Below are 140,080 nucleotides of genomic sequence, written 5' to 3'. Positions count from 1 at the left end.
TCCTCTCTCTTTGCTCTTATAAACAGGAAACTATGCACTGACCTAGATAAACCAGAGACCCATTAATTATCGATATTGATTTTCTCCCGTCACGTCTACTGAGAGTGACCCTCTGACCACTCACCGGCGGCCATGTTTGCAGCACTTATTGCTTACCTTAAGCTTCTCTCATCACGCATGGCGATGGCATTTAATGAGAGATAATGAGTGGCACCCAGCGACCAGAGAGATCCCCAACTCACTCCAATAATTTAGGGCTAATCTTTCTTTGTAGGGCCTTAAAGATACGACCTTTTTATTCGATTTCCTGTTTCTTATTCATAATTTACACTCTCCATTAGGGGAACGTTTTGCAGGGGGGAAAAACAGAAAAAACAGGGACTTTCAGCTTAATTAATTATGAAATGTGGACTAATTCTCCCACTCGCAATCTCAAGACTGCTAGGTGTGTAGATTTTGAGACCATATGCTCTGCCACTGGGACCATGATTTTCTATAGAGTCTCTCCAGCTCTTTTCTGTTAGGACTTTGACCGTTTGAGTGGTAGCTGGGGCGTGTTTGCTGCCAAACCACCGTTCCATGAAATCTTGAGATCTCTTCTTTGTTTTAAATTGGTTTTTTTTTTTCATGTTATTTCAATATATTAATATCAAGAACAAATTTTCAAAATAAAAAATATATATTATTATAACATGTCAAAAAACATTTTAAACCATAACTACAGTAATATTTTCAAAATATAAAACTGATGTCACTTGGAACTATAAGATAATTACTTGTAGAGTAAATAAAAAATGCTCTCCTTCATGCTTTACTTGGAAGTTTAAGAAAGAAAATTTTTGTTTGGGCTTATTTTTTAGATGTTACTAGTTTGAATTTTATAAATTTTAATATTACTAAAAATTTACATGATTATTAATTTTAAGGTCTATAAAATTAATCAAAATACATGAAAACTAACCTAAAATATAAACACTAATGTTTTTATTCACACATTGGCGGTGCAGAGTACATTACAGTGGTAACGATTCTTCATGGGTTTACAATCAATCATGGTCAAATTGATCAAATCATTTAGTTACCTAAGCAGGTGAAGCCACTTTTGAAGCGTAATAAGCATTAAATAGTTGGGATTTAGTTGTTATTTTTTTAATTTTTAATTTTTAATTTTAAATTGATAATTTTTAGTTTTTTTATTATTTTAATATATTTTTAAATAAAAATAATAATTTAAAAAACAATATTTACATATTTTAAATAACAATTATCTTACCTGTTATGAAAGTGAGAAGGCATATGCTATAAACAGGAGTAGGAGTTAAATCCAAGGTTGTCAATTCCGTTCCGTTTTACCTGGAATGACCGAAATATTTCATACCAATTCAAAAAACAGAATAAATTTCATCTCATTTTAAATCTTGGTCTGTTCCGGATTTTTCAGCTAATTTCCGTCCGGAACGTTCCGATTTCATTCTACATGTTACGTTTTGCTTTTGAAAAGTCATTAAATCAAATTAAATCTTATTCAATTTAATTAATTAAACCAAACAATTATAAAAAGTTTTTTTTCATTACTATTTTCAATAACAATGATATTAATAATAATATTGAAAATTATTATTACTATTTTCATTAACAATGATATTAAATTTTTAAAATTAGATTTATCACTAATATATATGGTTTATATTCATGTTGTTTTTTTCATGTTTATACCTTGTAGGAATTTTAGCAAAACAATGGATACTTTAGATTCCATTAGCCTTGATAACATTGACCTAACTTTATATTTAAAATATTATTGTTAAAACATTTTACTTTTATAATATTTTAATATTTTATTTAAGTTAAATTACTTTAACTTAAAGATTTATTTAATCTTGACTATTTATAAATATTTAAAATTTTAAAATTATATTTGTTTGGCATTGTATTTGTATTGCATAATTTATAATTAATTTATCTTGAATTTAAATTATATTTGTTATATATACAGGAACAATACTGTCTTGAAATGGTAAGTTGAAACATTTTAAAGTTAAAATATTTTATTTTAATAAAAAAAAAACAAAATATTTATTGAAATAGAATTGACAACCTTAATTAAATCACACAACGGATCAGATGTGTTGCCTGTTGGTAGCGTGTCCCATTCGCTTTGCAAGGGACCTCCCACGTGCCATACTTATGGAATATATGCTCCAAAACGGTGGGTGGCCCCTTACATGTGCCGAACATGTCTTAAGTCATGATCGTTTGGCTCTTTGTCGGGAAAAGTAAAAATAAGTTATAATGTCTTCTTCAATTTGAAAACTTTTTTATTTGTGTTCTTTATTAGGAAAAATATACTCCACAACAGATTTTATAATGTGACTTTCTTAAGTCATAGTTACTTGTGGATTGTCTCCTAGAATAGCTTTTTAGATTCTTTTAAAATTAAAGATTTATTACAAACGAGAGATATTGAACATTTAAAAAAATATCATGGAAAAGGTTTAAAACTAAAAAGAAAAAAAAATTAATTAACTAATTGATAATTTTTTAAGTATATGAAAAGAGCAATATTATTAAGAATGTGATTATTTTTCTTGTGGTTTCAGGTTCGAACCATGTTGTTGTTAATATAATAATCACTAAAAATTTATATAATTAGTAATTTTAAGATCCGTAAAATTAGTAATATAAGCTAATATATATATATTATTGAAGTGGATATTCAGGTTAGCTTATATTAACTTTCGACTAATTTTATATATATGTGTATATATATATATATATATATATTTAAAGTGGATATTCAGGTTAGCTTATATTAACTTTCGATTAATTTTATATATATATATATATATATATATATATATATATATATATATATATATATATATATATATAAAATGTTGCTAACACAGCACATGTGAAACACAATAGATGATAAGTACATGTCACAAAAAAAAAAAAAAATGGTACTAGAACATGTGAATTGCTTTTGCCTCAATCAATATATTCCAAATCGGATGAGGAGTTGTCAAAGCCACCAGGCACTCCTTTCGCCAGCCGGACTGCTGCCGGACCCCAGTCCTCGTTAAATCTATAATTGAATCCATGAAAATTCATCTAGATTGTTTACCTATGATTCATCTAAATTCATTTAATCGATTCTGATGACAACTTTCAATCATGATTGTTTACCTGTACAAATGTTGATAATCATATTATTAGGTATCCATCTAATCACATTCCGTGCGATATAATCTTTCATGCGACTTTATTTATTTTTATATTTTTTTAAAAAATTATTTTTTTTTAAATTTTTTTATTTTAAATTAAATTTTTATATATTTTCAAATTATTTTGATACATTAATATCGCACGAAATTTAAAAAGAAGCAGTGGTCCACCGATCCACACCAATCTATTCTATTCTGGTTGTACTCTCAAATATTTAAAAATTGAGATTGAACAATAATAAAGTTTAAAACAATGTTAAATGTTCCCACGGCTGTGAGCATCATGGCATTATAGGCACCACTTCTGCTCAATATAATATTTGATTCTCTGCTGCAATATCTAATATTTGATATGTAAATAGAAGAAAAACAAGGTTCCTCGGGAATGAATCAATACTTCAAGAAGTTTTCGATAATCAAATCAAATGCAGTGGTGGATCTCAAAGCTCCTGGCAGACAGGAGATGACGGATACCTAGGCCAATCATGTGCTGTAAGGGAGCCCACTATACTGTTGTTTTAATAATGCCATCACCACCGGCAACTAAAAGGTTGTCGCCGTGTCGGCCCTCCCTCTCTACCGCCCCTTCACAGATAATCATGAATTAACATGCCGAGCAGGAGCCCTCAGCTTTCTTAAGAATGGTAAGGGGATTCATTTACATCGAAACGTTAGGATCCACTTAAGTTTCAACCGGTCGTCGGAGCAGGGGCGGGGAAGGAAAGTCCAACTCTTACTGCGAGGGTCTATCCTCCAGCCTCATCACAGGTCTTGGAGCTCAGCTTGTCCATATCATAAGACCTTTCATTAGTTGACATGTGCTCGGGTTACAGAAAAGCTCTATTACAGAAACCAATAACTTTACGATAATAGAAAAATGTTAACAAAAATAGTGACACAGATGGGTGGGAGGAAGGGAGGGATGGAGGGGGTGAGGGAAGGAGATGTTATTAGAAAAAAACATGATCATATCTGCTATCAAACTGATTTAGTAAACGATAGAGCTTCTAGGGAACACGTTGATGACGTTCAGCTCTTCCAATTGTGCACTCCCCTCAATCCAGTAATGCAGACACTCAAAGGCAGGGGCGGAGAAAGAAAGAAAAATTTAAGAGGTTAAAATTAAAAGAACTATTTAAAAGGATTAAAATTTCAGTTATTTTACCACTAAAATTATAAATATTGACAAGAAAAGAGCTGGAAAAAACGTTTTTTTACTGGGTTGCTACGCCGATAGTCAAAGGTAATAGCAAAATCAATGCTTAAAGGGTGTTTGTTCATGTGGTAATTTTAGCTTTTAAAGTAAAGCACATAAACATCATATTTGGTAATATGAAAAAAGTAATTTTCTATTTGGTGGGATCCATAATTTTTTTTTTTTAAATTGTCATTTCACACACAACAGCTGAAAGCTGCTTCTCGTAAAATTCACCTTGGTACTATTTACTTTTTGAAGTGAACATTAACCTGGCGCCACGTGAATTTCACTTTACACTGTTCACGTTAATAATGTTCACTGTTCATTGGACTGCATCCGACGGGTAAAAAAAATTTAATTTTTTTAAAATTAGTTTTACTCGAAAAACTAGTGTTCAATATTATTTAAAAAAACTACATAAATTAAAAGAACATCACATGATGACGTAGTATTTGTAAAATTTGATTGCAAATCCAATTTTGTTTCTGATGATATTTTACCTGATTTTATTACACGCTCAAAAAATCATGAAAACTAAAATCCTTATCAGATAAATTTCATACTTGATGAAATTGAAGATAAGTTAGTGAAATAATAAAAAATATTTGATATAAAATATTATTTATTTAATAATATAATAATAGTAGTTAAATCTATAATATTTAAATTAAAAATCATATATATACATATATATATTTTAGTTATTTTATAACCTCAATTTAAAAAGCATTTTAACCAAACACATTAAATAATTTTTTATTCAACCTCAATTTCAACCACAGTTTTAACCAAACATATATAAATACCAAACCAACCTCAATCAAAAATATTTTTTATAAAACAACTTTTTTCAAACCACAATCACAAAAGTTATCATAATACCAAACCAATTAGTTGATTAGCACATTAGCATAATGACTTGAATGAACTGCTACTAAGTTTATTACCCTTATTAACTTCAAAAAAGAAGAAGAAAGATTATAAGTTCATGAAATTAATTAACAATTATCCTGAAGTCATTTTTTCCCGTTCTAAACCACTTGAATAATTTCCCAAAACTAAGTTTATGCAACAGTTTATCTAAAGAAGGGAAAAAACACACCAAGTTATTCAGTGACTAATAACTAAAGTTTAGATGATTTTTGGCTCTGGTCTAGCTACCTTAATCATATACATCAGGACTACCAGCATTACACATCAACCATGAATGATTCCAACTTTGTGGAAGTCTATCCTAATCCTAGGATTCAACATTTGTTGCTGGCGTGCACTCAGATGGCGTGCCCAATACCATTCTTTTTTTCCATGGAATAGAGTTTTACAGAGAATAACACACACAGGGGAATCCCCCTATTGTTCCCAAAAGTATCATTACCAAGCTTGAGAGAAATAGGATGAAGCAACATGTATGAACACTACAGATCAGAGTTACCAGGATCATGCTAGCCCTGGAACTATGATCCACATCATGCATCCGGATTCATGGTACATTTGCATTCCAGATCACCAAATTGGCAACCTGACTTTCCATCATTCTTTGTTTAAGGGCAAGGGGGGAATAGTGATGGCAGATTCCTCTGAATTCTTTTTCTTGCCTTTTGAACCACCACAGCACTTGGTTTATTGCCTTGGGTGTTGAAAAGAAATCATAAATATGCCCAATGATTCTTAGAAACAACCCAGATAGGTGGCTCAAAGCATATCATGATCCATACAAACCTACCAACTACGCCTATCCCAACATACCACAAGTTAATGTAAATGCATACCACATACCTGAACTCGTACCATAACCCCAAACATAAGGTGTTCCTGGTAACACTGGTACAGACAGAATAGCATTCCCTAAATTCATTAGAGGCAACAACGTTTTAGAAGAAACCTTGGCACCAGGCAACCACCTCCGCCACTTCCTCTATTTCCAAGTAGCAGGGTTTGTTTGCTAATCAGATCATCTTAGAAGTGGATGAATGATTATCATGGGAAAAACTGGTACTGACAAATTTCAAGCGGAATGCATAACTTGGATTAGCTAGCACAAAATTGGCTAGAAACTTAACATTTATTTTCCTATCAGAGAAAACCAGGTGCAGGATCATCAGGAAGACAAGAGCCATCCAGGGATATGACTTAAGAGACATCTAGCTGCTATTGATCACCTTGAGAAACACTTTATCAGCTTTTAGATTTACAAATTTTATCTGATTGCAGGTTGATTAAGAAAACGAGGAGAAATTGGTGCTGAACAACGCAATTCAAGAGAACAATTGTACGGTAGGATGGGGGTGGCTTAAGCAAGTTGCATCTAAACCTTCATTTTTCTGCCTTTAAGATGGCCTTACATAGTCTCAGAGATAAAAAAGACAGCCCTGAACTAATAATATGGAATTCCCAACCCCGTAACAGTTTTTGCTTCTCCTTCCTCACTTGACAAAACGCCCTATGCACACCATAGGACCGGCAATGATTATTACTAAAACTCAAGCAAATGTAGCACCAATGCCAGTTTAGATTCAGAATTATCAATAACTTACAAATGACCCGCCTGATGCACCAATCAATACCTCATGACAAGGGCCAAAGCATTGTCATGGGAATTTTGGGGCAAAAGCATAAAATTTGACGCATTTAATAATTTTTGTAGCTCTTAATTAGTCAAAGTTCAAAAAACCTTTTATTTGCTAGATATGAGAAATTGAGTCAACACAAAAACAACAAAATGGAGTTTTAAGATTCAAATCACAATCAATTGCAACTTAGAAATCGTAGTTCTTTCAAGTATAACATACTTTCCCATTCTATTTCTTCCTTTTGTGTATTTCTCTGCGGAAAGAGAGAGCGCCATTCCCATAGAAATGCAAAAACCATAAAGAAAGAGACAAATAGAACAAGCAATTGTGTCCTGCAAAACCGTTGGTATCTAAAAATACTCAGAAAGTTTTACCTTGAAGCTCTATCCGTTGGACAATCAAGTTCACAGCTGCATTAGCTGAAGAAAATGCCCCATGAAAGCTTTCTTTATAGGAGATAGATTCCAAATTTCTAGCCATGTTCAACAAGATGACACCCAGGTCTGTTTGTTTCTCTAGCAAAGACTCGTAGTATGATTGAGCAGCAACCTTACTGATCTCAAAATTGGTTTCCTCGGGGCAAAACTCATCATCCAACCATTTATGAAGGGTAACCTTGAGCCACTGCGATTCCTGCACAACATCAGATGTACATGATTCAAAACCCATTTACTATTCTTATTCTATCCCCGAAATTAAAAGAAAGAAAGAAAGAAAGAAAGAAAGTGGGTAACTACTTCCATGGCCTTGGAAGGGAGCAACCAATGAGTAGGGACCCTAAGGTCTTGAACAAGGGATTCTTCTTCTTCCTCATCGCCATCTTCTTGACTGTTTTGTGGGGTTGAAAAAGAAGACTGGCATCTTGTTATAACAACATCAGTGGGCGGTCGAGAAATTGGGGTTGAATTAGACAAGATTGGATAGTGAGAAGAAGCAGCTAGTGTGCGAATTGGGAGGAGGGGGTTGCCATTGTTGATAACCGAGAAAGGAATATTATTGTTATTATTATTGATAGTTATATTCTGACATTTTGGTGGAGTGGGTAAGGATGGCATTAAGGAGAGCCTCATTGGTTTTACCTTTCTTCTTCTTCTTCTTGTTTTTATCAGAAGAGGAAGAAGGCGGGGCAACAAGGAAGGAAGGAGTGAAGTTTCAGGGATGGCGGGTAAAGGGAACCGTGGATTCTGTCTGGATAAGGGATTGATTACTTTAACGCCTTCTGAACACATTTTTTTTTTTTTTTTTTTGGGGGGTGCGGTGGGGGAAGTCGTCAAGATTATTTTCTTTTCAACTTTTTATCCCTCTTGCTTTCTTGATATTTCACTGGCTGTATCAACTATCAATTGCCATTAGAAAAACCAGCACACTATTTCTTCCAACTGGTGGATAAATATCAGAGAGGCATCTTAATTACAAACGTCTTGGAGAAAGAAAAAAAAATGAATGATTATGATTTTCCTCGATTTTTTTCGTAGAAGATCAATTATCTATGCTTGCATTTTCCTAAACTGAAATAGGCAGGCATGTGGCTACTGTGTGAACTTCCTGGCAAGTTAGGGGTAAGATTTTTGTCAACTAACGCTGGCAAAATCTCAGGAAGCTAGTAGGAAAGGACTCGATCAACCATTAACAAGTAATTCTAATGTGCACGGATTTGGTCTTGGAGAAGTAGAAAAAGTACTTCAAGATCCATTACGTGTCCAAGACCTTTTGTTCTTCCTGGCATCTGTTAAACTGACGTGCCTTCCGACGAGGAGGAATGAAAATGAAACAGCTCAATATGTTCGAGAGGGATCCTTACCATATGTAGTGTTAGAATTCCCTCAAACAAGGCACTATCATCATACACTGGATATAAACCCTGTGCACTCACACGCAGTTAATCGGTGCATAACATTCTCACAGTAAGCATAGAGAGCTGTATCAACATCATTTCCAAGCATTACAGCAGCAGCAGCAGCAGAAACAAAGCCTTATCCCAAACTAGTCGGGCGTGGCCATACGGATCCTTTTCCAAGTATTCATTAAAAGAGAAAAAGAAAGAAAAAACTAGTTTAGAGCGTAAGTACTGCGTTCAGATTTATTTGCATCAACATGATGCCACACACGTGTAATTCTTAAAATATAGTTCATTCTTATCTCTTCACACACACAAATCTATGAATGGGAGCCCATGAACACAAGGCACAAATTGACCTGGTAAACAGTTAACCTGAAGGCGATGGGTTTGGTGATGGTGGATTCAGTTTGCCAATGTCTTCCTTAGGACTGATGAAAATCCTTCGGACTGTCAATTGGAATTCCCTGCATTTTAAATAGCAGTAATACCAAATTAATTCACAGCTAACCATTACAAATTCTATAAAAAGCAATGCAAATGAAATGCTAGTACATTTCTTGTTGTTGTTCTTCTTCTTCTTCTTCTTGTTTTTTTTTTTTTTTCTTTTTTTTGAAGACTACACAAGCTGTTTAAAGCATTTGATACTTACTGCCACGGGCAATCTTTGATCTGCATCATGTCCCCTTCATTGTCGGAGTACACTACATACCACCCACTGGTCTCATCAATCAAACTTCCTTGGAAATCAAACATCAGGTCAAGCTCACAAATGAGTTCATTGTACCCATCGAATTGTGTGAGATCAACAGATCTTCCAGGTACAGTTCCATATTTGAGCACCTAAAAGAGAGACTACTATCTCAAATTTTAAATAAGAAAACAATCAACAGGGCACATATAGGGCGTGCCAAAGCAATTTCAAGAAAGGATGATGTAAAGGCGACTTGATAGGCCTTCCCCTACAAAAAAATGTTTTGCTAGTAGATGCTTTAATATGTGAAGCTCCTCTGAAAGTGCAACTTAAAAGTCTACTTCCTAATAGCAGTTTACCTTTGTGCAACTCCGAATAGCAGCAGAGCAACAGTTCTTGCATTGTTTTTCTGAATTAACACCTGATGTACTCTTTGATGGCTCTGAAACACTTGACTGAGATGTTACGGGAACATAATTGTGACTTTCATTCACAACAGAAGTGGCAACTTGTGATGAAGGGAGCTCCGGTGAATTACTTACTAAATTGACACCAAAAAGCATATACCTGTGCGGTGCAGCAAGTGGAACTTCATTTGCATGCTTCAGTTCAGAACCTCTCAATTTCTGAGACCCAGAATTGTGATATACATTTGGAACTGACAAGCTTCTGCTTCCAACAGCATTATCATGGACTCCATAAGAGTTAAATGTGGAGTGCCGGCCATTAGGAATACCCAACCTTGCTATGTTTCCACCACGAAATGATACTGTATTGCTGGGACACGGATAAATTGGGCCACGCATCCAAAATTGCAATTGATTGTCTCGTCCAATTGGTGAGCGGTTCCAATCAGGATTTGGAGGAGAAGTCAAATGTGGTACTGGAGGCGGTTTAAAGGCACCGAATTGATTAGCACCTGTGTCCCTATCTTCTTGACCTTGCAAGACCTCCAGGAGGCTTTCATTTGCATGCTCATCTGAACCATGCAATAATCCTGATAGTAAAAAGAAATTTTGATCGGTCAGAGCATAAAATGAAGCAAACGCAAAATTTACTTCTAATTTTCTATATTTAGGAGTAGTCATGAAGAGTTAAAGAAAGTGGAAAATTCCAAGGATAAATAAATACTGACCTTCCTTGACTGAGATAAGAAACCTAGGAAGTGATTTGTCTGCTATGCATTCCATCTTATGTAGGTGTAAAAGAGAAGCATGCTTCTTTCTTATAGGTTCTATGGGCTCGATGTTCCAGGGAGAGACACGTTCTTGATGCACGAACGGCTCTGAAGCAGCATCCCATTCTACCTGTAAGGGTTCGATGTTATTAAAATAGTAAAACAAATGGAATCCATTCAAGAGGCTAAAAGGAGGGTTTAAATCATAGAGAAAAGCTTTTACCTTGAGAATTCTCCATTCTGAATTGGGCCACCGAATGTGATCGATATCTTCAGTACCAACAACAGTGCCCTCAAATCTTTCAATCCTAAATGTACAGTGACTGCATGTGGTTAACAGATGATAAAGGGAAGAACGTGGCTATATTATATGCCATAACTGTGTATTATTGTCATTTATTTGGTGTTATAGCATGTTAACCACAGCAATCGTGGAAAGTTAAGCTGTTCTTCCAAATAGTGACCACAGATTACAGACATAAATGCCTTCAACAGTTGGCTAACACAGGAATTCAAAATTTTTCAAATGTGTTAAGAGTGTAATATGTTCCAAAGGTTTGGCACCTCTGTTCTGCGCATTCTTCTCCTTCAAACAGCATTCTGAATCTTGTCCCGGCAGAGTAATCAATTTCAGCTGACTTCATGTATTGATCATATGGAATGATAAATTCCGCAGTACTTGTCCTGAAAAGGGCATAAAAAGTTCCTTGCTCAAAACTTGAAAACATAGAGAGCCCATTACAATTGCTAGAGTCAATGACCTTTTTCCAAAGAACTTCAGAAGTCACCACATGACTATTACTCACCAAGGATGGAAGTAGATTGTAAACATGCTTCCAGTAGTAATGGCATGGGAAGCGCTGGAAAGAATGCCAAGTTGCATACTATGGGAAGATAAGACATTTGCTGATAAATTGTTCTCTAGTTTCATTGCTCGGTGGACCCCAACTCGAAGTTCTCCAGATTCACCTCTGAAAACAAATATTGTTATTCATCTGAAAAATCAAGAGGTATCAATAAAACTTGAACATGTAACAGATTACAATTATTCTAAAATTAATATTTGATACATAACAGGACGGACTTATAGGCTAGAGCCAGGAAAAAAAAAATCATGGTTAGCCACTAAAGACAATGTTTAGCAGATTCATGAAAACACAAGTTATACAATGATAATTTAACAAACTTCATGCAGTAAATGTCAAATCCTTTAATACACACAACACCAGAGAGAGAGGGAGGGAGAGATGACCGAAGGAAGATAAATGAATCCCCAGCAACGAGCCTTTTTGAAGACACAAATGTGCTCCAACCACTCGTAATTAAATGCCTCTTTGGTTGACCTACAATGATTCAGTAAAAAATAAAGAAGATTAAAAATAATTATTTTCCACAAAACATCAGAGATACATTTGATGGAACTTTTAATTCATTGCGGACTACAAAGGAATTGGTGTGAGCATGTTGTCATTTCATTTTGACAATGAAATACATTTTTCTTTTCTTTTCCTTCAGCATTATTAGATTCAGAACTACATTTTCCAAGTAGAAATAAAAACGCTTCATCTTTATCATTTATGAACATGATAACGTGGACATACGATAAAAAAAGGCTATGCTTCATTTTTCACACACAATAAACGCACATGAATTATGAACATGCATATCCTTTAACGCTATATTAAAGAATGGAAGTAGAGCTGAATTATTTCGGGCCTAGATATTTCGAGATCTCTAGTTAAGTGGGAGTTACCCCTATAGATATGTTTAAAGCACCATTCAAACCCGTGCAAGTCTTTGGCAAGAAGTTCCTGCACCGGGGGTTGCTGAGACTTGTCCTGCACCACCAACTATAACGTATGAATACAAAATCACCTTGTCCAAATAGTTCAACATGGGTTGACAAGGTACAGTTATTCAATAAGGGAATTGAATCGTCATCTGCCTAATTCAAAGAAATTATCTAATTAAAATCATTGGGATGAAAAATGAGTCAGAATGACAGCTCAAAGGGCTCACAATGTTGTTATTGATTACCACAATTGGAGAAACCAATCCAACAAGGTGTCAACTCTCACAGTACAAAGTACAGTTGCTAAGTAAACCACAAGGATACTAACCAGAGGAGGAAGGCACTGGTCAGCATGTCGCTTTGGAACAGAGAATCCACCATGTGTCTTTGTGTCCGATGGAGTAAGTTTCTTGGTAAAGGATCGTGCACAAGTTTTTCTAAGCAAGGGAAGGGACTTTCCATCTTTGTTTGAGCTTAGCTCATCTTCCTGAAGGGAAACAACGCAATAAACATGGGTTGATATATAGATGAGGTAAATAAAAAAAACATTAATAAATAAAATTTTAGAGAATGATTCGGGTCATCTCCGTGGAATTTTAAGGGACAATTTTGTCTTCTGATGACTAGAGTCCTGTATATTAATTGATAAGTAAGATCTAGATATATATAGATATACCCTCATCGAAAACATGAAATGAGTTCATTAATTTATAAGCATAAAATATTGCAGATTAAATAACAATATCAGCAGCTAGCTAACCTCTGCTACTGGAAGCAAATTTATGTGGGCAAACACCTCATCAGTTCCAGCTTCAGCCTGCAAGATCACGACAAAACACTAAGAACACGAGAAAACTTTTTAACTTCACACAATACAACACAACAAATTTTTAACCTATCTATGAGTCTTGACCATATAACCATATAAATCGTTCCAAATGGATAAAACAAACAAGCAATGCCATGAAAATGGAATACCTTAAGCTCAACATGGACAACCTTGCAGAGGATCTTGTAAGGTAAATCGTAGATGGGCATTTCCATCTTACCTTCTTCATTCATGCACGCTGCAACCTGTAGCAGATTTCAGAACACAAAAATATAAACTCAAATGCTATGAGCAAACAAATTTAACAATTAGTTTTCTAAACATTGTTTCTGGGTATTCACAGACGAATTCAGCACCTTCTTGTAATGCATCATATAAACATTTTGGGAATCCGGTAAAAACAATCCTGTCTTGTTTCTTATAAATTCACACTCGATGACGAAACAATTCAAGGCAATAATTCTCGTATGAAACAAAATGGAATACAATCTTGTTTCTTCAACCATTGTAATGTGCAAAAGATTAGGTGATGGTTAAATTCAAGAAAGAAATTAAAGCAATGTTATTAAACGGTGGAAAGTAGAACCTGTTCCATGTGACCCTGAGGGAAGTAGAAAACCTTGTCACCAGCTCGCGGTACATAAACAAGAGGACCAGCACACGCATGCCACAGTTCAGTGTATAGATCATCTTTCTTTTCTGAGACATCATGAATGTACAAAGATTAAAATAAATCAACAACGAAATTGAATTCGCGTATCCCAAAATATATAGAAAAAAAGACAGAAAAACATAAAACGTTCATGAACACAAAAGAAAAATCATGCTCTCTCTGTCTACAGAAAAAAAGACCATCTAAATATGTCATCCTGTAATTAAAAAGAAGCGTAGAAAAGGAAATAATTACAAAAAAAAAAAAAAAAAGACCTTGGTGGTTGCGAGGAGGCAAGCCATTGTTGAGATATTTAGTGGTCTCAAGTACTCCAACCTCATGACTTCTTGACGTCTTCGCTTCGCCAGCGACACTCCTCTTCTTACCCATCTCTCTCTTTCTCCTTTTTCTCCAAAAACAAGATTGGTGCAAGTAAAAATGAGAAAGAGAAAAAAAGCGCTGTCCTCGCCCCTACTTTTGACTGACTGACTGACAACACAGTCTAGTAGTAGAAGACAAAAAACAAAGTTTGCAGTCAGGTGTCCCGTGTCCACCTATGCAATGAATATTGCGATGCTCTTCTTAAAATTTTTGATCCGTTTCTTCCACCGCCCCGCCACGCCCTCGGTACGTAACAAGCTTTGGCCTGTTCAAAATGTAATGTAACGTTTTTGAAATTGAAGTGCTATGGCGGAGGGAGGGAGGGAGGGAGGGAGGAATATCAGATGGGGATATTGCTGGTTGGTTGCACTACTGTTTCTACAATAAACCAGCTAAAACTGCTCTCTCTTCTTTCTTCTCTCTTTCTTTGTGAATGCGTGTGAGCATGTTTCTCTGAACAACGGAGAAGAGAGTGGTGGTATAGTGCTATTTCTATTTCATCATGCTCTTGAATATTGAAGCTAAAGCCATATGGGGTCAGTGTTTTTCTCATTTGTTTTCTGTGTTGGCGATTTCTGCTACTTTGCTGGCCGATTTCTTCGATGTGTGATTTGATTGCCCACGTGCACCTTTCCCTTGCTTTTTTCCTTCTCTGCCATGGCAATCTCCGTCCTCTCTCTTTCATATTTCCCTCCTTTTCTAGTCTTTGTCAGCTGCCACCGTGTGTCGCCCCATGTCTTTTATGGTATTTGTGCTGGACTTCAATTCTTTCTTTCTTTTTTGGACATCGAAATTCGATGTTGTTTGAATTTGTTTTATAGACCATGTTTCATGAAAATTTTAATTAAAGTATTTTAACAAAAAAATATTAATATAGTTAAAATAAATTGTTGGTTAATGAAAAATTGATATCAAATAACCTTAAATTTATATGTTTTATGAAATTTAAAATCTTATCTCATATTAAATGAGATTTTTTTATAATTTATATGGTGAAAAGTTAAATTATCATAAATGAACTTAAATAAAATAGCATGGATTTAACTTTTAGGATCAACATAGACTTGAGGGCAAGGGCATGAGTTTGCTTTTTGCTAAACTATTTTAGATTTAAATTTGAATTTATTATAAAATAATTTTTAACATATAACTAATTATTTTTTTGTCAGCACATGGATATAAGGTTTAAACAGTAAGTTATTTTCATCTTCCAAAATAATTTTTTTAAATGAAAAAGGAAATGGATTTAAAGCTAAAAATTAAACTGATAAGTTTTTATTCCTTTTTATTATAGGCAATTAAGGTTAAATGTCTATAGTTAATTCTAGTAGTTATCATAATCAATTCTTCATATTTTTGTTTCAAAAATTAGTATAAATAGGGGTGAAGTGGGAGATGTTTTGAACACTATTGATGCACATCTCTAGCCTTCCTCTTTTATGTTTCGCTTTTATATATATATATATATATATATATATATATATATATATATAAAGCTTAGGTTCATATCCTGTAGAGAGTTTTTTAGTATACATTCACTTGTTTCTGATTTTTAAAATAAATCCATATTTTAAAAACTTAGTTGTTAGAATTCAAAAGGATCTATCATTGACAACAACAATAACTTGTTATCTTTTGTGCTTCCAAGTTTCATTAACAATTAAGTACCACAAAGTTTTTTTGTTTTAGTATATATGTATATGATAATATGAGATAATTTATTGTTTTTTTTAGAAGCCAAATTTTTATTTATAAATTTTTGATTATTTTTTATAAAAAAATCAAAATGTCTTCAACTCAAGAAATGATTGTTCCGACCAATATTACTTTGACAACTACTACTTTGATAGGGAGGATTCTACCATCATCTACTTTGATGCATGGTAAAAAACCCTGAAAAGTTTATTGATTTGAACTTTTAAAAGTAGCAACAAAACATATTGTTTTATTTAACCACCTATAACTCTACAAAGTTCTTGAATAACTTTGTAGAGCTTGGGATAGGTTGAATTTTTAAAGTAAATAAATATTTTAAATATATAATTTTTAAAATCATGAGTCTTGTTGACGCCATTTAATTGCATAATAAAAAGAGAAAAAAAATAAAATTTTGAATACAAATAATCTATCATTTACAGTAACTTATTAGTTTTTATGCTTTCAAGTTTCATCAACAAGCACCACAACTTTTGTGGTTTTAGTTCATATATATGCACGATAGTATGCATGCGTCCTCAAGGGGCGTAGCGTGATGACAAAAGATTTAAAATTTACATAGCAGATCTCGAGTTCGAGTCGGGGCATGCATCTTTTGTAAGAGTTTGGAACAACCGGGGTTTTACTCACTCATCTAGGCCCACAAAGCGCGCTTTTCAGGAGTTGGGGTTTCCTCGAATCCAAAAAAAAAAAAGATAGAATGCATGCTATGTTTCTAATTTAAATAGAATATCTATTTACATGACTAGAATGCATGATAAGTTTTTTGTATATAAGTTTGCAAGTTTCACTTATTTCGATACCTTTGCATAATATATAGCATGTTTAGAAACGCGGATAAACTTGTATTTTTAAAAAATTTAATTTTTTTAAAATAATTTTTTATATGTTTTGGATTATTTTGATGTGCTAATTTTAAATAATTTTTTATATGTTTTGGATTATTTTAATGTGTTAATTTTAAAAATAATTTTTTAAAATAAAAAATATTATTTTGATTCATGTCGGTATGATTTTTTTTTTTAAAGTAATTGCAATTATATTTCCAAAGAGTCCCATAATCTAAACAGTTGTGATCCTTTGTTTAAATTTATAGCTCACAAACAACAATTTCAACTTTAACAATCTATAGCATTTCTTATGTACATCAAGAAAAATCCAGAGCAAGAAAGTTACATAGGACACCTCCTCTGTCTCATGTTTCGTGTGGACTCACTTCCATGTTCATGTAGTAGTTTCAAGAGAAAAATTGAATACCATGTGTAAAATAAAGAGATATTTGAGTCGTGCCTACGAGCATCTCCAAGGCAAAGATTCTATTTTGAAATGTCAAAATGTTAATATAGCATTTAAAAAAAAAAAAAACCATCTGAAGAGTCATTTGTACTGGAGAGGGAGAAGAAAGTGCTTTACTTTTCTTCGAAGAGTTCGAATTCTTTATATATATATATATATATATATGGCTGTATTTAATTCACTTATTTTTTTTAATGGCCTTGTTGGTTTTGGCTTTCTCGAGAAACAAGGAGGAGATATTTTAACCATTCTCTTACCATTCTAGTTGGAGCTACTTATCGAGACCGGATCTCGGGTTGAATTGTCAAGTTTATTCATTTTAATAATTATAATTTAAATTACTTGTAAAATATTATAAATTAAAATGTTAATTAATTTTTTTATAAAAAAATATTTAAATTATTTTTAAAGCATCATACATAAAAATCTTAATTAATATTTTTTATTTTTTATTAAAAAATATTTTAACTACCCTTAAAATATTTTAAACATAAATGCCAATTATTTAAACGATCTTTAAAGTATTCTAGACAGAAATTTTAATTATTATTTTTTATTTTTTTCTATAAAAAACATTAAAACTGCCTTAAAGTATTCTAAATAATTTTTTTTATAAGTTGTTTTTTATTTTTTTAAAAAAATATTTAGAGTATTCTTGAAGTATCTTTAAAAAAAAAGGCTAATTAATTTTTTTTTATATAATTTTTATAAAAAAAATGTATACTACCCTTGAAATATCCTAAATAATATTTTTTATAAAGTTTTTTCTATTTTTTTATATAAAAAATTAAAATATCCTTAAAGTATCCCAAACATAAATCCTAATTCTTATTTTTTTATAAATTGTTTTTTTTATATATAAAAAAATTAAATTATTTAACCTAAACATAAATCTTAATTAGTTTTTAGAAGCTCTTAAGTCTAGCGGTCATGCCAAACCCAACAACCTTAGATCTAGCAACCATGCAAAACTTGGGCCTAACAAACCTGGGTCTGGTAGCCATGCCAAACCCAAGAGCATTGGGTCTAATGGTCATATCAAACCCAAGAGACTTAGATCTAGGGGTTATGCTAGACTTAATAGCTTTTCGAATAAAAAATAGAAAAGACAACACCTCCATGATCCTTTGAATATCCATAATGTAGTCCACAACGCGACTACTCTATATACATAGTGCAAAAAGATAGTACCCCCTGTGGTTCTTTGAACATTTACAATGTAATTTACAGTGCAAATACTTTATGTATACAATACAAACATAGTGATTATCCCATGCGTTTTAAAGTATAGCATAACATATTTCTAGGTACTATGAATTAATTTTTAATTGATTAGGGAAATATTGTTTATACCTAGTAAAAAAACTAAAAAATATATGTTATAATAAATAATAAAAAAGTTGTTAATATTGTTCAAATACTAAAACAAAAGGCTAATATTTATAATAAAAGTAAAAGATAAAATAAAATCAATGCAGATATTTTATAGAGACTGTCCCTTTTGTTTTATATGTTTTTATTTATTTTATCCTAGAGATTAGTTATAGTTACTGGTAATGATGATTTTCATTTTTATAAATGTATCATGGAAACACAATTTATTTATATAAAATATAAGAGGAAAACAATTATTCACAGACTATAATAATCTCTTTGAAGCATTATAAAATTAAAATGAAATAGTTTTAAAAAAATAATTACTATTTTAAAAAGAAGTTAAACTAAATAGTTTAAAAAATAAAGAGAGAATGTATTAATCAATATTCAAATAAAAAAAATAAATGAAAAGAAAAAAAGGACAAGCCACCACTAACAGTTCAGGCTCAGTGTCTGGCCGCCCATCAAAAAGCCCAAGTGCATATTGTTGGGTTTTTTTTTTTGGTGGAAGGAGTCCAATTTTTTCTAAACATGCCCCGGATTTCTTACCGTAAAATTTTTCAACCACCAAAAATTGAGGTATGAGAATTTGGTTTTCAAAAATTTATTTTCAATTTATTTTTATTTAAAACCATATAAAACATCATAAAAATATTAATAAATTCATTTTTAATTACAATACATCCTCTAGTTACTTCAAAAAATTCAATAAATAAAAAAAAATCTCCGATTAAAAACCATACCTCCATTAAACTCCTCTAAATGATTTAAACTATATTATGATCGACTTTTTAATGACTGGCCATTTAAGTACTTTTTATGTTGTGATTTTTTCTTTTTTTAAAAAAAATTTAAGGGATTTAAACATTAAAAAAATAAAATTTAAAATAGAAACATGAATGGCTAAAACAACAAGGATAAAAAATAAATAGATAAACTTAAGTTTTAGGGATCAAATTGAAGTTTTTTGTATCAAATTCTAAATAGTTTTTTTTACAACTTGTATAGAAAAAAATAATAATAACCGAAATAAAAAAAAGTACATAGTTCACATGAATAGCAACGAGCAACGGAGCTTTGGTGCACAGTGAAATTAACTGTTACTTTCCCCCATTCTTTTAGCTCATAGGATAATTAATTTCTTTGTTTGTGATCTGTTACGAATTCTCCATACATCCTCGATGAGATCTGCCCTCCCCCTTCTTTATTTATTTATTATTTCTTTTTTAATGAGATCTGTCCTCCTTCTATTTTTTTTTTAAATTAATATGAATATTCAGGCGAATAAAAACGAGCACTGCACTTTTAGAAAAATTTCAAATTTATTTTCATATCTCTTGAAACTTTTTAAAATTTTTAATGTACGAGTTTTTTTTTTTTTTTTTTCATTTCTTAAAAATTTATAAAATTTTCAATGGTCGAGCAAAAAGGGAAAAAAATTCAATTGTTTTTAGTTTCTTAGAATTTACTTGAATTTTAATGGGTGAAATTATGAAATATTTTCAAAAATTTAATTAAAAGCCATGCTATTTGCCACTGAAAATCGATGCTATGCGGCCATTAAGTACCAGCACCAGGAGATTTAACAAAGCAATTTGAAGTTTGTTTACAACTCAGTTGAAATATGATGGATTTAGGACAAATTGTATGGAATTTTTTTTTTTTTTTTTTTATCAGAACTCGTTTTTCCAATTGATAGATTTAGGACAAATTGCATGAAAAGTTTGTTTAAAATGGAGTTTTTTTTTCTAAGTGCGATAAAAATTGTTTTTTAAAATATTAGTTTATCTTTAAAATTTTTAACCTGACAAGCTCGTATCGCGAACTAGCCTCACAAAACGACAGCGCTTAACCCATGAAGACGTAGATAGTTCACTTCGACTAAAAAAAGATCAACCCGATTGGTTAAAAATGAAGGCGCCAAAACCAGTGACCTAATCCAATCCAGGTTTCCTTAGCGAAGCAGACATAAAATACTGAGATAAGAAAACTTACTCACTGAGTGTGGACTGAGCTGAGAGAGACTCACTCACTCAGCTGCTACATCATTTAAGCATGGCCATGGCAGTCGCCAACTGCTGCTTCTCTGTTGTTACCTCCACCGTTAAATTCCGTTGCTGTGTTCCTTCCCAACCATATCTCGCCACGTCGCAGCATTCAATTGCTTCCGTCACTTGTAAAGCCGTCGTCAATCGCAGGAGACGCCCTGGAGAACATGTAAACCCTAATCTCCCTCTCTCCCTCTCTCTCCTCTCTTTTCTTATTTTTCGTTAGACAAATAAATGCACATTCAGTGCTGGATTAGAGTTATAATCGACTGTCATTTTGGTAAAAAAAAACTCTAGGGATTCTAATTAGCTGAACAAATTCAGCTTTCTAGGTCATAATTAAGAGCTAATCTCTGCTTTAACGCAGTGGAATTGCAATTTTGAAAAAACAAAGTTCAAAACTATCTGTTTAACTAATTACTTGGTGGAAATCTTGGTTCGGTTGTGTTTAGAAAGAAGGTGTTTCGCAGAAGAAGTCTCCGGGGAAATCGAAGGACAAGAGGTCCTCTTTACATGATGAGGATGATGATGGAATCAGTGGTAAAAGGAATGCAGGGAAATCCCAATCAATGGCTTTTAAGTCATCTGGGACTCAGAGAAAAAATAAGAAAGAGTTTAAGTTTGATATGAAGGAACAACAGGTGTGATCCCGGACACTCATTTTTCTTATGTGTTGCTTTTGTTGTTTTAGTAATTTAGACAAGTTTTATAATTTGCCTCTTAATTCAGTTTGAGCCACAGAATCTTAAAGATGCAGCATTTTTAGATGCAGTTGTCAAGGTAATAATTCTTTCACATTTTCTCTTCTGCCTTGCAATTTTAGGTTCTGTCAATCTGATTGATGATGATGGAATGGTAGGAACTGTTCTTTCCTGTCATTTCAGCATTCATTTTATGGTTTAGGTCCCGTGATTGCTAATATAGTCTTTGAACATGTTACGTTCTTCTAGACATGGTTGTATTATAGACACTTACAGGTCATCTAATTGTTAAGCTCTATGTTAATCATTATTAGCGACCCTCAGGATCTTACCTTATATACATTACTAGGTGACTAAGTAGACACGGGACAATCCAATTAACACAACTATCTTTCAGTCCATGGATGTCCTACATATATAGAGTCTATCCGAATCTTGTTCAAAGAGCTAGTTGATGCTCCAAGGATGTAAGAGATATTTCTCTCACCTACTCTGAGAACTACTTGAAGGAGAAATTCCTTCTACCTTTATAGATGTTGATGTATTCATAAACAAGAAACCATGCATCAAGGGTGCATGTGATTTTCTTTCATCTTTCTATGCTTTGGGAGCCAGTGGTCTGGGAGCAGCAATTATAGCTGTCCAAACTGATATGTGAAGCTAAGTTTTATGTCACCATTAAACAATATTCTCAGCTCTTGTCACTCAATAATATGCCTGTCTGTTTTTATTCCCTGAGATGAATCCTAACTTTAAAGGATTTTCAGAATTGACCCATTTTCTTGTGCAAGTGTTTGCACTTTGCTAGTAAAATGTCTTTTTTTGTTTTATTTGTCTAGGTTTACTGCACCCATACAGAGCCTGATTATTCCCTTCCTTGGCAAAAACAAAGGCAATACACAAGCACAGGAAGGTGAGTTCTCTGAAGTATTTACCTTCTAGGTCTTCCATAAATTTGTTTCAGGGTAGTAAGAAATCCTTGGCTGGAACTGGCTCTGTTAAGATATATATCTGATTGTTATTTCATTTCTGGTTTACTGTACATTCTATTTATCCAATCGAATTTGTCTCGCAAACTGATTTCTTCATTACTTTACATGTTTCTTATGCAGTGCTTTTATGATTGGCAATGGAAAACTTTTGACAAATGCTCATTGTGTTGAATACTATACACAGGTTTTGTCATGCCTATGCTTTCAATCTTAGTTTGGATTTTATCAATTTCCTTTTACCATAAGTGATTAAACCACAAGAAAAGACCATAAAAGACCAGAACATCTAAGTAGCAATGTTTAGGGTCAGAATACTAGCAACTCAAAAATACTGAGTCACCAATCAACAGCCTTTGAGAACTCTGCAGTCCATCCATTGAGGACCTTGGTTTGCCATTTGATGGACATGCTAGAAAGTGCATGATGCATAGGGCCTGGACATGGTGATATATCTGGAATACCAGCTTGGAATTCCGATAAGAGCATCCTGCCATTGGTAGAGACTTGCTCAGTACAACAAAAGAATCATATGCATATTCTTTGGTTTGAGACATGGTATGTAGGTAAAGATTGTCAAATTAACTTTTTAAAATTCTTTTTCTTATTGCAGGTCAAAGTGAAGAGAAGGGGAGATGATACCAAATACGTAGCTAAGGTACTTCTGTACCCTTTGGAACTTGCAAGATATTTAATGATCTTAATAGCTCAATATCTATATTTTTTCTTTTCCTCCATATAATTTGAAGTTCCAACCCATAAATGAAAGAGAAAGGATGTTTTAGATGCGCTTTGGGAGTAAATATACGTAGGATCTTGAGAAAATTGGATGAAAATACCAATATTAATGACTTTTGTGGATCTGTTTGAAGTTATTCTTTTTGGAAAAATAAAAAAGCCTCTTTTATAAAAAGCAGGGTGCAGAGATATTGGTGTCTCTATGAGTCCTGGTACTTTCTCATTAGCAGTTTCACCTGCCATCCTTGGAAACAAATAATATGACTGTTTCAACTTGTCATTACTTTCTGGAGATTCTCATGCTTCAGTTGATATGGTATTCGCCACTTAACAAAGGAAATGAACCAATGCAATTGCAGACTGCACTGGTTAATCTTGCTTGTGAACATGCTAGGATTTAGAAGCTTACTGTCCTCTCAGTGATTTTATACACAGGTACTGGCCAGAGGAGTTGATTGCGACATTGCTTTGCTTTCAGTAGAAAGTGAGGAATTTTGGGAAGGAGCAGAACCACTCAAGTTTGGACACCTACCACGTCTTCAGGTTAAATTACCCTTTCACTTAGGGTCATAGTGCCCTCGCCCCTTGTGTTTTTTTAGGTCTATGAACCTTTTATTCTAGCATTTGCAATAGCCCTGAATTATCACACACTTGTTTAAACCTGCATCAAATGTTTCTGGGCTCATGAGAATAAACCTTTGGGGTTTACCATGGCAATGTTTTTGTAGTGATAGTTATAGTTTATTTAATTTACAGTGTACACTGAGGTCATGTAGTTTTCCTATGAAAGTGCAGACTGATGCCCTAATCCTAATTTACAAGTTTCAGATCCCTTCGTACAGTGCTATGTACTTCTTTATGAGAAAATCATTTTTCTGCTGCATTTTAAATGGGCAGGACGCAGTAACAGTTGTAGGATATCCCCTTGGAGGAGACACCATTTCAGTGACAAAGGGGGTTGTGTCTCGTATAGAGGTTTGATTATCTATTCCTTGAAAGCATATAATTGTTAATCTATTTCTGGCATGCCAATGATTGTCTGTTTGATGTTCTTCCTTGACCACCATGTATAAACAAATTTTCTGTATCGTGTTATCAAACATATTATCATCAGGTTACATCGTATGCTCATGGATCATCTGATTTGTTGGGTATTCAAATTGACGCAGCAATAAATCCTGGTTAGTGTGTATATGCATATGCTTATTTATTTGTTTATCCATTCTGTATGTTAAAACTTCTTCAGGTTATGTATTTGCACTTTGGAGATTGCATATATTTGGGTGCATCACTTTTACAACCCGCTCTGTATCGATGCATGTGTGTTTGCCCGTGTCTTTTATTTATTTCTAGGTTTTATCCCATCTCTGTGATAGCTACTGCTTATACTGGCTAATTATAGGTAACAGCGGTGGTCCTGCATTCAATGACCAGGGGGAGTGCATTGGAGTAGCATTTCAGGTAGGTTCTTTGGCATGATGCTATGCACCAGTTTTCAGTTTGTCTACAATTACTTGTCCATATGACTAGATAAAAGAATGAGTGTTCCCCTAGCAGTTTCTTCTTGATGTTATTAACATATTTTGCTGTTGATTTAGCAACACAACTCACTCCTATTTGCAGCATCTCTTTCCCTGTGACATTTTCATGAGACATTTCTTTTAGGTATACAGGTCTGAAGAGGTTGAGAATATTGGATATGTGATTCCAACAACAGTAGTATCTCATTTTCTAAAGGACTATGAGAGGAATGAGAAATACACTGGTGAGATACTTTTGTACATTGTTTATATGGTGTATTCTGTGCACTCTTCATGCCGTGCTATGGCATTGAAACTCAATTTGTAGAATTTGATGTTGACAAGCAGTGCATGCTTGCCAATTTTAAGGACCAAGCTTCCTCTAAAAACTTCATGTTCTTATTTTGACCAATATCATATAAAACTACTTGTTATCTAGTTTCTGCAAAAGTCATAATGATTTCTTGCTCGTTTTGGCTCTTCAATACCACCTTTAACCAGCTAGTTTTGCATGACTATAATCGTACTTTTGTTCTTTAATAGGTCCCTGCAGGCTATTCTCTAGTATAGACATTCTTATTTCTCATCTGTTATTGTTATGAAGGTTGTTGAAGGTTTATTACATATATATCGATGCCTTAGAATGTTTGAATGCCTTTTGAATCTATTTGGTGTCATCTATCACATCACTTCTTGCTTCTTTCTAGATTAACAATTGTTTTACTTTCCTTTTCTCTTACTGGCACCTGATTGAATTTTGCAATGCAAACCTAGCATGTATATTGATCATGCAGTTGATTTGGGATTGTCCCAATAAAACTCCTTTTACATTGACTTCTAGGCTTTCCTTCACTTGGTGTGATGCTGCAAAAGTTGGAGAATCCGGCATTACGTGCATGCTTAAAAGTACGGTCTAATGAGGTATGCCTCTTTGTCAAATACATATTTTACAAATTTGGTTTTGCTTCTAAGTGGTATATGCAATAAAAGTTCTCTTTATCATTCCTCTACATCATTGCAACTTCGTGCATTCTGCTAAGCGTTCCCTTATAAGGTCTGGTTTGTGCAGGGTGTGTTGGTACGGAGAGTTGAACCAACCGCTGATGCAAATAGAGTCTTAAAGGAGGTACAGTGGCTATTTATAGCTTCAAAAGCATGCTCTACTTGAATTGCACAGTCTATTCTTGCTAAAATGTTACTGGGAAGGAAACCTTGGATTTTATTGTTATTGTGCTTCTCAATATTTACATCCAAACAAATCTATAAATAAATATCCATCCTGTATTTTTTAGTGTGCTAACTGCAATAGGATAAAGGAATACTGAATCAAAGAAAATGTAATAGCAATACATTGTTTTTCATAAAAAAAGGCTCCTAATTATGCCACAGAAAAAAGCTACTCTAAACAGGGAAATTTTATTTTTTCACAAGATTTGGTCCTTGTGTGTGAATTGGTAATCCTTCTCATTTTCTTGCACGGGTTAGTGGCATGATTTGATCTATGAATAAGACTAAAAGCTTGAACAAGCAATCTCTTCTTGAAATGGATTTTTCTTTCTACTTCTAATTGTTCTTTCTGTTGAGAATTTTGATTGTAGTTGTTCTTTTTAGGGGGACGTGATTGTGAGCTTTGATGATGTTCATGTGGGGTGTGAAGGAACAGTGCCATTTCGATCAAATGAGCGCATTGCATTCCGTTATCTTATTAGTCAAAAGTAAAGGGTGCAATTCTAGTTATTGTTTCTTTATTTCAGGCTTTGAACTTTCTTTCAGTCTCTTCATAACCTTGTTCCCGCCTTTTCTTCTTTGAACATCCATATAATCAATGTTCTTTGGGCTTCATACATTTCCATTATATAATGAATAATGTTTTTATACAGATTCGCAGGCGATGAAGCAGAGCTTGGCATAATTAGAGCTGGGTCATTCATGAAAGTTCAAGTAGTTCTTAATCCTAGAGTGCATTTGGTATGCCATTAGAATCCTGGCTCTGTACATTATATTCGAGTTATTGTATCAGATTAATTTCAGATTTAGATGTCAACAAATTTGGATTCTTATCTTCTTGCTTCAAGGTTCCATATCATGTTGATGGAGGTCAGCCTTCGTATATAATAATTGCTGGTTTGGTGTTTACCCCCCTTTCAGAACCACTGATAGAGTATGTTATTCTTCCAGGCACTCAGTAATGTAATAACCTGTTCGATTATAATAGTATTCTTTCTGCAAGTAATATGCTAATGCGTGAGATTTTGCTCCCTTGTTAGCAGGGAGGAATGCGAAGGCTCTATAGGGGTTAGTCCTGTGACAGATTGCTTCAACACTTTTTAACATTGTGACCAATACACTTTTTTGGATTTTAATTTGATTGGTTTTATCTTCTCCTAGCTGAAACTACTAGCCAAGTCACGTTATTCTCTGGCAAGGTTCAAAGGGGAGCAGATCGTTATCCTCTCACAGGTAAGCTTTATGCTTCTCGTCAATTGAAATCCTTTCAGCAACTTTATGTGATGTTACTATCTTGTGTGCTTTTATTACAGTGACAAGTTTTCTGTACGTATTAAATCTTTGTTTTTCTGATGGAGGATCATATCCCATTGCCTATATTCTTTGTTATATTGAACAATTCAACGTACTTTTGGCATACCGTGGCTGTCACTGACCTGATCATTTTCTTTCTACTGACAGGTCTTAGCAAATGAAGTCAACTTTGGTTACGAGGATATGAGCAATCAGCAGGCAAGTTATCTATAACCGCTAACAACTTTTATTCGCATCTGCTTGCCAATTTATTTGCATATACTAAGAACAATAAACACTTGCAGGTTTTGAAGTTCAATGGAACTCAAATAAAAAACATTCATCACCTAGCACACCTTGTCGATTGTAAGTGGCACTGCCCCTTCTCTGTTCCCCGTTCCTTTTCACCTCTGTTCTCATGGTTTTGTGGTTTGATCAGCATGCAAGAACAGATATTTAGTTTTTGAGTTTGAAGACAATTACCTTGTTGTGCTGGAGAGGGAAGCAGCGAGTGCTTGTTCATCCCACATTCTCAAAGATTATGGAATTCCATCTGAACGATCTTCTGATCTATCAGAGCCATATGTGGATTCATTAGAAGACAACCAGGCAGTAGATCAGGATTTTGGCAACAGCACGGTTACAAATCTGGAAGTTGGCTTTGATGGACTCCTCTGGACATAATACCAAGTGTTGGGAGATCATTCTGAGCTTTATCATGACAATCAACAGTTGGAGAGTATGGTTATAACCTCAACTCAGTGCCACCAAATTGATAAATGCCATGCTTCTGCTCATTTTCAAGGCCATTACACGAGCTCTCTCTTTTTTCTGGTACGGAATTACCCGATCATGGTCTCCCTTTCTTTTCAATTTTTGCTTCATTTTTGTTTGGTTGGGCTTTTACAGATAGATTTTAACCATTCTGCATGTTTATTATAACAATTAGGCAGAGCGTAATTTTTTACTGTAGGGCTCACCGTCTCTCGTCAGCCTTGAAATTATTTGTTGTAATGATTTGAAATAATAATGTACAACTAAATTATTTATTAATCCATTTGATCCGGAATAAGACATATCTAGGTTGCTTTTCGCATCACTCAGAATTTCAGCATATTTTGTGGCATTGCAGAGCAGGTTTGGGAAACTGTCTGTTCTGGGCATGGTTTGATAGGCTTTGGATTGACAAAACCAGTATGTCTCCAATCTCCATTGCTCTGAAAATAGTAAATTTATAGAGAAGAGCTTATTTAAAAAATGAAAAGGACGAGTAATATGTTCATGGCTACTCCAGCAACTAAACCTTCCATGCACCTTCAAAACCACCCTTTGCGAACGAAGTTAATTATGCAATTGCAAACCATACACCTCCAGCGTATACAATCTCACAGGAGGGACTGGATCATATTTCATGATTTGACATTATATTATAATTATAGTTATAACAAGATTTGGGGAAAAGGAACAATAATGAATAGTTTGTTTTTTTTTTCAAATTTGTTTTCTCAATTACATCCTTGTTAAATTAACAATTGATTTCTTATGATTTGTTATAGGAAAACACAATTAAAAGATATATAATCAAAGTGTAAAAGACTGGAAATTGACATAGCCAACCTGAAGTCAGCACAACAAAATTCCCTTTGAATCCCCCTATTTTCACTTTCCTTCTATTATCCTATTAGTTTTTGGAAGTTGCATTTTGATCCAAAACTTTGTTTTCATTTTTCTTAGTTTTTGGTTTGAAAGGGGAGAGAAAAAGTCATTGGATTTGATCTTCATCTTCTCTGAATGAGTTGATTGAGGCTCCTGTAGTCTTATGGATTCAGTTAATGTTTGATTTTTGTCATTTTTTTTTTATATAATTTAAGTCTATAAAAGGGTTTATTTAGGCCTTTACGGAGTTTTCAGTTAAAAAATAATTGGAAAATGGATTTTAAGATAAAAAAAAATAAAAAATCACCTCGTCGTTTTGATGGTTTAATAAAATTACTGAGCTTGAGCTACTTGTTTGTTGATCACTTGATGCCCGTACAAAAGAGAAGTGTATCAAATTAAAGGGGTATGGCTTGCCATTCTCAAATACAAACTCGCCGTCGTCTCTTATGCTTTCTAGTGCGAGCAAGATCTGGCCACACAAAAAACAAAACTTACTAACTCAGACGACATGATCACAGTCAAGTATTAGCTAGCCGAACGGAACTTGAGAAAACCCAGATCACACTCTACTTTCTTGGAATGATGGGCGTCCGATGAACCTGCAATGTCCAACCCACTTGCTACGCAGCTTCCCGTGCTTCTTCTTCTTCTTCATGTTATATATATATATATAAAATAAGGAATTTGGGTGCAGATAGCACAGTCACACAAATAACAAACTCCAATGTCAATTGAAACAGGACTCGGAGGCGCAGTTAAGACCAAATGAAAGGTTGCATGGTCCGTGGTCCAGTCCCAGCGGACGCCGTAGCTTAAAAATGTGATGATCCAAATTATAAGCACTCTGAAATTACCGAATGTTTAGTCTCATTAAATAAAGGTTGGAAGGTTGCTGCAAATTGAGAGCATAAACTTTAAAATAGTCCAAAAATCATTATGGTGTGGTGACCTGTCAAATTTAATATTGGCCTGTGGCATCATCTGCCTCTTTCCTCGGCCTGGCCACCATCGCCTTACCATATTTTGCTATGCTATTGCTGGCCCTTAAACGCTAATCAAATAAACCACAGCTGTGTTTTCTTTCAAATTTACTAAAACTAGACATGATGTCCATGCTTAGCTGCATGTCAGATTATATATATATATATATATATATATATATATATATATATATATATATAATATGATGTTCAGGTGTTAAAATAAGATATAAAAATCAGTTATGATAAACATGTAACTATACTAATTAGAGCTAAGCCAATCTAGGATGTCCCACCAAATCTGAAATGTAAATCATGTGATTAGAATAATCTGATAAAAAAAATAAAAAGAATTATAAAGTTTTTTTTTTAAAAAAATTCATCTTAACTTTTCAAACATGTAACCCGAGTTATTAAATCCAAAGCATCTAATCTAAAAAAAAATCATGAAGTCCAGTTTTCAATCAATTATATATTGAAAGATGAAATTAAAAAAATAATTTAATTATACAAAAGGATTTTAAAAAATAAAAATTAAAAAAATAAGGATTTATAAATTTTTTTTTTAATTGAAAGACGAGATTGATAAAAAAAATCATTTTAGTAAAAGGACAAAAACACTTAAAAAGAATGAGGATCAAAGTTAACATAAATAATAAAAACAATGTTGTAATTAAAGGGTAAAATTAAAAAGAATAATAACTTTCACAAAATGATTGAGAAAAAAAATTAGAAATCAAAACAATAAGGACTAAATTGAAAAATACAGTACCTTCAATTTGAATTGAGAAAGAAAATTGAAAACTATTAAAACTTTTACAAAAGAGCCGAGGGAACAAATTAGAAATCCTAAGAATATGGACCATATTGAAGAATATAATATTTGATAAATTGAGATTCAAAAATGAAATTGAAAACAAATAAAACTCTTATAAAATAGCCAAAATAAAAAATTAAAAATTAAAAGAATAATGACTGAAGTTAAAATACAAACAACCAAGAGCTCTAAGCTATAATTTTTAGGGGATGAGAAAGAGAAAAAGAAAAAAAAAGATCCATCAACGTAAATTGGAGTGACACACACCACACAAACAGAAAAGAGAGTATGATGACCTTTTCAACAACAAGGCAGAAATGAATTTTTGGACATTAGGAGGCACCACACATGCTGCTTGAAGGACACAGATGCCTCCCACACACATGTTCTTTTTTGTTTTTTTATCTAGCCAAATATAAAATTGTTCATAAACTGACTTTGTAATTACAAAAAAAAAAAAAAAACCAATGCTAAAAGTAAAAAAAGCCCTTTGTCTCGAGGTTTAAAATATTTGTTTCTAAGAGTATTTATCATCGTTTCACTGTGCATTTTGATTTTTTTATATTTTTTATATTTGTGCAAATATCAAATTCAACTTAAATTATAATAACCAAAAAACCATTGTGAAAATAAAAAAAATATCCATTGATATCAAGTTTATTTATTTTTTATTTCTAATGATATTTTAATTATTTCATTGTAAAATTAATATAAAAAATATATATATTTATCTCTGATCCATTTGAAAATAATAAATAAACAATGTATAAAGATTGTAAACTTCTTAAAAGTTAGGTTTAAGTTTTTCGGATGGTAAAACAAAGTGATTATTACATGCATACAATAAACAAAGTCAATAGATCTAGAGCCAAGGTTTTGTTATTTTACAACGAATTATTATTTTACGTGTAATATATTTCTCCATTTTCATTGAAGTTAATGGTGTGGGAAATGGATGTAAAAGGAAAATACTTAAATTTGAGTTTAAAAGGACTCTTCAATAAAATAATAATCTGGTGGTATGTGGTCCATCTCATCTTCTACTCCAGTCGAGTATTCCTTGTAATTAAAACAAAAGACAAATTAAGATCATGGTCAAATCATTAATCCTGTAATGAAACCATGAGGCTTCCATCTGTTCAATCATTTGACAATATATTCCTGTGATGATTCCCTAATTACCCAACTGGATACGAATAACGCTATTAAAAGAAGTAGTTTGGGATCACATATTCAACCTGTGTTCTTAAAAATTTTTAATTTGAATTTTTTTATTAAAATTAAGTGTGATTTGTATTTTTTGGATCGTTTTGATATGCTAATATTAAAAATAATTTTTAAAAAATGAAAAAAAATCATTAGCATGCATTCGGCATGAAAAATTATTTAAAAAACAACCGCTATCACACTGTCAAACACGGTCAATTAAATATATGTTAATGATAATTTTTTATTTTTTAATTTATAAAAGGTCGTTCTAGTTACTGGATATGGACATACAGTGTTGATTATGGCAAGCCCAGTTCAAGAAAAAAAAAAATCTCTTAGAACCGAGTAGCGGAATTTCAGGAATTTCTCACGAGTTAACTCTAAAAATCTCTTGTGAGTTAAAAAGAATTTCTCAGACCAGAAAGGGACAGAAGACACCCACCTTTCATGTGATCCAGTTAATTCTCGCACATCAACCTTTGTCCCTTAGCAAAAATGCAGAGCTGTAATGTCAAATGGGGTCCCAATAGCCTTTTGACACCTATCCCTCAGTCCCCACCTCACCTGATAGCTTTTGAGCCTTTAAACCATGGGTGACCCTCCTCACATTCTCCTATAACAACACCTTTTCTCTCCCTTTGCCCTCCATTCTCTTCTTTGGACACATTTATTGAAGCTAATAATAGGTGTATTGATTTCATAATCATTCAATGGCTTCCTTTTGCTCAATATTCTTGGCAATGTCCACGCTCTTTATGGCCTTTTTTTCATCACCAGCTTTGGCATCTCAAATACACGCACGAATCTCTACTATATCAGCAGCTCCTGCGTTTTTGCCTGTTGCTCCCTTATCCTCTCCCCCAACTTCATCGCCAGATATCGAACCTTTGCTCCCAACTCCTGGAGCTGGAGCTCCTTCTCCAACTGAGTCATCCCTACCAACCATTCCTTCGAGCCCGAGCCCTCCAAATCCAAGTGACATAGTAGCTCCTGGCCCTGCAAGATTTTCAATTTCACCATCCGGGTCTTTGCCAGCCTCTTCTTCAGTCTCTACAACTTCATCGGGACCTTTAAATTTAGCTTTTTTTCTTGGTTTGCTGGTGTTATGCTCAATGCAGCTTTCTGGTGTGTGAGGTTCTCTTGGTGGCAGCTCAATTATTGTTGCTAGTGGTTCCACTTTCTGTTTTTATGTTTGGACATTTCTTTTTTTATATATGCTAGTGTGTATATTATATGCTTTGTTGAGGTGAATGAAAGTGTATGGCAATGGCATTAATGTTGTTAGGCTGCATATTATATTTTTCCATTTACTTAATACCCTTTTCACCTTATAAAACTAAAGATTAAGGATGATTAGATTGAATAACATTAGGATGACTTTCCTAAAAATTGTGAAACAGTATACAATAAAATAAGAATAGAGCAATGCCATAATGAACATAACACTACATTAATTTTCCTAGGTTGACTTCGAGGGTAATTATGCACCTGATATTACAACCTATTCTAGATAGATGTAACTGTGTTTACAAACTACGCTACTTGCCGTCGAAAATCCACATCTAGAGAGCTAGGACACTACTCTGAGACTTTGAAGATCCGTTAAAAAGCTTCCCGCGAAACACATCCTTCAGCTTCTCGACGGAGAAATGGCTTCTGTTTTGGTTAGCTACGCACTTCCTCAGCTTCACATTCTCTAGCTTCAACACTTCAACTGCTAAACTGAGCTGTCTTATTACTTCCCTCTTCTCTTCATCTTTCTGCAAAAGATGCTCCTTGTAAATCCTGTTCTCTTCTCCGAGAACTTCTATTTCTTCCCTCATCCTCACCACTTCAACATCGTACAAAACACTAGAAAATTCAACTTCTTTGATTCCTTCATTGACTTGAGTTTCTTTCTTTTCTTCCCTCTTCTCTTCAAGTTTCTGAAAAGGATGATCCTTACTAACTGTCTTCTCTCGCCTAAGCCTTTCTATCTCTTCCCTCAACTTCGTCATTTCAGTATTGTACACAACCCTTGAAATTGCAGCTTCTCTCATTCCTTCATGGACTTGAATTTCTTTCTTTTGTTCTCTCCCCTCTGTGTCTTTCTGCAAAAGATAGCCCCTGTAAATCCTCTTCTCTTCCTCGAGCCTTTCTATTTCTTCCTTCAACTTCGTCACTTCAGCATTGTACCTGATGCAAACTTCAACATGTTTCATTCCATCATCAACGAGGGTTTCTTTCTTTTCTTCAGGCGTCTCAATTTCTTCCAATTCTTCACCAACTTGAATTTGATCTTGTTCAAGGTTAACTACTTCAGAGTCAGCAGAGTCCTCAAAATGGGTTTCTTCCTTTCCTTCAGGAGTCTCAATTTCTTCCAATTCTTCAACAACTTGAATTTCATCTTGTTCAGGGTCATCTACTTCAGACCCAGCAGAGTCCTCAGATTCACAGGTCTCGGAGTGGCTATCATAGGTTTGATCTGTCTTCACGCTCATTAACTTCTCCGGTCGGTGTTTGGTTGAAAATGGTGACCCAAATGTTGCCAGGAGGCGGTTTCCAGAGTCAGACTTAAGTTGATCATGTCGCTCGGCTAACAAGCGATGTGCCTTATAAAAATCTTCAACCATGCTAATTAGCTCTGGCCGTTTCTTGTAATACATCTCTGCACGTTGAGCAAAAGAATCTGCATCTGCTTCTATCAGTTTCAGCATTGACTTTGTCTTCCTGTCTAGCTCTGCCAAAGCAGATAAGAGATCTTTAATACCATAAATTTACCATCTCATCAGAAGTGCAAATTAAGACACTATTAATGAAGGCAATATCTAGAAAATTAACAAATCTCCAACACTGGGAAATTGTAAAAGATCTACTCAAAAGGCCAAATGCCTAATCCTAGGTATTTATTAACACAAAATGTTGCATTGCAAGAGATCTAGAACTTGGAAAGAGTAGGGCCCTGAGCAGTCACCAACCAACTTATCAAAGAGAATTGCAACTAGCAATTACTTTAACTAGCTAGTTAAGCTCAACTCGATGCAGCGCCATTAAAATCTCAGGTGGGTTTAGAAGTAAAGAAAAAGAAAAGGGGGGATTGATGAGTTTATTACAGGGGCCTATGCAGGAAAAGGAAAATAGAGAACAAGAAAAGAGAGTCTATGGCCCTACCTGCTTTCCAAAACAATTTAAGAATCCGCGATTTGTGCTTCATAAAGGTCGCTTTACTTCAACTAACAATCAACTGATAATCATTTTTAGAACCTTAAAAATGATGAGCATACTTCTCAAAGCCATTTCCTCAAAATAAACAAAGATAATGACTGTAGTTGGTGGACTTTCAGGCTACGTCCTCTGTATTTAGGGCCATATACCATAATTGATATACCCAAGCAGTCTCACTCAGAGACAATTACAAACCCTTAAAACCATCACATCCTGGTTCCTGGACTGTAGACCATTTCTCAAAATCAGTGCCATGAAGATAACACATGATCCATATTAACTCAAAGTTACTCCATATCTATCATAATTCGTTCCCAGTACCCATTTTATCCCATCTATCCTATCAGTTTTTTAATGGCTGAGGACCCCTCCGATGTCTGCCCCTTTTTTTGCTTTGAATGGTGTTGAGTAGTCATAACATTATCGATTAATATTCAGCTAGCAAGTGCAGTCTTGGAGATATGAAAATAAAATCTAAAAATTCCCGCTTCCACTATGTTCACGGGTGAGGAAAAGACTCCAAAACAAATGAACTGCCAAGCAAATCAGTAATTTTAAAACTTCTAGTATCTCTGATAACTTTTTTTTTCGGTGGTTCACTCTTTCATACTATCTTAAACCTACAACTAAATACAAACTTTGGCTACCAGAACATGGACCTGATAAATTAGAACTATCCCTTTAATATATGGGTCCGGTAAGTCTCGATGCTCCTTTCAAACAACACAAAAGACGAGAGGAAATTCCGAGGGTTAAGTAATTGGACCCACCCTCCCTCTAACCCCACATGGTGGTCCACACAGAGCAACCGTAATTGTCAATATAAATTGTCCCTACTCCCTACAACCCTAACTAGTATGATGACAATTAATTCTTGATTCTTTCACCCGGAAGTTCTCAAAAAATCCATAGTTTGACCCGCCCAAATGCAACATTTTTCTGGTGCTGATCCTTTTATTATTTTTTTCAACCGAGGAATTGTCATATCAGAAAAATGCGTAATTTCATCCATTGAAGTAATCTACCTCGATAAGGTATCAAAATTTGTGTACTAATCCATTTACCTTGTAGTCAATACTATTAAGAGAATAAAAAAGCAATTACTGTAACTTTGACATCACACACACACACACAAGAAAATAGTTGCTACTATATAATCTAGAAAAAAAGAAGGAAGAAAACGCAAAAATAAATAAACAGATGGGAGGCTAACAGGGGGGGTTTACCAGCAAGAGTAGATTGTAGCCATGGAGAGCCACTGGAGGTATGGTGAATGTCAAACCACCACCAGTGTGATGTTTCCTTGTTCATCATCATCTCTATCTTCTTCTTCACCTAATATTAAATTAATACCCCACTATAAAAATAAAAATCAGTAATTTTGATCCCAGCAGGAAAATTGAACCAAAACAATATTTACATTAGTTAATTGGATGGTGAGGGAGGGGGCTACTTTAGTCATTTCAAACGGTGAAAACAAAGAAGGATGTTTCAAAATTTAAACGCCAAATAAAAGTTGCCAAAAATTCAAAACCATTACACAGATACGATACACGCACAGCACAGCACACCGCAAATCTGCGCCAGCATATCAGACTAGGCTATATGTTAAGGCCAAACAAAATAACACATGTCCCTTCCTGCCTTCCCAGGTGAGGTCAGGTGGGAGCGTAAATAGAAGATCAAACAGAAGCCAAACAATTATTTTCTTTGTTCTTTCTTAAAATCGGAGCAACATACTACTCATGCTAAATCAATCTATAATAATAAAAAGAAAATAGAGTATGATAAGTTAAGCACTGAAGAAACACAAACTTCCCATGGCGAAGAATGGTGGAGATCATGTGGTGGTAGTGTCCAGCCAATGCTCACAGAAACAAGCAAAGTTATGTGATATAGATACAGTCAGAGGATGATAAGAAAAATACCGAGATGAGAGAGTCCGTACGCGAACTCGATCGTCTCTCTCTCTCGTCGTCTACGCTGCACCCCCAAACCTTCCCTCTCTGCAGTAGTAGCAGCAGTGTCTAACACTAGATGAGACAGAGTTGTAGTTTAAATTAAATGCTTTTCTCCTCCAGTTATTTATTTATTTTTTAATAAATCTGATTTGTCTCCTTGTGGTATTCTCCGGGTATATATAATAATAATATATCAGGTTTTGAGGCCATGGCAACTGGCACCCGTAGAGGGAGGGAATTCAGGAGTGAAAGTACGAAACTAGGCAAGCCAACCACACGCAATCTTTCCTTGCTAGCTCATAAATCAAGGTCTAAACGGGGATTTCAATGCTTTGAATTTGGACCTTATTTGTACATAGTTACATACATGACCGTGGACCGGTGCGAACTGTAGAGTGCATAAACACCCCTAGTGGGGGCCGCATGTGTGAGTAACGGTCGAAATCTTTCTTTCTTTCTTTCTTTTTTCGCAAGATAGAAAGCCCAACTTGGTAGCTTCATAAATTGTTTACCTTTTATATCGCTTATTAGCACCTCGTACTCGCATATATCTTTGTTATCTCACCTTCACTCTGCATCTGGTCGGAGAATTGTTTTTTTTTTTTTTTTTTAAAGAAAAAAGTTATTTCAAATGATAAAAAAAAAAGAAGAAATAAGAAAAAAAAATTGTCAAAATATATTAACTCATTAAACTAACGACTCAAGTCATTTGACCAAAAATAATAATTGTTTTTAAAAAACTCGAAGCACAAACCAAATATTAAAATCTAAAATTAAAAAATAAAATAAAAACTAACATATGAAATGATTAAAAAAATAGCAATTGTAAGAAAAAAAAAAGTAAGACCTAAGCCTACTCGGGTGAACCCGTCAAATTTATAGGTCAAGTTATGAGATCAGGATAACCCGATAAAAAAAAATATAAAAAAAATCATGAAACTCGATTTAAAAAAAAAACAATATCAAATTATGAGATGAGATAAAAAAAAAAATAAGCCTAAAAAAAAATGACAACCCCTGTTAACATATAAAACACATGCCCCAAGCCATTTGATTGGAAGAACCAAATATAAAAAAACCATAAAGGTTAATTATCAACAAATCAAGTATTGAATGATAAAATTTTAAAAAAAATTCAATAACATAAAATGATCCTAAAGAAAAAAAAAAAAGCAACTAAAAGGAAAAAAGAAGGGGGAGGAGGTGAGTCTACCTGGGTTAATTCAACAAACCCACGGGCCATGTCATAAGATTTAAATAATCCTATAAAAAAACTAAGAAAACCATGAAGTCTTTTAAAATAAAAATAATATTGAGTGATGAGATCAAAAAAGAAAATAAATCTATAAAAAAAGGATAAGTACTCATGTTTGCTCATAAAACTTATGACCCAAACCATTTGATTAGAAAAATCAAACTTGTAAAAACAATGAAGCCCAAACCTTAAAAAATTAAATGCCAAATGATTAAATTAAAAAAAATATTAAATCTAAAAAAGAATTAAAAACATAAAATCGTAATCAAAATAATTAAAATTAAATTTAAATAAAAAAACGGAGAAGGTGGATTTTTATCAATTAAAGTGCTAAATTAAAAAGAAAAATAAACTTTACAAAAGAATTAAAAAAGAAACTATCCAAAAAGTGAGGATCAAATTTAAAAAAAAATAACAAACTAATTATTTTGATTAAATAATAGAATTGAAAACAATTAAAAATTTATAAAAAAAATAAGAGATAAAAAATAATGATCGATACTCAAATATCCTATTAAAGCGGGCCATCCTAAAATTTTAATTGCTAAACACAAATTTTAAAGGAGGAAAGAGAAAAAAAAAAAAAAAAAAAAAAAAAAACAAAAAAAGTTACGGCTGAAATCCGTTCAAAAACACCAAACACATGTTACTGATAAAGAAAGAAAACACCGTAGGGGATCTAATGACAATGAAGAAAATAATTTTTCACAACTGAAGGATGCCGTATGCATCGTCAAAGTGTGGTGGAACTTTTCAACGTGCAACCATGTGCATGACACACACCTAATAATTTCAAAAAATTAATAATTTCTAATTGGTGCAAGAATACCAATTTGACTTTTTACTAATATGGTTATAACATAAAAGCTAACGTTAAAACTTGGAAATGCTCCCAAAGCAGGCCTAAGTTTAATTTCATTTCAAGGGTAAGTTAGTAATTTTATCATGATAAAAAAATAAAATCTCAAAAAAACCTCTAGCAACTAATTATCTTATTTTTCTTTTAAAGGCAGTGAAGATATTTTAGTGTTCTGAAAAAGTAAAAATACCTTTATAACCTCATTAAAAATAAAAATGATAAATAAATTACATGGAAAAAATCATTTTACTCCTTAGCTTAGTCTTCTAGGATGATTTGGTGAAGGAAAATCATCAATTTATTATTGTAATATATAATAATTTATATCTAGAGCTATAATATTTTTCTCACACCCTATATATTTTGTTAATATATATATATATATATATATATATATATATATAATGCATCAAGAAAGTTTTGAGAAAATAATATACTTTTTAAAGTTATGTTTGGAAACCATGATTTTGACTAAAATACATTTGCACTTTAACCCCAAGCAACACCCTAACATCAAACATTAACCATAAACATAATTTATGATCCTGAACCCTAAACACTTATTTTAAATCCTCAAACCCTTAACTTATGATTTTTAACCCTAAACACTAATTCTAACATCAAACCCCTAATCCTTAACCCTAAACACCAACTTTAAATCTAAATCGCCAACTCCTAACTCTAAATTATAATCCAATTATATAAATTGTTATTAATCCATTAAACCTATATCAATCTAGCAAATAAAAAATAATAAACTTCCAAACATGAAGAACACAAAAATAATAATTGCTCACACCCATAATAATCTAATCTTATGTATAGTGGTGCAAATGTCAACATACAAATACACAAATGTGAAAGTATATATTTAAAAATAAGAGACCTCAAGTTGTGTCATATATCTTTTTATGCAAAGGATGTAAAAGAGAAATAAATAAGTAGTTTGGGCAAGTTAGTTTTTTTTTATATATAAAAAATCACAAAAAATAGCATTAAAGTTTCTTTATAGTTATGTAATATTGTAATGTTCTTTTTGTTCATTTATTATAACAAAAACTATTTTCTAGAAAAAATATTAAAAATACATCATTGAGTATTGGACTAAAAGTGTAAAGTTGAAGTATAACTTATTTTATTTTAATTGGATCATATTCATATTGAAATTACTTAATGAGCCTAACTACTTAATTAGATGTCCCTTTAAGATTTTTAGTTTATTTTGTTAATTACTTCATTGTGATTTAATTTTATGATGTATTCCGTCATTTACTACATTAGACTAGATTTGTTGCTTCACGGGATAGTGAAAATATGTAAAAGTCCAAACATTTTTTTTCCTTTAATTTGATTATCATAACAACAAAAATTAACTTGTATAACAATAATTAGTATTGATAACAACATAATATAACAATGTTCCATTTGAAGACCTATAAATGCATGATTTGAAAATCTAAAAACTTATTGTCTTCATTCACATGTCCACTTATAATTTTTTTTATTTTAAATTTTACTCATCCAAAATAAATTTGAGCATTCATAAATGATCAACAATATTAAAATCTCAACTTGACAAGTTCAAAATAATTATAAAAATTTAATAAAATACAAGAAATAAAAAAAATACAAATTCATCATTAAAAAATAACATAATATATTTATATTATCTACATATATCCTACTCTATCTACGTTTTCTACCACAAGTGGATGGGTCGGCTTCATCAATAACACAATTTCCTCATGTTTAAGTAACCTCATCATTTGATACAGTATTCTCTAGGCGTAATATCTCTCCAAACATGTCGAGTGTATTGCAGCAAATGGTGAACCACTAAGATGAATAATAATGAGCACGATCATCATCCTCGAGACTACAAAGATCAGTGGTGGCTTCTTAACTCTATTACAACAACATGTCAACCTAATGTTTAGTAAATACATATATTAATCCATAAATAAAAGGCATTTTTTATCATTTATTAATTATAAAAGTAACAAATACTTACGTAATTTTAAATCCGTTGTGCAAGTGGCTCATACTTCATGTCCTCGCGTAGAGGAATATGCTTAGGGTTTGTTGTGATGATTTGGCATTTCGTACCCCAACACCACTCCAAGTAGGACTTCTTTAAAATCACATGAGACATCATTATAAAGATTTCATTCCTTCATGCATACCACTACGATATGTAATGAAGATGGTGAGTCATCCAATTATAATCGTAGTTCTTGTTGTAACAACTAATGACATGCAATACATCACTTATATTTATGTCAACAATGATGTGTTATTGCCAGCAAAATTGACTCATCACAGGCAATGCAACTCAATCACTTCTAAAAATACTAGTGAGATCATTGTTGTTTATAAGTCTCTGTTTTTTTGTTCATTGTGCATATAGGAGGACGAGATATCATGTCATCTTTAAAATAAAGTGTTCATATAACCTATTACAATATCAACAATGCAATTTTATTAAACACATTTTAACATGAAAAAACAATTAAACCTCAAATTTATTTACAAAATAAATTTGGTAACACATACTTGACTAGTTTGTTGCCTGTCCAACTTGCTACAATAAAATGACAAAACATGAGTTAGATTATTTCTAACTAACCTACTTCCACACCACCTAACATTAAAAACTTATAAACTTATTAACAAGTTTGATAAAAAAAAAAAAAATTACTTTGATGTGATTATTATTAACTACATATTATTTATCTTAATAAAAGTTATAGTCCTACCACATAAATCTGAATAAACATGTCACATTTGCACTCAAATCAAAAACATTGTAAGTAAAGATGCTTCCAATACTATAATTGTATAAAAAACATGAAAATGATTAGTAACCTTTTTAAATATTTTAGCAATACAAAAACTACTTGTAAAAGCAGAAATCATTCTTCCACTTGATTTGCTTTTTTCTTGCTTGCATTACATAGATTTTTGTTTAAATATGCAAGAACATGTTGGACCTAGTTATACAAGGGAATGGTGTCAAAGTCTTCTACCAGTGGTAGATAAAACAATGGCACACAAATTTTACTAAAATTCATAAAGAGCATGTTGCCAAACATATATAGATGTATGCTCGAGCATATTTGTGCAACATCTCGTCATCAAATGAGATTCATAAATATATAATTGCATCAATTCATTTGCTCTAACATTTTCATGCTGGTTCTTGTCATCAACCTTTTTTCAATAGGATAGAAAAAGCTTGCTCAAGCCAATTCAACTTCAACTGTAAGAAGTCCCCTTTAAACATGTTAGGTGGGCTTGTCCAAATATGTGCTAATGTATGATTTATTTCACCAACTCAAAGATGGAAAGTGTGTAATTAGTGTATAAAAAAAAAATTGATCCAACTTGATATGTTTCAAGCATGTAATATAATAGAAACTCGCTTCCATTATGAACAACTTTATATGGTTATCTAAGTCCAAGAACTTATTTTTTTATATAATACATCTTACCATTATCTTGTAAAACAAGTAAACGTTCTCAATAAATTATTTATAAGGTGATATTGTGAATATACTTATCATGTTATTGGCATTTTCATGTAATATAAAAACAAGCTTACAATTTGCCTCCATATGCCCTTTGATCTAAGCATATACTTCCATTGTAGAATAGAGAAGTCGATAGGACCTGGGAGGCATGTACTGAGAATCCCCCTCTCCATTGGTATGAAGTCCTTGTGATCCAGAAGCATCACCACGAATACATGATGGATGGCTTGTATATGAAGAAGCAAAGCCCCGGGTAAGTAGCATCCTAGTTGATGTTGTTAATTCTCAAATCATCACTCCAAAATTATAACAAAATCCCTAATAATGGCAAATAATTTCAAAATTCAATGTAAACCTTAATTTATATAATTTCAACCTAATTGATGTTGTAAATTTTCAAAATCATACATCACTGCATCAATCCAAACCTAAATTATAGTAATTCAAACAAAATACTTAATTATAACAATTAATTCTAAAATTCAACACAAACCCTAAATTATTTAATTTCAACCTAAATGATGTTATTTGTATCATGAATTGCATGCAGTCATACTTAATTTCATCAATTCAAACATAAATTACCACGATTAAAACATAATTCTTAATTATAACAATCAATCCTAAAATTCAATGCAAACCAAAATTTATATAATTTTGACCAAACAAGTTACATGCAATCATACCTAATTCATATCAATTTAAACAAGGTTGAATTAAAATTGATTTGATGGTAAATTCACTTGTATGGTATAAATCTTGACAAATGGAGTTAAATTTGTGAAAGTTATTCATTTTTGTTTTTTGTTATTATTTATAATGCCTAATGTAAAGGGAAAATAATCAAATTCAAAAATCACACTCTTTGTACCGTGATCCGCTCTTATCCAGAATTCGTCCATTTCAATGGCTATAGAATTAATTCCAGAGCAAATCTTGCAATCATACATGTAAATGGAATTGAACCCAGTTGTTTTGAAATCCAAGGATTACAAAGAGCAGTGGATGATAGCTACTCTCATTATATACACGCTTATAATATTGTACATGCATATTTTACCATCACGCCCACTCATCATTGTGAAGTAAAGCCCTGTGTGCAAAGTAAAGAGTCAACTGTTTTATCTTCTTCATCTACATAAAGATGAACAAACCGTAATTTATATATACATTTCTATATCCAAGATCTATGATTTATATACCCTTCTTCATCTACTAGCAAGTAGTTTCCATCAATGAATGATCCTTTCAGGCGGTGAGCCATCGACATGTGCTGTAAATCCCCTTCCACCAAATACAGGACGCATGACGGAATCATCAAATTTCCGCCAAAAGTGATGGACAGTATGACTTGGTGTGGTCAGGAGCATGCGTAGACTCACCGGACGGGGAATATGATCACCATTCATTTCAGATTCTGAATCTTGTCCATTGGCAAGAAGAGGAAGATTGAGAAGCTTTAGATTTGTCAAATCTGAAGGCAACATTGTGTGTTTCCTTGGCAACAAGAAGCTTATAAGAGGCTTGGTCAATAATCCAAATACCTGAAATGGCCAATTAACTTCAAATTACAAAACGAATCAAAGGGAAGAATTGTTTCGCATGAATCAAATTTGTGCAGCACGAGGTTGACTGGATCTATGGTATAACTGCAGTTTTTTAATGAGGGAAACTGACAACTTGATCTGGCTTTGTGTGTTAGACAGGGACCTAGCTTCCGTTAAGCTTTAAGCCTTTAACAAGAAGTGTATTAGGAGTCAGTCCTGCCTAGGCAGCAGTAACTGAACAGTTTGATATCTACTAGGGAGTGGCATCATGCATGTGCACAAAATCTGATACCCAAAAATGATTGAGTGAGTAATTTATCTATGGAACACAAAGTAGAAGTTCTCAATGATGTAGATATTCCAATTTAAGAGTGGAGTGGGTGGATTCTATGGCATTACCCTCTCATGTGTTCAAATCTCTTACTAAAGACAAAGAAAGGTAAACCATGTATATGCAATCAATTGAAAACATGCAAACAACCAGGTAAAAAGTGATTCCATATCTCCACAGGTAAATTCCCAGCATGCAAAGGATCATTTCTTATCTTAGCAATCAAATGCTACTGGGAGCTATAAATAATGGACGAAGGGCCCAGTAAATTGTATTGCCAAAGACCAGCCGGGCATTGTTGAAAATCCATATAAATAGGATGAATATAGCTAGAGAGGATAAAGTTCAAAAGTTTAAGATATATGAACTTTTTTAACATAGAGGTACGAGGTCTCTTACCACTGTACTAAAGAGAACGACAGTTATGGTGCTGGTGATCATGATAGCATTTCCTGGTAGTTGTGTATGCCCTGACCTAGTGAACTGCAAACACACAATAATACCAAATAGATTATAGGGAAATACCATCTAAACTAATAATGTCCCTCTCTGTATAACTTAACTATGTTATTACAGTAATGGAATGCAAAAGCATCCCCACATAAGGAAGAGCAGGCAATCACTGCAGCATGCCAGTTAGATTATCTTACCACGAGATTAAGAAATTCAGTTAGCAAACAAATTAGGGGAGCAAGAGAAAACTCTCAGCTGCTTTTGTTTTTCCCATTTAGTGACCATTTGTCAACGCAGTAATTATCAAACTGCATTTGGCTTGAAAAAGCATCAAGCAAAACACTTTGAATGGCGTAGACAAATGTAGCCTTAAAATATCAGTATTTCACTCACTCTAGAAGGAAAAAATCAGTTTGTTTGTGCATCTTCTGGACAAGTCATCTTATTACTACCTTTCTGGAATTATGAACATTCTAAACTCATAAATCTCGCCCTAAAATTTACCTGATTATAAGCAAGTGCCATAGATACAGCTCCTCGCATAAGCCCAGCCCACCATATTACAATCTGTTTTGAGTAAAATCAACAACTCAGTAAACTGCAGGGATTAAGAAACTGGCAATAACAAGATGAAAAATTACCTACCTGCTGCTTGAACCCAATTTTATCACTCTGGGACTTTTTTGTCAAATTGGATATGAAGGATAGCGGAAATATGGAAGCTGCTCTTCCAACCAGAACTAGCCCAAGAAGTATTGAACTCACACCAATTGACTTCCCAGGACTGAAAAATCAGTGCAAAATCAGAAACAAACAAAGCACATGCTATTTGCATGAGCAAATTGAAATTTCAAATGATGAACATAAGACAAATCTTATCCAAATAATAATAATTGAAGTTTTTGAAAACAAAGGGATAGGCAAAATGGGTAAAGCATGAAGATAAGAAAGAGACTCAAGGAACTATCCATAAGTAGACTTTTGAAATTACCTCTTGCTCACAATTTTCCACTTCTCAATGTCCAAGGCATCCATACCAACATATAGGAAGATGAAAATTTCTGAGATAAACGACATTGTTGCAAAAGCATGTCTGCAGTAACAAGTAGCAATAAGAATTTGGAGTAACAGGACAAATATGAGTGGCGACCAAGAAGAATATAATGAAACAAATCAGAATGGATTTCAATGTCCAAGGGAATTCTTTACAAAATTAAACATACTTGGTAGTGACTCTTGACCTTTCAGACACATTATGCCAGGTGTAGTGTGACATCAAGATACCGCAAAAGAAGACGGTGAGAATGCCACTTAAATTGAACAACTGGACAACAAATAAGTTGCCAACACCTTCATTAGAACTTAAAATTGTATACAATTAATGTTAAGAATGATGTTTTCAACAAACTAGAAAAGGATTTCCATAGTTAATAGGAATCTTACTTCAGCCATAATATATGAAAGATATGCCATAAGAATCATCAGAGCAACTTCACGATCAGTAGAGTGCCTGAAATGTCAGATAATTAGGTAATTTATTTTCATAGGACAAAATGGAATATCCTTCTTTGATAATAGTCCTATCACATGTTCCATATAGGAAGACATGAGATTCAACAGTTAAGGGCAGACAAAAGAATGAGATTCCCTGTTAGATTCTGGAGAGAATCCAGTAGGGCCAAGGCCTTGTGATAAAATTGTGGAAGACTGCAATTAAACAGCAAATCAAGAAAAAGTATAATCACTAGCCTCTAAATACCTGCCAAAGTACAACTTCTTTATGATATAAGCACTTATTAATCCAACCTGAGAGTTTAAGAAACACAAGTGTTGGAAGATATTAGAGTTTTACAAACATGCCAGCATATGCTTCCCATGTGATTCAAGATGTATAAAAAAATAGTAAAAATGTTGTGAGGATAGCTTCAAATGAGACATTATTATTTATTGGAAAAAAAGATAATAATATGCTCTCTGAAGATACTCCATCCTAGGGATTAAGCAAGCAGGCTTTAACTGCTTAGCAGATTTTCAAATTATGAACCCCTACCTTCTTATAGTGCTGATATGATTATTGTCAGGTAAGCTAATGGTGACCAGAAACATACGAGAAAAAGTAAACCTGAAGTGGCATGCTTCATCAGTAGAGAATTTTTGCCAGCAAATTTGATGAAATAAATGCAAATTATCATCCCCAAATAAACAGAAATGAGGAAATACAGATAAAATGACATAAACATCCATTCAAACATAAGCATGTGAGAAGGAGAGAGGCTCACTGCTATCCCTAGCGCCGTGCTTGCGCCAAACAAATAGAAGAAATTGCCAAGCAAGTGTATGGCACTGCTCGAGGTGATGTGTGAGAGGTCAAACCGCAGGATTGCATTGAAAAGCACAACAGACGTGGCATCATTTACCACTCCTTCCCCAAAGACTAGACTGTACAGTAAAGGTGTCTCTTCTTGATCGAGCACCTACCGCATTAGATATAAAACTCAGCAAAGAATGTTCATCGAATTTTGATAAAATTTCAAGAAAAAAAGGGGGTATTTATACCTGCAAGGTGCAAACAGAATCCGTGGCTGAAAAGATTGCTCCCAAGCCTAAAAGGAGGGGAGTGAAAGCAATCTTAAGAAAAGTATAGCAGAGGATATTCTCTATACTATACTAAGCAACATAGGATGGAAGTGCATTAAGTTTTCATGCTTAAGAGAACCTTTCACATAGGGATAGTAGTGAATCAAGACAACAAATTATGATCTAGAAAACACTCTTGAGACATAAATGCTGCGTGTAAATGTAATTCTACAACTTAAAATAGGATGAAGTTTTTTGTTTGCTCCTCCTTCAGTGAATTCATCATAAAAGAGCATCTATGTCAGGAGAAAAAATAAACAATCAAGTTAAGAGAGCTAATACCTAGATAATCCACCGTGTCCAAGAAACCAATATCCAATTTCTTGAATAACTGCGCTGTACCTGAATCAACAGTCCAGAAGTTATAACCAAAATAAACCACAAACATCCTCTGAATTAGTAGTAAACAGCCTAAGGATGAAGTGATTAACAACCACCACCACTTGATTTCAGGCAAAGAAATATCTAAATTTTTGGTTATAAGTTTGATCGCACAATGAAAATTAATGAATTGATCAACTACATATCCTTCACCTACACATAATGCCTCCTATTGCAATACAAGCAGCAATGATTCCAATTAAGCAAGTAGCTCAAAATTACACTCCAACGAACTAACATTCGGCCCAAAATTACTTGGAAACAATTTTTAAAAATAAAAGATTATTGAATAATACAGCCGCTGGATACTGATAGTTAGCAGCTGAGCAACCATCGTACTTGCTCTTGTGAAGCTAAGCAAGTTAGTTAACCAAGCCATTTCAAAGTTGAAACAATGTAACATTGATATTCTCAGATGCTATAAACTTTAATTTATCAAGAATTTCGTAAAAAAATAATAGGATGTTTGAAAAATAAAATACCTAGTGATATGATGACAAAGGAAATTAAAGTTCCGACAGCGCCAAACAGCATAATTGTCATAAAGTTTCGGAAAAACTGCTTCTTTTTCACCTGAAAACTGGTACATGCATCAAACCATCCACTTGTCAGCTCACCAAAAAAAGAGAGATAAATTCAATGAATATCAAGCACTTACCCAGCATTGAAAATGATGGGTGGGAGAAGATATATAAAGAAAAGTTGTTCATCAAACAACAAAATGCGTGAGCTTCTTCCTTGAGTAGTTAGCAAGATCAAAGTGCCAGTACAGAGACCCTGTAAACCCCAGATAACAAAATAGATCATTCAAATTACGACCAACTAACTAACTATGTGATAAAGAGAGAGAGAGAGCACGAAAGAGATGGGGGGGGGGGCACTGACAATGGCAAGGGCAGTAATGGACTCGTTAATCCATCGATGCTTCTCGAGAAGATGACCAATCAGAATGCAAGCACAAAGGAGTGCCACAAACAAGGTAATTGAATGGATTGGGGCTTGATCAGGTTCCGATACCATCCTCAAACCGAAATTCATAGTATCAGAATTGGACACAACCCTATAACTATACAAGGAAAACAAAAACAAAAACCGTCAAACAAACTGAAATCAATCAAACTCAAGGTGATCGATCACGCAATTAATACACAGAGCAATTAGGGCTCCAAATTACTTCTACAAAAGAAATTAATAAAAAAAATGAAGTGAGAAACTAGAAAGACTCCTTCTCTAATCTTTTTAGTTTTTACCTTGCGGTTGCAGCCTTGAGATTCTCTTCATAAAAAAAGGAAAAGGAAAGCGTTTGGAATATATAATTATATATATTTGGTTCGAGGAAAGAGGGAGAGAAGACTTAAAAGCTAAGCAAGAGAATATGTTGTCCTCTCAGAGAGAAAGCCAAGTGTGAGAAGTAGAATGGAGACGACGTCAGCGTGTGCGGGCGTGTGTTTACCTGGAGAGAACGATTTTAAGTATTTTTATTCCCCCACGTTGCTGCTGCTGCATCTGACTGAACGAGAGATAACCCGGATTTATTTGATTTTGACTTGGAGAGAGAGTTTGGGGGATGGAGGGAATCTTAAACGCAAGCAAAGACCGCGAAACTGCTTCCCTCCCTTTATTTATTCCTTTATTCATATCACGTGATTCGAGGGTTCCACGCAGGATATCACGTGATTTTAAGGGTGCAGCCGTGCAGGAATGTTTTTTTTTTTTTAATTAAAGTATTTTTTATTCAAATATATATTAAAATAATAATTTTTTTATTTTTTTCAAAAATTATAATAAATCAAGATGATTAAAAAGATGTTAAAAAAAAATTAACTTTTTTGAGGTATTTTTTTGGACCTTATTTTCATACATGGTATTTATCTTGACGTGGTTGCAGGTTTTTTTTCTTATTAGTGGAGGCCTATAAATGTGTGTTTGGATGAGAGATAATTTGTGTTTTTTTAAAATAAGAAGCATATTTTTTTAACTTTTAAATGTGTAATTTGTGTTTAAAGTCAAACACACTTCAAATTTATCCGTTTTCTCTCCTAAAATGTAATATTAAAGTTAACAAACTTCAAATTGAAACCTCAAGTTTCATTGCCAATTTTCATTAAAGTTAACAAACTTTGATGGAAATTCAACCAAGCTTCCATGTTCTCTTTTTAAACTGATAATTTTGAATTTAATAGAGATTTCTACAAGTAAAAAGGAGAGAGATTGACAGAAGCCAATATATCAAGGACTTAATTGCTCTTATTAGAACCACAGGGTTCAATTTATTTGAATCATTGAACATCGGGGACCTCGACCGGCTCCACTGCAGAAAAACCTGCGCCCGACCTTACTGGATTGTTCTATTGGGTCGGGTGCCTGTTAATATCCAAAGGGCAGTGCAAGAGGCTGCAGTCCGGGAGAACATCAACTAAACGAAGGACATGTTAAGCCCGGTAAACTAGAAAATAAGGGAGTTTTACTGTATATCTTCTTACAAATTATTATTTATTTAAATAATACTTTTCTTTTCTTTTTTAATTTTCTTCTTTAATTTTTTTTTATTAATGGTTTTTTCAATAGTGTTTTTTTTTCTTTGTTTTCCCGTAGCAACACGGATAATAAACTAGTTAAAAAACTATAAGGCTAATAAATTCTCAAAATAATATTCAAGTTAATTTGATGAATGTTTATAGAGACAAAATATTTTGAAGGATCTTTTTCTTTTATTTATTTTATTTTCTTGCTTAACCTATATATCATTGCACAAATATTTGGATTTTTTTTTATAATGTATTTGGTTTTGTTATTTTTCTTTTTATTGTTTATCTGGTTTTGTTGTTCGTCGGATTGGGAGTGCCTTCCAATGATAGATGGATCATGGATGGTTAGTTTTAGAGGAATGCATAGCACGTATAGTGATGAACTAGCTGTGGACCAGTGTTACATTATCGATTTATTTTTTATGTAAAAAATGATATTTAGATGCCACAAATATATTTCAAAGCATGAAGAAAAATCTACAACTCTGATCGTAAACTCATTTCGGTAAATAAATTGGTCATGTTTTAATTAGATGATAGAAAAAATATACAACGATAATAGATGGATTATTTTAAGTATATATATACACATACAATTATGATAACCTAAAAAAAAAATCAAAATGAGAAAAACAATATAGTTCAATTCACATTTTATTAAATACTAAAAAATAAAACTGGGTAGGAAAAAAACATAACCCTATTTAACTCGGACTAGCATAACAAACATGTAACTCAACCATGTTATGCCCCTTGTCAAGCTTGCCAATCTTCTTCGTGGTGCACCGCAACTGGTTGAATTGGGCACAGGTGCTTAGAGTGTGTTTAGTATTGCGGTAGCTGTTGTGGTTGTGGTTTAAAAAAAGTTATTTTATAAAAAGTACTTTTAGTTGAGTTTGGTTTGAAAAAATAGATGTTTAGTTAAAACTGTGGTTGAAATTGAAGTTGAAGAAAATATAGTTTAATGTGTTTCGTTAAAAATGCTTTTAAAATTGAGGTTATAAAATAATTTTAAAAATATATATTAGTACTTATGATTTTTAATTTAAATATTGTAAATTTAACTATTGCTATTTTATCATGAAATAAATCATACTTTATATAAAATACTTTTTATTATTCCATGAAACCATTTATAATTTCATTACGTACGAAATACATCAAACAAAAACTACAGTTTTTATAATATTTTTAGCATGTAATAAAATTAGATAAAATATTATCAGGTATAAATTTCACTCTAAACTAATTTTTTTTTTTAAATGTTAAAAAAATAACACAAAAAAAACACGTAGGCAAGTGAACAGTGCAAGAGAATTGCACTGTTCACTGGGTTTTTAAGTGAACAGTATAACTATATACTATTCATGTTAATTGCACTGTTCGTTGAACAGTGCAATTAACATGAACAGTAAAAAAAGAGCATGAAATGACTGCTTTCTGTTTCAAGTGGGGCCCAGTGAATAGTAAAGTGATTTTTTCTTTAACCAAACGGCTGCGCGCTGTGTTTTCAATAAAACGCAGCCGCAGCCGCAGAGCCAAACGGGCTCTTACTCAACTTGAGGTATGCTAATATACAAGGTGCTGATCTCATTAAGCTTGTCAGTCAATGCCCAAGTTTGCAGCGCTTATGGGTTAGTTTTACCTTGTAATTTTAAGTTCTATCATAATTTTTATTTCTGAATACCTCTTCCCTTGTACACTTGGCAGGAGGCACAATTTCTAGAAAAGCTAGAGTTTATTGTGAGAGCTAGACGTTTGCTAGCTCATTTGTCAATTTTTGCATTCAATTTTTTATATGGGTACCACACTTTAATTGCTGTTGCAGAAACATGTATGGATGTTGCTTTGCATCTATGTGACTCAAGTTTCGGTTTCTTCTTTTTTTATTCCAAAAAAATAGAAACAAAATCCTGCTGTTTTTGTTCTTAAGTTAATAATGGGCATGAATGCAGGTGCTGGATTGTATTGAAGACATTGGACTCGAAGCTCTTGCAGCATGTTGCAAGGACCTGACAGAGTTGAGGGTGTTTCCATCTAACCCATATGGTGCGGAACCAAATGTATCCTTGACAGAAAGGGGCCTTGTCTCTGTCTCTGACGGCTGTCCCAAGCTTCAGTCAGTTCTGTACTTTTGCCGTCAAATGACTAATGCTGCCCTGGTTACAATAGCAAAGAACCGGCCAAGTATGACTTGCTTTCGTCTTTGTATTATTGAACCACGGGCTCCTGATTATCAAACACTCCAGCCTCTGGATTTGGGTTTTGGAGGCATTGTTGAAAACAACAAGGATCTCCGGCGTCTTTCCCTCTCAGGTCTATTGACTGATCGCGTGTTTGAGTACATTGGAACTTACACCAAAAAGTTGGAGATGCTATCTGTGGCATTTGCTGGGGATAGTGATCTGGGACTCCACCATGTGTTGTCTGGGCGTGAAAAGCTTTGCAAACTAGAGATAAGGGATTGTCCCTTTGGTGACAAAGCTCTTTTGGCGAATGCTGCAAAGCTGGAGACAATGCGATCCCTTTGGATGTCTTCTTGCTCTGTGAGTTTCAGAGCATGTAAGCTGCTGGGTCAGAAGATGCCTAGACTCAATGTTGAAGTTATTGATGAGAGGGGACCTCCAGACTTGAGGCCGGAAAGCTGCCCTGTTGAGAAGCTTTATATATACAGAACCATTGCAGGGCCTAGGTTTGACATGCCTGGATTTGTTTGGACAATGGATGAAGATTCTGTGTTAAGGTTTTCTTGAAATGTCTCTTATTTGATCGAGCTGCCTCTTCTTTCAAGGATCGATACCCTTGCCTGTAGTGAATGAATACAATAGGCCATCCTTGTGGGTTGAAAAAACTTCACTGTTGATTAAATTTTCCAAGCTTTTTAGAGTAGGAGGGTGAACCCGCCTCTCAATTCAAGAAACCATCGTTGTGGGTTGAGTTCTTTATAAGAGTAAATATGAAAAGAATAATTATCACTGAATTCTCAATTAATTAAAAGAAAAAATCTCTACGTGGGTCAATCTAGTGCTAATAACCCGTTCACATGGGTTTAGATCAATTTATTAAAATTAACAAATTTGATTGGATTTTATAACATCAGATTTAGAGCTTGATGATGTGATTGTAATTATTTTTAAAGTATTTTTTGTGTTAAAAAATATCTTTTTTATTTTTTAAAAATTATTTTTGAAATCAACACATCAAAACTATCCAAAACATAAAAAAAATAATTAATTTTTGATTAAAGAATGAATTGAAATAACATTTTTAAAATCTATTTTTAATATTAATATATTAAAATGATTTTAAAAAATTTAAAGTAAAGTAAACAAAAAAAAATCATTTTTTTTTTCAAAAACAGTTTTTAAAAGTGAAAAAAAACGTGTTTGTGTTTAGCTTGAAATCGACGCCGGGGGTGGTCACGGTTTGAATTACCGGACCCCAGAGTCCAATGGCCATCGAGCTTCGAATTTTCTGGAGATATCTATCGTTCGAAAAAGCCAGCTCTGTGAACATTTTCCACGACGACTTGACTTCGATTGGAAAGTAAACAAACCCCGATCCATACTTCTACATTACATTCTATGTTATAAAAATATAAGAAAAGGAAAAGCCAATATATCCTTCTTGCATCTGCGTTTCTTTTCTATCTGGGAAGAGAAGAGAGGATTCAGGACAGTGTCCCAACTGTCGAACATGGGGAAAGTTGTTTGCTCTGAAATTCATGCAGATCATGGCCTTGGTCTCGATTTCATGGGACTTGTCATGGCACTGGTCATAGCTCTTGCCCTCATGGCCATTTGTACTCCACCTCCTCGGCGAGCTTTGGTGCTGTATCGCGTTGCTTGAAACGGTTCTCCTCTTTGCAACTCCGGCCAGGTTCCTCGTAGTCTGAACATGTGTGCGAGTTTGTCATCTGAATCTTGCTTTCGCGGGTAGGGCTGAAGAATTTGGTTCTATGTACCTCGTTAATCATGTAGTACTGTTTTTCTTTGCTCAAACGACTTTGTACTTGTTTATTTCTAGTGCCAGTAAATGCCTAAATATACTTTCCATATTGTAGCTCATGCGATTGCTATGAAGATTGTGATAATACCACGATGAATCATTGGAATTTTGAGTAAACAGAGTACTTTGCCTTGTGATTCGATTAGAATAAAGTTAATTTCCTGCTATCATCTCATCTCAAGCAATAACACTAAATACTCAGAAACTTCACCAGTTATTTAGTCAAGTGAGCAAGCATGGTGCAAGTGGCCAAGGCAAAGCAAGAAGACATGTCAGCTCACCTCTTCACTAGGGATTTTTGTCAGTTGAATTTTCATTGGAACCTTGAACTAACTGCAAGAGATGCTCAATCCTGTACTTCATAACAGGCTGACCATGACGGGTCTTCTTGAACATCTTCTCCCTCGCAGCTTTTCTACGGGACTCGGACCTTTCTCTTCCTTCCTTCTTTGCTTTTAGAATCGCCTCTCTTTCGATCCTTGCCTTCTCTCCCTCTTCACGCCGTTTCTCATACAATTCTTTCAAGCTATTCTTGCTCCTCTTATTCTTATTCATCATCTTGCTACCTTCCCGATCTTCATTCTCAGCCTGTAAAAGGAATTGAAACTGTAAATGACTCGTTCGAATTTGACTTCCATGTCAATCTTGAAAGCAATTATACACCAGAAACTTCACTGAAAATTTTCAATTTCTAGAACCCATTTGCGCTGCATTTCTAATCAGCAAGACATAAATTCTCACTAAATCACACTAAAACAAATGGAACTTACAGTGAAATCTCAATTTCCAATCTAGGACATGAGCCCAGATTGAAGCTCTATTATCATCTTATAAATTGTAAGAAGAACACGATGAAATACTTTGCAACGATGGTATTTATTAAAACAAACAAGATATTTTCGGCGAAGCAAGAAAAAAAAGAAAAGATTCTGGTCCAAAGAAACGATCTCACACCTCTGATGGTCTTACATCCGAAGGGAGCTCATTCGGCTGATGTTGTTGCTTCAACTTTTTCTTAAACTTGCTCACGTACTTGGCATTCTTATAAAACTCCCTTTGCTTCTCTGATGCGAAACAGAGAAAAAAAGGTCAGAAAAGGAAGCAAAAAAGCAGATCGTCTCACATTTCATAACAAAATTGAAAACATCGAACTACCCCAAGTATACGTTCAACATCTTCTAAACGTCTTATTTAAGAACAAAAAATGTCAGAAAAAAGCAAACCCACTAAAGTTGGGAGCTTGATCAACCATTTTCAACAAGCATTAAACAAAACCCAACCATTTAACTTAGAAAAAAACGATAACTATACATACTTATAAGGGCAGGATTGGAAAAGGAGGAGGAATTGTTGGACTTGGCATTAACGAAGGCTTCAAGAGAAAGACCGGCGGCTCCTCCTAATCTCTTCATGTTTTTCTTCCTTTTGTTCATCATTGATTTTGGGCCATTGGTTTTCTCCTTATCGTCTTCTCTATTGCTTGGATTTTTCTTCTTCATTCTTCAATGATTTTTCAGAAACCCTAATTTTGCTCTTCCGCTTTTGTCACCTCGTCGTTCTAAATTGGCTTTCTGACTCTGGCTCTACGCTTGCGGCAGAAGCGTTGCCGTTTAATAGGATTCGGTCGATACAGTTTTAGGGTAAATTCAAATTTCTCCATAAAGTTTATGAGGTATTGCAATAAGACCTTAATACTTTGTCCTTTCTTAATACCCCCTCCAAGTTTGAATTATTTTCGATTCTCCCATTTATAAACTATTTTTGTCTCAATTAACCCCTAGATATTTTTAAAAAGGTCTCTATCAAACACTCTCACACACGCACAATCATGTTCCAATTTTAAAAAATGGCCTCAAGATATATCTAAGAGCTATCCATATACCACATAAAATCCAAGAATTAGGATAACCACCGTCCTGAAGATATATATAAAAAAGGTTTCTTTTCTTCTACAAATTTATTGCACCAACAACAAATGATTCTGTTAGAATCACACTTTTTTTAGCCTGGTGAAATGCATTTGTTGCTCTTAAAAGCAAAATAAATATATCTTTCGTCCAGGAGTTTTTTTTTTTTTTTTTAATATTTTTTGCACAATTAAAATACTTTACACACTTAAAAAAAAAAAAAAAAACATTGAACTTGCACAAAGAGACTTATTCATATTTTTATTTTTATTGAGCAATTAAGTAACTGAATTGTCCTTAAAATAAAAAAATCTAAGGCTTGTTTCAAGGGTGTTTTAGTCTTTTCTTCATTTTAAAAATAATTTTAAGGTTCACTAAGGGGCTCTTTTGTAACTTTATAAAGTTAAATATTATTTTTTTAAAAAAAAGTTGTTGGGGGCACCCATTAGCATGTGATAACCCTCGTGCCCTTCAAACAGACCTTAAGAGGTTATTCGGTTACCAGAGTCTACTATCCATGATGGTGTTTGGAGCAATGCGTTATCTTCTTTGTGTTGGTGGGGTTTGCGTACATGATGGAGGTGAAATTGGTTTGATGATCTTTTATATCTCTTGTATTAATCAAACATAGGTTAATTAGGGTTATTATTATGTAGATATCCTTTTTATATTAAAAAAAATAATCTGACCTGACCTGTCTAGGAAAACCTAAAAGTGAAGTTAAGCCGATCAAAAAAAGAGTAAAGAACAGCTTGATGAGCCTCTAGGCTGACCGAAAAATAAAGAGAAGAAAAAAAAAACCTATTTTATATTACATTTTGCTGAATATATACAAGAGTCATTTTAAGTTTGAGGCAGCAATAAACAGAGTGAAACATTACCCTGGATAGAGAAGTGATATTTTGTATAATATGCCCTAACATAAGAAACAATGACACATATTGCGGTATATGCTATAACTCAGCAATCCATTCTAGAAAAATACCCAGAAATTCTTGTGATGTTCCGTCTCCTGAGCTACTCCTGGTACCTGACCTGCTGGTTCACAATAAAGAAGCTAATTTGCTCTGCTTTAACCAGATGGTGCAAGTAGCATGCTCTGAGACAGACATGTGAACTTGATATTTTCTGGGTGATATTGTGTAGCCATCCGATGCGTGCAGAGATTACTTTGACAGATAATTTCAAAACTTTTCCAGAAATTGTCAACAGTAACAGCCAAAACACCTGCTTGCCACTTTCAATGATCCAGCTTAGCGAAACGCCCCTTGATTCTTGTTCTGCTTTCTGCTCGAACCTTGCGGGATTCGTACCTGATACGTTTATCGTACCTGTTGTTTTTTCACAAGAAGAACGCTGGTTTAAGATTCCCAGAAGAACAACGTCTAAGACCACAGCTCGTGCTAATGAATCATCCTTAGTAAGCAGAAAAAAGGGTTCATTTTGAATCTTATTTTCTCAGTTATGTCAATGCACTGAGAACATGCTAATGTCAATTTATGTTCTTGGCGTCGCATTGATTTTAGAAAACCAAAGCTGAATAGTGTGCAAATTAACTAGAAATGTGGAATTGGAATGCGCATGTTCAAGTCCTTTTGTATTTGAAAACAGGGATTTGAAAACTCAAGCTACTGAAGGCAAACAGGGGATGCAAATACCTCCTTGTTTGCTTCTTCTCCTTGTATCGTGAAATAGCAGAATCTCTCTCCTGGCTGCTTAATTCATGTGTCCCAACATTTGGGAGAGCTGGTAATGTTCCAATTGTAGAGGGTTGTGGCTCTGCTTCATGGCCATCATTCATGTGACTTGCGCTGTCACTGATGTTGAACTCTGTTTCAGGAACTGCACAACTTTCCTCGACGTTGCTTCCTGGTAATGTCGAAGGAAACGAAGCTTGATTTGCAGCTTCACCATTTTCCTGAATGAAGGAAAGATAAATTACTCTGCTTTTATTACACTAAAAATACATGTGACATTGATAATTACAAGAGCTAAATTTAGTAGGAAAATCAAACCATAAAAAGAAAAAGAAAAACAATAAAAATAAGGTGAAAAAAAATACGTAAAATATAAAAAATTTAAGTTAAAAACTCATACTTTTTTTTTTTTAATAAATTCTGAAAGTTATAAGATTGAAGAGTTAATAAGGACTAATCATTATTAATTTTTAATTAGCCACCAAAAATCAGCAATTACATCTAGAAAAACCATGGGTTTTCCACCAAAAATCAACAGTTAAATCTAGAAAAACCATGGGTTTTCCACCAAAAATCAACAATTAAATCTAGAAAAACTAAGATTTTTTAGTAGAAAAACCATGGGTTTTTTTTAACTAATTTCTCATTCACCTATAATTTATTTAATTATAACAAATTTCCAACAATTCCCACATGAATGAAAATTAACTCCCCAATTTAAAAACAACTTAAAGATTTGTTGAAAAATATTGATTTAATAGATTACTACATCAGGATAGGTAGTTTTTTTACTTTGAACCTTTCTTAGAAAATATTATAGGATTTACTCGGCTAAATAATGAACGTAATATCTTAATCTATTTAGTCTTTTATGTAAACTAAAACAATATTACTCACATAATTATCTACCTAGAGATTTTTTTGGGTTCTTACTGTTGTGTTCATTTTAGCCCTAAACAACTTTTAGATTCATAAGTGTTTTAAAGAATTCAGTTTTTATTGAAATTTATAAATAAACAATCACATTTCTTATTCATATAAGTGATCTTTTATTAAGAGTATTTTGCTATACTTGACCCGGTGTATCGAAATATAAAAATCATTAAGAGTCCAACTCATCCTTTACCACGCTATAACCAACACTTATTTCATTATAATAATAAGTATGAAATAATAATTTTCTAATGCTATCGAGAATGTTATATGACTTATTTTTTCATTTGAACCTAAATCTTGAAATTTTCAATCAACTAGGTATGATTACCATCATTACACTCTCATTTTTAAAGGCTTTAAGTCCATTTCTCTTAATGTATTATACACAAGCTATCTCGAAAAATCTTTGGTTAGAGGATCCACAATATTTTTCTGAATTTATATAGTTAATGGAAATAATTTCTTTCGAAAGCAAGTGTTTAACGATATTATGTCTATGACATATATGTCTAAACTTCCAATTAAATATACTATTTTGTGCCTTTTTAATTATAGACTGATTATTGCAATGGATACAAATAACTGGTACTAATTTTGACTAATACAGAATATCCTCTAAAGAATTATGAATCCATTCAACCTCCATTTCAGCTTTGTCAAGAGTGATAAACTCTGATTCCTCATGGACCTAGCAATACACGTTTGTTTGGGGCATTTCCACAACACAGTTGCTCCACCAAGTGTGAAGACGTTGACTTGTAGATTTTGAATCCTTAGTGTCAAATATTCAATTGACATCACTATACCCTTCTAGTATTGCTGAGTAACAAGTATATTATATCCCTTAATCCAAGATGTACCTTAATACTTAAGTACCCCTTTTATTTTATTTTAATGATTTACACTTGTAAATTTACTCAATTTACTAATTGAATAAACAATATTACGCCCTGTACAATTCATAATGTACATTAGACTTCTAATTTTTCAACAATATTTTAATTGGTTTAGTTTCTTACCTCTATTCTTGGACAATGTACACTTATATCAATTGATGAATAAAATATTTTAATTTTGACTTGTGTACAAGAAATTTATATGCATTATTATTGTATGCATATTCGATAAATACACAATCCACAGTCTTAGATCATATCTTGACCTTTTTAGGATCAAATATTACTATATTTGCAAGACACCCCCACAATTTGATGTATTTGTAGGAAAGTCTTCTACCTTTTCACAATTTATAAATGTCTTTTCTAACATTTGATGGGGTACCTTGTTAAGTATATAATTGACTGTTAGAATTGCTTCCCTCCACAAGTTTTAAGGTGCTCCTAAACTTATCAACATGTTACTTATCATTTATTTTAATGTTTAGTTCTTACGTTTTGTAATGTCATTTTGTTATGGTGAATAAGGAGTAATAGTTTAACGAAAAAAACTATTTTGGAAACAGAATTCACCAAATGGTGCTTTATATTCTCCATCTCTATCACATCTTATTACCTTTATCTTTTTGTTGAATTAATTTTCAACTTCATTCTTGTAATGTTTAAACATTTCAAGAGTTTCATTTATACTCCTAAGCAAATAAGTATAACAATACCTTATTGAATTATCTATAAAAATAATATAATATTTTTCTCCACCTTTAGTTTGCAAAAACTTTAAATTATCAATATCTTAGTGGAACAAGTCTAGAGGTTCACTATTTCTTTTAATTGTTTGAAAATATTTTTTTAAAATTTTGATTCTACATAAATTTCACATTTATAATTTTTTTTTTAATCATACTTTGTAATGATTCCTAGATTATTGATACATGCATAAAATTATAATTCACATGACCTAACATTTCATGCAACACATCAAAAGACTCAAACAAATAAGAAAAGATATTTTTATTTTTGTTCTGATAATTGATTACAATGATCATCACATTCATTTTAAAAATATCATCTCACAAATACCCATTTCATATAAACATATCACTTAAATTTATCACTCTAAAAAACCATCTTAAAATCATTTTTACTCAATAATGATATAAACACTAAGTTTTTTCTAATGCCAGCATCATACAATACATTGTTAACTGTAAGAAGCTTTTCGAAGGTTATCTTTAGTATGACCTTTTCAATACCTAGTATCTCAGAGGTTGATAAGTTCACCATGTATAGGTTTTCTATATCCACTTCTTTGTAATTAGAAAACATCTTCTCAATACATGCATGTCTTGTAGCATCAATGTCAACCCATCGTTACTTAGGATTGTTGATAATGTTGACTTTGAAAATAACACAAGACAAGTTCATTTATAAAACTTTATTAATGAGATGATGAATTTCGGTGACATTGACTTGAACAATTTTTTTCATGAGGTTTTCTTACTTACCTTTATTTCTGTAATATTTGGCCAGATGCCCAGTCTTATTACAGATAAAACACTTGTTATTGAACTTCTTGAAAACTCTTTTAACTTTCACAGCAAGCTTTTTTTGTTGTGGGACTTTACCTCTTGTTCCATAAAAATTGCTTTTACAACACCAAAAGAGTTGATTCTCCTTTCAGATAATTTATTGTCATTTTTCTATTCTCAACATCAAAATAAGATCTTCAATTCTCATCTCATTACACTTATGCTTAAGATAGTTTTAAAATTCTTTTCAAGATGATGATAATTTTTCAATGATTGTAGTCACTTGAAAGGATTCACTTAGAAATATACTTCCAACATATATATCATGCCAGTTGAGTTGGAACTCTTAAACTTGACTCATTACGATCCTTAAATCAATCATCTTGAAACCTAAAAAATTATTGACTATGAATTTCTTCATATCAACATCTTAACTTTGTATTTTTTATCTAAAACTTCTCACAATGCTTTTGCCCTCTTGATTGAACTATACACATCATATAGTGTATTGTCCAACCCATTCAAGATGTAGTTCTTGCACATAAAATTAGTATGATTCCATGCATCTTCAATTGCCACATATTTGAGTTAGATTCATTTTTTGATGATTTTATCACTTTCTTAGTTAAGAACTTTATCAAGTTCAAGATGGTTAGATAGAATATTATCTTTTGTTGTCACTTATTAAAGTTCAATACATTAACTTTTCAGGTTTTTTATTATGCACCATATAAGGTGATTACAGAATCCTCACTAACAAAGTAACACTTATTGAAGAACATTGGTTGAAACAACCAAATCTTAAGTAGAAGACATGATATAATCTAAGAAAACACAATAGCCAATCATATTTATAAATAAATATTTCAGCTTCACAATAAACAAGAAATAAAATAAAAACTTGTAATAAAAAACTTTTTAAATAAAAATATTTAAATTATACAAGATAAAACCAACAACCATTTCACTTACAAAATGTATTGTATATAAACATAATATTATGTGAATAATACTTTCACAAAGAAAGTTTTTTTAAAAAATTGGAGGGGCCATAAATTATTCTACTTAAAACTTAATCTTTTTTAGACGGAATTTTCTAGATTGTATCTATTCACCACACTAACTTTTTGTATATATGAATAATGACGTATACATGAACAAAACCGATCATATAACTTTGATGTTAATTTTATAGAGTTTAAACAAGATAACATAAACTATTATGAATGAAAAAAATGATTCACTTAATATAAAATATAAATCAATAAGATTTATTATATGCATAATATCATCCAAATAACATGAAAAATAATTTTAGAAGATAAACTATAATTTTAAAATAGAGATATAAATAACTACCTTCTAAAAAAAAAAAAAATCATAACATACCAAAATGTTATAGATTAAAGTATATGGAAATAAAATTAAATCTATATGTGAGAATATAACCACTTAAAAGCAAATTAAACAATAAATTAAATTTTGAAGATGTTAAAAAGCTCTTTTATAATTAATCTATATTATTATTTTTATTATTAATTTTTTTTCTCATAAGACAAACCAAACAAAGTCTAATATAAAAGATTAAAACCTTGAGATTATAAATCAATTTATATATATATATATAACTCAATTATCTCTTAACAAGATGATCTTAAGCTCTAGATTTGAAAAGAAAACCAAAACATAAAAAAAAGAAGGAAACACACTAAAAATAAGAACAGGAAAACTGTAAAATCTGAAAAAATTCAAATTACAAACTCTTTAATTTTTTTTTTATAATGAATCTTGAAAGTTAAAAAATTAAAAAATAATAAGAATTAATTTTTATAATTATAAATATTTAATTAATCACCATAAAATAAAAAATTAGATATAAAATAATCAAAACTTTATTTAATTTTTCTTTCATTTATAATTTATTTAATTAAAATAATTTTTCATAAGATAAATGACTGCATTTCCATACGAGTCAGGCTTCAATCCCACTGGTTCAAGAAGCTGACAAAGTATCTCGTCCTTGTGCTGCCCAGAACAGCATTACGAATTCTGATCCAAGAATGACATCCTGAACCAAGTCAAAACCACAGTAGTCCATCCACAAAAGTTGACTAGCATTTAGCACCTAAGGCCTTTCATTTTCAAAACAGAAATTTTTTACATAAAGATATAATTTTTAGAAAACTAAAATCTACCGGCAATGGCTAATCGAGCTCGTAGTTTAAATTTTCCCACAACCATTCTGACTAATTTTCAGCCAGAGAAAAAAAAGTAAACAGTGATGAGGAAATCAAACAAAGGTTCAAGAAATCTCAATCAAATTCATGCAAATATCAACAAAGGAAACTAATTGAAAGAAAAAAAAAAAAACCATACAGCTGGGTTTGGTTGGTAATCCGGAATTTTTTTCGTTTTTTTTTCAAAGTATTTTTTGCAACTAAATGGCTTTGTTAAATACTTCGATCGAGACTTTTCACTACAGCAATGAGCAGAATTGGAAACTTCATAGCACCGACTATAAAAATCATCTGAACCTAACGACAAACTGCTCGCACTAATTTAAGCTTTACAGTCATTGTTAAGAAGCAAAAATGGATACTTGCCTGAGGCAAAGGAGGTGCTCCTAAAGCCTGGAGATTTGGGCCCGAATCACTGGACATAATGAAATCATCAATGCTAACAGCAGTGCTATCCCAAATGAACAAATCCGAATAGCCATCGTCAAGTCCAGACCCCATAAACCCATCCGTTTCTTCACTAAAAAGCATAGACTGCTTGAGACCCAGATCTTCAAACCCCAAGATTTCCATCAGTTCATTCCCTGAAGGACACCCAGCAAAACCCTCAATCGGCCTGCGATTGTGTGTTGAAGGAAGCGAAGAAAGACCGTGTCTTTCCAAGTCACAGTTTTGGCAAAAAACAGAGTGCTCTGTTTCACAGAAGATTGAGACAGGGGATGTGTGACAGACATCACAGAGGAGTGAGCGAGTGTGCTTGGAGAAGAGCTGGTTTGTTGAGTGAACTTCATGGTCACAAGAGAGACAAAGCTTAGCTGAGTCAGCTCTGCAATATAGGAGAGCTGTGGTGTCATTACAGTAATCACAAAGTCTTTTTAGCTGTGGTTTGGGGTTCATGATGGTTGTTGTTTGCTGTTTTGGTTCTTGCTGCTGATGATGTTGGGGTTTAAGAGATTCTGTCATTTTTTATATATGTATTCTTAAACAACTTACTGGGTACTGTAATATTTATTGAGTAGTGATCAGTAAGACAATATGTGTTCGTTGGAGATTGAGTGTGAATATATATATATATATATATATATATATATATATATAGAATGAGCCTGAAAAGGATGAGAAAGCTGTTCTCTCTTGCTGTTCAAGAACAACTATCTTGAATATTGATTGTCCTTTTTGTTTGTTTTTTCTAACAATCAATTTCAATGATTGGACATGATCCATCTTTTCATCTTTTGTTTCTCAGCTGCCAAGTTCTTGTTTGAATATAGTTTTATTTTTTGAAATTTAGCAGTTCAAATGTAAATAAACAATAATTACTGTTACCAAATTAACTTTTACTGAAGATTATCTCATTCTTATTACACTAGATTTGTGTTCAGTGATTCGCAGCGGGCTGGTAAAAATTTGAAGTAAAAAAACAAAGGATCTGATTTACATGAGTTACCTGATCGTCGATTGATAATTTAAATAAAAAAATATAGCATTAATATAAATAAATGATTATAAAAAAAAAGACACAACATAAACCAATATAAAATATAATAAACTTAATGTTGGAGGTGAAACATAAAAAAAAAAAAAAAAGTTCAAAAACTCAGTTAAACTAAATTAATTCATAAATTTCATAGCAATAGATATAAAATTAGAATAATTTCATAGAAAAAAATAGATAACATGAAAATTTAAATGGGAGAAAAGAGAAGAAGGGAGAATAAATAGTCATTGACATCAAACTATCATGAATCTTGAAACAACCAACGCCTCTTAATCAAAGGCGTCAAGACATTTTAAGTGCTATCTTGAAATATAATATCTGGTTTTTGAAAAGCTCCACACGCACTAACCAATTAATGCAGGGGTCATCCACAAGTTGGCACATATCATGCACATGCCAATATATTTTTTATAAATACATTTAATGTACGTCAATTACAAAAAAAAAAAAATCCCATGAGTAACCTTTAAATCCATAATAAAACCAATATAAAATAATAAAAATTAATCATAACCCAATTAAAAGTTTTTTTTAGTTAGAGATGATATTGTCAAATCACTATTTCAGTGAATAGTAATACATGTCTTGTACAACAATAGTTTCTTTTTCATCTTTTTTTTGTTTTTTTTTATCTAATATAGAGTTATTAAATTTAATTATACTTCACCCAAAAATCCCATGACATCAAACAAAAAAGAAAAAGAGATAAGATCTGGGAGTTAAAATCTAATCTTTATGACTTTCATGGTTTGTTGGTTGCAGTGGAAATATCCAGACATAAATACAGGATTTCTTAATTTTTATAAAGGGTATTTCAGCAGCGTATAGAATGGGGACAATGTAGAATGAAGTGTGTATTCTAGTTGATTTTAAAATGACAGGACGAAGAAGCAGAAGCAGAAGCAGAAGCAGAGTTGATCCATGAATTGTACTTCATTCATTAACTTTCTATCACGTGAGAATGCTTAATAGCCCATGCACTGTTGTATTCAAACGGATATAGACTTTTTTGAGATTGCAGTAGAGGTTAAGATTTAAAGTATATTTTATTTAGAAATATATTAAAATATTTTTTTTATTTTTTAAAAGTTATTTTTAATATTAATATATCAAAATAATTTAAAAGTATATAAAAAAATTATTTTAAATAAAAAAGCAAAAAGTTTTCAAAGTTTTTGGGAATGTAGCTTGAGGATATAGGTACAGTCGTCCCCAAGGGGTGTAGCGTGGTAGCAAAGGGCTTGAGATCTGCACAACAAGTCTTGAGTTCGAGTCAGGGCGTGCACTTCTTGTAAGAGCCTGGGACAGCCGGGGTTTTACTCGTTTATCTGGGCCCACAAAGTGCGCTTTCTGGATGGTGGGGTTTCTTCAAATCCAAATATATATATATATATATATATATATATATATAGGTACAGTCCCATGTGATTTGCTTTTTTATTTTTTTTATGGAATTCAAAAAATAAAGAAGGCGAAAAACTTGATTTTGATTGCGTCAAATGGGTTATATATTAGAAAAAAAGTAATCATACATCACCGAATTTCTATTCCAAACACTCTTACTTCTTGATTACCATGACTATTTTGTTGTCTTACTCATTATATAACAAAAAGTCAAGGGTGCTTAATGATTCATCATGATGATAAACTTGTTAGACTGTGGATTGCTATGGCATAATAATGTATTTGCTCTCCACGATAATTTCAAAGGAAAAGCAATTTATTTTATCAGGGGTAAAATTATCTTTTCACATGTTCAATTGATATTTTCTAGAATGAATCAGTTAAATCAATCTATTTATGTTTTTGTTACACAATATAATTACTAATTTACCCTTATAATAAAAAAACCATTGTCGGGCTAACAAGGGCTTCATTATCATTTTACTTTTTCAAAATAATTAAAAGACTAAAATACCTTTAAAAGAAAAAGAAAACACTAAAACATTAACATGCTACTAGGGTTTTTTTTGTTTTTTTAATGGTTTTTTCATGATTCTCAATTTACATGAGAGTTAAATCAATCTTTTAATAAATAATATAAAAGAAGAAAAAAGAGCTTGCGTGTCTATGCACGTAATAGTAAGTGGATGTTGACAACACCTTTCATGAGATGCGTGTGATTACATCTGGCAACTAAATTTGAACAACCATCATGTATCCTAAAAATGCTTTTTGAATTTTTTTATTATTATTGGGACTTTGCTTCATTATTTATTGTGTTTTTTTATGAGTTAATTACAGTTTTATGACTCAAATCACTGGTTTTAAATATTAACTCCATTTAAGTTTGATTTATTTTTTTAAGATCCTTTTTAACATATTGATTTTTTTAAAAATTTTCATTCGATATTGAGTTATTGGGCTTTGAATTTATTGACTTGATTTATCTTTTTTTGTGGGTTATTTTGATCTTATATTTTAGATAGTAGGTTAGTCGAGTTAACCCATATTTTCTTGTGATTTTTTATGAGTTTATCCTTGGATTAGGTTATTTAAGTATTTTTTTTATTTATTTAACTTTTTTTTCCATGTTGTTTTTAATTTTTTTTCATAATCTCATTTTACGTGTAACAAATTAGTCAAATTAATCTAAATTAACTTAATTTTTTTTTAATATTTTAAAACTTATTTTTTTTAATTTCATTCATTAAACTTAGATTATTAAACCAATACGAGATTCAAATTATCTTGAATTGATTTACATTATCAAGCACAGCTGGCGGTGTGAAGCGTCCGACCTAGCTAGTCATCTAAAAAAAACTTGCATCTCACTTTTAAGAAAGAAAGAAAAAAAAAATCTAAAAGGCGAGAACCCCCCCGATTACTGAAGAGCACAAAAATCTAAAAGGCGAGGCCCCACACTTGCTGACGACCACAAAAAATCTAAAGTTCAAATAGTTGAAAAACACAGCACCTGGACTTTTGACCCGTCCCTTGCCTTCGCTTCATCATGCTAAATCGCTAATATTCCACGGGGATCAATAGGAGCCACCCTTTAGTTTTTTTAAATAAAATTGATTTATCTTTCAAATACATCCTTTTATACACTCGTTTAATTCTTTTTTGGCTCTCGTACTTGTTCATATTTTCTTTTATATGCCCTTTTATCACTTTTTGTTTCTGGATAAAAATGCCTCCCAAACCATAAAAAAAGTTTAAAAACTGATAAAATATTTTAAAGATACGAGGAAAATTATAAAAAAATGGAAGCTAACTTGTAAAATCTAAAAAATAAAAAAAACATGTCCACAAAGTCTTGTAATGAAAATGTCTATACAATAAAGTAAATTCTGCAAAACATTTTTTAAAGTTTACCTCTTTCTAAAGGATAGATGAATCGAATAACTCATAAGATTATCCATGGTGTTTAAGGAAACACAGCTTTTTTACAGGCAATTCTCTTCCACCAAATCAAATCACCTGACTGAAATTAATTGGATCAAAGGAACAATCCATGCCATTAAAATTTGCTGATGGAAGAACATCAGCTAGAATGAAGAGTTTAAACAAGGTTGGCGTCACAAGTTCGTTGCCGATATCTTTTGCTGATTGACAAACACTTCATTTTAGCTACCGGTTCCTGCAATCCTTCGGGTATTATACGAGGCGCACTGTTTGCACTTGTGCCCAGCAACGTGAAAGGCGACTTTGCTAGTGCTGTTGCAGTCATTGCAGAGGATGGAGACCTGTATAAACACCCGAGCGAATGAGAGAAAATCCCGCATCAAGGAATTTTCTTTCTGCACCAAGAACGGGACATGCATCCATGTTTATTTGTGGGCGTCTGCGTGTGTGGACGGCCAGTCAGATGTAAATGTAATTATGATGAATGTTTACATGTCCTCCCCAAATTCCCAGACCCAGGAAAATTAGATGGGTTGTGCAGCTTTCTCAGAAATGCATATGACGAGGCTCCCTAAAATGCATCGATTAAAAGACCCCTTACTGACACAGTTTTTACCATGAAGTTTCATTTAGTTTCAAAACCTAGTCCAAGTCATATGAGTTTCAAAGCACCAATATGATAGACCAGGTGAAGCTTCAAGAAACAGCTTTAGGGAAACATCAGTCAAGTGGGTAACCCATCCTCCACTATGAAGAATGCTACTTTTCAAAAGGCCTTATAATGCATATTTCCTTTCCTTAATATCAATAAAGAAGGAATTGTTCATAATAAAGCATGTGCAAAGAGTCAGAAACAGACAACCAGCTCTTCAGAATGAAATTGAGGGCGGTCCTGAACCACCCCTCTATTATTCAATCTTGTTTTTATCTTTTAGACATCAAAGGACAGACTACTTTAAAGAACTTTTGGTGACAGTTAGTATCAAGTCAGTTTAGAAGTTCTGGATACTTCAAATAATTGAAGGGTGGTCATTGTAGATTTGCAATAATCAAATTGAAAATGGAAAAAAAGGACAGAGACTACCTCATACTGGTATTGCTCGGGCATTTGAACAGCCTCAATCTATCAAAAGAAACTTCCCCAATTATTGCAGAATACTACTTTATAGAAATTAAGCAGAAAAAGTTCTAACCTATAGTAACTATAATTATCATCAAAGTTAAAGGCTTAAAGCAACCATTCAATAATCAAGCAAGATCTAAATAAAAAAGAAAACCTCTACACAATGGACACAGCTACATGCTTGAAAAAAATAAATTACTGCTCCCAGGTAACAATATATGTACAAGGCAGACAGCCAAGCTTTGTGATTCCAATCCAAACTACTCCCAATAGAAATAGAAGCATCGCTCCAAACCAGGCAAAGAGAGGGAGTGAATGGGAGGAGAGGGAAGCTAGGTTTATTTGAAACAGTTGTGGGCAAAAGGTATCATAAAGTCTATGGTGAGAGCCAGAATCAAGTCAATCAATCGCATGGCAGCATCGATCTTATCCTGTCTATTCAAATTACCTTTGACATTACAAGAGCCTGCTATGCTGTCCATTAACCATTCAATATCATTACTTGGCTGCATGAGATCAGCTCATATACAAGTTCACATGACCCATGGTGCAGTCAATTAGCCATTGCTGTGTAGCAACCTTCTTTCCACCACTCTAATATATCCAGGGTGCTCGATAACAACCTATTCTTCCAAGGCATGGCATATAAGCATGAACTATAGTTCAAATTTTTGCAACAATTCTGACAATTAGGGGGGGATGTCATACCTCCTCATCTAGCATTTTCCAATATTCTGAGGTGTCCATCACTGTCTTGGAGCAGATTGGACAACGATACCTGGTAATCAAATTAAAAATGTTGTATATAAAACACAATCATTTGACTAGTTAAAATCAATTGAAAACAAATAAGTAGATAACATCGATGAAGTTTACTGCTGTTGTTTTGACATTTCTTTAAAGCAGTCCATGTGCATGGTATGTCCGCACTTCATAACCATTGCTTGTTTAACTGAGTCAAAAAGATACTGTTGGCACATTACAACACTGTCAGAACATAAAAATTCCTTTTCATTCCTGTACATTTGTGTGAGTCAACACAAACCTCGTAACAGACAGGACAGTAATTTTTCATGGAGTTCTCAACACATGAGTGATTATCACGCATATCAATTGCATAGCAGGATCCTGCACACTTCAAATCATTAGAGAAGATAAAGCAATGTCCAATTGATCTGCAAACTAATAGCATCCAAAACATAATCAACAGGCAGCTAGAAAATTGCATGCAGAACCCAAGGGCAGAATAATTGATAAACTATTTCCCTTAAGATTGGCCACTGGCTCTGTAACTTTTTGAGCTAGTGTTAATACACTAAAGAGACAAAACGCGTATTCAGGTTGCTCCATCTAGACTTTTTTTATGTTATGAAAAATCTCGAGTTTATAACTTCATACATTATCTAATGCTAGCTGCTCACCCAAGTGCCCTTTTATTTTCTCAACAGGTGATTTCAAGAATCTCCCAACTGACAAATCCGTAGCTTTTTAACTTAATTTATATTTTCTTCCTTTTCAGCTCCCAATTGCCTACCTAGAGAGCTTCAGTTTATATATTGCATCCTGGTTTTAAGTCCCACTGAGAGCTTGGGAGTTTTACTCAAATCTGCCAACCATGGCTAACTTATGAAAGTGCAATGTGATTTTCTTTCTTGTATGGTATATTTAACCAGAATCATTTGCCCGGAACAAATAACCAAATTATCATAAGTAGTAGTGCCTAATAAAATTATCTCAGGGTTGACAGTTGACTTACTATCAAATCTAATTAATAAATGATAATATTCAAAATTAAAGTCATAGTAAGTCAGGGGGAAAAACCCATCACAACCTGCAGCAGAGCTACATGCATCAAAAAACAAAGTGAAAAGATAAGTGAATGAATCACAAGAGCCAGAAAAGCAGTGAGTTACAAACCACATTTCTCACAGTGAAAAAAATTTTCACGGCCACCGAGTCTGAAAACAACAATTTAGGTAACAGTAAGCGTAAACACAAATTATGACAGCAGGAACAACAAGAAGGAAAGATATCGCCCCTAAGAAACGAAGCTGGCTATGGATTAAATGTATAATGAAAGTCTCTTAACTAACCTACAAATCCCACAACTATCACAATGGAACTGCTGTTTCCTTGTCTGCAAAAAATTAACACCACAACAATTAAACCAGAGCAATCCTAATATTAACTCGTCATACTGTCAGTCATCTCAATAAATTATAACTCAATATTCACTTACATCATCGTCATAGAATTTGCAAATATCACAAAAATATTCACCCATCTTGACACCACACTTATTGCAAACCTGAGCAACCTGAAAAACAAAAACAAAACATTTGAGATTAAGAGTTTTTATGCTTTTTCCTCAAACCCACTGGGTTATCCATACCTCTTGCTCTGTGTTGCAAACTGAACAAATAACCTGTAACACCAATTGTTCAATGAAATCAAAATAAATCCATAAGAAGGAAAAAGAAAAAGAAGATAGATTAAGAAATTGAGCATACTTGTTTAATATCGTGCCTGACTATTTCATGACGATCCTTGGGATTGCTCAGCGAGCTCTAAGACACACACAGAAAGAAAGAAAAAATCCCTAAACTGAAAAAATAAAAAGAAATAATAGAGGCAGATAAAGGGAGAGAGCTGGTTACGGTAGCTTCATTATGGCAGTGGCGGCAAGAAAAGATTTGGTTGCAACATGGAGCTCGGATTTTGCATCTTCTCCGGTAGTGCTCGCATCTATTATTATCACAGCACCAAAATAGAATAAGAAAAGAAGAAAAAGAGAAATATAACGATGGGATGACAGAGAAGAGAGCGAAAGGTTACAGACCCATATTGGTGTTCCAATTCTGCGTTGTCTTGTAGCTGCTCCGTGCTTCTATGAGACTGAGAAGCAGGGTTTTGCTCTTCCATAGCGGCTGCCGTTGTTTTCTCCAGAAGAAGCACCTGATTTTCTTTTATTGTTTCTAAATTCACAGTGTTAATCCCTCGTTTCTCCGTTTGTTTTTCCTTTGAAACTGCGTTTAACTGCATTTAGTTTAAAAAATATTAAATTAATATATTTTTTAATAGTTTTGAATGGATAGACAATTATACACTACTTGATTTCATTGCGACGAACAAGAAATAAAACAAGGTCTTTTTTCTAACAGACACGTGGCTCTGTTTATTGCCTCCGTTCCTTTTTTTTTTTTTTTGCTATTTTATTTAAATTGATAGCTGATATAAATATATTTATTAAGAAATGAAAAGATTAAAGTAAAAAAAAGACAGACAACGGATGGCGCTTCAAAAACCAGGGTCAAAAGTTAATTTTGATCCTTCTACTTTTTAAATGATCAATGCCTAGTCCCTTAGTATTTAAAAAATTCAATTTGAATACACAATTTTAACTTTCTTATATTTTTGGTTTCTAATTTAAGAGAATAGTGAAAGTAACTGAATTCTAGTATAGAAAGAGAAAATATCAATTTATATTAATTCCAACAATGAAAAAGGTTGGTTTTGGTGTCAATGGCTTTTTTTTTGATGATACATATTTTTTTTGTGTATTTTTTCTTTCAACTTAATGAGATGATAGATTTAAGCTTGAAAAAAATTTTTATTTCTGTTTTCTAGTTTATTTGAGGTCATAGATAATTTTATCAAGGTGTATATATTTTTTTTCTAAATCTTTTGAATAAAAATAATAAATTAAAAATCAAGATTTTTGATAAAAAAAATAATTTATGGTTTGACTTTCTAGAGACACTTGTTATTAAAAACTAGTTAAGCATTCGCTTGTGCTGCTTTTTTTTTTTTTTTTTTTTTTTTTTTTTATTTTAAGTCACCTTCCCTTTAATATAAAAAAATAAAAATTAAAGAGGCCTGGTGTGATCGCCAATTTTTTTTTAAAAAAAGGTTCAGGCGCATATGCCCTTGCGCACTCTCGACATTTTTTTCCTTTTTCCTTTATGTTTTCCCTACGTTTTACACTTTTATTTCATTGACTAAAAAGTAATTTAAGATTCTTTTTATTGGGTATCATTGAAATTCCATTTTTTTTAATGACATCACAACTTCGTTTTACACTTTATACACTCCTTGATGCCTTGTTGTCACGTGCATCTCAATGAAGTACCCTCTGAGATGAATACAAGTTTGTTCTCCAGTAAAATACATACACTCAGCAAAGAAGATTATCTAGAAATAATTTTCTTCCTCTATATAAAGAGAGAGACATAACATATTCCTTTAGATACATACAACAGTTCTTGACGTTTTTCTTCCCTTGCAACAGTACTTCTAACATGAATTCTTCTCAGTTTTTTCTGTCACCTGTGATTGAGAAAATAAGAGATGCATCCACATACTAATACTATTGTGGAAACTTGGATAATAAGAAAGATCGGTTGAAATTCCATGTAAGTGGGGAAAATTGTGTTTAATCCTTTTTCAAAAATTAGTAGATAATAATATAAATTATATTCTCAAAACATACCTAAAAGCTTAAACTATTAAGTTTAAATGGTTTTTTAACATGGTATTAGAGTCTTGATGACCAAGCGATCACGAGTTTGAATCTCACTATATCTCTATTTATTTGATAAAAAATAAGTACAAGGTATAAATTTCAAGTCCAAAGAGCTTTTACTTGAGGGGTGTGTTAGAAAATAATATAAATCATATCTTGGGACCTCACCTAACAACTTAAATTTTTGGGTTGAGATGGTTTTTTGATATGGTATCAAAGTCTTGATGACCATGTGGTCACGAGTTCGAATCTCACAATCCCTATTTATTTAATAAAAATTAAGTATAAGATAACGTGAACTTGTGCAAGTTTCAAGCTCAAAGAGCTTTTACTTGAAAGAGTTTGTTAGATGATAATATAAATTATATCTTGAAACCTCACCAAAAAATTTAAATTATTAGATTTGAGATAGATGTTTTACTATCCTGATAAAGATAGAATTTAATCTCTCCTATTTTGGCTGATGTAGCACCATATAATTAGTGGTAAGAAAAGCGAGGTTCTACCGAAACTCAGATTGATTCATACTCTTTTGGAAATGTAATTTCATTTGCAGTTAAGTTGTGGCAGCATATAAATGGAGGAAGAGAAAATGACTTCTTCGAAAAACTGTAGTAAAATCTGACCGGAATAAAGATGAAGACATGGTTCTCGGCATAATATTTTCCATCTCTGACCAAATTAGCTGGGACCGGAGAAGGGTTTTTGACAATGAGAGAATTAAATAAGAATGATGCGATGTGTAGCGCGCCTGTGTCATGGAATAAACTCTAATCTTTCTTCCATTTTTCTTCAAGACAAAGGGATATATGCCATCACCGCTGAAAAAAGATCTAAAGGCAAGGAATGTAATACCTTTCTTTATCTAAGATAAAGCCGAAGAATATCGATGGCAGCACAAACAAGAAAGAATTTTCCTTGTTAGACTTTTTGCCTGTGGAGGAAAGCAACAGGCAGTTTAAAAGTTGGAGATGTCTAGCTTGACTAGCTTCAACTCTCTCCCTCACCTCCAGTACTCCATTGATGCCCTACCCACAACCAAAAATCATAGAAAAGAAATTCAAAAAGTTATTTATGCGCAGTTATATATTTCTGCTGTTTTTAATTTCCTCCGATTCTGATATTTGAATGGATGCCCTTGGAGCATTTACATGATGATGCAAATGTATATATGGTTGATGAAAAGGTTAATGGTGCTCAAGATTGCAGGATTGTAGATTTGAGGAGGCGCTTCATTTTAATTTAATTTGTTTTCCTCTGAGAATTTATAATATGAAAGGCATATATGATGATCTGAATGATTTTATGGAATATGCTTTTCTGGATCTGATTTAAAGTTGTTTTTCTTATCTTCAAATGCGAGAGAAATTAAAGGGTTATGATCAAATATTCAGAGATTGTGCGATGCTGGAATTCTGCATTGATCAAATAGAGCAACGATTACACAAAGCTAAATCCATTGACATAAGGGAACATATTACACACAAGCTAATCATAGCTATGAAGCACTTAACACAAACAACGTCTACATAGACTACTAAGCATACAGCGCACTAGCTGTACTACTAAATCAAGCCAATTTTTATTCTTCCAACTTGATACTGAAGCAGTAATTAAATTAAGTTTGAGACTGGTAGGGTTTGAGCATTTGATTGAGCGAGCCACTGAGGTGGAGGGACATGACTTCATTGGTGGATCCCAGCAGCTTTCCACCAACGAATACAGCCGGTAAAGGGGCGGTACACCCCATCCTTGTGAGAGCCCTTTCCATTTCCCTGCCTTCGGGGTCTAGGTCAACCTCATGAACCAGAGGGTCCACCCCAATTTCTTGGAACAGGATTCTGACTGCATAGCACAAGCAACATGTGCTCTTGATGAATATCACTACCCCCTGCTCAGAGGCCAATCTCACAACCTTATCCATGTGGTCACTCCTGATTAAGCCTTCTTACTACGTGAAGAAGTCCTTGGCTTTCTCTAGAGTTTATTCAGATCCTGAAGACCACCAGATCAAATTCAACTAGAATTGGATGCAGCGGTGATGTTAGGGCGGGGGCAGGCAAGAGAGAAAAGGCGTTTTAAAGCAGAAAGTTGCTTGAACTTATGCTCTCACGCTAGACTATATATAGGGACAGATTAGGAGAGTCCTTTTGTTTGAACAAGAACATTCAAAAGTGGAGCAGCTTTACTTAGATGCCCTAATGGGTGCAAGTCGCTTTTGGAGACTGAGCAAGTTGACAACAAAAATTTGCTGCACCGCTATTGTTCAAGTACTGACGAGATTCACTGTTTAAACAACAATTATCATAACCATCTGATATGAGGACTGTTACTGCTTCATCTACTGACGAGATTCACTGTTTAAACAACAATTATCATAACCATCTGATATGATCAGGACTACTACTGCTTCGTCTTTACTAAGATGGAAGGATCAAAGCTGTGATCATACTGTGGGATTCATACAGTCGAATATTCATAACAGACGTGCTCATGCTAGCGACCATTTGTTCAGCTTTTGCAGATTTTGTGGACACAATTATACTCCCTGTGAAGACAACCCAAGTAGAAAAACATTATGAAGCTAGTCAATTTACCAGATTCCTCACAATCACCTTCTTTGAATCCTTTTGCTGAAAGATTGGGGATGAGATGGCTTTCGGTGGCTGCGATTCCTTGTGCTGCGCCCACCAACTTGCATGATTCTTTCGAGCCCACGACCATACGAGGCTCTATTCTATATAGCACTGCTGCAATCCTACCTGTGCTAGCTCTTGCATGTGTGGATGAGCATGTCAATTAAGTCCGCACGTGCACACCAGAAATGCAGCTCTTTTGATCAAAACGGGGGTAATATTTATTGATTGTTCTCCCTGAATAAGATTTCTGCAAAGGATAAGTCATCAGTCTTGAGCAAAACTCTGATTTCCATCGCAATGACAACTATAGTTATATCTTACTTGGTGTACGAGCTTTAATGTGACTTGTAGCTAGTCAATTAGTTACATGTGATATTATTATATTTATGTAAATATATATTTATTATTATTAAAAGCTTAACTTATCTTTAATATTCATATAACATTAAATTAATAAATCTAGAATAAAGATGAAATCCATGAGATAAAAAATACTTAGTAAAAGAAATTATAAAGTTGTTATAATTATGAGATTCTTATCGCATTAAAGCATTGTTCCTAAAATATTCATAGTTGATCATCTCTAAAATACTTAATATTCATTAGAGTAGTAAAGACTGATACATATTATGTTCTTTTCATTATGAAAAGAAGCTAATGCTCTCATAAGCTGAGGTATAAGGGATACTCAGAATTAATATGTAAGTGTTTATCATAAGACATGTACACTGAACTGACTCGCATGAGAATTAATACCATATGGAGAGATCACCTATGTATAAGAAAATGCTCATGTGATAGTTGTGTAAGTGATTATTAGACTTGAGATCACTAAGTTATTTTATAGAGAGAATATTATGCATTGATCCTATTACATATTATCTTAATCGAGGTAATTAAAGAGCAAACATTGGGTGTATCATGAACTATATGAAGGTACTTAAGTGAGTAATAGAGGATTCATCACCCTAAGTGAATTATAAAAAAATGTTCTATCTGTTCTCAAATAATATTGACTGAGAAATCCTTGGTCAAAGTGAAATGAGATTTGAAATTGAAAAGAGTTTCAAATCTTATTCAAGCGATCAATGACTATTATGTAAAGAATAAACATGATTTAACATGATAGACACACTCTATGATTTAATATTATATCAGAATATTATTGATGAAATGATATTAATTACACTTAGAAACCGGTCACTGAAAGATTAAGTCAAATCATTAATGACTTTTATAATATATAGGGGATCATAACACGTTGTTAGATGATGCACCTGATTTTCAAATATAAATTAATCAATTATTTAATTGATAATAAATTAAATTGATATCAATTTTAACAATGAAAAAGGTTGGTTCTGGTGTTAACGAGTTTTTTTTATATGAGGGAAGTTTCTCCTATCCGTTGTTCTTCCCGTCGCATGAGATGATAGATCTGGGCTTGAAAAGATTTTTTATTTCTGTTTTCTGGCTTATTTGAGGCCATAGATGAGTTTATCAAGGTGTATGTACTATTTTCTAAGTGTTTTGAGCAAAAATAATGTGTTGAAAATCAAGATTTTTGGTAAAAAAATACATGGTCCAACTTTCTAATGACACTCTTCTTCTCAAAAAATGGTTTAACAGACAACGCATTATTTGTGCTATTTTTTTTAAAAGTCACCATCCTTTTAATATAAAAAAATAAAAATTAAAGAGGCCAGGTGTGGGAGTCAAACTTTTTTGAAAGGGTGAGGCGCATAGGCCCATGCACACTCCTGACATTTTTTTATTTTTTTTCTTTATGTTTCCCTACATTTTACACTTTATTTCATTGACTAAAAAGTAATTTGAGATTCTTTTTATTGGGTACCATTGAAATTCCATTTTATTTAATGACATCATAACTTTTATATATATATATATTATCAAGTGTCTTTTTTACAAATCTTCATGATTATTTTTTTTAAAAAATTATTTATTTGCTAATTCATGATTCTCTTTTCTTAAACTTTATTAAGTTGCTATATTTTTTTTATGTTATTTGATTAAATATCATTTGAACTTTTTGTTTTTCCAAGAAATTTTATGCCAATTTTTTTTTTATAACATTAGCATGTGTTTTGCTTTTGCAGCACTTCATAATGGTTTTGGCTTACAATAAGAAACAATTTGCTGACACTGAAAAAATTTCTCGATGCTTTAAAAAATACTTTGCTAATGTTGACCATTGACTTCATCATGAGTTTTCTCTTATTGATAATAAATTAAATTATTTAATTTTATTTAATTAAAATTATAATTTATATTTGAGTTAACATATTAGGAATCTGATGGGTCATACACATTAAAAATCATTAGTTATAAATTAAGTTGAGATGATTTAATTAAGTATAACTTCATTAAAATATATTTTAAAAATTAAGGATTATAATATAATTAATATAGAGATTATATTTTTAGACCTAGAAAAATAAAGTAGCGACTTAATTGAATTAATTCTAAAATTATCTTGAATTAATATATGAATATTATTCAGGGGGTAAATTGATATTTTGCCAATTTATAATATTTTTTAAATTTTTCTATAAATAGTAAGATATGCCTCTTATTTTATAGAGGTTGCTTGTTAGATAGAAAAATTATGTAAACACAAAATTAAAGCTAGCACTCTAGGCATAACAATCTTCTTTTCTAAATAGGAATTTAAAAGATTTCTTACTAGCGATTCGTATGAATTACCGCTGGATGATAGACAATTGGACGACCTATGGTTTGCAACAACCTAGTCTTTAAAGAATTATTCAAAATAAAAAAAGATTAAATCTTCAGGTAATAAATCCCTAAACAACTCTAGATCTGTCTAACAGAATCTTAGGGACTCTAATTTTATTTTATTTTTATATAGTTTCCACAATATGTATGATATTTGGGAAAGCCAGCATCATATTGTACCCACACAACACATATGCTAGTATTCAAATTTTCAAGTACAATTATACGTAGTTCCTTAAGTATATTTGTTCATCATCATATACAATATTAGTATATAACATATGAATATGTATGCATAACACTTATGGACATATTAATAAACCCAAATTTACCCCCCTAAAAAAGAGAAAAGAAAAAGAAAAGGAGGTCTTATTCAATGTACTTGGGCACACCGACTTTATAGGCTCCCTGTAAGGGGAGCTCGACTCCATGGTCTCTCCATAAAGGAGGAACCTCACTTAAAAGTCTTGTCTTAAAGGAGGAGCCCGACTCCATGGACTTGTTCTAAAGAAGGAGCCTAACTTCATAGGCTCCCTCTAAGAAGTGTGTTTGAATTTTTTTTCTTACTTTTAATGGGCTCAAGCAACTTGCCCAAGCCTAACACTCATTTGAAAATTTTTCAAGACCTTATAGAGGTACCTCATTATTTTATATTGATTCAATACATATTATTTTGAGTATAATATAACTTAAAATATAACAAGGGTGAAAGCACTCTTTAGCCTCTCCTTTCCATAAAAGGATAAGACTCATAAGCTATAAATACACTATGAATCCTTCAAGCTCAAGGTTCACAATCTCTTCATTCTTAACATTTTCAACATATATATTTTCAGAGTCTATCTCTATAAAATATATTTTTACTTTCTCTCTCCATTATGTTATTGGCTTAAGCATCAAAGAGTTCCCATATCCATCAAATGAGACCTTTTATAGGTACTAGCCACCAGCTACCTTGACTTACCTAACACCACTAGCTACCAATTACCAATCATCTAGGCTTTTCATATTAAGTAGCCAGACACATTGGTTAGTAAGAATGAATCAAATTACTTGAACTAAGAGATTAACCAATTATCTACTATATTAGCCTTTTTCATAAGCATCTTGAATTTTAAGATTTATCAATTGGCGCCATTTATGAGAAACTAATAAAAAAAAAAACCCATTAGTTTCTAAAACTTGTATGTGACATTTCTAGGCCATTCTCTGACATATAAATAAGATACACTTGTGTCAGGACGCATGACAACTTTACCCATCATCATGAACACTTCTACCTAGCTAGACATTCAAAAACTCACTAGTCAGGTGCAACTCCTCACTCAGATCGTGTTGGCAATTAAAAGCCAAAATTAGACTTTGTCACCTCAACAAATCTTAACACCCTTAGTAACATATAACACCTAAATGCCACGACCACCAATTGTACGAGTCACCTGTAAACAATTATATTTCCTAAAGAAGACTAAATAAAATGATAATTATTACAGCCCATCAAGGGGTCACTTGCCTCACTATGATACCCATATACAAAGCCGGTACTTTGAATGTCCTCTCTCTAGTTACTATGAGATGGAAACTAGTTGTTGTAATAGTCATTCCATGCTAAACTCCCTAAGCTCCTAAGAGCCTAACAGACAAAGGACTAAAAAAAGGTCTATACTTGAGCATACTTAGAAAAATAACTATGAACCTGATCATTGGAGAGGTTCTCCTTTATCTAAACAAGTTTTGAACACTCAATTCCATAAGGACTACATTTCCATAAAAATAAGTTTGAACAGCTATAATGGCATGACCGACCCAAGAGAGTATGTACAAAATTTACGTGGTAACTTAGAGTTGGTCTTTCAGGATAATGACTTAAGTGAAAAATTCTCCCCACAACCTTCTGGGGATATGTTCATGTTTGGTATAATAGTTTGGAGCTAAGCTTCATCGAATGGTTTTGTGACCTCTGCATTAAGCTAGTGACATACTTCAACACTAACATTCATGCCAAGAAAAACTATATGGAGCTATTTAGCATTACCCAACAAGAGATAGAGTCTACTTGGATATATTTGAAAAGGTTCGATAAGGAGATGTTCAAGGTGGAAGAATTGCTTGAGCTAGTAACTTTAAAGGCCTTGATAAAAGAGTTAAGATAACATGTCATCCGGAGAAAACTTTATGTCTTATTAGACAAAAGCTTGCTCAAGTAATGGAAAACCATATATGGGTAGAAGATGCCGATTTGCTATGACATAAGCCTCAATTATTATTTTTTTCTTATAAAGACAACCAGCACAAGGGACCTTCCAAGCAAAATCATTTTTGTAGTAGAAATGAAAACTCGAGAAAGAACTATGAGGGATCAACCCATGGGCATGTAATGTATCATGAGGATTTATAACTCATTTGAATCAAAATAGGATCACCCATTCAAAGTTACTAGTGTAGTCAAAGTAAACACCTTGGCTCCACCTCCAAGGCATGTCCCTCCTAATAACCCCCCATACTTATCACTCAAATCACATCAAGATGCATAATCCTCAATATAAATATTAGTTTATTTTTGAAATAAAAATAATGTATTTTTGACATACATTTCCTAACTATAAATCTCTAGTAGCAAAAATAGGCTTTTAAAGCGCCCTAGATTTTTAAATTTTTGTCCTTCCTCCTTGTAATTTACGAGTCGCAAACTCTTGAAATACTAAGGGAAAAATAAGCTTTTAAAGCACATGGAATCTCCTTGGATTTCTATCTTAATAAATTTAATTTTAATCAAACTTAGGAAAACTGATGAGATTAGAAAACACCAACACCATAGCATTTATAAAGCAAATCAAACACCAAACAACTTACCTTAGGTAGGGCGTACTAAGGGTGCTAATACCTTCCATTTACGCAACTAGTCATTTGCCTTGTAATATCTAAAAGACCAGTTAGGGTTCCTAGTAACTAAAATACTAAGTGGTGACTCCTTTATTCAATAAAAAAAAACCAAAATCAATCGAGGGTCTCCTCTCCTCCGCGAGGGTGCGACACATATTTTTAGAGTCTATCACTCTAACATATCTTTATATTTTCTCTCTCCTTAAAGTTACTAAGTTAAGCATCGGAAAGTCCACGTATCCATCAAAATAGACCTTTTGCATATACCCATTATCAACCACCTTGGCTTACTTGGAACAACCAGCTACCAACCACCAACCACCTGCACTTTTCATCTCAAGTTGTCAGACACCTTAGCTAAGAAAAATGGATCAGATTACTTGAACTAAAATATTAACCAATTATATAATACATTAACCTTGTAAGCATCTTAGATTTTGATGCTCATCACATATGTAGATATGCACATCTAGGAAACCATATGCATGGATGTTATATTCTTAGTTTATGCATAAAAGTCACATCGGAAAAAGTTTTTGCTTTCTGGATATGGAGGAATACATTATGGGACGCATAGAAGTTCCAGCATCACCTTTTTGTCATTCCCTTGGCAAAGGTATCCATGTAGAAGTGATTAAAAGGTCTCAATTCCAAAATTTAGGGGTAAAAATAACCATGTTTAAGGTTAAAATATATCTTAAAATGATTTCAAGGAAAAGGCACCATAAGTTATCCACAAATATTTCCTATCAGTTTGACAGTTGTGCAGAGGAAGCTCTGCCAAGAATTGCAATTTTACCAAGCGGATATATTTCTGTCCGAAAATTTCTTCTATGGAAACGAACTTTATCCAATATTGTAATTTAGCTTGCAAGTGGCAGTTCTGCCAGATATTCTGAAGTGAGAATTCTAATTGTTCAGGATAGGTGACTTTAGTAAATGCTTGCCTGATCTCCATTTTTTTATAAGATAGGCATCAATCCAACAGAGTAAAAATATGATCAAAGTTCTCAGGTAGGTTTCCGATTATGGACAGAAATGAAAGCACCATTGAAATCTTAAACACCCCCTGAAAACTGATCTTCAGGATTTTTTATCATAATATTACATTTTTTCGTACAATGTAGTCAGGGAACTCAAGAAAAAGCAAAGCCCTTAAATACAACATTGTTTTCAACATAGCATAAGAGCTATTTCCATGTCATACAGCATTAAACTAAAGTACTATGTAGCTTATTTGAGAGGTACTGTAGCTAGAACCAGATTGCCTTGGCTTCCATGAGCATTTGTTTCAAAGATCCATCCAGGTGCAGGGATAGCACATCTTTGGCTGATCCTACCCATTTTCCACCTATGAAGACAGCTGGGACGGTGGGGTTGCACCCTAGCCCACGTAAAGCCCACTCCATTTCCTTACCATTGGCTTCACGGTCAATCTCATGGATTGCGGGGCTCGCACCTAGTTCATAAAAAAGTGTCTTAATGCTGTGGCACATGCAGCATGAGCTCTTGGTGAAGATCACTGCAGCGTTCCTAGATGCCAAATCTCTAACCTTATCCATTTCTAAGACCTTTTCCTGGTGTTGCTAAGAAAAGAAACAATTCTCTTGCTATTCACAGCTAGCTAAGTGCAACTAGAATTAGCTTGGAAGAAACACAAAGTCAATCAAGAAAGGAAAAAAACCTGCAGGGAAGCAAGCTGAGTGCAGGAAGCTTGTAGCTGCTAGTTACTGAGGAATTGCTTTGGTGGACTTTGAGATTCATCGGGCCTTATTTATAAGGGCAGTTGAGGGGTGGTGGATAGCATTGTTTAATCCATAAAGGAAAAACAAAATATAGGATAAAAAGAGAAAGATCCTTCTGATATTTGTTTGGATAAGAAAAATATTGCAAATTATGCATGATTTATTTGATAGCGACCCCTTTGTGCTATAAACAACTTGTACCAGTCATCTATAACTATAATTCAAATCTCCAGGATAGATTTTCCGTACAGATAAACAGTGTTGGAATAAAAACAATACATTTAACAATTATCAGAACATACTTTCGGCCCCCCGTTGGTAGCATCTGAAATATAGAATTCCAAGTTAATTACTGATAATATTGATAAGTATTCTTTCTTGAAGGATGGACAAGAATACCTTTTTTCATATCGCACCACCATGAAGAATCTCAATGCCCTTTCAATTGTGGCTGGTATATATGTGGAATGTCAAAGACATGGAAGGTCTGGGTCACAGATGTCTTAATCTCTACACAGATGTCTTGCCTCGCCTATGAGTTAAGATTATCGAAAAATTCCGGATGAATGTATACGAATGCATAGGCAATACACGACGTAGTTCTTAAAGCTGGATCAAGTTAAACTTGTTTCTTGTGATTGCCTGACACATTTTGGTCACTTGTCATTGTAGCATAGCATCTGCTGGGCGCTGGCTGATGTGGAGGAAGATAGAGTTTATCCAATCCATTCTCACTTTCTTGAATTGGTCCCCTCACCGTATTAATGGTATGCTAAATTCTAGAAACAGGAGGAAGGAAAAGAAAAACCTAGTTCTACTTGCAAAAGAAAAGGAACACAGGAGAATAGAACTGCATACATTTACACTTGTTTGAAGAGGAGAATGCCACTAAGTTGTGCCTTTACATTCAAAACTCGAATAGATCTTGTTAGCTTATTATTATGATGAAATTAAAAAAAAAAAAAATTGGCAATGGATATATACGTTCTTGCCTTTCTCTTTTGACCTCTGTGTGCATATCCTCTTCAAAAAAAAAAAAAACTTTCCTTTTCTTTTCATTAACTATAAAAGTTTACAAAGATGGAGAAAATCTTTTCTTTTCATTAACTGAAAATTTACATTCGGTACTTCCCTGTCGAACTAACAGGTGGACAAAATCTGCCCTTACAAAGATGGAAAAGGCCATGTAAAGATAATTGAAAAAATAGTTGACAACACTAGCTATAGCTACTTGGCCTTTGCTAGCTATCACAAATCAAATCTTTGTGTACAAGTGCTTCTTCTTGCTTATTCTTCGTGATCATAAACATGCAAGAATATTTCTATATATCAAATTCTTAAGAATATGCATAATTCCCTGTCCTGCATGCATGCCTATGCCGGCCAATTTCAGTAGCTTTTTATGCGTATGGTGAACATGTACATGCGTCATACGCGATCGTATCCAATATGCTGTGTCCCATCCACCCACTTGTGATCTCTTCTTTTCCAGTCCTTTGTGGTATATATCAATGTTGATGTGATGCGGGACAACAATCAATTGAGGAAGAAGAAGAAGCAAAATAAAAGAGAGGAGAAATTAAGGTATGTCTACAATTTCCTTAATAAACCATCAAAAGGTGTCAATCTCATAGAAATATACACTTAAACAATCTAAAGAAAACCATAATCAAAACATACCTAACAATTGGACTAACAATATACTAAAATAAGATGAAATCTAAAATAAAATAAAACTAAATCAAATAATAAAACCAAATAGAAGTCTTATAAAATAAACTTGAATGTGATCAATCTCCTAATTAAAAATTGACGGGTTAAGCTATTTACTGTTGTTTCAAACTATGCATGTGTGTGATCTATGACGAGGGTCTATTATCTTTATCAACTCTCTTGGGATTGAAAAAACTCATCCCTATCAAATGTAGCTCTTGGTGGCTCTAATTCAAACCATAATCAAAACATTACTAACAATTGGGCTAACAACCCACTAAAATAAGATGAAGTTTAAAATAAAATAAAATTAAATCCAATAATAAAACCAAATAAAAGTCTGATAAAATTGACTCGAATGTGCTCAATCTCCTAATCAAAGAATGACGGGTTGCGTTATTCCTTGTTGTTTCAGGCTACACACATGTGTGATTTATGACATAGGTCTATTATCTTTATTAACTCTCTTGGGATTGAAAAAATTTGACATTATCGAGTTTAGCTCTTGGTGGCTCTAATTAAACCATAATCAAAATACTACTAACAATTGAGCTAATTGTAATTGTATATATATGCAATGTAGCTAATCGGTTGGTTACACGTGTCATTGACGTTGTTCATGTGTGTATGTGTATTAATAAAGGCTTTATTTATTTTTAATATTCATCAAATACTTGATTAATGAATCTAATATCTTATTAATGAATCTAGAGTATAGATAAAGTTCTTGGGACAAAAATGCTTTGCAAAGAAAATTATAAAGTCATTATAATTATAGGATTCCTATATATTACATCAAAACATTATTTCTAAATGTTCTCGATCAATATTCTATTAAGATTGAACATTAATTAGAGTTGTTGAGACTGATATATATCATGTTCTTTTCTTTATGAAAAGAAGCGATTATTCTTATAAGTTGGGGTATAAAAAACACCTAGAACTAATATGTAGATGTTTGTTAGATGACATGCATATTGAACTGACTTGTATGAGAACTCCATATAAAAAGATCACTTATATTTATGGAAAGGCTCACATGATGATTGGGTAAGTGATTCTTAAACTTGAGATCACTATGTTATCTTATATAGAAAATCTTATGCTTTAATCCTGACTACACATTATCATAATCAAGGGTAACAAATAAATAGATATTGGGTATAATATGAACTGCATGAAAGTATGTAAGTGATCAAAATAGGATTTATTACCTTAGGTGAATTAGAGAAATGTTGCACATGTTCTCAAATAGTATTGATTGTAAATTCTTATGCAAGGTAGAATAATATTTCAAAAGATTTTAAAGTCTTATTCAAAGAATCAATGACTATAGCGTTAAAAACAAACAAGATTTAACAAAGTAGACACACTTCATGTTATAATGTCTAAATCAAAACATTGTTGATGAAGAAATAATAATTACACAAAGAAATTAGTCACTAAAAAGTTAATTCAAATCACTTATTATTGAGAGCCCACGTGTTGTCTTAAAAAAATTTCAAAGGACTATTAGGTTTGGACAATTTAGACTTGGGGCGCATGCTCGAGCCCATAAGGGTACATACCAAGCAAGATGCTCTATGTGTTTCCAATGTCTAATGCGCTAGGATGTGTACCCAATATGAGTGTTAGGCGTACGCCCAATACCCAAAATTAATTAGGTCCACACGCTAGGCCTGGACCCAATTATATACGGGCCTAGGCAACACCTAGGTCCATTCTTTGTTGTGGCCTGAACCTAAGGGCAGTTGGGCCTAAACACCAACCTTGGCCCATTTTTATTGGGCTCAGGTACTAGTCAGATCCATTCCGCACGGGGGAGTGTTTTTTGGACCTTTAAATGGTGTTTTGGGCCTGTTAAATTTGATTCAGTCACTACTTTTAGGAAGAAAAAAAACTGCTAAATTGAGAATTGTAAATGGTAGTTAACAGATTAAGTTATAATTAAATCCTATAAAGGATAATCACTCTTCTTTTTTTTCCTGGTCACATTTTCTCTTAAATTCCTTCGTGTTCCCTTGCAAATCAGAATGACAAGAAGCGTTTTAAGGCAAACTCGTGAGTGCATGGACATGAAGGGCATGTTTCACAAAGCCCAGTTCAAAAGAGCCCAAAACAAATCTTTGTTGCTTGAGGACCAAGCCTTGAGCAAACTTCACATCCCAATTTGAAGGAGATGGCAACGGTCTTTTTGTTCATAATTCTGGCCCAGCAACATCCTTGCTCACCTTCATGAGGAGTTCAGCTTCCAAATTGCCACGTTTTAGCGATCAAATTGTGCTAAGAAAGGAAAGAAAATCAGCCGAAATCATTGTCAACATTATCCAGAATCGATCTATATATATATATATATTGAAAGATGTTTGTTTTACTCGTAGCCTCCTCTGCATTAAGAATAATAGTTTTTCTCCTTTAAAGTTTTAGATCAGTCATCGTGCAAAGAGAAGAATATCTCCAGCCACCAGTTTGTCACAATAAGAAATATATAAGAAAACGTACAGGGACTGAATTAAGAAAATAAAACAAGTACAGATACCAGATGCACCCTATTATAATAAAAACTCTAAAACCCTAGTGTAAAAGAAGGGCCTTCCTTCCTTCCTTCCTTCCTTCTCCTTCTGTTTTGGGCCGCCACTCTCCCTCTGCCCTTTCTATTTATATCACACACAAAATAAAAGAACCATTTTTTTATCGACCCCGGGGGATCCCAGGACCTGCGAAGCTGTAACAGCCGCCTTTCCTAGTATCGCTGTCAGCGAGTTCTGCCGCCGGAAACCCACCTCCTTTACTTTTTCTTCGATTTTCTTAAAGGTTAGACTTCTTCTTCTCTGTTTAATCTAAACTCGAAGAAGTTTTCATTCATGGGTTCTGTGAATTTTATCTGTTGAATATTTGCTATTTCGAAAAATATTGTTTTGAGTATGGGATTTATGTAATTAGCTTAATCGACCAGTTGGGTTTTCCATGGAGAATCCATATTTCAGTCTTGTAGACGTTATATTATGATCGGGGTTAGGAAATTAGGTTCTGGTTTTAATCTTTGTAGTTATTTGTTCGGACAGTCTGGTTCAACTACATCCTAGGTTATGAATTATCATTTTTTTCTTATCACAGTGTAGTCCAAATGTCGGATGCTCAAGAAATACAGGATCAACCAACTGAGGCAATTCGGTCCAATGTGTCTCAAAAGAATGAGGAATCCCGTGATGAAATGCTTTCTCGGCACAGGTATATTGTTCTATAGTCTGCATCATCGATTTATTACTGATGTTCCATTTATTTATGATTTGGGTTCAGTGTTTTCTTTACTATTTTTAGATGTAGCGGGGATTTTTGCTATTGCGTGAAAACTCAGTTATCACATAGCTTTCTGACGTACCAGTTTTTGTGGGTAGGGTATGAGGAAATAACCATTATTGCTATGATGGTGGTGACCTTATGTTTCATTTGTTTCGAGGAGTAGCTATTGTCACTGCTATGGAACTGAGATGCATAGATTAAAAAAATTAAGACAAAAAAGAACTGTAGTTTGTAAATGACTTGCACTGAAAGTCTACCTGTTGCTTACCTTAGTTTTACATTTAACATTATATTTGATTATAACTTGAATAACGTTTTTTTCACTTTCATATAATATTGGTAATCTCTTCTGCCCCTAAACTCTTGGGCGAATTGTTAATTGGTGTTTGTGTCTAAAATTTTTTATGTGACCAGAAAGGAGATAACACAGCTGCAGAACAAAGAAATTGAAATGAAAAAGGCAGCTGCAAAAGGTAGCAAGGCGGAACAGAAAGCTAAGAAAAAGTTGGTCGAGGAAGAGGTCTCTCAACTATCTGCAAAGCTAAAAGAAAAACATGCTAAAGAACTTGCTTCTTTAGGTTACAACAGTACTATTGGAAATGAGAGTAGCAATCTTGACAACTTGGTGAAGGCTGTAGCAGGGGTTTCTGTTACCAACCAGCCTGAGCATTCAAAGCCCAGCAAGAGCGCAAAGAGACGGGGGAAAAGAGCTCAGCAAGAAGCAGAAAGAGAACAGAGAATACAAGAAGAGCAGAGCAACCTTGTAAGTGATCGAATGATTGAAGATGAGAAATTGGAAAAAAAGCTTGAACCCCACGGGTTGACTATAAATGAAATAAAGCCAGATGGGCACTGCCTCTACCGAGCTGTTGAAGATCAGCTGGCACTCCTTTCTGGAGGTTCATCACCATATGATTACCAAGAGCTTCGAAAATTGGTGGCTGCCTATATGAGGGAAAACTCACCAGATTTCCTCCCTTTTTTCCTGTCAGATACTATTACCGAAGAACACTCTGATCATTCTATCTCAGATAGATTCGAGAATTACTGTAAAGAAGTTGAGTCTACAACAGCATGGGGAGGGCAGCTGGAGCTTGGGGCTCTAACTCACTGCCTCCGGAGGCATATCAAGATATTTTCAGGATCATTTCCTGATGTGGAGATGGGAAAGGAGTACAAATCTGACAGTGGTGCTGGTTCATCTAATGCAAGCATTATGTTGTCTTACCATAAGCATGCGTTTGGTCTTGGGGAGCACTATAATTCTGTTGTTCCAAATTTGACCCAATAGGCATGCAATACTACACCTGTGCATCTTCACTTCATGAGGAACAAGATATTTGTCCGCTCTAAGTTGAATCTTTGGGTTGTGTAGAATTCATTATTGTTTGCATCATCATCATCATCATCATCATCATCATCAAGGTTGACAATCGTGTGAATTTTGGAATGGTGGGAAATTTCATCGATATATGTGCGCTGTTTAACATTGTCTCCAATTATTTTATTTTAGTAGCTGGATCTGATTGAGGAAATGTATACAGACAGGGCACTAAATTTCATCGACATCTGGTTGGTAAATGTAAGGAGAGAAGAATCTTTGGAAGGAATAAAGAAAATATGCTCTGTAATATTTCAATAGTAAATATATTTTAGTAGCAGGAAAGTTTGAGTGTGAAAAAAAGAGGAAAACATACTTGAATAGAAAACAGAAAATCTTCCATCAAAATGAAAAAGGAAAATTTTTGATAAGAAAAAGACCCGTCTGGAGGATAGGCTTGGATGTGTTTAGAAATGTAATTGTGATTGTTTTTTAAATTATTTTTTATTTACAAATAATATTTTTTTATTTTTTTAAAAATTATTTTTAATATTATTTTAAATACTAAAAAAATATTAATTTTAAAAAATATTTTTTAAATATAAAAATAAATAGGATCTCAATCGTGTTTTCAATTATTATATCTATAAACTTATAAATGACTCATTAAAAATGTGTATCCGCTCGACACTTTTAATCTCCAGGATCTATTATAAAACCTCTAAACTCAAATGTTACCTTGTTGATTCAAAGACAAGTTAAAGGCATACTCGCATCATTAAAATAAAAATAAAAGTCATCTCAAGCAAAAATTAAATTAAGCTCCAAAACTCTTAGATTTGGTTAAAATGTTGCTCATAACTCTAGGCACCACCTACACTATTCATTCCACTCCACTCAGAAAAAAGGGGTCATTTTTGTCAAACGGCTGGGTGGGCTGATGATGGGCAGCACCCACATGGTATATGGACCGTGCTCGGCACTATACAATTATTAAATAAATGTCTGGCTGGGTTAGAGTCTTATAGCACATTGGTTCCATCATTGGGTTTGGGCCCGGTGGCTGCTTACATGGACTCACACTCTGATTCGGGCCTAAGGACGTCGTACAATAGTCTTTTCTCACTTTTTTTTTTGTTTGGAAAGATAAATTATGACTAGTTTTTCTACCATCGGATCTTAAAGAGAACATAAATCATCGATATTTGAGCATGGGACATTCATAGGAGATTTCTTCCCCCCAACGCGATATCATCACGTAAAGAACAAGACTTGTCACATTTTCAATATTTTAGAAGTTTTGCCAATTTCCACATCTAATCGAGTCCTTTTACACACACAAAAAAAAAAAATAAAAATTAGAAGATTTAATCATCACTACTTAACGTACTAGATTTAATTAGTCCTGTACTACATTATAGGAAGTAGGGGTAATTATTTTTTTATTTAATTTAATTTTTATTAAAAAAAGTATATAAATTGATTTTTAAAAATAAAAACAAAATCAATTTAAACCGACTAGTTTCGGTTTAACTTGACTTTTTAGGATAAAAAACTGGTTCAAACCGGTTGGGCTTGGTTTTGACTGGGTTTTTTCGGTTTGACTCGATTTTTTTTGTTTTTTTCGGTTTTGGTTCTGTTCGATTTTTTCAATTTCAAGTTTATAAAATTAAAAATGAACCGAATCGATTGGTTTTTTTAAAATTTTAATTTTTTTTTCATGGTTTGATTTTTTCTATTATTATTTTTTTCTGTTTTTCTCAATTTAATTAATTTTTTAATTTTTTTACTTACACCAAGTAAAAAAGGTCTTGCTGACCAAAACAAATTATCGGAATTTGTTCAAGCAAGTAATATATTGTTTCTTCTATTTATTTAAAAAAAAAAAAAAAAAACTTTGATGCATAACATTTTATCTGCTTATACTGTTTTTTGAAGGAAAAAAAAACAAGCACACATGACTAGCTTTCTACGCCCGGATGTACTTAAGCTTTTCTTTTTAGGTAAAGCACCTAGATGTGGCCTTGGAAACCCAGGCATGATTACGCCATCCTTTGAAACCTAGACTCACATGAGCTTCATTAACATGGCCCTTGACTTTTTATATATATTTTAAAATAAAATTCTTTTTAAATAAATAAAATGATATTTAAAAATTATCTAATTACTTCATTCTTTTTAAATAAGATTAGAGCTTTTAATGGTAATATACGGATAATTATATATTTACAATTATTATCTTTTTTTTTTTAATATTGCACAAGAATTCTCAATAAGAATAAAAATATATTTTTTATTATTATAGTTTTTATAAATTAATTACTCTTTCATTCTTTTATACAAGCACATAGTTTATACAAAGAGACATGATTTTTTTAGTTTTTTTAACTTGTTTTTTAGATTATGATAAATATTTGTTTCAAAAAACATGTTCCTAATAAAGACAAAACATATTTAAGTTGTCAAAATAAAAAAAATAAGAAAAACAAGTTTTAACTAAACAAACGCATTTTTTTCTCATTAATTTAAATTTTTATGATTCATAAGAATATTTATTTTAATTCCCTTAATTTTTTATTTTAAAAAATCATGTTTTAATTAAAAAAAAGGGACATGTTTCATCAAAATAAGAAAAAAAAAACATAAAAATAATTGAAGATCTTTACTAAATAAATATAGCAGGTCCGATAACTAGTTACCAATTAAAACTAATTTAGCTACAGATAGAATGCGCCCACGTATGCTTTAATTCCTCATGCCGACAGGTATAACTTGGGCCAAATTGGAATAAACCTCACTCAACTTTAGCAAAAAACACAAATACTCATTTGAATAAAAAAAAAATCAGGGATTTTTCTTTCTTATCATAAACAATATGATTTTTTGAAAGTATTTCTTCTGTTAGGGTTTATTGATGAAAAAACTCTTAAAAATCATTCTAACTCCTTTTTTTTATTATTTTCTTTCTAAGGGGAAAAGGAGTAAATTATGGAAAGAAACATTGAAATATCCTCACAAGATGTTTGTTTTTTTGAACAAAAATTCAGGGGAGGGCTTTCAAAATATGGCCTACAACTTGTGCAAAATGTGCAGCCTGCCAAATCCCGTGAGCATTCACATCATGCATAAAGACAACAAACATGGAATAATATATGTGGAGAGCCCACAGAAAACGGCTATCCAAGGCTCGAAGATGCCCATTTATATCACCGTACCATACCTAGCTAGGGGAATTTTATGACACGAACGACATTCAGCTTGCCATGAAGATCAGAGATCGTTTAAATTTTAGATTTAGAGAATCGTTTTGAGCAAAGATGAGTGATCTTGTCATGTGTTGTGAATTCTATTCCATACATACCTTGTAATTTTATCTCTAGAAAGATTGTGGAGTATATATTATCGATGAAGTTTCTAAGAACTTTCGGTAGATCTTGAAAAAAGATAAGCATCAAGCTGTCTTAAACCACTTCTGTCTGAAATTTCTCAACTTGGCTTTCGAGCTAGCTAGCTAGCTAGGTCCATGAGAAAGAGATGGAATCCTAAGTGCTGTACTTTGTACGAACACTAACCTAGGTAACTTAAGCCAATGCAATTCGTACATGTCTCTGTCATGCGAGGAACTCACCTCGCATTCTGCTTTAGGTTCTACCTGTAGATATATATCCATCCACCAAAACAAAATTCTATTCCTCCATATTGAAACTCATGATCATATATTCCCATGATCGATCCTCCATGTCGTTCTTGCAAGGTAATTACAAACTAGTATATATCTGTTGCATTGCAAGTGAGAGATTGAGTGAACCCACTACAACATTTTATTTTTATCATTAATTCTGTCAGTTAAAAGAAATATTAAAGATCGATAATTTTATAAATGGAAAATGCACGTAAAAAAATTACCTGCTAAAATTATACCGACAAAATTATTCCATTGACATAATTTCGTCTGTGATAGTGGCATATATAATAATTGTTTTTCAATTCTTTGAAAAATATCAACAGATTGAGTCCGTCGGTAACTCTGACCGTGATTATTAAAAAATAAAATCGTATAGAATAATTAAAAAAATAAAAATAATAAAATTGTATAAAATTGAAATATGTAAAAATAAACTTGAATAATATTAAATTCAAATATTCATTACAATTTTATTTGAACAAATAAAAATTAAACAAGAAAAATGGTGGTGCTGAAGGAGGAGGAGGTTGGTCGTTCCAGGAACCATATGGAAAAAAAGAAAGCTCACACATATCACCTATTTGTGATCTCATGTCCATGATAATTTGTCAGAGTTGTTCATAATTCGCCCGAGAGCTGCTTATATTTTTTTTGTGGGATGAGTCGTATGTTATTGCAAAGCCACAAACTCATGAGAACGGGTGATCGATATCGATTAGAAGCTCTCAACGGTTAAGACACTACGGGCCACCCACAAGTTCTCGACCGTAGTGTTGGAGAGTCTATACACCCGATTTCTATCGAATTCACCAAACAATCTTGCCTCCATCCATAAATTCAGATCAAAATCCTGGTGTGTTGAATGATCGTCTCCATATCTCTCTTATTTGATTAACCTTGTACATCAAGTACAGTAATAAACAGTAAACGAGAATTCTATAAGAAAATTAAGTACCATGATAGATAATGATTTTATGATAATACTTATGTGTATTTTTAAACCACGTGACAAATTATTAAATAATAAATATTATTGATATTGCCTACAAGATTTTAAAAAATATTTGAGTTTATGATATTACAATCGATAATAAGAAGCACAATTCATATAAGTTTAGAGAGAAATACACAAGATAAAAACACTTAATAAGATTGTGTCTCTCAAATCTTCTTTTTAATTTTTAGTTTTGCTTACAGTATTATTGTCCGTAAACTTTTGCCACATTAATTTTCTTCCAACAAATTGTGCGTGTCTATATATATATATAATATATATATATATATATATATATAAAGTGAAGGTGACCATCATAAAATCCAGAATACTCGCCATAAAATCACGTGTCGATAAAGTCTAATTAATTTGATTAATAAAAAATGTATTGAAAAGGTGAAGATACCATAAACCAGAAAACTCTACATCAGTGACCCTTCGTTTTATCATGAGCCGGCTGAGCTATTATATTCCTGCCCAGGGGAGCTTTCTAGACAGCAGAACGTGGCCATTTCTTATAGCTGTAGTTTTCGCATGGAACCTTTCATCAAATATACAGAATTTCAACATTCTAAGTAGATAAAGAAGAAAGGGCACGTGTCAGAACTATGATTCTAATTGCTTTCAGGAAGGGTGGAGAAGTGATATATAGAATTCTTCCACAATGAGAGATCTTAATCTCGAATTCTCAGGAATATCACCCTAGTAAATATGCTTTAAGAGTCCTAGCTAGCTAGTGCTGTAATCAGCGCAATATTGAGTCCATATTGCTTAATTTAAGGTGAAGTAAACCAAGATACTATAAAGATCGCTAGCCCCATATTTTCTTGTGCTTTTAAGTCAAAGCTCAGCAATTGTTGAAACTTTGAAGTGCTGACCGACCACACATATGCTGCCTCAATATAATATAGAAACTTTCTTTTCTTTTATGATAAGACAGGGGTGTTAAAAAAGAAAAAGGAAATAAATTAACTTGATGATGCTAGCTGATCATAATATAATATATTTAGTAGGCCTCTTCCATCGTTTATAAGCACTAATCAGGTGATTCATGCAGAGAATATCTGTGTTATTTGTCCAAGTAGAAGATAAGGTAATGTAGCGGATCTTCAAAAAACCATCTTCTTGTACGGCCCTTACGTAGTTTTGTGATCTTTCCATGCGATCTTCAATTAAAGGGTGAATCGCTTTTTGACAAGCATCTTCTGTATGCAAATTTCTTCTTTCCGTTGCCCTTCTGTCAGCTTTCGGTTGTCTTGCATTAAAATTGTGCGAATCTTTACATGGAAAAGGATAGGAGCTAACACAGTTAGATAAACCCAAGTTCCTTCTCCACCTCAGCTTATGCTCATACAGAAAACAAGGTAGGAGAAATTCGAAGGTATTGGGGTTAATTAAGCCTTTAACGGGATGAAATAGCAAAATGCCCTGAAAGGGTTTCGAAATGCTGAATATTGTATACAAAATCTGGAACGGATGACTGAATGTTTGAGACATCAGGTTTAACGAGTTGCAACATAACAAGATGTTCGAAACATGAGGTTGTCACAGTTAAGTAGACCTAATGTTCCAAAAATGCCGTTTATGGCAAAAGGCACTGGGCCCTTGATTTTTAATACAAGAAACCACCGAGAAATGACGGTACATCGTCAGGGCCAAATCACTTGGTCAATTAAGTCGGTGAACCATCAGGCCGGGGAAGGTTAGAACACCCTTGTGTAACCCAACTCTCGAAAAGAAAACCCAGAAGGTCAGGTCATAAAGACATTAGATTTCTAGCTAGGAGAGGTTATTGAGTGATATGATAGGTTAAGGACACGTAGTTAAATTGACTTGGGAATCTATCATTTTCTTATTTATGTCACCTTTTGCATGTTAATTAATTTTCAGGATAGAAAGTAAGATTCTACAGGTCAACCTCAAGTAATCATCAGAGTACACAGGGAATCAAATTGAATACATATTCTTAACATTTTATTCCCTTTCAGCTGATATTCTATCAGGGCCGGAAAGAAGAAAAGAACGCAAGCTATCCCCTCCGAATGGCTAGCATAAATAGACCATCCAAGGATGACAAGTTCTTCAAAGCAAAGCCCTCTAATCTCTCACAACAAACTTCACAAGTCATAACATTCACTTTGCCAACTTCTGTTCTTCGTAGACATGGATATGGTGAGAAGGCTGGTTGCTGACAGGCCCGTGGTGGTCTTTAGCCGGAGCACTTGTTGCATGAGCCACTCCATTAAGACACTTATATCGAGCTTCGGGGCAAATCCTACAGTTTATGAGCTGGATCAAATACCAAACGGGAAGCAAATTGAAAAGGCATTAGTGCAGCTAGGATGCCAGCCAAGTGTACCGGCTGTTTTCATAGGCCAAGAGTTTGTTGGTGGTGATAAGCAAGTCATGAGCTTACAGGTCAAGAATGAGCTAGCCCCGTTGCTCAGGAAGGCGGGAGCTATATGGATTTGATCAAATGGCAGCCATAAGTCATCAAATTTGCACTTGCTTTAATTCAGTACTGTTTGCTAGTGCTCGAATTTTGATGGGCTTGAATATACATTATCGAACAAGGCTTTAGATATATATTTTATAGAGTCTCTTGAATACCTGATCGTTTTTCAGCGGTCAGGATTAACTTTTTTTTTTCTTTTTTCTTTTTTAAATTTCTGGCAACCATGTCCTACTATTATCTCCGGTCTGTACTAAATGCTAGTGGATGCTAAATAAAGGAGACTTATAGCTTAATTACATGATCCATTCGCAACATTGGTTGAGCACATTGGTATTAATTATTGCCTTTAATTTGCAGAGATTCAGTTGATAATTGGATGATGTCTCAGAACCCAAAATATTTATGTGACATGATATTTAGTTTGTAATAATTAATCAAGATATTTAGATAAATAATTTTCTTCTTTTTAGCTCAAGAAGCATCAAAATTAATGATAAATCTTAATTAACTGCAAAAACAGTCTAATTAGAAGACTTAGGCCATGTTTGTTTCCAGGAATTCACTTTCCTGGAAACCATTTTCCTCACTTTCCCATGTTTGGCAAATACATGGAAAGTGAGTCAAAGGAAAGGAAATTCTGGTCAAAGGAAATGTTAACATTAATCTCAGGAAAGTGTTTTCCGGTTTTTATTCTTGGAAAACACTTTTCTGAGCCTGCGTTCTCGTGCTTTTGTAACTGTTCATGTTAATTGCACTGTTCAATGAACAGTGCAATTAACATGAACAGTGCAATTACGTATATTGTTTACTAAAAAATAGTGAACAGTGCAGTTCTCTTGCACTGTTCACTTGCTTGCGGAACTCTTTTTTTTTTTTTTTTTTTAACATTTAAAAAAAAAATAGTTTAGATTAAATTTTATACCTTAATATTTTATTCAATTTTATTACATGCTAAAAATATTATTAAAGTTATAGTTTTTGTCGGATGTATTTCATATGTAATGAAATTATAAATGGTTTCATGGAATAGTAAAAAATATTTTACAACCTTATTTCGTATGTAATGGAATTATAAATGGTTTCATGATATATATAGTTATATTTTATAAAATAAGCTATGTATGAATATAGGATATAATAAAAAAAATTCATCATTATACATTTTAGATTTCATTTTTTTTTATTGTAAGTGATTAAATATTTTATATATATTAAAAATACTTTGATGATAAAATCATTAATTTTATAAAAAATATAATAAATGACTTAAAAAACCTTAAATTTCAAGAACAAATAATGTTAGTTTTTGTATTTTAGGGTGATTAATGCTCTAAAATATATGAAAACTATTAAAAAATAAAAAGGTTTTGAGCCCTTTACCCGAATGATTCAAGGGTATTTATACACTTAAACCTTGTCGTTTTCAAAGAAAAAAATAACTGAAAAGTCCTTTGCTTTCGATGGCATTAATAGGAGACAAACATCTATTACATATTGTTAATGAGATGGTAAGTGGGGTAGATCCTTTAAGAGACCTTTTATACATATACAAGTGTAGGGAGATCATTACCTCATAATTGAATAATTCATGTAATTGTTCTAGAATAGGATTCTTTAGTCTTGGATACTCGAGACCTTAGATGTAACCCAACTTAGGTTAAAAGGTGTTATGTAGATCTAGAACTAGCCAATTTTAATAGGAGATTTACTCGTTGATTGAAAATTTTTTGTTTTTATTTTTCAAGTGAAGTAAAACTTTCCAAAGATATAATTGGAATGTAGGTTCCTTGCTTTTATATATTCTTTGAAATTGACCCACCACCAGTTGAGAATTATTATAAACTTCTAAAGAATACGCATTTAGGGTTTCTAATAAACACAACCCAATTACTAGAACCCACCTAGAAGAGCTTTGTATTTTGACACATTTTTTATAGCTAGGAATTCAAAGCAAACCTTAGATTTAAAGACCTGCTCTTCTAGACTAATCACAATATTCCACCTCTACTTCCATTGATATTGGAAGATCCATAAACATAAAAGTTATAAGTGGGGCTTGTTGTGGTTATTTAATTGGTGCATCTTGTGTAGTAAAAGCTATAATTGAAGATTGCAGTTCAAATATATCCCTTGAATTCTTAAAAGTACATTTATCAATAAAATTTGATAAGGTTTTATCAATAATATTTATTAAAGTTTTACCATTTATGGTTGGTCGAGGTTTGTATTAAAATCCAAATTATCTTAGTTTAATGGTCCATTTTACTAGTCATCCAGATATTTCTAATTTATGGAGGATCTGTCTCAAGGATTGGTTTGAGAGTATAATGATCTGGTGGGCATTTTTTAATTGCTATTTATTTTGTTTTTAAGCTTTTTATATTGGAAATTTTATTTTTGATTTTATCTCTTAATATTTTATTAATTAAAATTTTGTTAATCTAGAATTTGAATTTGACTTTATGATTTATTTGGGTTTATTTTCTATGAAATGCTTGCCTCAGAACTCGGGTCACGAGTTTGAAATATCAATTTAGGTCGGCTTAAGTTTTTTTTACAATTATTTTTTTATTTATTTTATCCTTGTATAAGGATATCCCAATATATGTAAATAGTGATGTGCAGCTGCATAGTTCGCAAAGATATATATAGATAAATGACAACTTGGAAAACGAAACAAGCTCTTGGATATATACTCTCCTAACCGTAAAACAACTAGGAACATGGAAAAGTAAACCATGTGATAAAAAAAAAGAAAAAAAGAAAAAGAAAAAAGTAAAAAGTAAGATGCCTGTATCCAACTGAAGAATATCATGAGATTGAAATTCATCGTGCTGTCATGAGTAGTCTTCTTAACTGGAGATTTAGGGCATAATTAGTATATATCGATAAGAAACTGATCCTGTCATATAATTTGATGTGACTTCATACAGAAATCTTGATGTGACTTTCATATATTTTGTTGTACTTGCATGATTACACACACATTAATGAAACGTGAAAGTATGGTTTTAAATTTTCCTTTAATATCGTCTAGAAATTAAAGCATTAAATGGAGGTAGCTCACAAAAATGAAATTTCCGACAAGATGGATATTTTGCTGATATGATATCTCAAGAATCTTGATCTATATCTGTGATGCCAGGAACCGTCCTCGCTCGCGTTCAGCCTTTTCTCATATTCCATTTCTAGACAACCCTACTTGACTCACCAAAGTTGACATTCTTGGCTGGCTTCCTCAGCAGCTGTGCTTATCCTCTCTGTCATTTTCCTGTTAATAGCATGGCATCAAAGCATGATTAATGATGACTGCAAAGAGCTCTAATAATTCAATCTATAATTCTCCATTTTCATAGACTTGTTCATAACGAAGACTGCAGGTTCTGTAATTACATTTACGAAGCATACGCCGCATATATGTTGAGAGAATAAGACGGAGCATCATGATCATGCTTAATTTGTACATTGAACAGATGGAAAAGAGTCATGAACATGAAAATATTAGTAGCTGGGTTGAAGGCAAAACATATTCAAGTGGCCCTGCAAGCTAATCGAAGCCTTTGGCTTTATCTCATGATCTAGCCAGTTATGCAAGCGGATGATCCTCCGTACTTTCTGTCTGTTTTTCTTTCCTGGAAGCAGATATAGCTTGTGTGACCTAGATAAATAGATATTTTGGATGTTAACACTAGGAAAATTGGAAGAGGGGCTACATCACAGTACTAATGATTCGAAGTTGTGTGAGCCCAAAAGAAAAGGTGACGATGATGGAACTGTATTTGCAAATAGAGTTGTTCATGCTTGAATTCTCAAGGTATTCTCACATGGGGAATATCTTTCCATCATCAGTTTGTCCATGAATTTTAAAATTTTAAACACAATATTAACTGACATCATTACATTAAAGGAAAGTAATTCTACTTGACCCCATTTCTTTAGAAGTTCTATTCATGAAATAAAATAAGAATCAATCTATGTGTAAACTTAAATCGCAGCGCATGTGAGGAATTAGAAACGTTGACAAGAGAGTGAATTGACAATAAGTGAGAGCAGAGTGCTTTATTCTTATTTGCTCAAGCTGTTGCTTTGAAGGAAATGTTCTTGTTTTTGTAGCCTATCTACCAGGATTCAGAATTTTAAACAAAGTATGGCAAAGGTAGTATATTGAAAGAAACCAATTAGAAAATAATATAAATTATATGCTGAGATCTTATTTAATAGCTTATCCTAATTTTAAACAAAGTATGGCAAAGGTTCTGCAATGTGTAGAAATCGATAATGTGGTGGCTCCACTTGGTGCCTTGTTCATCTTCTGGTATACATCAACAAATACGTGGTTTTTGTTACATCACCCTGCTGCTAAGGGAAGAGTATTGAGTCAGGTCTCTCTAAAAGCATCATTTTTTTCGAGCTTTCGGTTTTCTTCAAATTGCACTTGTGCGAATCTTGCTGTAGAGGAAAGTGTCTTATTCAAGTGGATAAACCCAACCCATCTCCACCTCAGCATGCAGATGCTCAAAATTAGATAGAACTGAAGCTATACGATTTTTTAACGGGAAAACTAAGAAGAAAAAAATCTTGATTAATCGAAATTGCAAATTGCTGCCTGGACTTCCCAACCCAAAGCTTGCCCACAAGTTAAAGAGGTCTCCATGGCATGGAAAAATGCAAATGATTCACCCAATCAAAAAATCTTACTAGCTTATAGGTTGGGGCCAAGAACTATTATATCTTGAACGTTTAATTACTAATATTGTAATGCAAGCAAGTTATGTTTGTACAGTTTATTGGACAGGTTGAATCAAGAAATGGGTCATGTAAGTCCTGTTATTAGAGCAGAAAACCACATTTTTCTCGCATGCAAATTGCTATTAAGAAGGAAGCTAGGGAGGTCTTAATCAAGTAAATCCTAAATTAGGCAACTGGGGAATCTAATGGCACATCTTCTTAACAGTTTTTCGTCAAACCCTCATTTTCTATCCCTCTGTGGAGTTCAACCATTTAAATGGACAGTATAAATAGCCTCCATCTCCACAGGTATTCAAGCTACTCATAACAAAGCCTTTTAGAGTCTCAACTATCTACATCAACATACACCCGTCTCAAGCCTTTTAAAGTCTCTCAACAACCACTTCAAACTCTTTGAAACCTTTGTGACAATGGATGTAGTGAATGTAATGGTTCAAGAGAAGCCAGTGGTGATATTCAGCAAGAGTTCTTGCTGCATGAGCTACTCCATCGAGTCGCTTATGCGTGGATTTGGAGCAAATCCAACGATTTATCAACTAGACCAAATTCCAAATGGACAACAAATCGAAAGGGAACTAGTAAAGATGGGGTTCCGACAGAGTGTTCCTGCTGTGTTCATAGGCCAACAGCTGATTGGTAACGAAAGGCAGGTGATGAGCCTCCACATCCAGAACCAACTAGTCCCATTGCTTATTCAAGCAGGTGCAATATGGATTTAGAATAAGTAGTTTCTCTCTACGCAATAGGACATGGATCCATGTCACGCCGCAGAATGTTTAGATAAGCTCCTAGTACTGTTTCTTTTTTGTTTGCTGTTTTCCCCATTAAGACAAAATGATAGGTGACACTGCTCGGAACCTCTTTATGTTTTAATTTTTTCCTGACAAAGTTTCAGAATTTCCACGCATCTACGCTAGCCTAATAAGGATGCACTGCTTTTGTTTCTTTCTACGGGCTCAAAATCAAGCACAAACACATTTTGTGTCGAGGATAACCAGTGCTATTGAACTTCATTTACTGGCACACATACTGCTATGAATGGGACAAGAACTTTATTTACTGGTGAACTTTATTTCTACCACATTATGTTGGAAATATCGAGTTATGGTGTTTGTGGCCCCTTACTCTCCTTGTGAAGTAGATGTCAGAGACATGAGCCTACGTAAAATTGCTGGAAAGTTCCTCTTTTGCAGATGTTGCTTAACCTAATGAAATTTAGTCACCTAGAACCTTAATCCATCCCGTACACCCACATATATATGGGATTGAAGGAGGATTTTAACAGATGAATTAATACATGGACCTGTTTGACAGATTGAAGTTCAAGTGAAAGGATAAATGGGTATTGTAGACTATTTAAATTAATTTTGTAGGCTAGTGACCGTCAATGATCTTTGAATAAAATTTTCAGAACTTAATTTTCACCCTACTACTTTGATGTTTCGTTCGGAGGGCCTTTTTTTAGAATTAACGATGTACGTTTTCTATAATCAATTAATTGGTTAGATGATTGACTTTATTCATATAAAAATATTTTTATTATATTAAGAAAATTATTTTTTATTTTTAATATTTATTTATATTTAATTTAGTTACTCTAGAATAAAGATATATAGTACTTAGACAAATATTATACGAACAAATTTATAAAAGTATTATAATTATAAGATTCATGGCATATTAATTCATATTAATTAAGTTGTCCCTAAATATTAATTAAGTTGTAGAAAGGGGTTAAACAGAAAGAAAAAAAATATAAGTTGCCACCTAATTTTATAGTAACTAGAAACTCTAATTAGTCTTCAGAGGTTCTGGATAATGAACTGATTATTTATGTAATGAAAAGATAGATACCACCTTATATATTTTATTTAAGATAAACTGTATTTTTATTTATTTTCAATGATAAATATATTTTAATATGATTTGCCTAAATTGATATGCATTTTATTCAAAGTATTGTCATTACCCACAAAACAAAGTAAAAAAACTAGAGCCCCATATTGAGCCTTATCATCTCGGATCATTTGGTGGACCATATTAATTGGCCCTATAATTTATTAATTAACATTTGAAAAATAGGGTCTTACATCATAGAATCATTTAATATAAGGTATTGAGATATTCATGATCATGATCAATTGACTAGATAATGTTCAATTGATAAGATCTAATTTTAAATTATTCCATCCTAGATTATTTAGAATAGGCACACTTATATATGAGACTTAATATGGTTTGAAAAAAATCATATTATCTATTAAATAGCATCCAAAGAAAAGGTTTGATATTAGACCATTCCATTAATAAATGATAAGATTATCAATTGAATTTGTGAAATTGTGTAACGGAATGATTATGTAGAGATCTAATTAATTAATATCATATAGATTATGTATTAATTGATACTATTATTCATTTATTGACATCCAAATACCAGGACCTAACATTAAACCATATCATCCTATGTCGATTAATAATTAATATAAAAAATTAATTCATTGATGAAATATTAATGGGTACTATTACCCGATAATCGACATCTCGAAGATGGGGCTTGGTATAAGACCATTTCATATTGTATCAATTTATAATTAATAAGAGCAATTAATACAAGGACTATTTTATTTTATTTTATTATTATTATATTGTTCTTTATTAATAAACATCAAGAAGAAAAGGCTTAAAGTTAGAACATACCATCTTGGGTTGATTAATTATTTTTATATATACATATTTCTTCATCATCATCATTTTTTCACCAATATATCCTTAATGTGCTTATTTCATCATTTTTTTTTTAAATCACATAATAACCTCATATTACAACTTTTCAAAAATTTATCCCATCCACCCATCCAACAAACAAAATCAAAATTAATAAGTCCATATTCATTCACATTAAAAACAAGATCAAATCAAATATTCAATAAATTTAACAAGCTCCTGACAAAATAATTTCAATCATTCAAAATAAGTTCTCATCATATTCATGTCTAATTCAATATTCATGAAAATTATCTCAAATCATAAACGCACATCAATTCAAGTCAATAATATCTAAAGAATCCAAAAATTATGTATAATAATGAGCATTTTATCCCAAATTTCACAACATTTTAGCAATATGTATATAAAAAAATGATTTGATTTTATAAATCGACATTTTGAGGTGTTTGGCATGTTCGAGATCTATTAAAGTCAAAGTCAAATGATTTTCGGAATAATCACAACAAATGTACCCACGCACCTCCACCATTGGTGCATGACTTCATATGCCACCATTGCTGGAGGTGAGTGAGTTGTGGATACAAGTCTCCTCCATCTTTTCTTCACTCCCGGACAGACAGTGCTTCTTCATGCTATCAAAGAAAAGAGACTAAGACACATTAAGCTTTGGTTTTCTCTCTCTTCCTCTTTCTCATTTTCAGCTCTCTCTGTTGTAACCTGTCTTCCTCTATAATTCTTCTCTCTATAGGTTGCAGATGTTGTAACAATAATTTGTATGTGCACTTCAAGCGCTTTCATCCACTGCGTAAAATAAGCTCAAATTTAATCTTAATAAATTTCCTCCATTGCTCAAAATATTTGTAGCAGAACAAAATCCTTGCTACCACTGGGCTACAAGCCTCGGTGTGATATACTAGTAAGGTTCTTATTCGTGGTGTAGATGGTATTTGAATGTGAATATTTACAGATTACTAATTTGATTGTTCTTTTTTTTTATGTTTCTTTTTTTTTTTTTTTTTGGTAATACGTTTCATTTTATTTTCCTATAAACCATGTCTGCACCATATATCAAGAAACATTAGTCTGTATTCCTTAAGGAATGGTTTCCCTTTCAGGTTGAATGAATGATGACTGGAAGGAGCTTCATTAATTTAACATAAAATTCTCCAGTTTTTAAAATCTTAGACGAATATATTAATAATGATGACTGCAGGGTTCTATAGTTATATTTACACATGCATGTAGTTAAGTAAAATTCAGCAGAACTTGATGTGCTTGCTTGCATGATCAAGTAAAGAAGACAGTATATATCATGATCATCATGACTTGAAAATCCAACAGAACTTACTGTCTCTGTAGGCTATCAGCTTTTAAAACAAAGCTAAGGAAAGCTAAAACCCAAGAGTGCGTGAAGGTATCCCGTTTTTTTTCCTTTTGCCTATCACAAATAATAATAATAATTAAGAATGAAATTAGTGCGCAATGGTTACCCCAACGGAATCTCTTTAATTAATTTAATTATCAAGTGGGGCACCTGAGACTTCTGATTCCTGGTAAGAATGTCTTTGTGGTATATCTTTCCAGGTTCTGCAATGTGTAGAAATTGATAATGTGGTGGCTACACAGGTTATCTTCTTCTCCTTCTAGTACATACTAGGTTTGTATTATTTTTTTAGTAAAATATTTAGATATCGTAAGTGTATTTAACAAAAAAGAAATTCAATAACACTGCTTATAATCCTGATAAAATAACTAAGCCAGCTTTATTTGAATTATATGGAGGGAAAAAAATCACGATAACATGAAATAAAAAAATAAAAAACTTTTTATCTAATAACAAAAATATAATGTTGTTTAATTTTTAGGCAATTAAATATAGAAAGATGAAATATAATTAAAAAAAAAATGGTGTGAGACAACTCAAGCCAGCATGGTAGACATGTAATCTGAACATTAAAAGATGAGCTAATTTGAATTAACCTGATAAACTTACTTCTTAAGTCATAAGGTCAGGATAATTCGATGGAAAATAAAATTGAAAAAAAAACCACAAAGCTATTTTTTAATTAAAAAAAATGTCAAATGACAAAATCAAAATAGAAAATAAGACCAAAAAAAAGATTTCAACTCCTATTACTTTTCAAACTCGTGACCTAGGTCATCAAACCGAAAGCACTACACATGAAAAAATCATGAAACTCAATCCTTAGAAAACAAAACATTGAAGGATGAAATCGATAAAAAAAAATTACACAAAAAAAATCCAAAATAAAAAATAACAATTAAAAAAATAAGTATTAAAATCAAAATAAAAAATAAATTAAAGGACAACAACCAAAAATATCTTGGAGCTTAGATCTATTTTTTTTAGATGAAAGTAAAAAAACATAATCTTAACACCCCTCATTATATTGAAGAATTTGACACAAAAATCAATCTTGGTGGAGGTTGAAATCATTGGTAATAACAACTTTCTCTATACACCAGAATCTAGGACCCCCTTTCTCTCCTCCACTAAAAATTGATTGAAAGAAAAAAAAAATTAGGTATCAAAATTATTTTAAAAAAAAATAGAGGAACCAATCACCTAATAGCTAAAATAATGAGGGACTAAAATGAACTTTACAAACAAATTTCAATGCCACTATCTATTTTACCTGTACTATTTTTATGTCAATCTTTTTCTTTCAATTCAACTCCCCCCTTCCAAAAAAACATGTCATTGGGTTATAATTTTAACTTAAAAGGGCTCAAATGTTAAAAAAAAAAAAAAATTATTATTAAAATCAATAATGACAATGAGTCTGGATAAACAATAATGTATTGGAAAACTTCTTTATCTTTTAGTTTATATTATAATATAATGGATAGTTACGTATTTTTTGTTACATAACCATGATATATATTAAGGTCAGATTAACTTTCTCAAAGCATTATTTCTTTCGAGCTTTCGATTTTCTTCATGAAAATACAACTTTCTCTTTAGAGGAAAGTGTAGGTGGATAAACTCAATTCTTTATCCACCTCGATAGATGCTCAAAATAGATAGAACCATAGCTCTATGATTTTGAAATAAAATGAGGTGTGAATTTTAGTGCTAAGATTTATGTATTGAATGATTAGTTAATGTTTTTGTTCTCTCAACTTAATATATTCTTTTTAAATAAAATGACTAGTAGCTTGTGCCTGATGTCTAATAAGCTAATATAGCTAGTAACTGCAAAAAGTTTTTTTTTTTTTTAAGATTTGAGGATTCTTTAATGCTTAAAATAAGTATCTTTTTAAAGAAAAAATATATAATGATATTTTAGATAAATAGATTTTAAAATTAAATGTAAATGCTAAAAATATTGAAAATGAAGAAATTATGAACTTTGAGCTTGAAAGATTTATTAAATATTTTTTAGCCAATGATTCTTGTCTTTTTGTGGAGAGGTGGAGCTAAAGAATCCTTTAATCCCTATGATATTTTGAATTGTATTTTATTCAAAATAATATGTATTAAATCAATATAAAATATTGAAAGATTCGTAGGTCTTAAAAAATTACCAAACGAGTATTAGGCTCGGGCAAGTTTCGTGAACTCATTAAAAACAGAAAATAAATTATTAAGGGTTTTAAACCTGTTAAATCTGAATTCATCATCGGAAAAAGCTCTATCAAAGAAGTCTTAATGCCATATCAAATGCTCACCCATCCAAAATTTAAGAAAACTAGATTTTATTGTCCCGGTGATGTGATGAGACATGGTTGAAATTACATTTTACTTTAATCATGATTTTAAAAGAATTTGATTAATCAATATATTTTACATGTTTAATTCTCTCATAAAATCTTGACTACAAAACAATTTATAATTTTTCTAAAATTTATTTTTTCGAACTGCAAGAACAATGGCAAACATGAATTAGATTCTTAAAAAAAGTTGCCATAAAAATAGTGATTGGTAGATTAACATGTATAGTAATAACAAGGAATTTATGTTTGTACGGCATCTTGGGCAAGATAAAAAAACTTTTGCAAGTCCTCGGCATTAGCACAGAAAACTACATTTTTCACGTATGCAAATTGCTATTGAAAACGTCTCTATCAAGTAATCATCGAATAGGCAAAAGGAGTTTCTAATGGCAAATCTTTTGATCAGCTTATCGTGTCGTCCCTAATATTCTATCCAGCAGGAAACGATGTGCAATACAACCACTCTAAATAGACAGTACTATAAATAAACCACCATATGTGTTCAAGCTCCTCGTAGGAAAGCCTTCTACTCTCAACAATCTTCAGAAACATACTCACTTCGCACGCCTTCTAAAAATCTCTCAACAGCCACATCAAACTCTTGAGCCCACTGTGACAATGGATGTGTTGAATGTATTGATTCAAGAAAAGCCAGTGGTGATTTTCAGCAAGAGTTCTTGCTGCATGAGCCACTCTGTCGAGACACTTATACGAGGATTTGGAGCGAATCCAACAGTTTATAACCTCGACAGAATTCCAAATGGACAACAAATTGAAAGGGCATTAATGCAGCTTGGGTTTCGACAGAGTGTACCTGCTGTGTTCATAGGCCAACAGCTGGTTGGTAATGAAAGGAATGTGATGAGCCTCCATCTTCAGAACCAGCTAGTCCCATTGCTTATACAAGCAGGTGCTATTTGGATTTAGAATATGTTGTTTCTCTCTGACACAGGACATGGATCATGTCATCCTGCTCTACATTTAGATAAGCTACTAGTTCTTCTTTTTTTTTCCTTTTCTTTTTTTCCGAGAAGCAGAAAATAATAAGAGGCATGGTTCAGAACCTGTTGTTTTTTTTAATTTATCCCGACAGGAGCGCTCTTGTTTGCTAATAAGAACTTCCACACATCTATGCTGTCTTTGATAAAGATGTTGAGCTTTTGTTTCTTTCTAAGGGTTCAAAATCAAGCATTTTGGTGCACACACCGATGTCCGATGTGTGAGATACAGAGCATGAGCACTTTGTGTTGAGGATAACAAGGGCTGGGAAGACTGTGAACATTTGTCAACCTTCTTTATAATAAATGAGAAACCTCATTACAGCTGAAAACCTTACGCAAAGTAACTACAAGACAAAAAATCAAAACTGTTCCTTGCAAAAACACTGAATGTGACAAAAGTTAAGAGTAAATTGTATTTAGCATTGCCTCCTAAAGATGCTTATAGCACCATAAAATCTGTACTGTACAGATTGCAAAATTTTCCTTTTGTTGGACAATCTGAACCATGGAGCTTGTTGTTCCTTCCTTTATGAAGTAGATGTACGAGCGCCAAATGAGAGCAAAGAACAGTTGGTCGAGACTCATGATCTTGATCTTCTTGATTGAGCATAACGCGCCTAGAAGTGATATTCCTGCCATCTTGATTTGCCTGCTCCTGGTAGTTAACTGGCTTGCTAGACAATAAGCCATGTCTTCGGGCATGCATTCTCCCCAAAAGTAGCTTTACACCGACTCACCCTTTATAGTATCATTAACTTCAGAACAAGGCTGAAAATGGTCGTCAATTGCAGCCTGGATATCCATTTGATCTTGATCTTGTTGAAGATCAAACCCAATTTTCATCTTATAAGTTGTCTCCTATAAAGCACCCATTCTTCAGTCAAGTACTTCCTCAGTTATCCTATAGCTCGATGGAACTTGCAATGCCTGCAGCTTTTAATCTTAATTCCTTTCTCGTTGTCGAGCCTAATCCTTATGTTCTTGATCTGTTCTGGTTCCAATGAGCTATAGGATTGCTGAATGATAAAGGAGAGGATAAAAATTAATGAGAAATCTTGTGGGGATTTGTCTCCTTGTTGTCTGCATGAAACACTGATGTTTTCTTAGACATACTGGTTGTTGTTGTTTTTTTTCGTTGTTGTTTTCAGGGCTAAGGATTAAGCATTCTGCTAATTAGTTGCTTTCTGCTGAATAAAATTTGATAACTTATTAAAAAAAAATAAAAAGTGGGAAAAATGGAACACGGGATCACATTAGGATTAACGGTAGAAAAATGACACGTGATATACCAAATTATCTGCATCGATTCAGAGAACGTGCTGGAGTTGACACATCACATAATCATGTTAAAAGATTTTGAAGAAAAAAATAAAATTGAGTGATTTGGAAATAATTTTCACATTCTGAGTCACGTTGTGATGGGTTATTTCCTGTTCTATGCTTGAAAGGTAGGATTAGACAATCTTGGGAGTAATTTCTTTGTTTTGGGCCTAGAAGTACAGATAACTTGCTGCTATGGAAACCTAATTAGCAAAAGATTGTCCAAGTTAGGACTTGAACTTGAGGTTCTGCTTTGCCTCGATACATCTGAGCTCCAAGCTCCCTGATTACTCACATCAATTTTCAAACGCTTTTTTAAGCATCAACATTGCCGTTGGAATTTCGTCTAATGGATTGCATCTGGAAAAGCTATACAAGTGAGAATACAGCAGCCAGCCATATCTTTCTGGATAAAATAGCGTATCACCACAAACAGAACCATCATGCATGAACAACTTGATGAATCAATGTCAGAGTGTGCAATCCGGATAATGATGCCATAAGTCAATATCACAATCTATTCCATATTCAAGTTTCGAAAATACTGAGCGGTAAGATGATGACATAAAGACTTGCAAATAACTTTCTGATAAGGAACTCATTTGATTCTATTGCTTCGAATATATTCTCGAATAAGAATTAACTTCTAGATTCTACTTCGAGATCACTGATGTTCTCCCTCAAGAAAAATGTACACATGAACCTAGCCAACGAACATGCTCAATATACATAAACAAAAGGGAATAAAAGGGGAGCAATAAAGTTCAGTAATTATAAAACACAAAAAAAATCTGCCGGCATGTAAGTTGTAACTTGCACATAAGACATGGCAAGGACTTGGTAAAGACAGACTAGCAAAAAGCATTCGTTCTACCTAAAGAAAAATATACACAAGAACCTAGCCAATGAACATGTCCAATATACATAGACAAGGGGAACAAAAAGGAAGCAGTAAACTTCAGTGTTTCTAAACGTGCTTGAAAAAAAAATGCTGTCGGCAGACATATCAGTAGGAACTTGCACAGAAGACATGGCAAGGACTTCGAAAAGAGAGGCTAGCAAAAAGCATTTGGGCAACATCTGCATAGCTAACTGGGCTGTTGCAGACAGCATTGTAACATACAAAGATTGGTAGCCTCTAAAGAAAGTTTTCTTTAGGACAAGGTCCAAACAAATGTTTGGACTTTTGGGGCTGACTACCATGAACTACCACACAAGACAGAGCAAGGACTTAGAAGAAAGCAATCGGTTGGCAGGTCACTGCACCACTAAAACAAAGAAGGTTGACAGCAAGGTAACATCCCAGAGTTGATATACTCTAAAGAAAATCTCTTTTTAGGATAAAGTCCAAAGAAATGATGACATTCTCTTTGGACCACCATTGCAGAAAACATATAGCAAGCATTTGGGGAAAAGAAACTGATAGCCAAAAAACCAATTGAGCATGCAGATCACTGTATCACTAGAACAAATGAAGCTGACAGGGAGCTAACATCCCAGGGTTCGCAGCCATATCAGCGGCCAGGCTTGCAAATCATACAAGTTTCAAAAGGATATCCCGCTGTTTCAGTCATCAAAAGCACCTTGGGGATCCTTAATAGAAACCGAACAAAGGCAAAAGAAACAGACCCTAAAGGAATTCGTCTCTAAAAATAAGTAACAAAAGAAACAGAAACGGAAAATAAAATCCTTCAAAAAAGTGCTTCTTCTGAGAAAAATTGACAAAATAAAAAAAGAAAACGGTGTAATAACATCACGATGAAGTATTTGACTAGGGCTTAGAAATCTAGAAAATATTAATGATTTGATAGTCAAGGAAAAATGATGCAGCGATTATTTCTGAATAAAATCTCTTAACACGCTGCTTCTCTTCTCTAGATTTGCATTCCTCCGCCAATTGTCTACTGCACTGCGGACAATGGCATTTGCCTGACGCATCTCCACAGAAGAGAAATTGTGCTCCACTATTCCCAAAGGTCCAGGCTGCAGTACCTTAACCACCGTTTCCATCTCTTGTTCGAGTTGCCTGTATCATCAGATACGATTAAAAATAGTAACTACAATTTTCAGTCGGATTGATAAGAATTTAAAACAAGCAATCCGTATGATTTTACTCTAAATTGAAAACCTAATTATTACTATTATTAAATAAATAAACTGTTTTGGACCTTACGAGTCTTGAAAAGGGGAAAGCACTTCGCATTCCAGAAAGAGATATGCGCATATTTCCTTCTCGAAGACAATCAGTCCCTCTCTTTTTGCGATTGAATTCAATTCAATTGCGTTTCGTGCTCGAAGAAGGAAGCTGGAAGAGAGAGACGGTTGGTTTGTTTTGCTTTTTGTTTATAAAGTGATGCCGTTTTGTTTCCTGAAGTTTATGAAAGAAAAGATATTATGGGGAAAAAAAAAAAAAACTACGGCTCCGTAGACCAACGCCTTATTCGTTGGGCCAGAGTAGAGTCCTTCTTTGTTATGGGAGCTCGGGCCAGATATTTTTTTATAAATAAATTATATATACAGTTTTTTTTATGTATTTTTGTACATTAAAAAATTTTGAGAGTAAATTAAAAAATACATTTAAAAAAAACATAATTTAAAAAATAAATTTAGAAAAGAAAAAAACATGTGTTGCTGTATTGATGGCCGAACAAGTCAAGCTTATGCATCTGGCCCATTTAGTAAAGCCCACCTACTTGGGCTTTTAAATTTTTTAATTGCAAGTGGGATGGATCAATTTTTGAAAAAAAAAAAAAGAGATAATATGTCGTCTGATTTTTTATGGATTTCTCAGATTTATTTTTTAAGCACTTTCAATGTAAAAAAAAAAAAATAATACATAAATTGAACTTCCCTTATCAAATAGAATCATTTGAGATAAAAATCAACTATTTTGGTTGTCAAAATTGGTGTTAATGATATTTTTCTTTCTTGGTCATTGAAATCTAGTAATTTTCTCTATTCTCTCTCAAACTAGGAACTAAAAAATAAAATTTTGGATCAAATTAAATTATTTTTTGATGAAACATGAAAAATTGAAGGGATCCAATTGTTATAATTAGTAAAGAATCAAGACTAAGCTAAACATTTCACAAAAAAATAAAAAATTATCTTTCAAGTTCACCCTTCCTTAACAAATTTAGCTAAATTAGCCACCAATTATAACCTTGAGAGAGAAAATTAAAAAAATAATAAAAATAGAAAAGGGACTTAGAAAAACATTTATGGGCACGGTGAATCCACAATACCCATGAGTGTGAGACTAGAGTACGTGAGAGAATAATATTTCCCCCACGCCTTTTAGAGTTTTCTATAACTTTTTTTTTTGCATGGAAAAAAAATGAATTAAAAAAAATAGACTCCAATAAATTATTTAATATCGTTATTAAATATGATATAATAGGTGAACCTTGAATTCTCTTGACTTAACTTTATTTACTTAGCTCTAGTTTTAAATTAATCCTACGAGAGTTGCTCTAGTATGATAGTTGAGTTAAGTTGATATGTTGGAAAATAACCCAAACAATTGGTAAAAAATATAGTTTAGCTTTTTTTCAAAAAAAAGAAATACATGATTGTATTTTTATAAAATATTGAGATTGTGACATATTAGATCGACCAAGTTTCATGACTTAATTCACTAAACATATGACCGAGTTCATGGACTTCACTACGTTTAACAATTTTGTTTTTTAAATTATTTTTTTACTTAATGATATAATATAAAAAATAAACACTCATATAATTGAGTATCAATCAAATATCAAGATGTTTTTGTTTAGACTACAATAACTTTATAGAAAGCAAATCAAACAAATTATGAAGAACACTTAGAAATCGATCAAATATTGAAAGATTAAATTGATTAAAGAAAAAGCCCAATTGAAAGAAGAAAAAAAGATAAAAGATGGGATTTCAAAAATAAAGAAAAAGAAATTATTTGGCATTGTTATTAAATTGAACCCAACAGGTAAACCTTGAAACTTTTTGGCTTGACTTCTTGCCTAACTTGGGTTTATAATTAACTTGCATAAGAGTTTACTCTGTGTAACCCAATTGACTTGGCAAATCCAAAGAAAACCCAGACAACCAGTAAAAACATGGTTTGGTTTTTAAAAAAATTCAACATAATTTTTTTTTAATATTGAAACAATGATATATTAGATCAACTCGAGTTTTGCTGCTTAACTCACAAAACTTGTGACTCGAATCATGGAATTTACTAGATTTAAAAACTTTGTTTTTTAAAATATAGTTTATTTAATGATATGATAATAAAAATAAATGTTTGCAAAAATTAAGCACCTACCAAATGACATAATGTTTATTTGTGACTATAATAACTTTATATATAAAAAAAACTGAAATAAATTATGTTGATCAATTTAAAACCAATAAAAATAGAAAAAAATAGAAAAAAAAATGACATAAAATTTAAAAGGAAAAAAATTATTAAAAAAAGAAGAAGAGGTGATTCACTATCATAACTTTTCCATTTCTTTTCGTAAAGAGTATAATGAATTAAAATATATATTATATTATACTAGTTTCTCTTTTATTTAAAATATATATTAAATTTAGTGTTTAGATGTTGACCCACCTTACGTCGTGGATTCATATTAATTTTTTCATAAAAAATAATGTTTAAGAGCCGCAATTGTATTTTAAAGAAAAACAACTCTACAGCACAAGTAATAATTCCAACTGTCAAATAAACTGGTTTTATTTTATTGGGATGAGAAAAAAACACAATAATAGTAAACGAACAAAAAATAAAAATAAACAACTACCATCACTAGGGAAAAAAACTTTTTCTAAGAGCGGGTAAGATTTTTTGTTTTTTAATTTTTAATCAATTAAATATGAAATGATAAAATTAGATTAAAAAAAAAACTCAATGAGAGCCAACCCGAGTGAGCATTATAAAAATATAACATGTGCAATAAGAGGCGAGTCAACTTATGTTATCCCGCTAAACTCATTTCTCAAATCATGAGATTAGAATAACTCAATAGAAATTTTTTTTGAAGAAAACCATAAAATCATTTTTTAAATAATGAAATTAGAAAAAAAATAAGCAAAAAAAATGTCAATGTCTATTAATATCTCAAACTCGTCACCGGGTTATTATACTGGAATCAATATACATGAAAAAAAATTATAAAGCTCAACAAATCAAATGCTGAAGAATGAAATCAATAAAAAAAAAATCACACAAAAAGATTCAAGATAAAAAATAAAAATTAAAAGAATGAGGATAAAAAAACAAATTAGAGGACAAGTATAAATTTTTTATTGGAGGGTGCAATTAAAAAGGAAATAACTTAAACAAAAGGACAAAAAAATCAAAATAATAAGGACCAAATTGAAAAACATAATATGCCATAAAATTAGATTGAATGATGAAATTAAAAACTAATAAAATATTTACAAAAAGGTCAAGAATAGAATTAGAAATACAAAGAATAAGGATCAAATTGAAGAAAAATATATGATAAATTGAGATTGAAGGATGAAATTAAAAACAAATAAAACTTTTACTAAAGGATCAAGAAAAAAAAATATTGTGTGAAGTTCAAATCCAATAATAAAAATGATCAAACTATAATTTTTTAGAGAAAAAAGAAAAAGAAAAACAAACCCCAACTAGCAACAAACCGTTACACTATTGTCGGCACGCATGTTAACATTTTTAACAACACAACTAAATAGTATTTTTGGCCCCAATAAGCACCGCACTCACTAACAACTTTTTTATTTTAATAATAACAAACCATCTTAAAGGATCAAATTGCCCTTAATGAATCTAGTAATAACAAAAAAAAAATCAGAGTGAAAAGAGCAAATTGTCCTTGGACTCATGGTTTTTTTTTTATTTAAAAGGTAAATTTTTATTTTATTGTATTTAAAAAAATAATAAGACGTAAATATCTTTGGTTTCAGCTTTAAAAATTTTGATTTGAAAGATAATTAAATAATTTTATTATATTTAAAAATTGAAAAAGATATTTATATTCCTGAATAATTTTTTAATGACAAATAAACTATATAAAAAAATAAAAATAATCCCACCACAAAAAAATTTGAATTTTTTAAAATAGCAATATAATAATTATATTATAGCGAAGGACCACATTTAATTTGTGTTCGGTTTTAGTTTTTTGTCATCAACTTTCCATGCTGCTTTTCTGGACTGGGTCAGTACTATAACTAATTTCTTTCGTTCTGTCTGTTAATCTATACGGCCTATTTTTTATTTTTTTTTGAATTTTTTCTTTTCTATAAATGTATTATCAAGAGAGGCATAACTTAGAAGGAATTGATTGCATTCGAGGATCGCATCGTGATCATTTTTGTGACCGAATGATTGCGCATGCAGTTTCTTATTTTATATATCTTGCAGTTTATTGCTACTTTTGAGCATAGTTTTACGATGGCATTTTGATATAAAGTAAAATAAAAATAAAAATCAATCATTACAAAAATAATTACTACAACAACCATTTTTTAAAATATAAAAATTAATTTTTAAAAATATTTAATACATAAAAAAATAAAGGGTGATTTGTAAATAGAAATAAAGAAAAACTATTAAATTAGTAATAATAATTGAAGAAAAAAATGGAAAAAAATTATTTTGGGGTGTATTTGGAGACAAAAAGAAAGAAAATGAAAAGAAATTTTAAGAAATCAAGGGATTAAATTATATCCTCCAAGGATGAGGGTATAATTTAACCCCACTTTTGGTCCTTTTGAAGGTAAATTTTAACCCCTTTTTTTATATTTTAATCATCATTACACAACACTCAAGTTAGATAACGGATATATTTTGTTTTAATTATATATTTAAAAGTATTTAATTGATAAATACATATTAGATATCTGTATGAATGCCACTAAAAACTATCTCTAAGAGCTTTCACAAAAAAAAAAAAAAAAAACTATAATTTATAAATGAAAATTTATTTTATTTTTTAAAATCCGCAAACATACCATGTGCCAAACACAGACTAAAGAAGAGTCCCACCAATTGGGTGTGTAGTTATTTGACTTTGTCATGTTCAGACAAAGTTTATATATATATATATATATATATATTGAAAACTGAAATTCGTGTCCTAAAAACCCCATGCATTACATATTTTCCAGACATCATGGCCTTTTACAGTACAAGTTTGATAGAGATCCTGCTGCCTTCAACGGCCCATCAAACAAAAACTCAAGGCAGCAATATTCTCGAACAAACTTGGCAGCTCGGTATCAACACTCCAAAATCACAATATATTTACTATACAGTTTTTTTAACTTGAAATTGTTCGCACACATTTACAGTCATGAAACCGAGTGACGCCTTCTCTTCTGGAATAAGAACCTTGTTTCTGAATTAGCCTTGCCCCCTATGGGCTTCAGACCATTGATTCGAAATAGGGTGTTAAGCTTGCTTAATTTTTTGGTGAATGATTTGAACAACTTGTTTGCAGGGTGAGTCCTTACCAGCTCCTGTTTCATGGACACATGGTCCTTCTCGAGATCAGTCAGCCTCATTCTCATTCTTGCTACTTCAAGCTTCAGCTCTCGGTTCTCTCTTCTAACCGATGCATAATTATCTCTTGGAGAGATGGCTCCGCTTCCTGCACCACTGCCTGAGCGTTGAGGGAATTGACCGTTTAATGCACCGAAGAATAACTGGTTGTGTCCCCCGTTCATTGCATTTCGGAGCCTGATCTGTTCAAAGTATAGCACTTGGACTGCCATCTGTACAGGTAACCTCTCATTTTGTGCAGCATGGCTGCAGGCTTCTTGAGATAATTTCTGGCAATCGATGGTCTTGCAGAGTCTGTAGCGCTCAGAATCTTTAATGTTTGGATGAACCTGTAAGTAGATCATGAACAAAACACAAAATGGTGTTCAAATCTAGAGGCATGCAGATGAAGTGGACTGTTGAAATAACACTGCTTCTGTGGATACGAAGAGAGAAAAGTAGGAAGAGCTACTAACCTTGAGGAAGATATCCACAGCTCTGTACAATCCATCACCAACAATACGAGCATGGTCTGGAAGTAGTTCCGCTAATGCTATAAACTTTGATGGCAGCAAGTTCGAGTCTAGAGCAACTTCTGCAAGAAAATTATCCAGTAGCTTTGATACCTTTAGAATTGAGCTCTGTTTAGGAGAACCAGGGCTGTCAAAATCATAAATCATCTCACTTTCATCCCGTAAGTTGTTGTCTTCATCATCATCCTCATCGTCCAAGTTTAGAAAGATAGAGAAGATCCTCAAGATCGAATCAGTATCGTACATGGTGCAGTGGTTGTTTCCATGTGAATTTGCTGGTATTAGGATGTCCTCAAGAATTGCCTGATCTAGTTGAAGACCAATCCTCCTCTCCAAATCAGATCTGCAAGACGTAGTTGCTGATGACGCTATAGCAGTTTTTAATAAACTTGAAAGAAAAGCCATTGGAACTGGACACTTTCTTGATTGGGTTGGTAGTAAGCTAACTATTGCTTCAACGATGACTCTTTGTTTCTTCTGCAACTCCAAATCCATGAGACTTCCTTTAACCAATTGAGGGTCCCTGCCAACAAGGCCTTGAAGAGAATTATGGGCGTAGTTTATCAAAATTTTGCTAATCATATCCTGTTTGAGACCCTTTGATTTTACTGCGGATAAAACTCTTTGGAAGAAATCAAGATTCAGTACTGCTAGTGATTTTCCCCACCAGTCTGATGGTGTTTCTGGTTCCATATGTGGCATACTTTTTGCAGGGAAGTTGTGATCAAGCTTTAACAAGCCAGAGGTCAGCTGCTCCTTACACGCATTGCTTGCAATTGCATTGATAAGTCTACTGACCAGGTTGATCTCTTCCGAAATGGGCAATAGAGTTTCACAACGGTGAATAACCGAAATTGAACTTGATATGTTTGGAAGCACCATCTCCTTCAGATATGCTTCAGCTCGGGCTTCCAAGTTCTTCTCTGCGAAATCTTCTGTCATTTCCAGAAAATGGGCAGCACAACATAACATAGCAACATTTGATTGTGTAATCTCAACATTTACTCCATAGCAGAACTTTGCAGCAAGCTCGAAGGCCTCTGGTCCACCAGGTACAGCAGGGATATTTATGCGCGAGATCTTTGAGTCTTTCGATTCCAGCAACAGTTTACGGATTCGTCCACTTCGAGAAACCAGAGGAAACTGCATAGAGTTTGAATAATAAAATCAACGCTTCTAGTGAAGTATAAAGTTTCCTCTTCGTTTTTTCTTTTCTTCTCACCATAGGACAATCCATTTATTTAACATTAACGTACGACACCATTAAACAAGTAGAAATTATTTTCGGTATTAAATACCACAAATGATGGCAAGGTCTCAGTGGTAAGAAGATCAGGAAGCTGTTTTAGATCCTAAATTCCTCTTGTAAAATGCATGCCCATGTGAACGTACTAGATTTTCCTTACCTTGTGAAGTGCAAAGTTTGCAGCTCCTACTTCGACTGTAAGATCACTAGAAACATCCGAAATTGGCCTGCAAGATGGTAGAATGATTGAAGCGGGACTGCATAGAAAACAAACAAAAAAATCCAAAAAAAGGAAATAAATGATTCCTACACGTTTGTCGGTGCCAATAATTTAGAGACCATGTAAGAGCTTCTACCATAGGGCTGAACTCCCATTTTTGAAACCATAAATCCCAAACAGATTCACTGGACAGTAAGTGCTCAAGCTCTATCCATGCACAAAATAGCTTAAGGACTCTATATGCAAGTGTTTCTGGACTAGATTAATCATGAAGTAACAACCTCATATCTCTGGACTGAATTATCCATCTTCATTGTCTGAATCGACAAAGATGGCCCAGATGGAAAACCAAGAGCTCAATTATTAAACGATGAGTGGGACTGCCCAAGCAGATTTGCAGCAGGCGGCACGGTTATTTTTTTGTTTCAACTGTAAAAAACCTGAACTGCAGAGTGCAGAACTGGTTGTTCTTGTGCAATGGAAACAATTTCGAAATTTTGCCAGCCTACATAGATATGACAGGATGCATATGGGTCGCCTTTGAGTTATGAGATAGCTGTGTTTGTCTCAAGAAATTATGTCATGCTCATTGAACCACTGTACGGCCTATGGGTACATGTTTTAGATCTTATCAATGGTTAAAATAAACGGGCGAATCATTGAGTGGTAACAGGTAAAAAACTAATTGCAATCCATAAAATTGAAGATGCAGGATGGGAATGTATCTGCAGCCTCATGCCTTTGTCGTCCAATCCAGGCAGAACAGATGGAAAGTCAAGATCATATGTTTGATCTGTCAAAACTGCTGTTTTCTTCTCTTAATGGCCGAGCATAATCAGCCATTGAAGCTCATAAAATTACCGGACCTACAAAAGGCACGCTGTTGGGGATTGTAAGGGAAGTCTAAGAAAGTTATTTTTCTTCTTTTTTTAAAAAAATAATATGTATATATTTCAACCTATAATCAATCTACCAGATTCTGTTTTTGACTGATTAAAATCCAAAACTCTGAGTTTACAAGGATTGCAGGACTGACAGAAGACCAACTACTGAATTGTGCAAGGTTCTACATTTCAAGTTACAAAATTATTTTTTCATCAAACAGAAAACAACAAGGTTGGAAAACTAAATACTCAACACAGTTGAGTAAATTTAAAAGAATCTTTCAAAACAAAAAATAAAATTTCCAGACCTCTTTTTCTGGGAATACACTTTACAGTTTCCAGCATCCTGCCTTAATTTTTTTTAATTTCCATATTAATCAAGAAAAATCTGAACTTGATGAAGAAAAATCAAGTCTTCCTCTGAGACTAAAATCACATTCTTACAACTCTGAACCCAATCCACATATCGAACTTCCAGTGATTTCTCAAATAACAAAAGCCCTCTCAAACATTATACTCTAGCTAGGTTGTGCAGCTGAAAACTCGGAGCAAGCATCAGAAGATTTTATGCTAGAACTATGAAATGTGCATAGAAACAAGCGTCACTAAACAGCTAATTGGAGGTGATAGCTGGTGACACGAAGACAAGCATGGGACAAAGCTGGTTAGAAAGTAGTTTAGGGAAGAAAAGATTACCATTCAGTAGCATGCCTTATACTTGAGCTTGGACGAAATGCTCTCTTCCCTGATATACTTGGCTTCAGTTCACCTACTGTAACCACACCCATCTCCTTGTTAGAAAAAGAAACCTGGCAATTCAGTCTTAGATTCCCGTCTGAAAGTTCTGCACCAGTACCACCAACCCCACTAACTAACAAGTGAGTGTCTCTCTTTCAAGAATCTAACTGTTTTTAACAACCCATCTCTTGCTAGTATAAACCAAAACAGGAGTTATTATTCTTCTTCTTCTGACAGGTTGTTCAGGGGACAACTCTCTTTCTTTATTTCTATTTAAAAAGCGAGTTGGAATTATGAGGTTGAAGTTAGGGTAAAATTCAAAATCATTTCATATATATATATATATAAAATACCTGGACATGGTATAAAAACTCATTTTAATCAAAAAATTAACCTTATAAACAATTCTATAGCATAACCCATGCTGGCTCAATCTGTCAAGAGTGAGGGGTTTTTTTTTCTTTTTTTTTTTTCTTGTGGGAGGAGACTCTTGATATATACTTTAATCAGTGCTTACAAGGTGAAAGTCAAGAGCTTTGGAGGTGTGCAACAGCACTTTTCGGTGGAAGGCAGTGAGACGTAGCCTTTTTTGCTACATGGTTTTTGCTTTGGGAAATTTGCAGGAATCCTGAAGGGCTGCGGTGCTTTTAGGGGATGTAATCATGGCTAGTGAAAGCTACGCCCATAAAGATTAGCTTAATTTAATTCTATATTAAGTGTAAAGCTCGCAAAAGTGGAAATGAAGGGAGGATGAGTTGGATAACACGTTATAATGAGAACCACAGCACCCCAACCTGAAGTGCTTTTTTATGGGGGATTAATGTATCCTATTTTAGTCTAAGATGCAAACCTGTAAGCTTTTGAGAGAAAGTAGTCTGCTTTTTGAGCGCTCACACGCCATTGTTACAGTTTGGACATTACAGTAGTTCGGTTAAGAACATTGCGTTAACTAACCAGTACGAAGAAGAGCTATGCTATGTACAGGAAAATGAAAAGAGGATGAGTTGTCAAATCGGTTGATGATCCCGTATCCCACGTTTACTAGGAGTCGAGGACCGACACGCGTACAGAACTCTCTTTCCATCTGTAAGTTTTGGATTACTTGCATCGTTTTCGATGTAATAACGGTTGTTTTTAGAATATTTTTTATTTTTAAAATTTAATTTTTATATTAATACGTTAAATTGATAAAAAAAAAAACATTAAAAAATTTATTTTAAAACAAAAAAGAAAATTTTAGATTTTTTAAACAGCCGCGTCTCCTGTCATTTTCTTTGTATGATCACAATAAATTAGAAAAATTATTGAACGTACAAAATAAATAATTAAAAAATAAAAGCGTCATATTATGAACTAAGACTCTTTTATTTCATGGAAAATAATTTTTTAGAAATAATTTTTTAAATTTTTTATGTTTGTTTATTACAGAAAACACTTTTCAGTAGAAAAAAAATTTAGCTTAATTTCTAAAATAATGTTTTTTTTTTAATTTTATTTTGGATAGAAAAAACTTTTTAAAAATTATGAAAAATTCATATATAATTGTCTTGTTATTTGTTGATCATATCAAATTTGATCATCATTCTTTTCATTACTATATATATTTTTTTTAATTTCTTTTTTAGTCCTCATTGTTTTTTTTTGTTTTTCTCTTATTATTTTTTTAATTAAAATTTTTTATTTTTTATATTTAATTCCTATTCTTTTAATTGCTATTTATATTTATTTAAAATAATTTATAAAATTATATTAACACATAGTCTCACAAACAAATACCGGGAGTCAATTCAGAAAGGAAGTTACCGCCCTCCGAGTCATGTATGATTTAGAACTCTGCCTCCAACAAAGCTTGGTGTGTTTATGTCTGTCTATATGTGGGTCAGTTGGCATGTATGAATTATGATGACTGTTGGCTTAATCATAACCTGAGATTACACGATCAGTGGTCATAATGATTCCATCAGTTCCAGCCTTTCTGCGGCTGGTGATGTTATCAAAAACACCTAAATAATTGGTAGCTATATATAAAAAGTTCATTAATCCTGTGCTTTTTGCCTTTAAGCTCTTCTTTCTTTAAGATACTGGGGTCTCTGCTAATTCCTCCGTCCTCGCAGATTTTGCAGCTTTCTTCTTCTTATTTTTTTATTTTTCTTGCCTTCTGTCTTGGTTTTGCCCCTCCGTTGAGACAGTCAGCATCTTATTTTAATGTCTAGAATCGAATGCTGTCCAAGCCCTGTAGATCGGGAGTGTGTGGCCTGAGATCTGGGATTGATTTGTCTGAACTGGACCAAGAACGGCGGAGCAGAAGGCCGGTATGTTTTCTGGGTGTGTAATGCTGTGACATGATGTTCATCCTGTTCACTTTCAGTGCAGGTTCCACTACTTGGCGCCAATCGGAAGACTTGAATAATGAGACTGCTGTCTGAAGAATCAATAATGGGACTTGCTGTCTCGAGTCAAGAAAGGTGACAAAATATTTGAGTAGCTATTTCAGCTCTCTATTCACTACACATGCAAACAGGAAGCAAGGAGACGATGGCCTCGTGGGTTTAAGATTTTCACTTATACGGCAGTGTTTACAGCTAAAGTATTTGTGCGTTTCAACTTTTGTGTCTTTATTGTATGTTCAAACCAACACAATAGCCCCCACCATACTTTATGGTGCCCTCTTTTCTATTGTAACGTTACCTTTCCGTTACATGGAAACATTAATTTTTTAAATCAAAGCATACTTTTATAGGTTATTTAATTTTTTTAAAACTCATCATCCTAATTAGATTATATTAAAATATTTTTTATATAATTTGATTTGAAACTCAAGTTAGTCAAAAAATATATTCACACAAGATTTAAAGATTAGCCTGTTGATTTGAGTTGAACTCCATAAATTTCCCTTGTCCTAGACATTATTTTTTCACATGTAAAACAAGCTTAGTTCTTTTGCAGCAGCACAACAATTATCTAATTCATCCACTAAAAAATATTTTTTTTTTATTTTGGTAATTTTCAAATAGTAATTTATTAAAAATTCAGTTTTGATAAACTTATTTTATTTTATGTCCTGCAATCTTTACTCATAGTCACTCAACAACGTAAATTTTATGTAATGTGATCGTCATAATATTCCCCATGCTTATTTTAGCATTTCATGGTTTGATGTTTTATCCCATATATATACATATACTCAGGGAGGATATATTTCTTTTTCAACGCCAAATAGGCAATTAAAAAAGAAGAAGACAAAAACAACACCTTTTTTTTTTTTCTTTTTTTATCTCTATGCGAGCCATGGTATGTAGAGGGAGCAAAAGGTTGAGTGAAAGCCAAAAGAGGAAATGCACATGAAGGGAAAAGGACCTTTGAATCATTGGACAGATGAGCAAACTCTGTGGTTACAATTATGGCTTGCAGAAAACATGTGAGCCCACCATTTTTAATCCTATGAAGAACATGATTCTACACTGCATGCCATCAGCCTAGTTGATATGATCTTGCTTGTCCAAGCCTCCGAATTATTGCCCAATAAACAGCATAAATAGACCTGAAATTGCCCCTTTACCACAAAACCCTGAGCTTTATTATTTTCAGACGCAGAAAAGAGGAATCCCACAATATCTTTCATATCTGATGCTTGAACTCTGTGTTCTCCAAGAGTTCAGAGACAACATCGTGGAATTTCTAGGATCAGGACTACACGTGGGCCGTGGGCCTCTTACTATTGCCAGGCCTCCTCCTTTTAATGGGCTACATGATGTCGCATCAAACCTGTCATCATAGTAGAATGAATGTTGCGTGTATTTGCAAAATATTAATATTACTTTTTTTTTTTTTTTTTTGAGGAACAATGGCAGATCCAATAGACATGAAAGATGCTCGTGATTTTTTAGGTTTTGGGAGTTTTTTATTAATTTAATATAACTTTAAGGTTGTTCCAACGTATGATACATTAAAATGGATTTTGCAAGGGCACATGCCTAGGCATATGATGCATAGTAGAATAGCAAATCATTCCTCAGGTTATCTGTTAATAACCTGTTTGGCATTGCTGCCAAACCGGTGTTTTGTAAAAATTCAATTTTTTTTTATTTTTTGCTAAAATTGAGTACGGTTTGTACTTTTTGGATCGTTTTGATGTGCTGATGTCAAAAATAATTTTTAAAAAATGAAAAAACATTATTTACATGTATTTCGGCACGAAAAGCTATTTGAAAAGCAACCGCTACCACACTACCAAACACACTAAGCTATCCACTCTGAAAAAAGAAGATAATTGAGGGCTCGAGGATTACTCATACAATAACATGCAAGAAACCGGTGACGCCCTGGAAATTTCAAAGCAAATTGCACATTTCAGATAATTATGTGCGTGAAAAATGGGGGATTTATATATATAATATATCACAAGCACATCATCAAGCTTACCTTCCAATAATTTTATCCACAAGTATTCAACTTATACTTACATATTAATACGGTTACAATATCTTATAAATTACATGTATAAATGTTTTTGCTATATAATAGTTAGATAATACTAGTACCTATCCTATATAACAAGTCAAGCAGCTCGATAACTCTTTTCATTTGAACCGGGGCCTTGAAAAGAAGATACTTGTAACACTAAAGATCACAAAAATTACCGTGAGTATTTATATCATCATGATTACTATATTTTATAATTATATGAACAATAATAATATCATTAATCTTTCTATAAGCACACCAATCTATATCCTTTTTAGTTTAATGCTTCCTCATCAACCATCAGTAAACTCTTTCTTTTCATTAAATACATTAAATTATTGTCATCATACATGTAATTACTCCTTGATTTCTATTTATTTTATATATTTTACTCACTTCTTTTATGTTTATCGAATTTGTTGAAACATATTTTTCATATTATGCTCCCTTTCCATGTTATATTTTATCTATTCCCCAATTCATCTTATAAGTGTAATTAATTCATGCCATTATTTCAACTCTTAATTACAATTTTGGTCCTTCTTGGCTTGCCTACGTATTTATTTTATTTCAACTAACTAATTTTGGTAGTTCGTCTCATCACCCATTATATCATTATTGGCTTATCAATATCACTTTCAATTTCAATGCCAATTACTTTCATTATAGCTCATCCATATAAATTTTCAAACCTAATATGCTTCTAGTCTATTTCTAGCTTATAAATACATTTTTTTTATTCTCATATACTTAACACTCATCTGGTTCCTTTAAATATATTTTTTCATCTTAAATGTTTCTTAGATATTTTTTTTTATTCTCTTATTGAATTTGTTTTCATATGATAATAAAAAAATAAATTGGTGAGACTTTTTTTATATTGTATAAAAGTTGGTGATAATATTTTTTTTTTCATTTGAGGTTGAGTTGGGTTGAATTGATTTTCTCTTAGTGTCGGGTTCTGCTACCAAATATTTTCAATTTTATTTTTTTGCCTCTTCAGAATTTTTTTTGTTCTCTTATTGAATTTTTTTTATATGATAAAAAGAAAATAAATTAATGAGACTTTTTTTATATTGTACAAAAGTTAGGTGATAATAATTTTTTTTTTTTCATTTGAGGATGGGTTAGGTTGAATTGTTTTTCTCTTAGCCTTGGATTTTGCTGCCACATATTTTCAATTTTATTTTCTTTTGCCTCTTTATATTTTTTTTTATGTTCTCTTATTTATTTTTTATTTTCATATGGTAAAGAGAAAATAAATTGATAAGACTTTTTTTTATATTGTACAAAAGTTAGGTGATGATAATTTTTTTTTTCATTTGAGGTTGGATTGAGTTGAATTTCTTTTTTCTTAGCGTTGGATCCTGCTACTAGGAGGACTTAATAACGTTAGGTCCTGTTGTCCAACATAAGCCACTAGGATTGTCAAACCCAATAGTTTTTAAACTTCTTGGCCATCAGACCCAATGTTATTTTGGGTATGACAACCAAGACACTTAATATATTTTCTATACTTTTTATTTTTTTTATATTTTTAAAAAATTACTAATTCACTGTGGAGCGCGAACCAATATGCTAGTATTCTTTTATTTTTCGTGAAAACAGAAAAACCAGCATATAATTTTGAAGCTCATAATATAAAGCAATTTTTTTTATAAAGTAAAGCAAAAATAAAGATGCAACCACAATACATACTGGTATGTATTGTTTTTAGATTTAATTGGGGTTGCAATGTATCCTTAAGGACATGCTTTTTTGTTGATCAACGAGCTTGTTTGATAGTGTGGTTGTGGTTGTTTTTTAAATAATTTTTTGTGTCAAAATACATGCCAATAATATATATTTTTTATTTTTTTAAAATTATTTTTGACATCAGCACATTAAAATGATTTGAAAAGACTAAAAATATATTAATTTGAAATAAATAAAAAAATAAAATAATTTTAATTTTTTTTAAAATCACTTTCAAAACACAAAAATAAACAGGTTGGCGAATTAAGAATACAAACACTAAACACACATAACATTGAACTAGACATCATTATAAGCTACTTTCACCATACTTGCTCAAAAGCTAATAGTGTAGCCTGTTTATCCAACTCAACAGCCGATGAAAACTTAACAAGAAAAAGACCCAAAAAATAAAAATGTCATTATTGAGTTGGCCTGAAACACATTACCATGTCCTAAAACCCCAATTATCATCAATAATAAAGTTTTGAATTTTTTATCGAAGAAATAAACTTTATAGCAAGAACACTTCAATGAGGACTTAGAGATTAGAATACAAACCCTAGATAAGCTGCCAAGATTTCTGAAGAAAACTAGAACCCAAAATTATGCAGTAGAATGCATCCAATTTCTCCAATTATCATGCATGCCTATCCAATGCTTTCCTGACTTATTTAGCCTGAAATCCTTAATTTACACATTTTGAGGTTCTTAGTTTCAACAATTCGTGAAACAAATGGATGCAACAAGAGGAAGGAAAACATACCGAGCAAGAAAGTCAAAGTTCGCAAGAAGAGCCTTTAAAAAGCTTCCAGCCCCATATCTCACCTTTGTCTTGCACACACAAACAATACAAAGTGGTTTGCTTTCTCATTTTTTTTTAAGGATGATTTTTTTTAGTTGATTTTTATCTGAAAAAATAATTAAATTGATTAAAAAAAATTGATTCAAACCAATCAGATTCGGTTCAGTTCAGTTATTTTAGAGCAAAAAACAAAACCCAATCGATTGGCTTGGTTTTTCCAGTTTGACTTGGTTTTTTCCGGTTTGGCTCGGTTATTATTTTGGTTTGGTTTGATTTTTCAGTTTCAGGCTTATATAACCAAATCAAACCGGTTATTTTTTAAAAATATTTTAATTAGTTTAATGATTTTTTTTTACAATTTATTTTTTTTATTTTTTTAATTATCTCAGTTTTTTTCTCCCTGATAGTCTCCATAATTCTTCAATTCTTTCACAAGAAGTAGCTCTCTAGCTTGTCTCGGTCATTGTGTTTGTATTTGATGTTTGCTTTCTCTGTCCCATTGTTCTTTCATTTCAATAAATCCTGCATAAAACCCAAAACAAATCAAAACCCAGATCAAGAAACACAAAAGCAAACATAAGCTTAAAAAGGGTTGAGCTGTAAAAGAAAGATTGTAACTGTACTTGCAGAGAGAAGACAAATAAGTGAGGTTTCAATTGAAATATAGTAAAAGATCGAGTTGCAAAAGATAAAATCCTAAAAAAATGATCCTAGAAAAACTAAAAATACTTGAAATAAAATAAATTTTAAAAAAATCATAAAGCTCAATATAAAAAAACTTCAACTTTGAATGATTGAATTGAAAAAAAAAAATAGCTAATCAAATGTTAAAAAATGACATCAAATAAAAAAAAAATCAATTCAAAAGATTTCTCAAAATAAATTTTACAAACAAAACAACAACTAAAAAGAACTGAGATAACCTATATTGTTTTTTAAATTAATAAAAAAATTATATAGAAAATAAATAAATAAAAATAACAAAATCTAATTTCTAATTGAATAAATACTAAAATTTGAAATTGAAAAGACACAAGCTTAAAAAAAGAATATAAGAAAAAAAAAGGAAACCTAAAAGAATCTTGTAAATCTGTGTTAATCTCTAAATTTCGCATCCCGTGAAATTTTATACTCGGGCATAATAAAAAAAGCTCAATTTCCAATAAATTTAATGTTTAATTACGAAATAAAAAAATAAAATTAAAAAAATTATCAAAATAAAAAAATAATAATTAAAAGAATAAAGATCAAATTTGATATGAAAAAAACTTAAAAATGATGAAATTGTAAAAACAATCAATTTCAAACACAAAAATTCAAATAGAAAAATAGAAAAAAAAAATCAAAATCAAAATCGAAAGGTAAAAAAAATTAAAGGGGGATGAAATTAAAAAAGAATTTTAAATTTATAAATTATTTTAAATAAAGAAAATAATAATTAAAAGTACATGAATTAAATATGAATAAATAACAAATATTTTTTTTTTATAAATAATATATATATATACTTCTTAAATTATAAAATTGCCCGTGAACAAATCTTATCATAACAAAAAAAAAATTATGCAGAGATACAAAAATACTCCTAAAAATAAGACAAAGAAAATTAATGTTTTAAAGATATTCTAGTCAGTTAACTATTTTAAAAAATAAAAATACAAAAAGTTCTGGATTAAGATCATTAATTTTTTGAGTTTAATGATAATTAATTATACTGAGCCTAAATGTTTCTAATAAAATTTAAAATAATTTATGGACCATATAAAAACATTCAATTATCCATAATAAACTATCTTTTAAATAGTAATCTTGATGTCTGAATCCACGGTATATCAAGGTATTTCCATGGTACTTTTTCAACATGTTTTAGGTTTTCTCTTAGTTAATTTCGAGAAAAAAAACAGTTAAATTACTTTTTAAATACAAAAATCAAAGAGCAAGCATTAACTCAAATGTTAAATATCCATTAAAAAAGAGAGAGGATAAACTAACCAGGCCGTGGGAAAACGCAGGAAGATCTGTGGTGATAACCTAACCCACATCGCTCGAACAGAGACCCGCCCTTATCAGTTCCTCCATAGCTCTTTCTCCCTGTCAAGTTCAGGTCTTAAAAAGATAAGAAGAAGGTAAAAAAAAAAAAAAAAACCTCTTAATTTTTCGTGGCTTCTTTATTTATCAGAAACTTAGCAAACAGCAAGCGAGAAGAAGAAGAAGAAGAAGAAGAAGCATGAATAATAGCTTAGCAACGACGAGCTTAACAGCTCGAATGTCCCCAACAATACCACACCCCCACCATTTTCGCCAAACCCCAAGTCGTATCTTCTTCCTCCGACCCTCTCTTTCTCGCAGCACTACTCCAAGAATCGTTTGCATGGCGGTGCGTTAAAAATGAATGAGCAATTGATTAAGGCTCTGTAATTAAAAGTAGATATACTTATTTCTGTTTGGGTATGATACAGGAGCCATATTTGATAACCAAGCTGGAATCTGCTGAGAAGACTTGGAAAGAATTGTCCGTAAGTAAATTTGCCTTAAAAAATAATTTGAATTTTAACAGGAGGGAGGTTTTTGTTTTTAGATTTTTTTTGTTCTGATTGTATAGGTGAAGCTGGGTGACCCAGATGTTGTTTCAAATCCCAGTGAATATCAAAAGCTGGCTCAGTCTGTGGCTGAGCTTGACGAGGTATATCCCATTTCTCTTCTCTTTTTTTTATTTTTAAAAATTTATTATTACTCCATATTTTTTACTCAATTATGATACGCTATTGTATTTTGTTTGGATAACTAGGTGGTTTCAATTTTTAAGAGATTCAAGGATTGTGAAAAGATGCTAGAAGATACTAAAGGTTTCGACTTCTTTTCTCTTAATTTATTTTTATTTTTTTTGTTAAAAAAAGAATATAAGATTGAAGGAGGTTTGGACTAATAATCCATGACAGCTTTAGCGAAAGAGGATGGAAATGATGAAGACATGGCAGAGATGATAGCATATGAAATTGAGTCATTATCCAGTGAACTCAAACAGCTTGAAGAGAAACTTACGGTTTTTTCCTTTCTATGTTGTCATTATCATGTTCAGTTTCTAGTCTCTTCGATAAGTTCTTTTAATAGTTTGCTTGTCCAATTATTTTGATGTAATGTTCTGCTTATCTTATTTCAATCTTGATAGCTTGGACAAAAATTACCACTGTCATTTCAATTTGAGACCTTTTGTAGAAGTGTCCTTTTAGTTTCATCATTGATGTTGAGTCTTGCAGTTTCAAGGGAGATGCCATGCTCATCTCATTCTTGCCATCACATTCCTGTTGTTGTTTTCAGTTATTTTATCTTGCTTTTATTTTACTTTGGAGTTTAGGGTCTTATTTTCGCATCTCGTGTTGATAGGTATTACTGCTTCCCAGCGATCCTCTTGATGCAAGGAATATATTACTTGAAGGTATATATGCATATTATATTTTTCAGTCAAATACAATGCCCTATCTAATTGTTTGTGAATCATGAATGTAGGTGATGATGTATGTGTATGTCGTAAAGCTATTTTAGTTCATTTACATGGAAATTGTTGACTGCCTAAATTTTTTGAAATTATGGACAAAACAAGAGGCGGGAAGTTCTTGTCTTTAATTTATGATAACTGTAACCTTGGATGATTATTTTTCTTCTGGAATGTCTTTGAGGATGTGGATTAAAATTGTGTCCTTTGTATGATCATCTTTTATTTTATTTAATATCCTGGAGTTATTCTGGTTATGCTACAGCTTACATGCTTTGCTTATTGTGTGCTTGATATAGAAAGAGTTGATGCAGTTCCTCGTGCTCAATTTCTGGTGCATATCCTCTGAATTATCTTCGTTTCACTTACTTTATAGATCAACTTGTTTTCTTCATTCGCAGTTAGGGCAGGTACTGGCGGTGACGAGGCTGGAATATGGGCTGGTGATCTTGTAGGTACATGCTTCTCTCAACCTTCCAAATTTGTTATGTAAAAGTTTCTAAACCAGAAACTAGTGGAAAGTAGACTAGAATAAAAATTTTGGGTGTAAAAATGGGACAAAGATTGTGAGGACTTTCTGGAAAAGTACAAAGAAATAAAATGATTATGCCTGTTGTCTTTCTAGATGGAGTAACAATATTGTTTATTGAGTATTTAGGTGTTCTTTTCTTTCGAACAATAGCTGAACAAAATTTTTGGGTTCCCCTGCTAATAATGTGGATGTGGTTGTTGCTTTAGAATCAATTTTATTATTAAGGGATTGCTGTTCTATCTATATACTTGCACTCTGTTATCTTCTTTCCCCTTAGTTTCACTAAAACATTCGAGCACACCCTTATACTACACATCTTTTTCAATGCTAAGGTCCGTATGTATCAGAAATACAGTGAGCAGAACTCTTGGAAGGTCTCTGTCATTTCAAGTTCTGAGGTAGGTAATAGTGTTGCTGCTGTATCAGCTAAAAACATGCAAACTTTTTTTTTTTTTTCATTTTGACTGGCCATAATCCTTTTTAAGGCAGAGAAAGGCGGATACAAAACCTATGTGATGGAGGTCAAAGGAAAAAGTGTCTACAGTAAATTGAAATACGAGTCTGGTGTCCATCGAGTTCAACGTGTTCCTCAAACAGAAGCACAGGGGCGTGTGCACACTTCTACTGCAACTGTAGCCATCATGCCTGAGGTACATTACATCATGCCTGAGCAATTTTTTTTCCATACATTTGACAGTGGCAAAGCTTGGAGGAATTGCAAATTGCTCGCTTAAATCCTGAATTTGTTTTTACAAAGTTTTCACGTGTAAGGAAAATATCAAAGTGGTTCCATAATTTCTGAACATGGTTTATTTTTTGCTTAATTATGTGTTCACTATGTCACTATGCTTGTAAACTTCATGTTAGCATTTATATCCTCTTCATAATCAGCATGTCTTATTCTTTGTGCTCATGCTTCATGTAAACTAGGTTGATGAAGTTGAGGTGGTGATTGATCCGAAAGACTATGAACTCACAACAGCAAGATCTGGAGGTGCTGGAGGTACGCAACAGGAAAGCTTGAGCTAACATTTCAGCATCAGACTATTAGTTCTCCATGAATTTCATTCTCTCTTCAGAAAGAAAAAGGAAAGAGGCATCTCTGTAAACATCTTCCTTTTCATGATTGTCCCACAGGGCAAAATGTCAACAAGGTTGAGACAGCTGTTGATCTTATTCACAAACCAACGGGAATCCGCATCTTTTGTACTGAAGAAAGGACACAACTTCAGAATAAGAATCGCGCTCTCCAACTTCTGCGAGCAAAACTGTGAGTAATAAGTACCCAAAACATGACTTTATTCTGCAAGTTCAAGTCGTTTTTGTTTCACACATTAAACTTTCATAGTATAATTTTCATCTATGCTTCATTTCTTCAACCCTTTCCCTGGAGGAGGTAAATGATTAAACTTCCATGAGGGATTTACACTTATGAGCATAGCTGCATTAAATGAATGATTCTATCATTTTGATTTATGCTCATACTTTTCTTGTACACATCTTATACTTATAGTTATTTATTGGTAGACTGAGATGGACTTAACACCTGAGCTGCATTTGTTGCTTATTTTCTGGTAAATTTATAATAATCCGTCAACCTTGTGACAGGTATGAGATAAAGGTCAGGGAACAGCAAGAATCAATAAGAAATCAGCGAAAAATGCAGGTATATCTTGCTTCCAGGTCATTTAATATGCACGCAATAGTATCTATTATGGGAAGAAAGAACACTACTGATGACTTAGCTTTTAGTTATTCATAATGAAATCATCTATGCATGAAGGTCATTAAAGCAAGCATCCTCAGTTATATTTTCCAAAATGCAGGTTGGTACAGGTGCTCGTGCAGAAAAGATTCGAACATACAACTACAAGGTATGCTTATTGTTTTTGCTTTTGCTTTTCTACTTTGAGCTTAATGTGGTACCAATCGTGCTGTGCTTTTCAGAAAGACGACATTTTTTCATGATTATTAAGAGCCAAGTAAAATTGTATCAATGATGGATTGTAAATGGCCAAGATGTGATAAATGCTTCAAAGCTTTGTGAGAAGAAAATTGAGAAGACTTTGTAATTGATTGGTAATGTAAAATTAAGAGGTGGGAATTGCAGGTTTAAGAGTCACTTAGTGCTGTTAACTAGAACCTGATTGATTAATTGAAAGCTGCCAATGTCTAGTTGGCTTCATTGATGTTGTTTGGTATTGAGACAAGTTTGAGTCTTCAAACCAAAAAAACAGTGCAAGGTTATAACCCCTCTATTTGTTATTTCATCAGGATAATAGGGTCACTGACCACCGGTTGAAGGTGAACTTTGAGCTGACATCTTTTCTTGCTGGCGGTATAGAGAATGCAGTTCAGGTATTTAAACTTGCAGTATTCTTCTTGTTTTTATTTTTTCGTTCCTTTTTTAATATGGTTTAATAATTAAATAGTTTTCCTTTTCAAATGTAAGAAGAATATAACATTAAATCCACGGCCTCGGAAATGTTTGTTTCTTGCAGGCTTGTTCTGCTCTGGAGCAGAAGGAGCTCCTGGAAGAACTTGCAGAGTCTGTAGGTGCACCAGCTGGCTGATTTGCAGCTTTTTGCCAGAATATGATTGTGAAACTTGACTTGTTAAGTAGTGGAAACCCTTGAAAAGAAATGCTGTTGAGCATGTGGAGGATCAACATTCTAAACATGGTTGTTTTTATCTACGTACGGAGTAAATTTATTTGTATCCAGGATGTGAACTTCGGCCTAGTTTACAGGTTACGTAGACCATTATTTGATTTGTAAAAATTGCATTCCTCCTATTTTTTCCATTTAGCTGAAGTTGATTGTAGGAAATTACGTTGTCCGTCAATGCCATGCTTGTTGAAGTGTGTTGCATGCTTCTTTTTTTTTTTTAAATATTTCAATTAAATATATATTAAAATATTTCAACTTGTAAATTATCATCATCACTAAGAAGAGCAATAAATTACCTGAACTCCTGTCGTAGTTCCTCTGTATTTGCTGGTCGTTTTCACATGCACAGGACAAGCCATGGATGAAACTACGTCTCCATCTTCGTCTACTCGAAAGCATTCTAATCGTCTCGCAGCTGAGCACTGTCCGTATCTCCTTCAACACGTCCGTAACCACCCATGGGGCGAGGAAGCACGTAGAAGAGACGTCCCCATTTTCTTATCAAGTATTTACCTTTTGCTTCAATCCACGTCCATGGTTTTTTAGCTAAAATAACTTGAAAGTCATTTAGTAATTTATTCTTTCATTTCTTGGTGTTATTATCATGAGGGCTAATTGATATGTAATTAATTTTTTTGTTGTTTGATGATGAATTCTTTGGTGCTTCTCTTTGAAGTTGGATACAACACTTGCCATCGGTTTATGTAAGGTGTCATGTTATGGAGGTGAAGTCTTTCGAGGATGAAGAGGTTGCTAAATTGTTGACTGATTCATTTGTCATTGTTACATTAATTGTTTAGAAATTGCATTTTCTCCTGGAATTTTCAGCTACCTTTAGTTGCTGACTGATTTATTTTTTTTAATCATGTTTGTTTTTATATTTTAAAAATATTTTTTAAAAAATTATTTCAAAATAATATATTTTTGTGTTTTTAAATCATTTCAATGTACTAATATCAAAAATAATTTTTAAAACATAAAAAATATTTTATTTTAATATATTTTTAAATAAAAAATAACTACAAATACATTTACAAACAGCCTCATAATTGACATGTAATTGGGACTTTTGGTTCTTGAGCTTGTTTAATTTTTCTCCTTTTTTCCCTCCGCCCTTGTCTGCTGTATGGCTGTTCCTGTACCAGTTATGAACACATTAGATTTTTCACAAATTGATTATTGCATTGACTTATGATTCAAATGGTACACAGGATTAATTGCTTTTGCTCAGTCTATTGTTTCATAAAGGTAGGAGGTTTTTTCCCCTTCTAATTGCCCAAAGAAGGAGATCAAACCACCAGAATCATTTTAGTTTCGGATTAATTTTGATTTTTTGAGTTTTTTGGGGGGTTTTGATAACTATGAATATTTTTATTAAGGTGTTTACAATATTTTTTAAAAATTTTGGGTAAAAAATATATTTTAAATTGAAAAAAATTAAACCCCCGATTTTCTAGAAAATTGTAGAAAGTAAATAATGTATTGTTTATTGTATTTTTTTTATATTAAAAAAATAATCCATTTCTTTAAGAAATTAAAAAAAAATAAGATAGGTCCGAGTACACTACTTGGGCTAAAAAGCCCATGCACATAGGCTATTTTATTTTTGTGCCTAGTCCTACACAGCTAGGCTTTATTTTTATTTTTTTTGGCTTAAGAAAATTATAAAATAATCATTTAACTCAATTGAGTCTATTATCCAGAGCAATTTGATGGGTTGATTTGCGACATCCAAGATATATATATATTTTTTTAATGTTTTTTTTGTCCCTCAATTAAAAAATATATAATTTCACCATTTATTATTAATAATTTGTTTTTTTATTTAACTCTAAATTTATAATAATACAATTTCACTTTTTGTTGTCAATGATCTACCTCTGTTGTCTCGTCTCCACGTGCCTATCATGGTTTTTTTTTTAATATTGTTTTACATAAAAAAATATCATGTGCTTTATTGTCGTGTAATTAAAATAAAAATAATTTCTAGGATAAAAAATTAATTGAATCCAGTTACGTGCATGACTTTCGTCGCGAGTTTGTTTAGTTAACTAAGTTCACTTTGATTTTTAATCAAATTTTGTTTTTCATCAATTTTATCTTTTAAAATTAAGTTAATTCGAGATTGAGCTTTTCAATTATTTTTTTAAGATTATCCTTTTAAGTTTTGCAGTTTAATCCAGGTTAACTAAGGTGAATCAAATGTTTTTTTATTTTAGAATCGGATAGAAATATTATTTAATTCATAATTAAAATCATTTTATTTTAGTAAACACATTACCAATACCTAAACCACTTTTTTCACTTAAAAGAAATTTTACTACAACCCATGGTTTAGCACGGGACAATGAGCTAGTAGATATGGAAAAAATCATGAGTTGAGAGGTTTGAGAATATAATAATAGTTGTTTTTTAAAATATTTTTTATTGAAAAAATATATTAAAATAATATTTTTTTATTTTTAAAATTTTATTTTTAATATCAAAACAATAAAAATATATAATTTTTTTTTAATAAAATTAACCCACCTCTAATTTTTACCGCAATATCAAACAGTGGCATATAGACGCTACGCTCATTCACTACCAGCATTCTTTAGCCTCCAAAAAGTGGAGAGCCAAGCCACTACCGATAAGGGCGAGTGGCGGGGGTTTAAACCGACGGTACGCTCTCATTCACTGCAAGCAGCGAGTCGCAAGCATTCTTTATCCTCCAAAAAGTTCTAACATGGAGCTCATCCAAAATATCTGTTGTGTAAGATTGGACAATCCATCATCAATCTTCTCCTTTTCCCCTTCCAAAAGACACTTCTCCTTCTCACGAGAATTCAACAGAAACCCACATGTCTCTTTTCCAAATCAACCGCTTCCAAAACCAATCAGCTGCAAAATTTCAACAGAACAAGACTCTTTCACAATCAACTACCTCGTACATTCATGTGGGTTGCCCTTGGAATCTGCAATCTTAACATCGCAAAAGGTACAGTTTCAATCCCCTGAAAGACCAGACTCCGTTTTGACCCTTTTAAGAAACCATGGATTCTCCAGAACCCAGATCTCAAGTCTTGTTAAAAAGCGCCCATTTCTTCTTTTATCCAGTCCGACGAATACACTTTTGCCTAAACTTGACTTCTTTCTCTCTTTAGGTATGTCAAAGCCTCACCTTGCCAGAACTCTTTCTTCAGACCCAACCCTATTGACTAGAAGCTTGGAAAACCAGATTGTACCCTCTTACGACTTTCTCAAAACAATCTTGCGTTCTGATGAAAAGATTGTTTCTGCTTTTAAGCGTACCACTTGGATATTTCTAGAGGATCATTCAAAGAATCTTATACCAAATCTTGAGCTTTTGAGAAAAGTAGGCGTGCCACATTCTTGCATTTCGTTATTGCTTACACATTTCCCTGAAGCTATGATGGAAAATCATGAAGAGTTTAGTGAAAATGTAGAGGAAGTGAGAAAAATGGGATTTGATCCAAATAAATCAACTTTTGTGCTGGCTGTGCATGCCCTTTGTGGAAAGTGCAATAAGTCAATTTGGGAACGCTGTTTTGAGGTATATAAGAGGTGGGGTTGGACTAAAGATGACATTCTTTCAGCATTTAGAAAGCATCCCCATTGTATGATGCTATCGGAGAAGAAAATCATGAAAGGAATGGATTTTTTTGTGAACAAGATGGGGTGGCCTTCAAAGGAGATTGTGCATTGCCCTGTTATCTTGTTTTTAAGCTTAGAGAAGAGAATTATCCCCAGGTGTAAGGTTATTCAGGTTTTGTGGTCAAAGGGTTTGATCAAGAAAGATATCAGCTTGAATACCGTGTTGCTTCCTGTGGAGAAGCGCTTTCTGGAGAGGTTTGTGACCAAATTTGAAGAGGAAGTACCTCAATTATTGAGTG

The 140,080-nt window shown here is 32.7% G+C and overlaps 19 protein-coding genes across 27 annotated transcripts in view; 8 read left to right on the top strand and 11 right to left on the bottom strand.

Moving 5' to 3' along the window:
* Window positions 1-7,135: 7,135 nt before the first annotated feature.
* Window positions 7,136-8,282, bottom strand: LOC118041427 (uncharacterized). The gene is made up of 2 exons (XM_035048760.2): window positions 7,733-8,282; window positions 7,136-7,628 (listed from the first exon to the last, which is right to left on the bottom strand). The coding sequence occupies exons 1-2, from the start codon at window positions 8,222-8,224 to the stop codon at window positions 7,356-7,358; spliced, it is 765 nt and encodes a 254-aa protein (XP_034904651.1). The 5' UTR covers window positions 8,225-8,282; the 3' UTR covers window positions 7,136-7,355.
* A 766-nt stretch (window positions 8,283-9,048) lies between these two features.
* Window positions 9,049-14,905, bottom strand: LOC118041428 (auxin response factor 7). The gene is made up of 14 exons (XM_035048761.2): window positions 14,252-14,905; window positions 13,911-14,023; window positions 13,474-13,569; window positions 13,256-13,312; window positions 12,824-12,982; window positions 12,457-12,541; window positions 11,956-12,046; window positions 11,510-11,674; window positions 11,268-11,387; window positions 10,927-11,011; window positions 10,662-10,833; window positions 9,886-10,523; window positions 9,485-9,675; window positions 9,049-9,299 (listed from the first exon to the last, which is right to left on the bottom strand). Exons 1-14 carry the CDS (start codon window positions 14,364-14,366, stop codon window positions 9,203-9,205), a joined length of 2,184 nt encoding a protein of 727 aa, XP_034904652.1. The 5' UTR covers window positions 14,367-14,905; the 3' UTR covers window positions 9,049-9,202.
* Window positions 14,906-20,643: 5,738 nt separating this feature from the next.
* On the top strand, window positions 20,644-28,338 carry LOC118041429 (protease Do-like 2, chloroplastic). Of its 2 annotated transcripts, none has more exons than XM_035048763.2 (21): window positions 20,644-20,963; window positions 21,247-21,435; window positions 21,524-21,574; window positions 22,335-22,408; window positions 22,608-22,671; window positions 23,098-23,142; window positions 23,658-23,765; window positions 24,120-24,197; window positions 24,337-24,403; window positions 24,625-24,683; window positions 24,888-24,987; window positions 25,584-25,663; window positions 25,812-25,868; window positions 26,354-26,457; window positions 26,623-26,710; window positions 26,818-26,903; window positions 27,013-27,037; window positions 27,131-27,202; window positions 27,431-27,481; window positions 27,568-27,628; window positions 27,702-28,338. In XM_035048763.2, exons 1-21 carry the CDS (start codon window positions 20,802-20,804, stop codon window positions 27,944-27,946), a joined length of 1,866 nt encoding a protein of 621 aa, XP_034904654.1. In that variant the 5' UTR covers window positions 20,644-20,801; the 3' UTR covers window positions 27,947-28,338. The 2 variants fall into 2 exon arrangements, with proteins under 2 accessions (XP_034904654.1, XP_034904653.1); XM_035048762.2 differs by having other exon boundaries at window positions 27,010-27,037.
* Window positions 28,339-33,042: 4,704 nt separating this feature from the next.
* LOC118041431 (uncharacterized) lies at window positions 33,043-37,217 on the bottom strand. Of its 2 annotated transcripts, none has more exons than XM_035048769.2 (3): window positions 37,060-37,205; window positions 36,358-36,466; window positions 33,043-34,646 (listed from the first exon to the last, which is right to left on the bottom strand). In XM_035048769.2, exons 2-3 carry the CDS (start codon window positions 36,446-36,448, stop codon window positions 33,490-33,492), a joined length of 1,248 nt encoding a protein of 415 aa, XP_034904660.1. In that variant the 5' UTR covers window positions 36,449-36,466; window positions 37,060-37,205; the 3' UTR covers window positions 33,043-33,489. The 2 variants fall into 2 exon arrangements, with proteins under 2 accessions (XP_034904660.1, XP_034904659.1); XM_035048768.2 differs by having other exon boundaries at window positions 33,044-34,646; window positions 36,358-36,488; window positions 37,060-37,217.
* A 6,441-nt stretch (window positions 37,218-43,658) lies between these two features.
* Window positions 43,659-49,674, bottom strand: LOC118041430 (sodium/hydrogen exchanger 1). 2 transcript variants are annotated; one of them, XM_035048765.2, is made up of 15 exons: window positions 49,539-49,674; window positions 48,971-49,151; window positions 48,744-48,862; window positions 48,568-48,665; window positions 47,987-48,046; window positions 47,624-47,670; window positions 47,347-47,541; window positions 46,827-46,873; window positions 46,511-46,577; window positions 46,291-46,391; window positions 46,059-46,160; window positions 45,713-45,851; window positions 45,572-45,634; window positions 45,014-45,097; window positions 43,659-44,280 (listed from the first exon to the last, which is right to left on the bottom strand). In XM_035048765.2, exons 1-15 carry the CDS (start codon window positions 49,589-49,591, stop codon window positions 43,969-43,971), a joined length of 1,668 nt encoding a protein of 555 aa, XP_034904656.1. In that variant the 5' UTR covers window positions 49,592-49,674; the 3' UTR covers window positions 43,659-43,968. The 2 variants fall into 2 exon arrangements, with proteins under 2 accessions (XP_034904656.1, XP_034904657.1); XM_035048766.2 differs by having other exon boundaries at window positions 49,336-49,654.
* Window positions 49,675-51,359: 1,685 nt separating this feature from the next.
* Window positions 51,360-53,419, top strand: LOC118041709 (protein TRANSPORT INHIBITOR RESPONSE 1). Its single transcript, XM_035049182.2, has 3 exons — window positions 51,360-51,423; window positions 52,138-52,247; window positions 52,569-53,419. The coding sequence occupies exons 1-3, from the start codon at window positions 51,360-51,362 to the stop codon at window positions 53,364-53,366; spliced, it is 972 nt and encodes a 323-aa protein (XP_034905073.1). The 3' UTR covers window positions 53,367-53,419.
* A 1,308-nt stretch (window positions 53,420-54,727) lies between these two features.
* On the bottom strand, window positions 54,728-56,252 carry LOC118041432 (uncharacterized). Its single transcript, XM_035048770.2, has 3 exons — window positions 55,937-56,252; window positions 55,576-55,685; window positions 54,728-55,209 (listed from the first exon to the last, which is right to left on the bottom strand). The coding sequence occupies exons 1-3, from the start codon at window positions 56,118-56,120 to the stop codon at window positions 54,910-54,912; spliced, it is 594 nt and encodes a 197-aa protein (XP_034904661.1). The 5' UTR covers window positions 56,121-56,252; the 3' UTR covers window positions 54,728-54,909.
* A 949-nt stretch (window positions 56,253-57,201) lies between these two features.
* On the bottom strand, window positions 57,202-64,891 carry LOC118041433 (zinc finger protein CONSTANS-LIKE 13). The gene is made up of 3 exons (XM_035048772.2): window positions 64,190-64,891; window positions 58,187-58,446; window positions 57,202-57,859 (listed from the first exon to the last, which is right to left on the bottom strand). The coding sequence occupies exons 1-3, from the start codon at window positions 64,784-64,786 to the stop codon at window positions 57,769-57,771; spliced, it is 948 nt and encodes a 315-aa protein (XP_034904663.1). The 5' UTR covers window positions 64,787-64,891; the 3' UTR covers window positions 57,202-57,768.
* Window positions 64,892-68,586: 3,695 nt separating this feature from the next.
* LOC118041435 (E3 ubiquitin-protein ligase MIEL1) lies at window positions 68,587-72,894 on the bottom strand. Of its 4 annotated transcripts, XR_004686325.2 has the most exons (13): window positions 72,632-72,888; window positions 72,450-72,537; window positions 72,303-72,359; window positions 72,185-72,217; window positions 72,032-72,109; window positions 71,886-71,929; window positions 71,710-71,750; window positions 70,838-70,920; window positions 70,669-70,760; window positions 70,501-70,570; window positions 70,241-70,415; window positions 69,754-69,792; window positions 68,911-69,010 (listed from the first exon to the last, which is right to left on the bottom strand). XR_004686325.2 is itself a non-coding variant. In XM_035048773.2 (12 exons), exons 1-12 carry the CDS (start codon window positions 72,832-72,834, stop codon window positions 68,891-68,893), a joined length of 948 nt encoding a protein of 315 aa, XP_034904664.1. In that variant the 5' UTR covers window positions 72,835-72,883; the 3' UTR covers window positions 68,587-68,890. The 4 variants fall into 4 exon arrangements, 3 of the variants coding, with proteins under 3 accessions (XP_034904664.1, XP_073260686.1, XP_073260687.1); XM_035048773.2 differs by lacking the exon at window positions 70,241-70,415 and having other exon boundaries at window positions 68,587-69,010; window positions 72,632-72,883; XM_073404585.1 differs by lacking the exon at window positions 70,241-70,415 and having other exon boundaries at window positions 68,981-69,108; window positions 72,632-72,894.
* Window positions 72,895-75,754: 2,860 nt separating this feature from the next.
* Window positions 75,755-76,424, bottom strand: LOC118041436 (monothiol glutaredoxin-S9). The gene has a single exon (XM_035048774.2). It carries the CDS (start codon window positions 76,236-76,238, stop codon window positions 75,933-75,935), a length of 306 nt encoding a protein of 101 aa, XP_034904665.1. The 5' UTR covers window positions 76,239-76,424; the 3' UTR covers window positions 75,755-75,932.
* A 7,219-nt stretch (window positions 76,425-83,643) lies between these two features.
* Window positions 83,644-84,418, bottom strand: LOC118041437 (glutaredoxin-C11). Its single transcript, XM_035048776.2, has 2 exons — window positions 84,278-84,418; window positions 83,644-84,179 (listed from the first exon to the last, which is right to left on the bottom strand). The coding sequence occupies exon 2, from the start codon at window positions 84,153-84,155 to the stop codon at window positions 83,847-83,849; it is 309 nt and encodes a 102-aa protein (XP_034904667.1). The 5' UTR covers window positions 84,156-84,179; window positions 84,278-84,418; the 3' UTR covers window positions 83,644-83,846.
* Window positions 84,419-88,661: 4,243 nt separating this feature from the next.
* Window positions 88,662-91,008, top strand: LOC118041438 (OVARIAN TUMOR DOMAIN-containing deubiquitinating enzyme 5). Its single transcript, XM_035048777.2, has 3 exons — window positions 88,662-88,865; window positions 89,169-89,282; window positions 89,769-91,008. The coding sequence occupies exons 2-3, from the start codon at window positions 89,179-89,181 to the stop codon at window positions 90,643-90,645; spliced, it is 981 nt and encodes a 326-aa protein (XP_034904668.1). The 5' UTR covers window positions 88,662-88,865; window positions 89,169-89,178; the 3' UTR covers window positions 90,646-91,008.
* A 6,413-nt stretch (window positions 91,009-97,421) lies between these two features.
* Window positions 97,422-98,112, top strand: LOC118041439 (monothiol glutaredoxin-S6). Its single transcript, XM_035048779.2, has one exon. It carries the CDS (start codon window positions 97,518-97,520, stop codon window positions 97,824-97,826), a length of 309 nt encoding a protein of 102 aa, XP_034904670.1. The 5' UTR covers window positions 97,422-97,517; the 3' UTR covers window positions 97,827-98,112.
* A 4,760-nt stretch (window positions 98,113-102,872) lies between these two features.
* On the top strand, window positions 102,873-103,930 carry LOC118041440 (monothiol glutaredoxin-S6). Its single transcript, XM_035048780.2, has one exon. The coding sequence runs from the start codon at window positions 102,969-102,971 to the stop codon at window positions 103,275-103,277; it is 309 nt and encodes a 102-aa protein (XP_034904671.1). The 5' UTR covers window positions 102,873-102,968; the 3' UTR covers window positions 103,278-103,930.
* Window positions 103,931-109,553: 5,623 nt separating this feature from the next.
* LOC118041706 (monothiol glutaredoxin-S6) lies at window positions 109,554-110,156 on the top strand. Its single transcript, XM_035049179.2, has one exon. It carries the CDS (start codon window positions 109,645-109,647, stop codon window positions 109,951-109,953), a length of 309 nt encoding a protein of 102 aa, XP_034905070.1. The 5' UTR covers window positions 109,554-109,644; the 3' UTR covers window positions 109,954-110,156.
* Window positions 110,157-112,772: 2,616 nt separating this feature from the next.
* Window positions 112,773-113,724, bottom strand: LOC118041707 (uncharacterized). The gene is made up of 2 exons (XM_035049180.2): window positions 113,516-113,724; window positions 112,773-113,373 (listed from the first exon to the last, which is right to left on the bottom strand). The coding sequence occupies exons 1-2, from the start codon at window positions 113,569-113,571 to the stop codon at window positions 113,181-113,183; spliced, it is 249 nt and encodes an 82-aa protein (XP_034905071.1). The 5' UTR covers window positions 113,572-113,724; the 3' UTR covers window positions 112,773-113,180.
* Window positions 113,725-118,454: 4,730 nt separating this feature from the next.
* Window positions 118,455-123,460, bottom strand: LOC118041500 (BTB/POZ domain-containing protein At1g03010). Of its 3 annotated transcripts, XM_035048866.2 has the most exons (5): window positions 122,446-123,458; window positions 120,956-121,731; window positions 120,806-120,872; window positions 119,343-120,542; window positions 118,455-119,216 (listed from the first exon to the last, which is right to left on the bottom strand). In XM_035048866.2, the coding sequence occupies exons 2-5, from the start codon at window positions 121,030-121,032 to the stop codon at window positions 118,677-118,679; spliced, it is 1,884 nt and encodes a 627-aa protein (XP_034904757.1). In that variant the 5' UTR covers window positions 121,033-121,731; window positions 122,446-123,458; the 3' UTR covers window positions 118,455-118,676. The 3 variants fall into 3 exon arrangements, with proteins under 3 accessions (XP_034904757.1, XP_034904755.1, XP_034904756.1); XM_035048864.2 differs by lacking the exon at window positions 120,956-121,731 and having other exon boundaries at window positions 120,806-120,902; window positions 122,446-123,460; XM_035048865.2 differs by lacking the exon at window positions 120,956-121,731 and having other exon boundaries at window positions 122,446-123,459.
* An 8,006-nt stretch (window positions 123,461-131,466) lies between these two features.
* Window positions 131,467-136,375, top strand: LOC118041490 (peptide chain release factor APG3, chloroplastic). The gene is made up of 15 exons (XM_035048849.2): window positions 131,467-131,867; window positions 131,950-132,006; window positions 132,093-132,173; window positions 132,279-132,336; window positions 132,430-132,533; window positions 132,875-132,926; window positions 133,385-133,434; window positions 133,848-133,913; window positions 134,001-134,165; window positions 134,446-134,518; window positions 134,653-134,785; window positions 135,124-135,181; window positions 135,342-135,389; window positions 135,790-135,873; window positions 136,017-136,375. Exons 1-15 carry the CDS (start codon window positions 131,718-131,720, stop codon window positions 136,086-136,088), a joined length of 1,251 nt encoding a protein of 416 aa, XP_034904740.1. The 5' UTR covers window positions 131,467-131,717; the 3' UTR covers window positions 136,089-136,375.
* A 2,402-nt stretch (window positions 136,376-138,777) lies between these two features.
* The window catches only part of LOC118041866 (uncharacterized), a 1,585-nt gene continuing 282 nt past the window's right edge, over window positions 138,778-140,080 (top strand). The window contains exon 1 of the mRNA XM_035049382.2: window positions 138,778-140,080. This exon is cut by the window's right edge and continues 282 nt beyond it. Coding sequence (XP_034905273.1) covers window positions 138,913-140,080 — 1,168 coding nt within the window. The 5' untranslated portion in view covers window positions 138,778-138,912.

The sequence above is a fragment of the Populus alba genome, chromosome 14 (assembly GCF_005239225.2).
Source record: "Populus alba chromosome 14, ASM523922v2, whole genome shotgun sequence".
Taxonomy (NCBI): domain Eukaryota; kingdom Viridiplantae; phylum Streptophyta; class Magnoliopsida; order Malpighiales; family Salicaceae; genus Populus; species Populus alba.
Note: the sequence above shows the minus strand (reverse complement) of the source record. Positions and strands in the feature narration are given on the sequence as shown.

Coding starts and splice junctions, on each gene's coding strand:
- LOC118041436 (XM_035048774.2), bottom strand. CDS start 76,238: ATGGATAAGGTTGTGAGATTGGCCTCTGAGCAGGGGGTAGTGATATTC.
- LOC118041435 (XM_035048773.2), bottom strand. CDS start 72,834: ATGCAGTTAAACGCAGTTTCAAAGGAAAAACAAACGGAGAAACGAGGG. Junction 72,218..72,302: donor TCAGGCACGATATTAAACAA/GTATGCTCAATT, acceptor TTGGTGTTACAG/GTTATTTGTTCAGTTTGCAA. Junction 69,793..70,500: donor GGAAAATGCTAGATGAGGAG/GTATGACATCCC, acceptor TTCTTTTGATAG/ATTGAGGCTGTTCAAATGCC.
- LOC118041490 (XM_035048849.2), top strand. CDS start 131,718: ATGAATAATAGCTTAGCAACGACGAGCTTAACAGCTCGAATGTCCCCA. Junction 131,868..131,949: donor CAAGAATCGTTTGCATGGCG/GTGCGTTAAAAA, acceptor GGTATGATACAG/GAGCCATATTTGATAACCAA. Junction 132,174..132,278: donor CTGTGGCTGAGCTTGACGAG/GTATATCCCATT, acceptor TTGGATAACTAG/GTGGTTTCAATTTTTAAGAG.
- LOC118041706 (XM_035049179.2), top strand. CDS start 109,645: ATGGATGTGTTGAATGTATTGATTCAAGAAAAGCCAGTGGTGATTTTC.
- LOC118041500 (XM_035048864.2), bottom strand. CDS start 122,537: ATGGGTGTGGTTACAGTAGGTGAACTGAAGCCAAGTATATCAGGGAAG. Junction 120,543..120,805: donor CAAACTTTGCACTTCACAAG/GTAAGGAAAATC, acceptor AACTCTATGCAG/TTTCCTCTGGTTTCTCGAAG. Junction 119,217..119,342: donor CTGTGGATATCTTCCTCAAG/GTTAGTAGCTCT, acceptor ATCTACTTACAG/GTTCATCCAAACATTAAAGA.
- LOC118041430 (XM_035048765.2), bottom strand. CDS start 49,591: ATGCAGCAGCAGCAACGTGGGGGAATAAAAATACTTAAAATCGTTCTC. Junction 48,666..48,743: donor CCCATCATTTTCAATGCTGG/GTAAGTGCTTGA, acceptor TGCATGTACCAG/TTTTCAGGTGAAAAAGAAGC. Junction 45,098..45,571: donor TGGCACTTGCTTATAATCAG/GTAAATTTTAGG, acceptor GTGTGTTTGCAG/TTCACTAGGTCAGGGCATAC.
- LOC118041428 (XM_035048761.2), bottom strand. CDS start 14,366: ATGGGTAAGAAGAGGAGTGTCGCTGGCGAAGCGAAGACGTCAAGAAGT. Junction 11,012..11,267: donor GAAGAATGCGCAGAACAGAG/GTGCCAAACCTT, acceptor CTGTACATTTAG/GATTGAAAGATTTGAGGGCA. Junction 9,676..9,885: donor CTATTCGGAGTTGCACAAAG/GTAAACTGCTAT, acceptor TCTCTCTTTTAG/GTGCTCAAATATGGAACTGT.
- LOC118041432 (XM_035048770.2), bottom strand. CDS start 56,120: ATGAAGAAGAAAAATCCAAGCAATAGAGAAGACGATAAGGAGAAAACC. Junction 55,686..55,936: donor TTCCAATCCTGCCCTTATAA/GTATGTATAGTT, acceptor GTTTCGCATCAG/AGAAGCAAAGGGAGTTTTAT. Junction 55,210..55,575: donor CGGATGTAAGACCATCAGAG/GTGTGAGATCGT, acceptor TTCCTTTTACAG/GCTGAGAATGAAGATCGGGA.
- LOC118041437 (XM_035048776.2), bottom strand. CDS start 84,155: ATGGATAAGGTTAGAGATTTGGCATCTAGGAACGCTGCAGTGATCTTC.
- LOC118041431 (XM_035048768.2), bottom strand. CDS start 36,448: ATGATGATGAACAAGGAAACATCACACTGGTGGTGGTTTGACATTCAC. Junction 34,647..36,357: donor GCTACAATCTACTCTTGCTG/GTAAACCCCCCC, acceptor CTGCTTTGGCAG/AGCTAGACAGGAAGACAAAG.
- LOC118041707 (XM_035049180.2), bottom strand. CDS start 113,571: ATGCGCATATCTCTTTCTGGAATGCGAAGTGCTTTCCCCTTTTCAAGA. Junction 113,374..113,515: donor CCCTTTTCAAGACTCGTAAG/GTCCAAAACAGT, acceptor CTGATGATACAG/GCAACTCGAACAAGAGATGG.
- LOC118041438 (XM_035048777.2), top strand. CDS start 89,179: ATGTCGGATGCTCAAGAAATACAGGATCAACCAACTGAGGCAATTCGG. Junction 89,283..89,768: donor GAAATGCTTTCTCGGCACAG/GTATATTGTTCT, acceptor TTATGTGACCAG/AAAGGAGATAACACAGCTGC.
- LOC118041433 (XM_035048772.2), bottom strand. CDS start 64,786: ATGACAGAATCTCTTAAACCCCAACATCATCAGCAGCAAGAACCAAAA. Junction 58,447..64,189: donor GAGCACCTCCTTTGCCTCAG/GCAAGTATCCAT, acceptor TCCTTCATTCAG/GAAAATGGTGAAGCTGCAAA. Junction 57,860..58,186: donor GAGAAGAAGCAAACAAGGAG/GTATTTGCATCC, acceptor AAAAAACAACAG/GTACGATAAACGTATCAGGT.
- LOC118041439 (XM_035048779.2), top strand. CDS start 97,518: ATGGATATGGTGAGAAGGCTGGTTGCTGACAGGCCCGTGGTGGTCTTT.
- LOC118041429 (XM_035048762.2), top strand. CDS start 20,802: ATGGCCATGGCAGTCGCCAACTGCTGCTTCTCTGTTGTTACCTCCACC. Junction 22,409..22,607: donor CAATACACAAGCACAGGAAG/GTGAGTTCTCTG, acceptor TTTCTTATGCAG/TGCTTTTATGATTGGCAATG. Junction 23,143..23,657: donor ATACCAAATACGTAGCTAAG/GTACTTCTGTAC, acceptor TTTTATACACAG/GTACTGGCCAGAGGAGTTGA.
- LOC118041709 (XM_035049182.2), top strand. CDS start 51,360: ATGCCCCTTGTCAAGCTTGCCAATCTTCTTCGTGGTGCACCGCAACTG. Junction 51,424..52,137: donor ACTGGTTGAATTGGGCACAG/GTGCTTAGAGTG, acceptor AATAAAACGCAG/CCGCAGCCGCAGAGCCAAAC. Junction 52,248..52,568: donor CAAGTTTGCAGCGCTTATGG/GTTAGTTTTACC, acceptor GCATGAATGCAG/GTGCTGGATTGTATTGAAGA.
- LOC118041427 (XM_035048760.2), bottom strand. CDS start 8,224: ATGTGTTCAGAAGGCGTTAAAGTAATCAATCCCTTATCCAGACAGAAT. Junction 7,629..7,732: donor TCCCTTCCAAGGCCATGGAA/GTAGTTACCCAC, acceptor GATGTTGTGCAG/GAATCGCAGTGGCTCAAGGT.
- LOC118041440 (XM_035048780.2), top strand. CDS start 102,969: ATGGATGTAGTGAATGTAATGGTTCAAGAGAAGCCAGTGGTGATATTC.